This window comes from Buteo buteo, chromosome Z (genome assembly GCF_964188355.1).
Source record: "Buteo buteo chromosome Z, bButBut1.hap1.1, whole genome shotgun sequence".
NCBI lineage: Eukaryota > Metazoa > Chordata > Aves > Accipitriformes > Accipitridae > Buteo > Buteo buteo.
The window spans coordinates 77,579,240-77,695,320 of NC_134204.1; the positions used below are offsets into that span (position 1 = coordinate 77,579,240).

Sequence of the window (116,081 nt, forward strand, 5' to 3'; positions counted from 1 at the left end):
AGTCTAAACCTCCCCTGGTACAACTTGAGGCCGTTTCCTCTCATCCTATCACTAATTACTTGATAGAAGAGACTGACACCCACCTCACTACGACCTCCTTTCATGTAGTTGTAGAGAGCGATAAGGTCTCCCCTCAGCCTCCTTTTCTCCAGACTAAACAACCCCAGTTCCCTCAGCCGCTCCTCATAAGACTTGTGCTCTAGACCCTTCACCAGCTTGGTTGCCCTTCTCTGGACACGCTCCAGCACCTCAATGTCTTTCTTGTGGTGAGGGGCCCAAAATCGAACACAGGATTCAAGGTGCGGCCTCACCAGTGCTGAGTACAGGGGAACAATCACTTTCCCAGTTCTGTTGGCCACACTATTGCTGATGCAAGCCAGGGAGCCATTGGCTTTCTTGGCCACCTGGGCACACTGCCATCTCATTTTTGTCCTACTCCCATCATGTTTGTTCTATTTCTCCTGACTGGTCTTACTAGTTTCAGCTTTGTTCTTTGAAATAAGGATTACCTCACTGTACATGTCTCAGCTGATGTCGTGACTAATATATCATGCTAAGAAAAAGGAGCTTCCCTTTTGGTACAAGAAACCATCTTCCCGAACTTTTATAGAATTTTTGCACTGTGACAATACTCCAGGCGTCAACTTTTCTTCCAGTATGAGGAATGGAGAACTGCCCAAGGATTACTCCTCTTGGAATTATTCCTCTTGGAATACTCCAAGGATTACTGTCACGTTAGCCATATCTGCAGATAGCGGAGTTTATCTACGGGTTTCCTATGTATAAAAGACTGCATTCAGTGGCTTTGTACAGATGAATTTGGGCAAGCTTGTAATTACCGGTTTCCTCAGCAGTGAGACGTGAGGAAATCCTAACAGCACGGGAGTGAAGGAAGAAATTACTGCGGACCAAAACTCCTTTCCCGGCTATTCCCTCTCAGCGTCAGATCAGTCATGCGACACGCAGTTAAACTCTCACCTAAGACACAGCGCTACAGGGACAAAAAAACCCAACCCAACCCAAACCCCAACAACCTTACTAACTGCCAGTGATTCAACTTTGCCATACATTAAGGACACAGATGTTCTGCCTCACATACTTGATTTTGCCACCCCTTTTCATGGGCTCTACGTGGTACGGTGGAAGAATGTTCTGTCCTTAATAAACGGATCTCTTTTCTGTTTTCGCAGTGGTTTCCCAAGGATGAGGGAAGGGCATGTTCATCGCGCCGTGGGCCTCGTGCTTCCCTCTGCTGTGCAACCGACAGAAAGGCACGGGCGTGCAGAAACTGTTTCCCGAGATCCTGATCTTCTGAAATGTTAGTGTGGGCCTAGCTGGAGCGTACTGCCCTAGCATCAACACTGTCTATAAGACAAATCTTATGAAAAGATCCATTTTAGATGGATGAGTGTATTGGGTTGGTGTGGCAAGGTTTTGGTAGCAGGGGGGTTACAGGGGTGGCTTCTGTGAGAGGCTGCAGAAGCTTCCCCTATGTCCGATAGAGCCAAGGCCAGCCGGCTCTAAGACGGACCCACCGCTGGCCAAGGCCGAGCCCATCAGCGATAGTGGTAGCACCTCTGGGATAACACATTAAGAAGGGGAAAAACATTGCAGGGGGCACAGAAACGGCAGCCGGAGAGAGGAGTGAGATCAATTAAGAGAAACCACCCTGCAGACCCCCAGCTCAGTGCAGAAGGAGGGGGAGGAGATGCTCCAGGCACTGGAGCAGAGATTCCCCTGCAGCCCGTGGTGAAGACCCTGGTGAGGCAGGCTGTCCCCCTGCAGCCCAGGGATGTCCACAGGGGAGCAGATCTCCACCTGCAGCCCGGGGAGGACCCCACACCGGAGCAGGGGGAAGCCTGAAGGAGGCTGTGACCCCGTGGGAAGCCCACGCTGGAGCAGGCTCCTGGCAGGACCTGCGGCCCCGTGGCAAGCGGAGCCCACGCTGGAGCAGGTCTTCTGGCAGGACTCGTGACCCTGTGGGGGACCCACGCTGGAGCAATCTGTGTCTGAGGGACTGCAGCCCGTGGAAGGGACGCACGCCTCAGCAGTTTGTGAAGAACTGCAGCCCGTGGGAAGGACCCATGCCAGAGAAATTCGTGAACTGTCTCCCATGCGAAGGACCCCGTGCTGGAGCAGGGGAAGAGTGTGAGGAGTCCTGCCCCTGAAGAAGATGAAGCGGCAGAGACAACGTGTGATGAACTGACCGTAACCCCCATTTCCCGTCCCCCTGCACCGCTGGGCGGGTGTAGATAGAGAATCTGGGAGTGAAGCTGTGCCCGGGAAGGAGGGAGGGGTGCGGGAAGGTGTTTTAAGATTTGGTTTTATTCCTCTTTACCCTAGTCTGGTTGATGACTGGCTATAAATGATGTTAATTTTCCCCAGGTTGAGTCTCTTCTGCCCATGACGGTAATTGGTTGAGTGATCTCTCCCCGTCCTTATCTCGACCCACGAGCCCTTTGTTACATTTTCTCTCCCCTGTCCAGCCGAGGCGGGGGGAGTGATAGAACGGCTTTGGTGGGCACCTGGCCAGGGTTAACCCACCACAGTCTTTTTGGTGAACGTGTTCTCACTCCTCACTTCATACTGACAAAAAAAATTAATTTTGACTTTGTAGAATTAAATAGTCTTCACAGCTAATATTCTTTGGAGTATTTTGCTGTTGCCGGAACTTTTCTGCTTCTCCCACTGCCCTCTTACCCGAAACACAGTGCTTATGAAATGCATAATTTTGCATTTTGTCCTGGAAGAGTCTTCGCTCACTGTTTTTCCAGCAAGCTTTGATGTTTTTCTGGGAAACCAGAGCTGCGGGATGCAGCACGGTGGTTCCCGTTCTTGTTTTTTCCGCTGTGCAGCTGATGGCCACTGAGGCAGCGATGCTTTGGCAAAGGCACCCGCCAGGAGCTGGAGGAGTCTTGGCAAGGACGCCGAGTACGGACACAGTGCCGCTGCCCTGCAGCCTGGAAATGGGGGGGGATTGATGCCGCTGCCTGGTGGTGCCAGTGCTTTCTGAGTTTGTGCCCCTGCTGTGAGTGCTGCTCTAGAGAGGAAATGCTGGTTGTGGCCAAGATGGGAGAAACTGAAGGAGTGTCCTCAGCAGCAGGGTGTTTCGAGATCGCCTGTTTGGTCTGTAATTTTGGGGTGCAAAACAGAGACGTTGAAGCCGGAGCGTCCATCCGGTCCTCAGCTGGCAACGCAGAATCAAGAGAGCTATGGAAGAGGCTCTGACTCTCGGGTCTCGCCTATGCTGAGACCAGTCGCTCCTGCATTCCCGAAAACGCAGCAAGAAGTTGTTTCCCACGCAGTTCAGGGCCCCGCGGGAGGGCGAGGACGGGTTCGTGTGTAGCTAGAGGGTGACGTTAAGAAAGCCTTTCCTCTGTCAGAACCAATCCCTGCCTCTTGGTTTCGGGTCGCCCCTCTCCTAAACCAGAGTGTCTCAGAGACACAGGCAGAAAGCTGACAAAGCACGTCCCGGGGTAAACGCCCGCTCGCCCCGGGAACTGCTGCTCTGCACCGCCGCCCGTGCTGGGACGAGATCTACGGACAGGCACGTTCTGCCTACGGGTCTGTGTTCTCACGCCTCCTGTGCAAGTAGCTGGGCTCCTCTGAGTGCCAAGGCACAGCCCAAGGAGGAAGGAATCCGTGTGCCAAAGCAGCGTTCAGAAGGCTGTTTTCGGGGAGAGAAGCCATCAGGCAAAGGAGCACGCTGCCGTCCTTGCTCGTGCCCTGTAACGGGCAGCTGCTGAAGCCCGCGGTAGGAAGACCAGCTCTCTGCACCCTCTTGTGACAGCTCTCCACAAGTACTCCGGCACAAACCCACAGCCCTCTGCGGCCGGGAACGTGGCTCCGACGCTTGCTCCTCCGAGACACCAGCTCGCCGGACGGGAGCGCTGAAGAAGCGGTGCTGCCAGCGGCTGTTGGACACGAGAGGCCTTTGAAACGGGGGGGCTCGGGGGATTTTTCAGCCTGTTCCTTGGCCGGTCGCTCCCTTCCACACCTGGCTTCTTCACTGCTTCCAAAGACGACCGAAGCTGAGCTCTGCGCGCACGGACACGAACCCCCGGGCACGGGCACAGCCACCGCCAGCGGGACAAACCTCTACCCACCTTGGAGAGGGTCCTGCTTTGTCACACCCTGTGGGGTGCCGAGAGGAGCGCTGGAGGCGGCAAGGTCATAGCTCACCCAACTCCTTTTATTGACAGGAACAGAACGCAAGCTCAGGAGATTTCTTTGCTTTAAATACCAGCCTGCATTTACTTTTTCCTTGTTTGACCCGTTTACTCTTTTCTGTGCTACCTTCAACGTCTGTAGGTAGTCCTTTCCTTCCTTTGATGTTTCTACCTCTTCCTTTCTTGCACTTTGCCCTCCCTGATTGCCAGCTGAGCTATTGTCAGATCTTTTAGGGTCCTTGTTTCGCCCACCTGGTACCAGGCCTGCCAACGCAAAAATAATTTCCATTATTTTGCCCCTAACTGCCTTCTCGTCGGGCCACCTTCAAAGTTTCGGTCTTTCACCTGCAACTGTCTGACAGGAAGGCGGGTAAGGACCGCAGCAAGTGATCTCCTAAGGACTGCAGCGCAACTACGCGCCGCAGGCCAGACCTCTTCTCTCTCAAGCAGAGCTGCTTTGAAAGGGCGGACGAATTCCCATCACGGGAAAGAGAGGTTGACAAGGGGGCGGACTGAACGGACTCGAAAGGGGATAGGAAGCTCAGCCTGCAGAACGAGACACAAGGATCTGCTTCCCCACAAGAATTCTGGCTTCACGCTGGCAAGCTGCCCCCGGAGGAGAGCTCTGTCGGCCCCCCCGTCTGTGCACAGCCCTCCTGCCCGCGGTGGGAGTGCTCCAGCCGCAGGCTGGCCCAGCTGGGAGAGGAAGCCCCTGCCGGGCCCCTCAGGCACACCCGGGGTGGGGGACCCCTCCTGGCTGTCCCCACACCGACAGCCCGCAGCGCGGTCCAGGGCTCCGAGGATGCCCCTTCCAGCCGGGCAGAGCTCGGGATGCCCCTCACAGCACTGGGACCGGGCGGGGGCACCGGGGGCTGCCAACAGAGACCGGGGCTGACGCCCAGGTCGGTCCCCGTCAGGCCTGCGACGAAACCAGCTTCCCCTCCTGCCCACTCTGCCCTCGGCACTCTCACTGACTCAGGATATTTAGACAGAGAAAGCCCAGAAGAGCTTTTGCCATATTAAAATAGCGATAGTGGTAATGATAAACCCCTTCATCTGTGTGATACCTATGGTGCATACTGATGTAGCCCAAATTTCCAGTAAGCTTAGCCTAAAAGTAGTTCTGAAGTCATGACGAAAAACCCAGGAGACTGGGGCTAGCCTGGTACTTGGGCCATCTGGATGTGCCTCCTCCTCCTTGGGCCCTCATCCATCCCTCAGGGGGACCTAGGCTTTTCATGGCACACATACACACACACACACACACACACAGGGCCGTCCAGTTCCACTGAACTCCTAGGAACATGGCAAGCCAAAACCAGGGATTACCTGGATCACTAAAGCTCCTCTCCTGCAGATGCACCAACCGTGCATCGAGCAACTGTGAAGCGAGCATTTATTCCACAAGGACTCAAAGAACATCCTCCAGGCACTCCAGAGGGTCCCTTCAGAATTCAAGAGCAAATGAATGGCCTGTCACGAAAGACAAGCTCCTGAGTCTCCGTGAGCATTCCCCAGGTACCAGCCAACAGGAAAAGCCTTAGCAGATCTGAAACAACGGTCAGTGATGGAAGGTAAAGTGGAAACAAGGGAACTCTGAAAGACTCAGAGCCATCACGCCTCCCAAACTTGAGCAGTCGGGTAACTGTTCGGCACTGTGCTGGAAACAGCAGACCCTACACAGCTCTGCACACAGATTTGCTCCTCCGTGCTTGCTTTGAGAGGAGTTTTGGGGCTGTCCTCACAATTGGTTTGTGGTGAAAGCAAGGAAACTCTGTAGCAGGTGCTCTTCCTTCTCTCAAACTCCCCCAACAGTAGGGGCAATGCAGAGACAAGCCCTGGATCTCAAGGTGCACCAAAAAGGTCTTCCAGATGAAGGATCGTTTTCACAGGATGTAGCAAGCCTGCAGGCTGACACAATGATATTAAACAGACGGACTTGGGCACCCAGATGCTGGTATCAGATGCCAAAAGGGAACAGGCGCACTTGAACAGGTATTTAATTTCCACATGGCAAAGAGTAGCTCCTTTAACGTGGTTTTGAAGCAAGTAAGGCTATTTTTCCCATTTTGAGGACAAGGCATGGACCAGAGGAAGGCAAATCCTTCCGTCTCAAGTCCCTCTGTGAGCCTGGAGAAGGGACTCCAAGGCAATACCTGAGTCGGACTATGGAGCAAGGCTCTCTCAACTCCACCCACCTTCACTTCCAGATCCCAGGACAGCATGGCAGCCCTCCTACCCCACTTCCGAAACCTAACAACCCTCAGACTTGTTCTTACTATGCTTTCAGCCCGCATAGGCCCGCACAGCTGGTATTAAATCACTTGGAAGTGTGCTTTGATGCCTCCGACTTCCACTTGGTCTGTAACCACAGTTTGTATAGCTGAAGATATATTTAGACGGTGGGGACGTGGAGCATGGGGCAACTCAGAGGCGGTGGTGACTGACGATGGTTCAAAACTGTTTCAGAGCGTCTAGCGCAAGACTCGAGCTGTCTTCATAGAAGCTAAAACAATGTCTCCAGGACAGCAGATGGCAGTGGAAAACCTGTCTGAGTGCTGCATCCCGGGGGTGCCCTACGACAAAGCAGGCAGCTGCTGATTAATTCCAGCTCCTCAAAAGCCGTGGGGAGCAGGGGGAGAGGAACGTGTTGGGAAATAGATTTGGAAGGTTTCTTTTTGGTATCTTTTTTATCTCCTGATTTGGCTGGTAAAAGGCTGTCAGGATTTTCCCTCACCTATTCTTTTCAGGAAACTCCTTCTTAGGGATGAAGGAAACCCCAAATCTTAGCCCTCTAATGTTATGCACCCAGATTTTTGAGAGAACACAGTGTAAGAGCAAACTCCTGAGGCTGAGTAGCTGGGTACTCAGGGTACATCTTTATATTTTCTAGACCAAGAAACAATGCTTACTGTGCTCTGCCAGGCACTCTGACTTCCAGCTCCACTTGGGCTCCCTTGCCCTTCCCCCTTAGAACTGCTGTGTATTTTAATATTGACTTGGGTGTTTCCAAACTAGGGTGCCCTCACTTTTGCATGCCCTGTGGCTGGGCTGTAAGACTTCTGTTGAGAGATTCTTGTTTTGCACTTTTTGATGTATATACATAGAGAAGAAAAAGGAATCCAGCCTTAAAGAGCCTGCAGTCTAGCCGGGATACAATAAAGGATGTGAAGAAGGCACACTCGTACCCACTGTGCAGGCAGGAAGAAAAATGCAGCATTTAAGAACTGAACCCACACAGTTATTCAGGGGCTTCATTTTCCTTAACAGAAGGCAGCAGCATCCTCCTTTGAAGTCCTGCAGTTCTCATAAGGCCAAGGCCACGGAGGGAAACCATGGCTGAACAGAGACTGACCCTCGACTCCCTTCCCCCAGCTGTCTTGTAGGGCAGCATCTTCTTCTTCAGGATGCATGGCAGAGAGGGTGAGTGCTTAGCACAATGCATTCGGGCTTCATTAGAGAGAGATCCTATCCTTTTCTTGCTCAGCCTGTTACAACCTGCGTTTGCCAACCTGCGATGGCCTGGCTGTGTTGCTCCTCAGCGTTTCTTTTTACAAGGCTGAGAACTTGTAGCGTGCTGCTAGCTCACCTGATTTCCAGGAACAGAGAATGATTTTGATCTGAGCCCTTCTACAAGGGCAAGGCATTAACAAGGAGAGACAAATCCCTCAGTGCCCTGTAAGTGATATGCCTTTCTCTTGCGGCAGTCCTCTGCAGATTATGCCCTCTTCAGACTGCCCGAATTTCCTAGATGAGACCCATCCTACGGCTGGGATCACAGTGCACCTTGGAGGCAGCAGGGAGCGTAAAGGACAGCAAGAAACAGCTGGTGCTGGCAGCAAATTCTCTTATTAGACCTGGGTAACTGGGCTTGTGAAATTAAATTACAACCTGCTGCTGGGCACAAAGGCAGCAGGCGTCACGCAACATGTAGATGTGAGGCTCCAGGGTCAGAGCTTCTTATTTTGGTCCATCTTTGTACCATTGATGGAGGTAAACAGAACAGGCCAAGTTCTGGCTGTCAGGCAGGTGGCTGAGCATCAGGGCCTTGCACTCTGAGAAACACTCTCAATTCCACATATGAAGCCGGGGATACAGAGAAATCCAGAGTCTTAGTGCCCAACTGAGATGTAGAGAAGAAGGGCTGAGATTCATGAAGCACTAGGAAGCCTTCTGGGAAAAGAGGAGCCTGAACAAGAAGAGAAGGCTGCACTTTAATCACAAGGACCCGAGGTTTCTGGCACTGACAATTCAAAGGCTCCTGGAGGAATATTTAATGTAGAAGCTGGAGGGAAGCACACAGCCGCAGAGGAGCACTCAGTTCAGACTGATGTGATCTCAGAAGTGGATAGAGCTAGGTGCAATGCCCCTCAGGAAATACCAGAAGGGAAATGAAAAGAACAACTGCAATAAATAAGGAAAGCAAATAGACTGCTAGTGTCAGTTGACTGGCACATGCCAAATTAAGTGTTGGAGTAAGGGCAAAACTCAAAGGTGCTGGCATGCGCATGCACACAGCCCGAAAAAGAAGTGAGGGGGCTGAAACGGTTGCCTTCGAGGAGCACCCTGTTACAGTGGGCACCTCAGATTGCTGGGATATGGAGGATCAATGGGATTGAATGTTACCTGGCTGCCAGTTTCATAGGAATGCTGCAATAAGGTGTTCAGGGGTGCTGAACGGCAGGCACTCTGTGGGAAAGACTTGGAGAGCAGCAACAGCATCAAAGCATTAGGGAAAAGAAAAGCATCACGGGATGGATGTGGGTGGAAAGCACAGGCCAACAATAAAAATGTCTTTTTCAGGTTGTACCACTGACCTCCTTGATCTGGAACGAGAGAGCAGTCAAGAAACCGTCAGTAGGATTTGCAAAGCTGCGAATTTTGGACAGGTGGTAATAGGGGGATTCCGACTACGGGGTCAATGACTTCTCAAGAATGAAGTGCAGAGGGAACATCTCTGGGTGCAATAAATAACTGCTGCCTAAGACAACTAGTCCTAGAGCCTGCAGGAGAAGAGGCCGTACAGGATTTGGTCTGGAGTGGTGCATTACATGCATGTAAACTGAAGAGGTTTTATTACCAGGGCTGTTGTCTAACAAGAGCCAGCGTACAATCAGGTTCAATACCACAGAAGGGAGGATAGGCCAAATAAATGCCACATTCAGGTATTCTGGTATTGCTGTTGAAGGAAGTGGGGAGAAAAAGGGGGAGATCATACTGGGCACTATTGAAAGACATATAAGAACAATGCAAACATCAGGCACAGTCAACAGGGGTTCCCAAAGGGAAAGTCCTGTTTAACTAATTTGACATCCTTCTACGATAAGGTCACCCACCTAGTGGATGACGGGAAGGTGGTGGATGTAGTTTTTCTGGACTTTAGCAGGCTTTTGATACTGTGCCTCACAGCATCCTTCTGGACAAGTTGTCCAACTGTGGGATGAGCGGGTTCACAGTGCGCTGGGTGAAGAACTAGCTGGACAGCAGGGCTCAAAGGGCTGCAGTGAATCTGGCTGGTGACTGGTCACCAGCGGTGTTCCTCAGGGTTCAATTCTAGGGCTGGTTCTGTTCAATATTGTTATCACTGATCGGGATGCAGGGGTTGAATGCACCATTAGCAAGTTTGCCGATGATCCCAAACTGCGAGGTGCTGTTGAGTCTGCCGAGGGACAAGAGGCCTTGCAGAGGGATCTAGATAGATCGGAACACTGGGCAATCATCAGTGGCATGAAATGCGTCCAGAGGAGGGCAACAAAGCTGGTGAAAGGGCTGGAAGGAATGTCCCATGAGGAGCGGCTAAGGATTCTGGGTTTGTCTAGTTTGGAGAAAAGGAGGCTGAGGGGTGACCTCATTGCTCTCTGTAGCTTCCTGAGGAGAGGAAGTGGAGAGGGAGGTGCTGAGCTCTTCTCCCTGGGATCCTGTGACAGGACGCCTGGGAATGGGTCAAAGCTGTGCCGGGGGAGGTTCAGAATTGACATTAGGAAGCATTTCTTTACCAAGAGGGTGGTCAAACACTGGAACAGGCTTCCTGGAGAGGTGGTTGATGCCCCCTGCCTGTCAGCGTTCAAGAGGCATTTGGACAATGCCCTTAAAAACATGCTTTAACATTTCGTCAGCCCTGAAGGGGTCAGGCAGTTGGACAAGATGATAGTTTTAGGTCCCCTCCAAATGAAATATTCTATTCTATTTTATTCTATGCTATGCTATAAAGGAGACAGCGTGGGTTGATGTCATTGCAGTTTCTATGGCTGTGCACATGGGCTCAAATGATCAGCTCAACCCAACCCACCCCAAACCAACCCACCCCAAACCAACCCAATGCAACCCAACCCAACCATCATAGTACTTTCTCTTGGAGCTGCTGCTGGTAGGATTCAGCTTAGAAGATGACATTTCCCTACAAAAGCCCTCCTGCTACCATAACTGTGGGATTTTAGGAGAACGTGAGAGTGCAGGGTATATGCAAAGAGGTGACATGAGCATATGCCTCTTGTAAGTATCTGCACCTTCCAAGCTCATTCTCCTTATCCCTTCCCCTCTAGTGCTGTTTCTGCATTTCTTCTCTCACTTCCCTGCCCTTTGTCCATCCCTCCTTGACAGCCCTTGCCATAGCTAGGTTGCCCTGGCCAACATCAGACAGCAGAAAGAAAACAGAACAGAGCAGAAGTGTGGGTAGCTGGGCAGAGAGCAGGACTGGAGGCAGGCTGAGGGCATCGGACCTGCATTGAAACCAGCTTCCCCTCCTGCCTGCTCTGCCCTCGGCATCTGCGGTGGTATGGGTGCGCAGCTGCAGCAGGATTTGCTGCGGGAGGAGACACTGCTGACATGGTCCCAGGGCTCCAGGGGCCCACGGCCGTGCCCCCCAGCAGGCTGGTGCCACCCGCGGTGAGGCGTGGGAGGAAAGGGAAGAGGCAGCAGGAGAAGGGGCAGAAAGCAGCACCCAGAGACCCCCAGTGCCAGGGAAACAGGCATTTATTTCCTTTTCCGTGAAGACACCATTGCTGGGGCCCTGCTAGTGCCGCCGGCGAGGCGGCCTCTTGCAGGGCCGGGGAGAGTCCTGGGGGCTGGGGGCCCTCCTCTTTGCAGGGCGCCGGCGCCCCCCGGGCGAGCGGTCCCTGCCCCGGCCGGGAGCGGAGGGACCTGCCGCCGCCTCCTGCCCCGGCTCCTCCTGGGGCTGCTCCTGCTCTGCCCCTGAGGGGCTGCTGGAGGAGCTCGGGTGAGGGGTGGGAGTCCCCTCCCGGGAGCCGCTGCAGCTGGAGCTGGCGGAGCTGGAGCTGGCGGAGCTGGAGCTGGCCGCAGGGCTGTTGTCCTCCTCCCCAGCAGCATGGGGGCACAGCAGCCTCCAGGCCTCCTCGCTGCACTCACGCTCAATGATACCCACGATGCCATAGACCACTGATGTTGTATAGTACCCAAGGAGAGGCTCCAGCATCTGGAGCATGACCTCTTCATCCGGGCCGTGGACGCACAGGACGTGCAGGATGCTGCTCTCTGCAGTCCTTGCCTCCCACCACCACGGCCCAAATATTGCCTCCAGCTCCTGGCGCAGCCAGGGCAGCACGGGATCGAGGAGATGCCGTCGTCTTTGGAAAAGATACGCCCAGACCGCAGGCAGGAGGCCACCCACGTCCTCCAGCTCTGCAGCCTCCAGCTCAGCTGGGGACGGTATCCGCTGCGGAGATGATGGAGGGGACGCCGCAGGGTGACGGGGGCTGTTTTCGGCCAGGCGGATCGGAGCACTGCCTGCCTGGCTGCTGGCATCTGGCGACTCTTCGGGGTGTGCGGCGACAAACCGCAGATAGTCGTCTTCTCCCAGCGCAGAAAACCTGATGCTCTCTACTGGTCTTCTGCAGAGCGGGCAGTCTGGTTTCACGTCTGTCCAACGCACGATGCAGCCCAGGCAGAACTGGTGGCGACAGGGCATCGCGTAAGAGACGTCGTCTCGAGCATCGCGGCAGATGGGGCAGCTCCACTCCGTCTCCGTGGCCATGTTCGTGCTCCGCAGCAGGCTGGGGAGAGCTGAGGCTGAGGAGCTGCTCCCCCTCACTGGCGCCGGCACTGCCAAAGGGTGTCGCGCGCTGCAAAGGGGAGAGAGGCCATGGTCGCTCGCTGTCCCGGGGAGGGGAGGAGAGGGGAGAGGAGCAGAGGGGAGGTAGGAACGCCCAGGCCCCTCGAGAAGGACACCCTCCTGGCTCCCCGAGCCCCGTCGCCCGCCCCACGGCCACCCCGGGGGGACGCTTCCCCGCACAGCTCACCTCCGCTGCTGCAAGCTTGCCCTGCGGTGCCCGGCCGCCTGAACCTGGCAGGGCCGGGGAAACACAGGGGATGGCTCCGGGACGGGCAGCGAGAGCTGCCGACGGCAGCCCCCGAAGCACCACCCGGCACCAGGAGAAGCCTCGCTCGACCCTCCGGACCTCGCAGGCACGCTCGGCAGGAGTCCAGGCACGAGCCAGACTGGCCCAGGCTCTGCCGGCGCCCGAAGCTAAGCAGCGAGGGACGTGAGGTCACAGTCCATCGCTCGCTGACGTCACAGCCCACTGCTCGGTGACTGCAGCCTTCACCACTCGGTGATGTCACAGCAGGCCATCTGCCCCCGCAGGCACACGGCATTAGGAGAAAAAACAAAACGGCATGTCTTGTTTTCATCTTCTACATTTCCGTGTTGCTCTCGCTTGGTCACCTGCAACACGCGCCCCTGACTGTGTGTCTCGCCCCCACTCCTGACGCCTTGCAGAGGTGTCCTGCGAGGGGGAGCGTGTTGGGACCAGCTGGCGTGGACTGCCCGCGGCTGGGTGACGCCTGCCCCAGCTGGCTGCCTTTCCCTGTGCACTGCCGGGATTTTCAGGGAGGACCGGGGTGGTGAGTGGCCAGCGCTGGGCCAGAGATGCCTCCTGCCGATGGCAAGGGAGAAGCCTGAAGGGGCATTTTCCTCCAGCCCCATCCGCTCCCGCTGGCACTCGCCCACAGTGCCGGGTCCCTCTGCGCTTACCAAGTTTGCCATGCTTCTGTGCTCCTGGCCAGCTGTTGCACTGGTGAGCCTCTGGCTTTTATATAATCATTTACAGTCATTAATCCACACACTTCTTCCTTTTCTTCTTCCTCATCCTCGAACAGATTTGGCATTGTTGTTCCGGCCTCTTCTTGCGTTACACCCTGTTCTACCCTTTCATGTACCAATTGGCTACAACAGAAAGTCAACCCCTCAAAATCCTTCATTGCTTAAGGGTCGTACATAGAACAGCTCTTAGGGATTGGTATGTGGCCAACGATCATAGAAACACAAGTGCAAAATCCCAGAGCAAACTAAGCAACAATTTCTGAGAACAGTCAACACGTTCAGATGATAATTACAGGGTCATCAAAGTGACTTACCAGAGCAGCCCCTAAGTCAGGTGATAATAATGGGGTCATTGAAGTCTATTTGCTGGGCTGTAGCTTGTGCTTTTGTTGACATTTGATCAAAGGAAGTTCATCCAGATCACCTAGCTCTGCTGTGATAGGTGATAGGTTCTGTGCTGTGTCTGAAGGTGGCATGACCTTTTTCCACTGGGAAGCGTGGATCCAGCTGAGCAGCCCTTGTGCATGACTGCAGCGTTGGTAATTACCAGGACCTGATCAGGTGCCTTGCAGTGCAGCTGAAGGGCCTGTTTTCACTGGTATACCTTCATGCAGACCCAGTCTCGTGGATTCCAGAAGCGGCAGACTTTGTGGTGGGTTCTGGTCAACTTCTTTCCGCTGCCTGTGGAAAGTCCTTCAGGATTTTATTAACACCTGGCAATAGTTTAGAAGAGCATTATCTATTAGTTTTAAGTTTGACTGCATAAGAGTAAAGGGTGCTGTGTAAGGTGGTCACATGGGTCTGTCCATTAAAATCTCATGAGTTGACAGCCCATAATTTCTCTTCCCAATGCTTCTCAGCTATATCAATGGGAGAAGCATCTTCAATCATCTTTCAATTCTAGGGCTGGTTCTGTTCAATATTTTTATCAATCATCTGGACGCAGGAGTCGAATGCACCATTAGGGCTGTTCTCTAAGAGGAAGTAACGTACAATTAATTTTAACTATGGAGCAGGCAAGACAGGCCACATAAATGCCACATTTAGGTATTCTTGTTCTCCTTCTCAAGGAAGGGGGAAAAGGCCGTGGATCAGGTAACTGTCAAACTCCACCACTCAGTGCAATTTGAGAAGTAGGGGTGGAGCCCGATGAAACCACCAGGAGATCAGTTTGAAACAAATAAAGGGAAAATGCTACTTTGCACAGTGGGTATCAATCTTCTGGAAGCTGTTATCCCAGGAGGCTGTGAAGGCAGGGAGTAGCAGCTGATCCAAAAGGGATTAGGCAAATTCACAGGCAACAGGCCTATAAACAGACACAGAAAGGCTTGGCAAGCATGTATTTCTTCTTTCCCAACTGAACAGTGATGGGTCCTGGGCAATCAAAGGGTAATGGACTGCAGATAGTGGGCAGGGTCACATGCTCTGCCTAAATAGCTTCCCCTTCTGCTACTGTTAAGAGTACTAGGGCAGATGTAGCACTGACCTAACCTGGTAGACCTTACTAGTTTGTGGACTGAAATCCTTACAGTTTTGTTGACAGAAAAGTAGGTGTCTATGTTAGAAAGTTGTAATATACTTCATAAAACTTAAAGGAAGGGCTTTCTTTACTAATTCCCAGTTGCAGTTTTTAAATGTTTCCTCAATTCAAGAAGGATGAATGTTAACTACCCACATGATTTCTTCTGGACTGCTAGAGTACTTCAGGTTATGCACTTGCTGAAGTCAGTTGCTTGATCTAGGTTTAGGGAGTTAGTTCAGTCTCTTTTAAATTATCTATGATGGAGATACTACTTTTCAGCCGTGATGTTGACAAAGGAAATACTAGTAGTTCCACTTTACTGAGGCACAGAAATTACTTACTGTGGAGAACAGCTGCAAAACCAGTAATAGGATCTGGACTCCTGACAGAATCACAGAGTGGCTGTTGCTTGAAGGAACCTCTGGAGTCCATCTGGTCCAGTCCCCCTGCTCAAGCAGGGACACCTAGAGCCGGCTGCCCAGGATCATGTCCTGTGACATCTATCATCAATCTACCATGAGGTGAGTAGAGGGAAGGATCACCTCCCTCGACCTGCTGGCAACACTCATTCTAATGCAGTCAGGACACTGTTGGCCTTCTTTGTGGCAAGGGCAGATTGCTGGCTCATGTTCAACTTGGTGTCCACCACAACCCTAACGTCTTCTCTGCAGAGGTCCTTTCTAGGCGGGCTGCCCCAGCATCTCTTGGTGCCTGAGGCTGTTCTTGCTCAGGTGCAAGACTTTGCACTTTCCCATATTGAACTGCTTGGAGTTCTTGTTGGCCCATTTCTCCAGCCTGTCGATGTCCCTCCGGATGGCAGCACAACTTTCTAGCGTACCAGCCACTCCTCCCAGTTTTGTGTCATCTGTAAGTTTGCTGAGGGTACACTCTGCCCCATCTTCTAGATCATTAATGAAGATGTTAAACAGGACTGGACCCGGTATTGACCCCTGGGGTACACCACTAGATACTGGCCTCCAGCTAGGCTGGTCACACCCCTCTGAGCTCAGCCATCCAGACAGTTTTCAATCCACCTCACTGTCTGCTCATCCAGCCCATCAATCAACAGCTTGCCTATGTGGATGTTTTGGAAGACATTGTAGAAAGCTTTACTGAGGTCAAGGCAGACAATATCCACCGCTCGTCTACCCTCATCTACCAAACCAGCCATGTCATTGTAGAAAGTTAGCGGGTTGCTTAAGTATGACTTCTCCTTGGTGAACCCATGATGGCTTTCTTGTCCTTCACATGCCTGGAGGTGGTTTCCAGAATCAGCTGTTCCATCACCTTCTCAGGGGACAAGGTAGATAAGTACTGTGAGGCAGCACAGGGCCTGTGGTAGACTGACGGGGTGCTCAAGTAGAGTCTTTCCAAGGCCACACAACACTGCTGCCTTGAGTCAGCATTTCTGTTGCAAATAAAAACACCCAGTAATTAAAGGGAGCATATTTTTACTGTCTTTTTAGATATGTGTAGTATTTTATTTCTCGTTAATGACTATTATTTCTCTCTCTCCTGAGTTCTGGGAAATCACTGTTGCTAAAGTAGGCCTGTAGTCTTTTCTGACAGCTCTAGAATCTACCATGTGGTTTCATTTTATGGAATATGTTTACTGAGTTGAATGCAGTAAGGTATCAAACAAAAAACTCTCGTTGTGCTACCAGTGCATAAAAAGCATGAAAACCCCCCACTGAGTTGTACAGTCTGAAGGCATAAATAGCCGGATAGAGAGCATTTCACAGGGTAACCTTGACATAACAGATTAAGTTACAAGGTGGGTAGGTTTGGCCCATGTATATCCAAGAAGAGTGAAGACTTCATAGGGTTCATTGGTTTCAAAACCACTTCAAACGTTTCTTTAGAGGTAGCAACAGAACTAGAAAAGACATAGAACTCAAACTCAAATTGTTTGCAACACTTGTATTCTAGGGGTGATCAGAAACTGTGCTAGCAGGCACAGGCCAGACAGTCACCTGCCACTCGTCTTTGCCACAAAGGAGCTGGAAGAGTCTAGTTCCTTCTGGGCTTCCCAGAAAAACAGATGATGGCTGGGAGGTGAAATAAAGCTGAGGTCCCTTTACCTTGGGCAGGTGGAACTGGGGCTAAAACCTCATTGTCCTGTGCCTCACACTGCTGGCTGGAGCATATTGTCCTGTCACAACCTGACTGTAGGCGCTACCATGTATGTGAGGCTAAAAGTTCCCGGTCCAATGCTCAGTGCCTCTCTGACCCGAGCAGGTCTTTTCAACTTCCCTTACTTTAATCTCCTTATATGTAAAATTGATTTTCTATTATTTTACATAAGTCTGCAACCTGCTCCACCACTTCCAAAGTTGCTATGGAGTTATTTCTGGCAGCCTCTGTGAAAAAGATGAGCCAGGAATCCTCCATAGCGATACCTTGTAGTTAGATCACCACGAACACACTCAAGTCATTCACTGAATGTTAGCCACATTCAAAGCAAAACTGTTAGTGCCACTGCTGCAGTGATAAGCATAAACTAGCACACCTAAGAATTTTCACTCTGGCTGCACTAATGCACTTATATGGGTTTTGAATCAGAACTAGTTCATGACTAATTAGAAAAGCAAATTAGCATCCACTTGCAACCTGATCACGTTTCAACTGGCTGATTTTTCCTCTCCTTCATCTCCTTCTTTTCCTTAGCAGAAACAAGTTTGCCTAAAGTTGTTTGCTAATATAAACAACTTGGCACTGCTAAAGACTCCAAAGCCATTAAGTGCCAAAACAAATGAAGCAAAAGAACTATTGCATACATATTACAGCCCAGGTTATGTAGAGTGTCATATAATGAGTACAGAGGGTCCTTAATGGAAAATTCTGCAATGTTTCTTAAAGAAACAACTTAAAGAAAACAGAATGAATACTCTACTTTGTGGAGACCTCTCAGATATGCGGCTGATCACTGAATATGCACTATCACACATGGCTGGTAGGAGGTTGTGACGTCCTTCCTGTGGGAGCACACCAACAAAACGCATTCAGCTACAAAATGTGTACCTGAACAGCGCAGACTGTTGAAGGGATTGCATCCTGCTGTATTGCATCTCACTTGCTGCACTCCGATCTGTACAGGCTATGAAAATGTTTAGGAAGTCCTGTTCAATGCCCTGTACTCATAACCAAAACCACAGTTAACAGCAGTGAAATTCAGGAACGTGGTCTTCCTATGAAGATTAGTTTCTGCACTGTGGCAAAAGCACAGTGCAGATGACTCATCAGGAGAGGACTCTGCATCCCAAAACCAGGAGGATGGCAACAAGGCTACAGCACACCCCCTATGTCACTTCTTTTCCTGTTAGCCCACCAACAAAACAGCCTGTAATGCTAAGAAACTCAAACCACGGATGCACAAGGCAGTCAAATTGCTTAAAATTGCCGTGTTGCACACCAGTGATGCTGAACAGACTACTTGCACGTGTGTCCTTTTTCCTGTTAGTAGATGGGGAGAAGGCATGAGTGGGTCAAATCAATCTGCTTAGAAGTATTGCAAAGTCAAATCACCTTATGCTTACGTAAGATCTTGCCCTGAGGTTTGTAACATGGATTTTTTAATACAAATAATACAGCTTTTGAGAAATGCTACTGTCAGGTAACCAGAGTATTTCCTTCCTAAGCTGAGATGAGTCACCGTTTCACCTTATGTCTCACAACACTTACTGGGTCAAGCTCAGTAGCATACTCAGTATGCACGCACCTAACTTCGCTTTTCTGGAACTTGATTTGACAACCATGGAAGTCAAGGCAAGGTATGTGAGAGAAAGACTTTGCATCTGTCTCACTTAGGGCCTGTGTTAAACTCTTGGTTTCATCTCAGCCATGGAGGACCTCTCCTCCACTGAGCTGTACAGAAGAAGAAGTTTGATCTGTTTTTAACACTAAGAAATCAGGTGATGTTGGAAGATTTCACTCACTTCAAGGAATATGTCTATGGTCTTACTGAGAAGCAGAATTAGCACTCATCAGCTGTAAATACATAGAAACTAACTCAGTGGCTGAGGGAAATAACTCAGTAGTGGTAATGAGGATTGCTAAAACTTAGTTTTAAATAATCATTGCTGTTAGATGATGCTCCCCTTACTGGTCGGTTTCTCCATTAGTATGAGCATAGCTTCTGCCTGTGAAGAGCCAAATTAGGCAGAAAGCAAAGGCATGAAACGTTTGCACATCAAGAATAATGATTAGGAGACATGCTTTGATGGCACCCGAAGGTAAATCCACACAAAAGCCTCTGAAGTCAATAGCAATGAATCCAGAGTTGCGTTAAACGTCTCTTAGTACAGAAAGAAGTCAATCACAAAACAGGGTTAGAAGCAGGGAGAGACAATAGACAAGAGCAGAATTATGTCCCCAGGTTTGTCATAAAGAAAAATAACAAATAAAGTAGAACTAAAAAAGCCCATCCTCTTCTCCCAGTGCTATAAATGTGACCAAATGTAGAAAGGAACAAACTCTCCAAATATTTGATGGCTCAAAGAGACTGCTGGGTGCCTCTTTGAACAGTCCTGATGTGGAACTCAGTGAGGAAATGTTGTGAGAATCAGGTTCTTCTGCAAAAATTCCATGTTTGCTACCCAGCAATACTTCACGGGCACCTCCGTAGCAGCAATGGCTTTTAAAAGCACCTCTTTTCCTTGATATCTCACTGTATGAAAGCAAAAAGGTCTTCAAAGAACATTCTGCTCAGCTGTGGAGTAAGCACACTCAGACTCTCTCTGCTCAACAGGTACACATGCTGTGTGAGCACAAAGCTTTGAAGCTTGAACTCAGAGCAGACTATTTGTCCCTAGCAGTTAGCCACAGTATAAGCCAGTAATTTGTGTCCTTCAGCTATACTAGTGTGTAGACTTGGGTTTGGTCTGTTTGGTTTGGCCATTCTGCACCTGCCATCTATACTTTTTCCATTTGAAAGCCCCAAAGAGCTGTACCAGCGTTTATCTGACAGCATCTCTCACAAGGTTACAGTCTCTCAGATGTTGTAGAACAGGCCTGCTAATAATGGGAGCATTTTAGCTCCAACGGGATAATTGGAAATTGGATTTTTATTTCCAGCATGTCCTTTGGGATCTTCTACAATTGAGCTACTGGATGTTTTGACAGATAATTGTGATGGTAATGCTAGTGGTGTAATAATAAAAATAGTAATGAGGATGATTATAAGTATTTCTTTGCAGCTGAATAGCAGCCTGAGAAAGTTATTTTGGCAAATTTTTACAAAAAGCCCCTATGTATGCCCAGAACAAACCCATTAATCCATCTTCTATTGTACTGATAATGGGAAAAAGTATGTTTTACTCACATTCATCAGAATTACTCACCTTAGGCAAGTGGAGAAGATAATTTTTCTGATCTGATTTATTCAATCCTTATTTCCAAAGACTTCACAACACTTTACAAAATAATCAGCCACCATGTTCCCCTGAGCTCACTACACCATCAGCTTATTGGACATGCCAACAGAGATACTACGAGGAAAATCTCATGGTCAGAAAAAGAAGTCAGTTTTGTCGCTAATACAGGCATTCAGGTATCGCTTTGGTCACATGTATTATAATAATACCTTGAGGGCCTGGCCAAGCCCCTGCTGTATGAGGGCTATAAGGCATGCTGTAAAAGAGCATTCATGCTCCCACAGCCTGCAAGGTAAAAGGGGGAAGCAAAAACACAGGGAGATGACGTGAGAGCCAGAGAAGAGGGGGACCAGGCAAACTCACAGCCTTCTCCTCCGGAGCTTCTTGCCTCCCACTTCCAGCTGCGCCTTGCTCTACTGCCGACACGATGAAGCAAATTTATCATTGTCTGATTGATTTCTGCTTACCACCCCAGCAGACAAGCCATGCTTGTTTTGCAGACTTACCATGTCCATAGTCAATCTGTCTTTCTCCAAGAGGAACAAGGTGAGGTCAGATGAAACACAAATGCTCATCTTTCTTTTGATGGAATAGAATAGAATAGAATAGAATAGTTCAGTTGGAAGAGACCTACAATGATCATCTAGTCCGACTGCCTGACCCCTTCAGGGATGACCAAAAGTTAAAGCATGTTATTAGGGGCATGGTCCAAATGCCTCTTGACCACTGACAGGCAGAGTGCATCAACCACCTCTCCAGGAAGCGTGTTCCAGTGTTTGACCACCCTCTCAGTGAAGAAATGTTTCCTAGTGTCCAGTCTAAACCTCCCTGGTGCAGCTTTGCACCATTCCTACGCATCCTGTCACTGGATACCAGGGAGAAGAGGTCAGCACCTCCCTCTCTACTTCCCACACACAACAGGCAGGTTGTGAAGTACCACGTGAACAATTTGTCTACCAAAATGTTTTCTTTGTGTAAGGGTGGCAGGATACTTCCAATATTTTGTTCAACATCTCTACTCCAGGACAAGGGTGGAGTGTGAGAAGAAATGCAGAAATATTCCCAGAGGAGAAGAGAGGGGAAGGTGCAGATGTGGACAAGAGGCATGTGCTCAAATGTTACCTGTTTGCATATACTCTGTGCACTCACATTCTCCTCAAATCCCACAGTTATGGTAGCAGGAGGGCTTTGGTAGGGAAGTGTCATCTTCTAAGCTGCACCCTATCAGCACTAGCCCCAAGAGAAAGTGCAATGATGGGTGGGTTGGGTTGAGCTGGTTTTTGAGCCCAGGTTGCCTATCTGTAGAAGCTGCAATGCCATCAACCCGCGCTGTCATTTTGTCTCTCCAGAGCCTTTCCAAGTGTGTGTGGGAGGGGTACATCTTTGGGGAGAGGTCTGCTGTTCATGGTCTTCTAAAAAAACCAAGCATGGACAAAAAAAAGAGAAAGATAACACCAAAGACAGTTACCCCTGCAAAGGAGTCAGCCCCTCCTTGCAGGGCAAGGACTCCAGTCCTGCCATCTGGGTCGCCTCCCCTCAGCCCCTCTGGTTTGTCAGCCTCTCTCCTGTCCAGGGCCCCAGATGGGACGCAGTGCCCACAGGGTCTGCCTTGGGGAGACACCGGTCCTGTGCAGCAGGACGCCCCTGCAGAGAGTGCCACAGGGCCGGCCCTTAGGCCGGGCAGGCTCCCTGCAGGGACAGGACCTGCGGGTCTGGCCCCTGACTTCAGGGAAGGTGATCTGACCAGGGAACAGTTTTCCTCAGGAAGGCTGTTGACATCTCTATCTTGCATGAGAGCCCAAAGCTGACTGCACAGGGCCCAGTGTCTTGGGCCAGTTTTGGCCCTGCTCTCAGCAGGTGGTGGCAGAAGGTGACATCTCAAGACCCTTGCTGCATGCATTTTCCAACCATTCCTTGGGAAACTCAGAGCACTGAAAGTGGGGAAAGGAGCACAAGACGCAGATGAGCTGAGGAAAACAAACTGCAAATAACCCGTGCTCACCAAAGAACCAGGGACTTGTGGACCTCAGGGTACGTTATATCCTTGGGTCTGCTCAGCTTTTTACAGTGGTTTAGCAGACAGCACAGCAAAGCTGTACCTTTTCTCTGCAGCCCATCCTTCCCTTCCATGCAATGGTTGCAGGGCAGCCCAAGCAAGGCAGGCTTTGCTCAGGAAGACTCCTGAACATCACTAGCATCACACTTTTTATCCACTTTCAGTCTTTTCTGCCTTAGTCCATTTTAATCCCATCTGTAAAGAAGAGAGAGGAGCATAATGAACTGAGTAAACAAGTTCACTGAATCACTGAATTTTTGCTTGCAGAGTTTACAGACTGCAATGGGTACGTCTTGGTAAATTAGTATGTTCTTTCTAATCAATGTGATAATGTCCCAGATGCATACATATACTCTAAAAACAAAACCCTAAAAATCAAAAGGATCCTTCAGAAACTGATGAAAACCAGTCATCCAAGAATGAACTGATTGGAGCTAGGTCTGAGTGCTACCTCTTTTTGATGAAAATCACTAGACCTTGCATGTCAAGGGATTTGTCAATTGCTGCTTCAATACTGTCATAACTCAAAGACGATGCTGAAAATCTGACAGCTCCTGGTTTTCCAAGGGAGCTGAAGGATTTTCTGCCCCTGCCTCCACTAAAGGGAAGCAAACGAAGAGGAATCTGGACAACTTAACACTGAAAAACCTTAATCTTGACATTTCAAACTGAAAAGAGAGGTGCAGTATTATGAATGATCAAATACTAAAGTGGAGGTCATTTTAAGTGCTTGCATGCGCTAAAGGACTTTTTTCCATGTCCTTTGAATGCCTGGGAAGTCCATTGTTCATTCATACCATTAGAACGTAAAAGGTATGTAAGCAATCACCACTCAGAGTGCAGTCACCCACGTCTTTCCAAAACAAATGTTATAATTGGACTCATAAAACTACTGTTGAACATATTCCTAGTTTCACTCTCAAACAGGCATATAGGCAAATACAAAAGAGCATTTTGCATCTCAGGAAAGTGAGGTTAAAATGATAAGGTAGACAATTTCCTCTGTATCATAGTATGAATTCATCTCAGGAGTAACAAATAAACAAATAACAATTTATTCAGCTACAGTTTTCAGGCAGTCTGCTTTTGAATTCCTTAGGTTGAGAGGACATTACTGACACAGGTAAAATTTAAGAGTTACAAGTTCATTGTCATGGTTGGGAATAAGGAAGGATATTCATGTACTTCTTTTTCACATGTATGACCCGTTTTCTGTGATGTTAGCCCAAACAATCAAGAAGCCTCTATAATTTTGCTATCTTGGCACCTGAATTTCTGCAGTGTGGAGGACCCTGAACACTGTCAACATCTGAAAAAGCTGTGTGTTGAGCACTGCAGAAATCATATCACAGATGGTTTGAAATGAGAATTTTGATAATAACAGTAAAATAAGTCAATCAAACCCTGGGATATCTTTAGGGAGCTTGCATTTTGGGGTGGTTGCTGCTTTCCTTGGTTACTTCAAACACCTACCGCCTTTGGGGAGGATAGAGGAGAAAAGCAGGCTAAGGGTCCAGTCCCTAAGAGAATTTGGCATGACTAATAAATGCAGAGAAGTCCTCTCTGAGTAGTGTGAAACATGCTAAGAAACGTGCACATGCCTATGCACACACAAGCACACACCGCAGCTGATGCTTGGGAGCATAATACATGGGACATGTTCTGTAGGCTTCTGTCTCATTGCTTCCTCTAAAAGGAAAATGCTGTACACACTTAGGACTATGCTTTAGGTCAATTGTCCTTCCCTGCCACTCATGCTTATATTTTAGTAATGTACATTTTAACTGTTTTTACCTCAAATGATAAATGATTTTGTAAGCAGGGAAAGCTTGAATAAAAGAGTGAATGGCACTGGGAAACTGAGAGGCAATCACATCAGGAGTTAGAAAAACTTACCACTTGACACAAAAGGCCAGTAAGGAAAGAGGTGAACTGATTTCCAGCTGTGTTTCTTTAGAACATACTCCCATTGGGACACAGATATATAAATGAATCCATTTAGATAAAGAATATACTATCATTACACTAAGCAGGAAGGAGAGTCAATAAAGCAGGAAACCAAACGGGATGTAATGAGGAAAGTAGATAAAGGGAAACTGAGCTAGGGCCGCCCAGATGTGTTCTGATCAGACCTCCCCAAATAAAAAATGGTTCCATTTTTCAATTTTTCATTTTCATAAAATTATTCTATTTCCATGAAACTATAGCCTACCATTACTACATCATTACACTACGACTCTTTGACAAAGGTACCACTGTCCTAAATAAGTCATTTTTCACGCCCCCCAGCTGATGGTGGTGAAGTCCCTAGGGTGCTGATTGTCTGGATTTTTAAAGCTAGAGTCACAAGTATGATTGCCAGCATAAGCACTGTGCAGCTTGCAGCCCCGTTTTGGTTCATGGTAGAATTTGATGCTAGCCTGCACGACTTCAATCAGTTTCAGGGCCAACCAGGTGGCAGTTCCTGTGTGTTCAACTTTTACAAAATAAAGTAACAGTAAATGAATAAAGCAAAATTATGGTATGCATGAGCCTTCTATGAAAAGAAATACCCCAACCTACTCATCTTCACAGCTGGAATGAGAAGCACGTGCTACATGATATGCAAATGTGTGATTGGTTTTTGCTGATCTGAATCAAAAAACCAGACATGTCTGATATTGGAAAGAGACCATTCTAATTCCCCTGTTTCACTAAATGCAGTGACAGAACTTAGGTACTGACTAATTCAAAGCAAAGGGCTCATTTAAAGCATTTCACAAGCTTAGTTTTACTGATTCCTGTGTAATCGGGTTCATAAACAGAGTTGTTTAAACAAGGCAAAGAGTTATCAAGCATTTCTACAGGTATTTAAAATAGCACTGGCATAGCATTCTTTCCTCCATGATCTAAAATCAAGCATACCAAAAAGACCCATCATCACAGCAATTTTGTTTCCACTATATTTTCTTTCTTGGGGCAGAAAGATGAAGATTCTAAAAACCCCAAGCCTCTCAAGATTCACTGAAATACATATTTCTTTCCAAATCTAAGTTCTGATTACAGCTGTTCACCAAATATCCATTATCCAATAATAAAAAGTCCTTCTTTCCACTCAGCTTCCACTCTTCTTCCTGTCATACTTAGTGGGGATCTGTGGTGTCAGATTTTAGCAGCCTAGAATTCAAATCTGATACTAAGGAAGAAATTCATCTGTCAGGTGACTGTCAGGTCAGCTTTGCAGTTCAAATTGCTCATTTCTGCTTACTTTCATATTCATCTCCTTGATCCCAGTCAGCAAACGTAAGCTCTGTAAAGTCCTGCCCTTGTAATAACAAGAATGTATTGCGCTTTCACATCACCTTTCATCCATCAATCTGGATTATGAGGGACACTGTATTTACATTCACATCCATTTACATTTACATCCATGTTTTAGCAATGACGAAACTGAAGCAAGGAAAATTGAAATTACTGACTCTCAGAAAAGCAGCAATATCTAAATGAGAAAGAGGACTCCTAGCCCTCATTCAATGTACTGATCCTTGTTGTACTCACAATTCCTAGAGGAATGAGGAATTCTATTAAAGACTTTGGGGACAAAGTTTACAGAAGTTCAAAAGGCAAGTGAACAACTACGTGGAGAAAAAACTCCACCGACCTTGTATTCTTTCAATACAAATAAGTCTTTTTTTGCTTAAGAAACCTTTCAAGCACAAAGCATTGCAGACTTGGAAGGGTATCCCACTCTAAATATCAGTTTGTTCCTACATGCTTCCTGGGAAGTTTTACTGTTTGCTGTCTGAGATCAGGCCTTTTGTTTGAGAACAGTGTTGTCATTCCTATGCTACTTTAAGGTCTCTTTGGGGGTAGTGCATTAATCTATTCTCAACATTAAAGCAAGTTTGTACACCCTGTCTTTCCCCCCTGTCTCCTGCACAGACATGACCATGCATAGACACATACATCCAGTTGTAAAATCATTCAAGAAATGACTGCGTGTGCTTTCCTAACAAAAAATGTGGAACTTAACTGCTGATAAAAGTATAAATGGATTTTGGAGAGACAATGCTAGAACATCCTTTCAAATGCTGCCATTTGATGTGGATTAAGACTGTGAATCCATGAACACAGGACAAACATTTTTCTCAGCACACAAGTTAACTGGAGCAACTGTACACCTGCTCCAGAGCAGTGTTTCTTTGCAGTACTAAGATCCACCTGGATGCATTTGACTTGAACCACGGATGGTGAGGAAACTCCCCTGCGGTGCAACTATCCCACACGTCCTCTTTGAACAGCTGTCATCTCTCTGGTGTTCAGCGTGCCACCTTGGTTCTGTATTCTTTGCCCCTTGTTTACCCAGCCAGTTATGAACATGAACTGACAGGATGACAGAAGTGACAGCCATCCCATAGGACCACAGAATAGCTCAGGCTGGAAGGGACATTGGGAGGTCTCTCGTCCAACCTCCTGCCCAAAGCAGGGTCAGCTTTGGGGTCAGACCAGGTCCTCAGGGCTTCATCCAGCTGGGGCTTGAAACCCTTCAGGCATAGAATCATTTAGGTTGGAAAAGACCTTTAAGATCATCGAGTCCAACCATAAACCTAACACTGCCAAGCCCACCACTAAACCATGTCCCTAAGCACCACATCTACACGTCTTTTAAATACCTCCAGGGATGGTGACTCAACCACTTCCCTGGGCAGCCTGTTCCAATGCTTAACAACCCTTTTGGTGAAGAAATTTTTCCTAATATCCAATCTAAACCTCCCCTGGCACAACTTGAGGCCATTTCCTCTTGCCCTATCACTTGTTACTTGGGAGAAGAGACTGACACCCACCTCACTACAACCTCCTTTCAGGTAGTTGTAGAGAATGATGAGGTCTCTCCTCAGCCTCCTTTTCTCCAGGCTAAACAACCCCAGTCCCCTCAGCTGCTCCTCATGAGACTTGTTCTCTAGACCCTTCACCAGCTTGGTTGCCTTCTCTGGGCCCTTCTCTCAATGTCTTTCTTGTGGTGAGGGGCCCAAAATCGAACCCAGGATTCAAGGTGTGGCCCCACCAGTGCCGAGTACAGGGGGACGATCACTTCTCCAGTCCTGCTGGCCACACTATTGCTGATGCAAGCCAGGATGCCATTGGCCTTCTTGGCCACCTGGGCACACTGCCAGCTCATATTCAGCCAGCTGTCAACCAGCACTCCCAGGTTCTTTTCCACCAGGCAGCTTTCCAGCCACTCTTCCCCAAGCCTGCAGCATTGCATGGGGTTGTTGTGACCCAAGTGGAGGACCTGGCACTGAGCCTTGTTGAACCTCATACAACTGGCCTCAGCCCATTGATCCAGCCTGTCCAGATCCCTCTGTAGAGCCTTCCCACCCCTGAGCAGATCAACCCTCCCTCCCAACATGGTGTCATCTGCAAAACTTAGTGAGGGTGCACTCAATCCCCTTGTCCAGATCATTGATAAAGATATTAAACAGAACTGGCCCCAATACTGAGCCCTGGGGAACACCACTTGTTATCAGTCGCCAACTGGATTTAACTCCATTCACCACAACTCTTTGGGCCCAGGCATCCAGCCATTTTTACCCAGCAAAGAATATGACCATTTGAGCCACGAGCTGCCAGTTTCTCTGGGAGAATGCTGTGGGAAACGGTGTCAAAGGCTTTACTAAAGACAATATCCACAGCCTTTCCCTTGTCCACTAAGTGGGTCACCTTGGCACAGAAGGAGATCAGGTTAGTCAGGCAGAACCTGCCTTTCATCAACCCATGCTGACTGGGCCTGATCACCTGCTTGTCCTGTATGTGCCACATGATGGCATTCAAGATGATCACATGGTGATGATGCAAAATCTCTGGGCAGCCTGCCCCACTGCCAGACTCTCCTCATGGGGGAAAGGTTTCTCCTGACCTCCAGCCTGACCCTCTCTAATTTCAGCTGATGCCGTGTGCCTGAGACTCCCACCAAGCACTTCTGTGAAAAGTCTGGCCCTGGCCATTTGATCCCTTCCCCATAGACACAAGGATGCTGTTGGGTGCCCAAAAGCCATTTCTGCTTCAGGCTGAACCAGCCCCAGCCCCACAGCCCCTCCTGCAACATCCTAGTGCAAGAATATTGTTGGAGACAGAGCTGAAAGCCTTGACTCTGTGCTAGGACATTGTTCTATTGCTTAGCCTAGGGGACAATAAACTGCATGTGCAAATTTTAAGTCATTCATACAGTAGGTATGCTTTGTATTTGCCATGGTCTACAGGGGATTACTGACGTTTTGGAAAGGGGTTTTTTGTTGGTTGGTTGGTTTGGGTTTTTTTTGTGGGATGACTCAGCTAGTCTAATTTTCTGAGAGTAGCTATTGAAATGCAAATCGGTTTTTGGAACTTGAGGGATAAAGTTATTTCCAGAAATCCTGACAAGGAAAACTTGGGGAAAACAGGGGACAGAGTTGTGATGTGAGCTGGGTTTAGTTCCTCTGTCCCTCTCTCTCCCTCTCATTTTTTCTTTTTTTGCCTCTTTCTTTCTCTCCTTCTTCCCTCCCATTTTCTCCCCTGCCCCCCTCTCCCCTCTCTCTCTTTCTCCCCTTTCTTTCTTCTGTTTTTAATTTCCAAGCTTAGTCCTCAGCGCTAGCAGGAGTTTTCTTCAAAAGGCCATTATAAATCATTGTATTTTGCATTCACCCAGCATTCTCTGACACTGAGTTGGGCAAGTAGGATGCTGAGTTGGCCCATTGGAGTGACCACAGCAGTGATGGCACTGCAAGTGCAGCCACTTGCAGTTAACTGGGAAGGTGTTTGGCCCAGCTGTGTTCCCTCTTAAATGCGAATTCATGGCAAAGTTTGTGGTGTTTGGTCAGGTTTTACCTGTCAATACTGAGAACAGATGTTTGTATTTCTTCTATTCTATTCTATTCTATTCTATTCTATTCTTCTAACACAAAGCAGTCACTAAAAAGAGGGAGATTTTTCTGAAGGACACAATGTATTAAATGTTTTTACTTTGGTGGTTTTTACTTTGTCTTTGTTTCTCACCATCCAAATCTATTTTTATTTGCAATAAAATAATTTTCCCTAAGTCAAGTCCATTTTGCCTGTGACGGTAATTAGTAAGCGATTTCCCTGTCTTTATCTCAGCCTATGAGCTATTTCATCTTATTTTCTCTACCTGTCTTGTTGAGGAGGAGCAATGAGAGCGACTAGATGGGCAGCTGGCAGCTGGCCAAAGTTAACCCACCACAAAGCACTTCTAGGAGCCCTGCTTTTACATAAGAATATTGGCCAGCTGAACATCACACCATGTTAAGTGTGGACATATGAGCTGTCATCCTCATGTAAACAGATTGTTTGCTACCAGTGAGAATCGACTATATCACTCTGTGCTCTGGGGTTTGTTTTGTTTTATGGCTTCAAAGCTTTAGCAGAAGCGTCATTATCTTTCTAAAACTGATGTGTAGCTGAAAAACATCCTCCTTTGGGAGAAATACTTATTGTATGGAGTTAGACATCTATCTTATTATTTGTACTCCGACTGCAAGCTGAGTTCAGGACTGTGCCCTGCTTTGCCACTCATATCAAGAGACAGCCCACAGCTCGAGGAGTACGCAAGGCTGCTAAGGGCACAGCTAATGAGTTATATTAGTACAGGACCAGAGCCTGAAGTCATGCTCTGCACTGCCTCCTGCCCTCTAGTTTCTGAATTTGGAAAGCATAATTTTGGCGAGGGCAGACAGTGGGCAGTAGACTTTAATTCCTGTGAGAGTTTGCTGCCTGTATCTATTTGAGCACCAGGGCTTGACCTGCAGTGTGGGTTAAATCTCTTCCTGGAGTAATCATCTTCCAACATCAAAGTTACGTCTTGTACTCTGAAAGCAGCTCTGCTGTGGTTCTGGAAACAGTTTTCTTCTTGGGAAACTTTTCGAATTCAATGTCACCTACCAGTGAAACCTACAGGTTGCACAGCTTGGCTTTTAAAGCCTGAATAAAAATAAACTAATAAATGGTGCTCTGAATGCATTTAAAGCTGGCACTTTCCTAGTCCTCACTAGAGCGTCCATATAGTAAAATGTGTGCTTGTGTTATTTACGTCAGCTGAATTTCTTCAGACTCTAGCTTTGTGATTGCTTGTTACAGATAATTTTAGTATGTTGCATAACAAAAGTTAAGGAAAATCTAAACAAAATACTCACTCTTTTTAAAACGTTCTTAGCCTGTTCTGCTCAACTTTGGAGATATACTTTCAGGTTCTCTTTTATTCAGTATTTAGGCCTTGGAGTGAATACTTTTAATGTAATGTTGGCACTAATTTGATACATACCCTAGTTCTGAACAAAAAAGCCCTCATGTAAGACAGCATGTGAGCACAAAATTGAACAGTATATCATCTTAGTAAATGGAAGGTTGTACATTTACTCAGGTAGTTTTGGATTCCAAGCTCTTAATGTGCCCATAGGAGAATTAAATATTACCCAGTATGCATAATGCCCAAAGAATATAAATAAATACTTTCTCTCTTGCTAGATATGTAAGCTGTAAAAGTCAGCTGTGAGTTCTGTTCTGCCTGTCTATTTACAGCTCTTTTGATTTACATATAGTTTCCCCCACCATTCAGGTCATGCTACAGATAGGTGCAGAAAATGTTATATATATTCTGAGGGTAAGACAACAAAAAGAAACTACTCTTCCTTTATGCAAAAATTATATTCTTTCTTTTCAAGTGACCAGAAGGTGTCTGTCTGCAACTATTGGCAGAAAACAAGTAAATATGCTCAGCAGAGATACTATAAAGATTAATAATGCCTGAATTTGCTCAAACTCTTCTCTAGGGCATGGTAATTTCTCTTCTGTCAATAGATGGAAAAGATAGATATAGATTTTGCATTCAAAAAATGGAGTAAAAAGGTGAGAAATGTCCTGCAAAACTTCCAGTGAATTCAAGCTTTTGCTAAAAGTGGTAAATACTCTAACCAAGGCGGCCTGTCTGTGATTTCTTTCATAGGGGAAGGATCCATTTCCACTTGGGTGATCCAGAAAGCCTAAAGTACCACCAATTTCTACTGTGCATTATCAGACCAAATTCACAGCGTACGTGACTGTAGAAGTATAACGAATTCTTAATTGTTGCTCTTCTTTACATAACTATTCTCCAGTCATCTTAGCTGCCGCTGCAGCCAGAGTCAGTGTCACTAAACATAGATTTGCAATACACTCTAGTGGCAATCTCTGAGGAAATTTCTGCCGGACAAAATTGGAAGATGATTACAGGAATAGAAGCAATTAGCAGATACAAAGTCTGACCCATTGTTTAATATCATCATCCCCAGGAACCATCACTCTTGAATCCCTTTTGGAGAGAAAATGATGCCTTTTGGCAGTATTCTTGGGGGCTTAATGGCACAGAATGGTTTTAACTGGGTTGGGTGTCTTTAGCAAACCAAGATGCCACCATATTAAATGACAAAAAAAGAGCTTCTTCTGAACAACCTTTTCCCTTTTGCTACATGAATGCCCAAAGTACAGAAGACAGCCCAATGTAAGTTATTTTATAAACACTATTAATTTCTAATTTTTTTATTAGTTTGTAGGAAAAACAATTACAATCTAGGTAAAATTCTGTAAGCAAGTTCAGAGATGTAACTGACGCAGTTGACAAGATAATACCATAGCCATATTAATTACCAAAAAAATTCAGAAAGCCTGGATCCTAGAAAAATGAAACAGAAATCAAAGATGTGTTTTGTCACCAGTAGAAACTTTCAGGCTTTGAAAGATTCAGCATCTGAAAGTCTACATGCACTCAGGTATTGATGCATGAGACACATGGACACAGGCTAGTGGCTTTTCTGTCCTCAGAGAACAGAATTCAATACACCTTTTTGTGTGAATATAAACCGGCTAAGAGAAAAATCTAGAAATCCAGACAACAGACAAGAGAAAGATGGACAGTAAAAGCACAAAGGGATGAAAAGCTTACCACATCTGACAAAAGACCAGTATCTAATTCCAGGGCAAATCAATCAGTCATTGAAGGACTACCTTTGGAGTCCACAGGTGACAGTAAATGTTGAAGAGATATAAGGATGCTGTGACAGTGTCACAGAGGTCACTGAGGCTTTGGAGGTATAAAGACAAGGCATTGACAGGCTTGACTGACATGAGAGCAGAGGATAGACTCCATGTGGTGGTTCTGCCAAAAATCCCAAATGGCATGCTCCATTACTGCAGAGACGATGCCCTCGTCCGAGGATGACAAGGTTACCGGGGGAGGTCAGGGAGGGAAAGTGTCTGAGGCCCAATCCTTCCTGCTGTACCAGTGTCTGGGTCAAGGTACTCCCAGAGATTGTCTGTGAGCCGCGGTTATCAGAGCTAACTTGCTGTTGCTAATGGCCAACCCTAAACCTGTCATTCCCTCGCTTTCGAGGGCCTCATCATTCAGGTTCCGTAGCGACCTCAGTTCAGCGTTGCTGCATGCAAAACACTTGCACATTGATATCAAAATTACGTGCTAACGCACTTATGAAGCCACCGACGTCAAACATACGGATATGTGAGTACCCAGTCTGTATGGATCGGAAGACTGAAGAGCTGGAAACTCTTTACCAAGTGTGACCCCAGTGTGGCTCCCTACCCTAACAGGGAAAGGAAGAAGGGCAGACTTGGCTTTTTAGGTCTCTCTGCTTTCTTGAGAGCACGGTACATGGCTGTTGCAGTGTGCCTGAGCTTTTGTAATTACGCCAACAGTCTGACAATTGAGAATAGAAAAGCACTGCAGTCCCCTAACTGTGCACTAATACCTGTTATTAGCAAAGAACATAATCTTCTGAGTCCCTCAGACACAGATTTTAAAAAATCTTACAGCTTGCGAGAGAGCTTATCAGAGGTAATTAAAGCCTGGCTGAGCATACTTGCTTTTAAGATACCCAGAAGGACTTGCTCCATTTTTATGAAACAGAGATGCTGCCTCAGCACAAATCCCCGCCTGATCAATGGCTTCTGCAAAAAATCTGTTAAACAGCCCTTCTCAAAATGGTGCAGGCGGTCTCCCTCGAAATGTCCAACTACTGCAATTTCCTAGTAAGTTTAAAAAAGGTGCTTTGTGAATGAGCAGAGAAGACAGAAGACACAGGACATATAGTTGTTCTTAACTAAAAGGAAAATTGACCCACAGGAGCTGCCAGGCAGGAACTGATCAGCATCGTTGGCTTTTAAAGATATTTTGCAATGTTTTGGTCACAGAGATAATTTCGCAGTGTGAAAAAGGAAGGATATTAATGAGTCTTATAACCCATTCATGACTGCAGTATTGCTTTCCTTTCTAACGTCTGTGTGTGTCACCTTTCTCTGAAAACAAAGCAAACTGCAGCTTGTGTCTGAGGTTTTGATGCCTTCTGCTGTCTATCGTGCCTTTACAATGTCTCCTCTAACTCATTACAGATAACACTACCAAAAGCACCTGAAAAACTTGGCAGCTTCAGCCCTGGATTTATTCATACCAGCATCTCCTTGCACAGCGGTGTTGTGATCCACCACCATCAAGCCTCTTTTCGTTTGCTGGTGCCACACTCGTGTAGCTCCTGAATATTTCTTGTGATGTCAATGAGTAACACAGTGTCACAGTTTAAGCCCTGCCAGAGAGTTAGTGCCAGAACTCATTGCAGCGCTGGAGTCCTCTCAGATTGCTTTACAACACTGATGCTACAGAAGTAGTTATAGCACTGAGTAAAAGGAAGACAGACGGAATTCTACCCCACTGTTAGCCTGAAGTGTGTAATCCAGGCAGACAGAGGAGAGCTTAGATAGCGATGGTTAGTGGTGAATACCGCAACAGTCTCATGCATCCAGGATTGTCAGATGCTTCATTCGTGTGCTAGTAGGATTTTTTTAATGTGACTGCACTAAGGTAGCAAAGTCATAAACCGCCTGTATTTAATTAATGTCGCAATAAATAAACATACAGAACTCAGAGGATCTAAGTGGTACAATTGCTCAGCTCCTGTGAAGGGCAAGTAATTAATTTTGCTATAATTATTATCAAACCACAGTGAGCAGAGAGATTGTTCTTCCTCCTTGGGATTGCCTCCCCCCCTCCAAGTCGGTGTTTCAAGGAAGGGCTTTTATTGTTTAATGTATCTGTCATCACCTGCTGTCAAGATAACATCAGGCAGACGCAAGCATTCTCATTTTATTATTGTATTATTTTCCTTTTGTTTGCCTCGGGAAAGATGTTTTAATTGCTAAGGATAAGGACAAATCCGCCGATCGAGGAGCTGAAGGGGAAAGAAAACAATGCCAATATTTGCATGACTGAGAAGACAATCTGTCTGTTCACATGGTTCTGTAATTCCTTACATTATCATTTATGGTTGGAAAAAGCTGACAACAATAAGACAAGAAGGTACCAGGGGACAGGGTGGGGGCTGTGAATGACTACACGACCGCGGGTATTATGGGGATTCACAAGAACCAACGGCAGGGAAGGTGGAAACCAAGAGCCAGACATTAATCTTAATGCTTCTAGCTCCATTTCTGATTTCTGAGGGCAGGATAGGTCTGGGTCATGCTACCAAACGCCCTGAACAGTCTGATGAGGTCTGATTCCTCCTCCACCTGCTCTGGAGAGCAAGGGCCAGACTCAAAATTGGAATAGAAAGAAAACAGTTTTCAACAACAGATGAATGCATCAGCATTCACGCCAACCATAAGTCTTGCTTGGATGACAAAACTACATCCACTCTGGCATCGCTGAGGCTTGCTAGGCACTTGGTGAGCACTACACCAAGCAGGACTGGGAAAGAGATGGTAGAACCATACCCTGGACAGGCAGGGAGTTCCCTGCTCCCTGTCAGAAGATCGGGATCAAGACAGGGCTCCCAGAGGGTGGTTTGAATTGAACACAGAATCACACAGAATTGCTGGGGTTGGAAGGCACCTCTGGACATCACCTAGTCCCAAGCCCTGCGCAGAGACTGGCCAGCTAGAGCAGGTTGCCCAGGACCACATCCAGTCAGAGTTTGAATATCTCCAAGGATGGAGACTCCACAACCTCTCTAGGCAATCAGTTCTAGTGTTTAACCACCCTCACAGGAAAACAGTTTTTTCTTCTGTTTAAACGGATTTTCTTGTACTTTAAGTTGTGCTTGTTGCTGTGTTGTCGTCTTGTCACTGGACGCCACAGAGAAGAGTCTGGCTCTAACTTCTTCACTCCCTCCCGTCAGGTATTTATACGCAGGGATAATATCCCCCGTTAGTCTTCTCTTCTCCAGGCTGAAGGGGCCAGCTCTCTCAGGCTCTTCTCACGTCAAAGATGCTCCACCTCCTTAATCATCTTCTCGGCAATCGCTGGGCATGCTCCTGTTAGTCCATCTCTGTTTTGTACTGGGGAGCCCAGAACAGGACACAGCACACCAGATGTGGCCTCACCAGAGATGACTGAAGAGGAAAGATCACCTCCCCAGACTTGCTGGCCATGCTCTGCCTAATGCAGCTCAGGAGGCCGTTGGCCGTCCTGGCTGCGAGGATGCATTGCTGACTCACGGTCACCTTGGTGTCCACCAGGATGCCCAGGTCCTTTTCTGCAAAGCTGCTTTCCAGCTGGGTGGCCCCCAGCATATCCTGGTGCCTGGGATTGTTCCTCCCCAGGTGCAGGAATTGGCATTTGCCTTTGTTGAACTTCAGGAGGTTCCTGCCAGCCCATTTCTCCAGCCCACTGAGGTCCTCTGAAGAGCAGTACCAAGGTGGCAACTCCTTCCCCCAGTTCTGTATCCTCTGCAAACTTGCTGAAGGTGCACTCTGTCCCATCAGCAGGTCATTAATGAAGACGATTGTTACCTGCTCCCCTGGGTGCTCTCCTGCCAGACTCACTCCTCCTACAGGCCCCTGTAGTGGTAAAATATGTTTACCTGGAATCAACCAAGGCTTGGCTGGCAATGCTCAGAAACTCCTCGGAGCAGTTCAGAAAGTTGCACTGGCCCCTCCGCTTTACCAGAGAGTAGAAACTGTATCAACATGTTTAGATTTCTGTGTTCTTTATAGGAAAAATGTGTTCTGTCTACATTGCGGAAAAGTACTGTGCATAATTTCAGTGTCATAAAAAGGACGCATATAAATACTTTCATAGTTTCTTCCCACCTTATCTGCCTTTCTTCACTGTGCTATGACAAAGTGAGAGACAAAGCACACGCTGAGCCCAGGTCGTGAGTTCTGGTGGATTTCAGCTTTGTTTAAAGATATAACCGTTAAAATGCAGCACAACATAATTAATCTACGTAGGTTCATCTGCAGTATTTCTTTAGAAAACATGCAAATTTGATTCATTATCATCATTTGGCTTCTGAATACAAAATAGCAAAGGAAATGTGTTTGGACAAATACAGAAAAAAATAGTTAATATGGAAATCAGCCTGTCCCAAGTGGAAAAAGGTCTCATTTGCATTCAGGTTCTGTTTCTGCTGCCTCTTCTTTTGTTTCCAAAGTGACAAATGGTCTTTCCCTCCTCCCCAGCCCTTTCAGAATCTCATTAAAACGTGCAGAAATGAGGCTTGAACAGCCCCATGACCTTCCTTCCTTTGGGGGTCACATGCAGAACACAATTCAATCTGGCATGCTGGCATATTTTATCAAGGCTTTTTTCATCAGAAGGGGGTAGAACAGTACAGAGTGACCCAAAACACTGATGCGATACACATGCCGTTACTCCCAGCAATATATTCCGATGGCACACAGATTGCCATATAATGCGATTTTCCCTCAGTGAAAGGGATTTCGAACAATAAATGGCTCTATCACGGGCATGAGTGCCACATACCGCATTTTGAGAAATGAGGTTTCTCACTGATTTACCATCTAATTTGCCGCACACTCTTTTACCCTCTAATAACAAGAGACCGGCTTGTGTATTTCTAGTTTACTTTACTCCTGGCTTAATGTAAAAAGCATGGGGAAGAACAGCACGGCATTTAAGTGATTATATGCTAAGTAAGTCTGAGAAATACTCATAGCTTATAGCAGTCGTGGAAATTACAGCTGAGATGCAGAGAATTTCACGCTAGAAAGAAAAGGACAAGAGCCAGTATTCCTATTAAACATAAGGATGCCTACAATATCCGTCAGTGGAGCAGAACTCTAAACAGAAATGGAGCTCTTTCCAAAATTGCTTTCCCAAGCCTGACAAATCTCCATCCCACTTTCCATTTGGGAAACATCTTGGAATTTTCGGTGACAGACACACATCAATATAAAGGCCTGAAATAGCATTTTGTGCAATTACGCCTTAAATATTTCAGCAATTCCATTATGGGCTCCTTCAGAGAAATAAACCAACAGCTGGTCCCTTTTGCGTCAATGAAACGCTAACGTGACAAACTGTCATAGTAAGTTATTGCTGCACAGAGTGAAGAAAACCCCACCAGATTACATGATATTGACTTGGCTGTCAGCACCCTCCTTCCAGAACCTTGTGCCTTTTCTTCTCCCACAAGCTGTGTCCTTTCTTTGTGTGGCTGCTGAGGAGGGGCAAGGGGCGTTAACTAGTACCTGCAGAGCTACGACAGTATATACCGGCTAAGAAAATCACTTTAATGTTTCTGGGCAAGCCATTGCTAAGAAGAAGAGTATTTTACAAGGCTTAGAATCGGTTTTCATCCATTCAGAAACCTGCAGTAAATGTTGAAAAGCAATTACTAATGCTATGTCAACAATACACACTGTCCAAGTTTAACTTGGCATGAAATACCCATTTGTCTGTCTGAGTTACCCCCGAGCCTTCACCACACTGGTCCAAATGTGACTTTGCCTCACTCAGATGTCTTCTGGAAATGAGATCCTTGGGTGGGGGAAAACAGCTATTTCATCAGTTCCATCTAGGAAGCTATTTGCGTGCTCCATACAGGACACGTTTCTTCCCGTCGCTGGGGTTTTTTTGCACTTACTACGTCCTGGAGTCAGAGATGACTCTGTGCTTGGCACAGGGGATCCTAGGAGCTCTTCCAGACTGAGGGACAGCCACAGAGACAGAATGAGTTGAAAGTGCCTGAAGAGTGAGAGAGAGAGAGAGAGAGAGATTGTGTGTGTGTGTGTGTATGTGCATGTGAGTGTGGGTGTTCAGAGGTTTGCCCTGTCTGTATCACTGATTGAACATAACCGTAAAGTTCAGATTACTTCAGGCCACCTACAAGCATGTCAGCTTCTGGTAGTTACCTTTGAATGCAACAGTCAGACGGTAGCAACCAGTAAGGGGCATGCACAAAGTCATTCCTGCACTTGCTCTTTACAGAGCACTTGAAAACAAATTCAGCTAAATCTTTTTACAGAACTTCTATTTCCACAGACAGCAGAAGAAAAGTTGCTGCAGTTGCTGCAAGTCACCCAGCTTTAAAAAGGCCAGACTCAAAAGTTAGGTTTGCTAACAATAATGAAGGAAACAAGGCACCTCTGGTTTTAAGCCAAATTAACAGGCTAAATTCAGCTGGAGGCCTCCCTTTTAACTCCAGTGCAAGCTGCTTGCCCAGATCGTCTTCAAAGCTTTTTCTCACAAGGCACTAGCAGAAGTAAAGGATATATTTCCTTTTTTTTTGTTAGAAAGCCATATCTTGCATTTCCGCCCTGCAAAAGATGTTAATGTGGGAAATGCTTAAATGGTGAATTTTTGGTGTGGACACAAACCCATGCATTCACCTTGATTGATGAATGATTTTGTAAGGATATCTGCCTTCAAGGAGGTGTATAAATTGCAGACAGTACCTAACAAGAGAAAGCGTAACAGCATGGGCTCTCGTCTTAGAACAGTTTCCTGACAATATGGTACAGAGATTTCCCCTCTTATATTCTGCTTTCATAAAACTCATGTTTCCAAGTAAGGAGGTTCTGCACGCTTTGCAAGTCAAGAGACGTAGAGTTGTTTCGGTTTAACTAGTTACCATCTGTTGTCTCACAGCCGAGGTGGGCTGCTGTGTCCCTTATCAAAGAATGTGGTCAGCTACTACAGTTTAGAAAACATCGGTGTGAACGGCTGCTTTCAGACTGTTGTAATCAAAGCAAGCGCAGTCTATACAGGCACTCAAACACTACGGTAAAGGAGGTCTAGAGAGACAGTCACACATTAACATAGCTTGGGATTTTCCTTCCTCCTAGTTCCACAGTGTCTGCATAACCAATAACCTTGGTTATGGTATGGACGAAAACCTGATTGTAAGCTCATGATACAGAATGAAAATGATCTTAATGTCCATTCCGTTTATGGCTTGGACATACAGAAAGCTTACAGGGTAAGTGGTGGCACACAGACGCCTTTGGGTTAAGAGCCTGCAGAATCTACTGGTTTTGTTTCACCAAAAAAACCCCCATGTTCCGGGACTTCTTTCAAAGTTATTCTCTCCCTTCACACAACAATGAGATGAAAAATCCACATGGTCTCATAACTTCCTAATTTGTTTAAACCTTCTCTGCTGAATGACAAATACATAATTTTCAACCTTGTGGCACACAGTATCCTGAAACAAGGTCCCAAACCTCATCAAGCCACAGAGACGTCTTCACATATGGAATAGGTTTGGCACAAGTAAGGGTGTGTCTGGAAGAGCTGTTATTAATGAAGTCAGTGCAGACACCCAGCTACACATTCTTCCAAAATAACTGACATCGCACTCATCCTTTGAGACAAAATGGCCCGAGATATCGACCATTCGTAAACACATTGCAATGCACTGACTGCAGGTTGAAGCATGTTCCCTTCGCCCAATACGTTGCATATTGCAGCAAGATCCCTTTCCTGGCATCCATATACCAACTTCTGCTAATATAAGCAAAAAAAAACCAACCCCCAAACCCACCACAAAACAGAAAACCCCCAAACCTGCTAAAAATAAGTACAACAGTATTCCTGAACCTGTGAGATACTGCAGCTCTCATTTCAGTTAATGGATTTCACACAACAAATCAAAACAATCTCACTGACTGAATTCTTAATAAAATGCCATCACATTTCATCAGCTGCTGCCACTGCAAAAGCAAATGTTTGTTGTCACCCACAATTACTTTAGTTTCAAACATCAATAAAGTAAACACAAGGGAATGTGACTGCTCTGAATTACTGTGAATCACGGGGACCACAAATACTCATACACACCTGGTGCCTTGTCTACTGCATCACTTCCCAGCTTTAGCCCATAAGCTGCTTGTGTTTCCTTTGCAAGGTCTTTTGTCTAAGGCCAACCAGAGCCAACGGAAAGCCTGCTATCAGCTTCAATGGCGAAGAAGCTTCAACTTTGAATGAAGCCTGAATTCAGCCAAGTGCAGGTAATTTGGCAGCAGATACCACGCTGCAGAAGAATAAAATACCCATGCATTGGCTTCAGCTTAACCATGCAGCTTCTGAGAGCATGGCTTTGTCTGGTAGTGAACAATACAAGATTGATTTTCATTTGCTAGCCTCCGAATACCAAATACAAACTCCTTTTGCAGGACATACAGGACCCTGTCCCACGAAAGGGACACGACTTCTTGGCAATTACGCATTTCCCTGACTGGTGGAACAGCATGGCTAGCATCTGCTGAGCAATGCTAGGACCAGAAGGGAGGGGAACATTATTTTGGGCAGGCAGATGGTTTTCAAATTTATCCACAACCTCTGTGGTTCTTTGGGACAGCGCTAACGCTCGGTAGACTGATTCGCTGTTCCTCTGGGGTTTTTCGTGGGCATGCATCCAGGGGATATTTCAGGCACAACCTGCACCTCGTACCACACTGGGGCAAGAATCGGCATCCCATGCAACGGAGCTGCACAGGCAGAGCTGAATGAAGGAGGAGCTGTGGCTGACTGCTGCCGCGTTGCCGATCACTTACAGTGCACCCCCATCCACAAGTACACAGCCTTCAAACTGTGTGGGAGAGAAGCCATCTTTTAAAAGCTTCAAACACAGGAAAAGCTTCCAGTGGAACTTGAACTTTCCTGGTCTCCTAGCCACAACTAACGTTGACTAACCACAAGATACAAACCCATGATAAATCAGGTTTCGTCCACTCTAGCGCTCCCAAATACACAAGCTTAAAGGACTTCTCCTAGGGGAGAAAAAGGGTTCTGTTTGCTACTTGTGGGAGAACTTACTTTTGTGGGTGAAAGTTCCAGATTTAGCAAAAAGTAAGCAGGTAACTGGTTTTCCACCACACAACACAGCTAAGGTTAACTAAAATCAAACTGTGGTTTTGCTGAACAGATTTTTCCTAAACACTTAGAGATGCAAACTTCAGAAGAGAAAGAGCAAAGCTATTTTGGCTGTCTCTGTGAGGACGAGGAATAAATTCTTCTGTTTCTAGCAAGTCATTCCGCATCTGTGTGAGCATGGCCATTTACTCAGGAGGGGCAGACCAGCCACATTTTAAAAGCTGGGCAGCTGAAAAGTTACTTGATCACTCCTGGTTTTTGGAAGATATTCTATTTCTCTTCTCCATTCCTCCCTCTTTCCCTTCGTCCGTAAAAAAACTTTAAAAATCATCCTATCCAAGATCAAGGCATTTGCTGAAGCCAGTTTGGAGCAGCTGCCAGCCCAGAGAGCAAAATACAGGGGAGGCGATGCCTGCATTTGTGCTTAGCAGTGGTCACCAGTTTAGCAGGCTCCTGTCTGCAGCTGCCGGACCCGCAAGCTTCACTGAGCCCAGGGGCGGTCTGCAGGAGCGAGCAAGCCTGTGCCCGTCCAGCTGCTGCCAGACACGTTTCCTGGAGGATTGTCCCCTTCGCTCAGGGGCTGGCATGGTGTTTGCACAGTCTCTGCAGGCTGTGCCGAGCACTCTGCTGCCAGGGCTCTACTGATAGCACTCGTACCGAGCCCCATGATTGCTGTTTTGACACGACGTGTCCTCAGGCTGCTCTGCAGGCTCTGGTACAGACAAGTTCTCTCTAGCAGGCTGCCCCAGCCACTTGATATCTTGCTGGGAGGCAGAGGCATACGGGAGGTGATCTGGAGTCTTCTTTCACTGAGTTCATTCTCACAGGCAAGGTTTGCCACCTGCCCTGACGTAAGACAGAGCTGCTCGTTCACTTCTTTTATGTGGCTTTGGAGATTAACTGGGAAGACACCCCCAGCTGCTGGGGTCTCTGTATCCTCCAAGACGAAGCAATTTCCCGCAGGAGACGTATGACTGACAGACCTATGCACATATAAACTGTAAATAATGGGCAGAACCCCCAGAACTGCTTTTTGCTGCTGAAATGGAAATAAACAACAAAGAGTGTTCTTCTTTGGCTGGTACACACAAAACCACGAAAAAGGAAATCAATACATCCGTATGATACCTGTCAGCAGCAGCTTTTGTCGTTATTCAAGTTAGTTGAACACTGCATTTATCGCCCAAAAGGAGCTCAGAGGCTGCTGCCGCCGAGCCTTAATCCGAGTTCAGAAATTGCACCACCGTGGCCACTGAGCACCCAAAGTTATACCCTTACCATTGCACTTGATTTCTCACTCTTTTCTCTTCTATCATAAATTAGAACAGTTCTTCACACCTGCTTTTCAGCTGGCTAAACAGCTGCTCCAGGTGTAATGCAGAACAGAGTTTAGCCTCCTTGCAGCATTCCACCGAGTGAAGGGCACTGTTCGCTTCATGCTTTTGCTATTGCGTAGTTATGCAATCTTTACAGCTCTGTCTGCTTTACTGCAGGCCTTAATCTTTCCACGTGGGCATTACCACACCCTGAAGGAACATCTGCCCTCTCCCAGATGCTTTAAGAACAGGCTTTGCCACTTAAGAAGTAGTTGGAAAGGAATCACCCGAAGCAGGCTTTGCTTTCAAAGATGCACAGTGATTCGAAGGTGCTAAGGATTTCGACCTGTTGTCATTGCTTACTTCACCACCATTGTCTGTGAACGTTCTGCTCTGCTGTCAGAAATACCTGCTGACATGTCAGGCTTTCCCAGCAGTGCACAACAGCCTTGCTGATGCCTTCTACTTCAGGACGAGAAAGAAAAAGACTTGCGCCAGCTGAAAGGAAATGCAGTGCTGTGGTGGGCTGACCTTGGCTGGCTGCCAGGTGCTCACCGAGCTGCTCTATCACTCCCCTCCTCAGCAGGACAGGAGGGAGAAAATAAGATTGAAACCTCCTGGGTCTCTGAGATAAAGGCAGTTTAATAAAGAAGAGCAAAGGTCGCACGTGCAAACAAAGGAAAACGAAAAGATTTTCTCTCTACTTCCCATCAGCAAGTGACGTCCAGCCACTTTCTGGGAAGCAGGGCCTCAGCACGTGTAGTGGTTGCTTCAGAAGACAAATGCTTTAGTAAGGAATGCCTTCCCCCGATCCCCATCTCCTCCTTTCTCTTGGCTTTTATAGCTCAGCATGAAGTCATATGGTATGTAATACCTCTTTGGTCAGCTGTCCTGGCTATGTCCCCTCCCAACCTCTTGCCCGCCTCCACCCTACTGGCCTTGGGGGGGGTTGGTGGTGGTGGGGCTGGTTGGAGAGGCAGACTTGATGCTGTGGGAGCACTGCTCAGCAGCAGCCAAAACACTGGTGTATCAACACTGTTCCACTAGAAATACACAGCACAGCACCATGAGTGCTGCTGTGCCGAAAGTTAACTTCATCCCAGCCAGACCCAATACAAGTGCATGTACCTACAGGAACTTTTGAGATGGAAGTATTCTCACTACACCAGGCTCACTCGTTTGTTTTTCTAGGATACCTTATTTTTTAAGACTTGACCTACACAGAGATGGACCGACACAACTATCTTAGAGTGGGGTAAGATCTTCTTCTGAAGAAAAGCGACTAGCAAGACACTGACCAGGGTGGGCTCCTGATGATCTGGTTTGGTTGTGTCCATTTCCCAGTCAGTACATTACATTGATGTAAGTATCTATATACCATTAGAGCTATCGCAGGGTGGCACACTCAGTACTGATATTACTAAAGCTGTAAAACTAACGCAGGACAACATGCACACAAGTAAGTTACCTTACTGGTTATCCACAATCACCTAGCAGTGTCACGTGTACCTGGGGAGGGAGGCTGTGATATGCGGGAACAAAAGGTGCTGAAGAGGGTGGTGAATCACGTGGCTAAAAATTCTGTGAAAGAACTTAGCGTTGTGGATGGAGCACAGCAACACATGTGGGGTCACTCTGCACCCTACAGAAGGAGTTTTAGAAGTTTTTATCTGCCCCAAAGTCTCCGAAGGGTTTTCACACACAGCCGCTTCTTTGCAGGTGAGAAACAGGAGCTGCTGAAAGGGTATAAATACACCTAGTGGGAGGAGGAAATCGAACTCTGGTCAACTACAGCTGGAAGAATTAGGCAAGATTTCACCAACAGAGGGTTTGTTAGAGAAGGAAAGAGTTGACAGATTGGTTTCTGACCTCCTTTAGAACAGGAGCAGATAAAGCACTAGGCACCGCAGCAGGAGAGCGGTACCCGCAGGACAGACAGACTGGGCGACGCCGGGCCGGGAAGGGCTGCCAGACCAGCATGACGCTGCGGCCGCATCTTCTTCTCCCTGCACAGATCCACAAAACGCGCTGTGGGAAAATGCACAGCTTTCACAAGTTCCTGCTTCAGCACAGACAACACAGAAGTAGCAGGAGACCCATGTTTTAATGGCGGGGAAATAAAGGCAGGGGGGTTTCTCTGGAGTTTTGTGTTGGCTTTTGTATGGTCAGTTTGTGAGAATATGGCATATGTGCTCTGTGGGAGAAAGAAATGGGAAGGGGAAAAAAATCTACTGTTTCAGTCCATGGTTTGAGACTGTCCTCCACGCTTTGCTGCTTCCGTACCCTGCACCCCCCCAGAGACACTCTGCTGTGAGCGGCTGCAATACGAAAGGGCAGGCAGGGGAGGCAGATGCGAGCGGAGCTACAAGATTTTCAGTGCTGGCAACTGTGGCTGTACAGAGATACAGTGGAGCAGTATCTGTGATGCAATGCCAATGGTCTCTTTGGACCATCCTCCACTTCCACTTCCTTACCCCCCCTGTTTTGCCTCTCTCTTATGTTTTCATGAGCTACACTGAAGGCTGCCCCTCACCCAGCACAGCCCTCTCTGAAGACCACCTGCCTACATGGCTCAGCTCCTCCACCCCACCTTCCTTCCTGCCCTGAAATCTGAGTACCCCAGCCTGCCCCCTCAAGATTTTCTTCCTAGAAAGGCAACATACAGTGACAGTACTGAGACTGGCAGCTGGGACATGGCGACTATTGGCATAACTTCACTGTTAACCCCCCCCTGCTAAGGCAGAGCTTTAAGACTGTGCTGCATCTGAGAGTTAATTTACGGAAGTGGCACGGAGAGCATGAGTGTGAACCTTTTCAGATTTAAAACTTTCAGCCAGACCCCCCTCAATGAAAGTTCACCTCATGTGGACAGAAGGTTTTGCTTTTACAAAAGATCCTTCCAGAACTGTCTCCCTCTCCCCAGATTACCAAGGAAGTTAACTTTTGCTTGAGTATTTATTGTGCTAGGTTTGAAAACTAAATTGAATAGCCCAACGTAAGAAAGACAGCTTGTGCCTTGCCTGAACGAAGAACTTGAGCTCAGCGTTGCCTGTGGAGCAAACAACAAAACCTCCACAGCACGCTGTACACGTACAAAAGGAGCCTGGGGTTTGTTTTCATGCACACTGTCCTTCAGCCTGCTGAAAAGCAGATGTGGCAAACCACCATTCCCATACGCCGGGTTTTTGCACCCTGTGTGAGTGACTGCCAAAGTGATTGTGCGAATAGCTCTGTCTTCCTTTAATGGATGACTGACTAAAAGGGCGTCCGAAATTGCTCTTGGTAGCCTCTCATAAATCCTTACCGACAAACCTAAAATTCTGCTGACAGCATGAATCAGTACACTCCACTTCCAAGCAATATTCAAACCAAAAGTAAATGACACAGTAGTACCCCCGGGGAAGGACTTAATACTAGTGGTGTGCTTATCTCAGTGGTTTTGTTTCTATTTTCACTTTTTCCCATCTAGCTACGGGGAAAACTGTAGTAGCATAGAATCATCCACATGTTTTCTGTCCACCCAGAAAGCAAATTTCCAAAACAACCATTTCTGGTTAATTCAAATAATTATTATGTTTCATTCCAAAATTGACTTTGTATATAATAATAAAAATGTGAGGATCTTTACAAATAAAAATGTCAAAATATTCCATTTCGTCAAGGCACGTATTTCTAGTACGTGTCAACCGAAATCCACGTAAACCTGCAGAAAGTTTCAGTTTCAAGCAGAAGAGGAAAGTATTTTCTGCAGGAAAAGTGTTGAAAAATGTAAAAAATTTTAGGCCTCCTTTTCAGCTCCTGGAAGCATTTCAGGATTTCTTTTTATTAACCTCAGGGAGGTCAACAGAATTTGGGCTAACACCGCCTCTGCAGCCCTGGTCTTCCTCAGGTAGGGATTTTGAGGACAACAGGAATATTTCACCTTGAATTGATAGCCTTTCCCCACTTTCTACTCATACTTTCTTTCCTTTCATTCCTGAACTTTCTATTTACCATGGTCTGAGAAACACTGCACAGTAAATATCCTTCTGTCCAGTTCTTCCACAGTAGATGACTGTGCCTGAACCCCTGGAGACTTTCTTGTGAAGCTTTCCATTGTTGTTTCTCGGGGACCTGGAGGCTGTCAGTGGCATAAATCATCTGCATTTACAGATTCCCAGGCATCAGGGATGCAATTTCCAGGAGGCAGGAGGGGGGAGGCCTTTCTTCATTTTTCAAAACCTTGCAGTAGAATATAGTTATTAATGGGTCTCCGTTCCCTTTCATATTGGAAAAAGCCTTTAAAGGAGCATGTTTTGCATTCAGATTAGTGCAAGATCTGTCATTAACTGGTACAGGGAAAGACTGTTTTTTCAATACAGCTGCTATGGCTATTATTTTTAATTACACTCCTGCTGCTGTAAATTGGTTGTGGTTTGTAACCACAGTAATTCAAAATAGGTGAGACACAGAGTACAGAGGGCTGCAAGAAAACACAAAGGCATCGGTATCAACAGGAGAGAAAATGTTCTACCTTAAACAAGAGATCTAGTATTATAACAGTGAAACAAACAGCACATGAAAGCACCACTAAATCCAGACTAAATTACAACCTAAATCAAGCACGGTGTGTGAGCAGGCAAGATGCGGTACCTGCTGGTTTTCTCTTGCCTGAGAATCTAAGCTTAGTACCTGGTGACGATGCTAACATATCACTATCCAAGCCTTTTTTTCTGCGTACCTTTGGGGCACATCGGAAATTGGATCCGTTTGGTATCTTTACCACTGGACATATTTTGGGAAATGCTTCTATAAAAAACATTGTGTGATTTTGAGGATGAGCTTTCTGGGTGATCTTTCTAGATTTTTTGAGATCTGAATACCTGATTCATGCAAGAGAGCATTCGGGACCACAAAACAACTACAGAAAGTTCAGCCTTAACAGAGAAGGATTTTAAAACTGTATGTTCAGTCACACCTGCAAGCAATGATTTCTGATATACCATACCTGCCTGCACTATTGTTTTCAGAACAACTGTTTAGAACTGGGAAAGGATCAACATTTCAGGAATTTTATTCTTTTTTTTTTCCACTAAACTTCACGTTATCCTTTCTTCTTGGAAATATTTTACAATTGTATCATGGCCAGACATGACAGACAGTTTGTTTGGGTTTGGGTTGGCTTGTTCGGAGGGTTTTTTTTTTACAAAAAAGCATTTTTAAAGCAGACCTCATGGCCATTTTGCATGGGAACCTCCCCATCAACCTACTGGTCCTCAAAAGGCGGTGATGCTTCATCCCTCTTCCTGAAGAATGGGCCAGATGGACTTTTCAGGCCCAGACTGGGTGAAATGAAAGACAGATCTGAACTTTGCAACACACTTCTATAACTCTAACTTACAGAAGGTTAGGGCTTTTTTATTTCTTTGTTTCACCATTTGCTCCTCACATAGCTTAGTATGTACATTGAAAAAAAATCTTCAGTGAAAACGACAAGTTTATATGCTGACTTAAATGTTTTGTGTCACAAGCCCTTCCACTGCGTGTTAGCCAGCCACCAAGAGAAACACTGATCCCGTCAGAAATCAGAAATTAGCATAAAGACATTCCAAAGTAGCTAGACAACAGGTACCCACTACTGTAGGCCCATTGACTCCAGCCGCAGGTTTGTCCTGCTGGTTCCACAAGGAAGCTACAGCATCAGCTGCCTTCACAAAAATCATCTTTGCAGTGCTCTCACGCCGGGTAGGTACTGCACTCCTGTAACGGAAAGCAGACTGCGAGAGCATGAAAAGCAAAGCAGCCAGGTGTCGTGCTGTTAAATCAACCCCATGCTAACCGGGAATGCATTGCACTTCTCTTGACCACGCTGTGCAAGCTCTAGTGGTGATAAACATCCCTAGCCAATTTTTTCCATTTCTCTTTGCTTCAGTCAATGGTAATTGAATCTGATCAGTGACTCTCAGTCGTTTCACCACCAGGCATTTATTATAATGTACTCTGTAAATACAGAAGAGCAGCGAACTGCAACACTGGACCCCATCACGCTGTAATGCAGGAGAAGTCTAAATTTGATTCAGACTCTGCCACATGAGTCCACATGTACCACAACAGATAAATGTGATCTTTCATGTCTGGCAAGGGCATTAAACGGTGTGGCTATACACAAAGTTTAAGTCTCTAAGCTGAGGCCTACAGAGTTTTCACTGGAATCTATCTTTTCTTAAGAATAAACCGTACCAAATAAATCTTCCTAATACTTCCTGATTCTTGATAAACCACCAGTTTTGCTGGGATGAAGAGCAAAAGGTGTACAACTAAAGTAGCACTTTAGAAAATCAGGGAAGTCACGTGGAGAGAAAACATTTTCCAGGAGTTATGAGCAAACGCTGAGAAAGGTGGCAGCAGTTCATTCCTTGCACTGCAAGGAGCGCAAGGCCCTGTATCACTTGCTCTGACACATGATGCTAGACAGCATGCACACCAGGGTTGTGACGTTTTTACTTCAGGGACTAGCTTTGGTTGTCATGCCAGCCACATCCGTCCTATACTTCGGTGTCCTTTGGGGCTGTGTCTGCACTGCTGCACTGACAGTGGTGGGGGGTGACACCATGCTGATCAATGCCTAGGACCTTTCCTGGCACAGGTCTGCCCTGCTCCAAGGAGCAGCCCTGCTGAAATGCTGCCTGCCCAGGCCAGGAGTGTTCCAGAGACTCCGGCCCCTAGAGAAGCTGCATGCGACTTAGTTTGGAGGAGAAGACTAATTTCTGGCCCAGGAGGCTGCGACCGCAAGCAGCCAGCCCCTGGACCCAACCGCTCTCGGTCTGCCAGTGAGGTGCAGCCTCAAGGACGGTGCACTGCAACGGCGATTCCTTGGGAAGCAGCCAAGGGGCCCCCGGGAAGCATACGGAAACCGCGTTAAAACAAGGACTAGTGGGAGTCAGGCTGGGGCTGCACGGAGTCCTGAGCTGGCTATTTCTACCTGCCTTTCCTCTGCTGCATCTAGACTGGCTCTTTTGTCCAGCCCTGTTTGTCTAAATTTACCTTGCCCTGTAGAGCAGATACATTTTTTCACGGGGCAGTTTCATTTGCTGTTAATACAATTCTCCATCCTGTTTGGTTTTGAGACGCTGCCTCTTGGTTTTTTGAGTAACTGTTTGGCTGGGCACTGCAGCATTCAGCAGTCAGAGCTCTTGCAGGCTAAAGACTGCATTTGCTTTTATCTGGGAACGGAGGAAAAGGAAAGGCAGGGAGCAGAGGTAGTGCAGCAGCATTTGTGGCCTGTGGGGACCGCACAGCATCTTCCACCGACTTCTCCTAGGCTCTAAGCGACATTATCAATTTGCAGTCCTCATTACTAAAAAGCATAAAGTAGCACCACCTTCAGCGAATACTGTTACAGGGTGGGTAAAAATAAAAAGGGGAGTTTTATTAGGATGATTCTCCATCCTTTTCAGAATTTAAAGCATCAGATACTGGTGAGCTCAATGGCACAAGAGAAGGCTTTGGGAAGAAACAGTATTACATGCAGGTTTCTCAACCAGAGCTGGGGCACATGTGCATTCCTCCTGAAGGTAACCTTCTCAAGATTTAGCATCGATCCTCCACAGCTGTATTAAGAGGACAAAAGAAAAAGAAAAAAACAAAAAAACCCCACCCAAACAGAAAAAAATGCCTTTTTCTTTTTAATTTGAAGAAGTGATAAAAACAATTTTCATCTGTGATCCAATTGCTTATCTGTTTAGCATAGGAGTGAAAAAGAGGATGTGATAATTTTTGCACAAAAACTTGCACTTTAATTTAGGTCTCAAGTAGTGTCCCACTGTATACTTTCCAGTCCAGCAGACATTCTAAAATAAATAATCCAAGCCAAACTTGAAATTTATAATCGATGCAATAAATCTGTAGGGGGGGTGGGGGGGAGGCGAGAAGAAACCTTTCCAGGCTACTTTGGAGTCTGCTTTAAAACAATGCTCCACCTTCCTGTGAAATTGCAGCTGAACACCAAGAGACTATCACACTGAAGATCAAATGGCAGAGACTAATTTAGAATTTGTGATTTTCTTCGTAACCATCTCACGGAACCTTGTGAAAGCTTTATTCTTCATACATTTAATCTGACCAATAGTCTTTGGTAAAATAAAATTACAGAATTTAGGATTTCAAAATGTTGTACTTCTCTTTTCAGTCGGCCTCTTCTTAAAAACTTCATTTTACAGGGCAGTGTGGTGGGGAAGTGCTCCCAGCACTTCCAGCGGCCAGCGTGGGATGTTATGCAGAGATTCTTGTACTCAAGCATTTAAAAACCGCACTTCCCTCCACGATCATAGCCTTGGAGGGTATTTTACAACGTGGGGCTGTGAACAAGCTACACCACGCATTGTCTGTGGTGGGAAACCTGGGGACTGGGAGGCTAAACTTCTGCGTTTGGGCTTACTCACTCAAACCGGTGCCAGTGGGGCTGCGCTCCTGCCGGGGGCCTCCGCAACGCCTCTCCTTGCTCACCTCCAGTGAAAGCTGCGGGAAGCGTGGGAGCGGAGCTGGCAGACAAACGCTGCAAAGGCTGCGGCCGTAGCCAGCATCCACAGGCACTTCAGTCCGGAGCGGGACGGGCGGCAGAGACCGAGCTTCCCCAGTGACCTCCCCGGAGGAGGAGGCCACGGAAGGCAGCGAGGCAGCCAGCGCTAGCCAGGGCCACCACGAAGACATTTGTCTCAGAGACGAACAATACCGAGGGCACGAGGCATCTCGATACAGCGGCACCACAGCTGTTAATTGCTGTGTGAGCGAGGCTGGGCCCCAGAGGTGCTGATGGCAATGGAAACAGTTGCCATGGAGACCACGAAGAAAGGCCAACCAAAGGAATTACCAATACGCACGCGAGTCTAAGGGTGCCTAAGGTTGAATAATGCAGGGCGCTGCCGCCACAGCCCCAGCGCTAGTTCTGAGCCCGGGGAGCACAGCAGTACTGAACACGTACTGTTTGGTTTGCTTTGCTGCAGCTGGCCGGCAACCACTCGGTTAGAGGCACTTACATGTAACGCCACAAAAAAAAAAAAGCAGCGGCAGCAGCAATAGAGGGAGTAAAAGCCTCCACAAACCGAATGGGTCCCCTTGCCTGTGCTGGAAGAAGGAATTCTGCTGATGCTATGGCTTAGCAGTTAGATCGCCGCGAGTCACCGAAAAGAGTCTCGACACGAGGGGAAGAGAGAAGGAAAATCAATGTTGCTTGATCACTGGAAAGCTAAAACCATTAGGAGCACAAGGAAGATTGCCGTTCTCATTAAGGCACGTATTGCTCCTCCCCGCACATCTGCTTCTCTGAGCCACTGTTTCGCAGTTTCAAGGTCACACGCGGCGTAAAGCAGCACAGCGCAACTGAGCCAGTCCTGGGTTTTAACTTGGACCAAGATCAGTCATTAATTTGAAACACAAAGAAAATTCCTGTGTGACAAAAAATAGGAAAAAGCACCACAGAAGCCTCTTGTACGCAGCAAGGGAAACAGTGTTTTGCAACCCATAAAAATAAGAAGTTTATATTAATTCCAAAGTAAATTGTTGTCATTCTCACTAAGAAAAAAAAAAAAGGTGTTTTTAAATTTCACACTATAACTTTTCTGTACATCATTATTACCAGTTTAGCATCCCTGGTTTTAATAGAGATGTTCTCACCGATGGCAGCACTTTGAGGGCATCTGTTGGCTTTACTTGGAGTAAAGAAGGTGAAGAAAGAGAAGCACAACCATTGTTGCTGCTGCTTTCACAGGGAAAATGGAAATGTTGAGATTCTTCTGGTAAGCGGCAAATATTAATTCCGTTTAACTGGCGTCGCATCAATCACAGCAGAGCTGGAAAATGGGTGCCTATACGGCTTTTCATGGTAGCATGCAAGTGCCTATGAAATACCCTGTCAGCTAAACACATCACACAATATGTATTTTCTACTTAAGAAATACACACACACACACACACACACACACACACACACACACGAGTAATTTACACATAACTTAAGCTAGAAACTTCTTGACTTCCCTATATTCCTTTGAGAACCAGACACCCCGGTGCTGCTGAGTGGCAGAGGGGTGGGTGACTGACAGCTGAGGAGCAGCAGGAGGGAGAGGGCATCAGCCTGTGACCCCACCACCAACCAGGCTGGTCTGTCCGCTACACATCTTTCCTAGAGCACACTCTTGCACACCCTGAGAAGACACTGGTGCGCTCCCTGAGAAGACACAAGTGGAAGAGGGAACCCTGCTGCAGGGCAACTGAAGGTGGGTTAAGTGCGCTAATGTGCCTTGCCTGCTTCCACAGAATCCTAGGGAACATTTTACTGGCCTACTGCATGCATGAAAATGCACGCAGCACTCCACTGATGTGCAAAGCAGTCGACAGAGTACTCCTACTTTTATTTCCATGTAACTGCTCCAGAGTAATGCACTTTAAATTATTTCTTGAACTAGGTAACTCTTTTCCCGTTCTACAGTCCATGGTAGCTCAACCAGAATCATTTTTAGGGTCTCTACTACCGTGGTAAAACTCCTGTGCTTGAAACTTTTGAAGTAGGAACTTTCAGGGAGTCCTTTTTTGTATCAAGTCCCCGGTTGATTGTGAAAGATACCAAACTGAAGTCTTTGGTTGAACTTACATGGCATACTCTCTGGCTTGAAGAATGAATGATGGGCAACTGGAAACGGTTCACAGCTCTCTGCTTTGCTGAGATCATCCCTGCCCTGGCAAGATGCAGAACAATAAATTAATACTTTTGAAGAGTTTGGGGGACCTTGTAAAGATAAGTTAGAAGATAGTAAGTGTACAATGTAATTAACGTAAATACAATAGGATTTTTGTCACCTAAGGGCTAAAATTATGCAGCAGTAAGGAAAGAAATGAGGTAGTTGTTCCGAGAAAATAAGTTGGTAGCCATTCATAATTCATGTGCTCCCTAAAGTGTCCCTTAATAGGGTCTAGCTGGTTCTAGGAAATACGCAGTAGAATTTTTTTGATGGGTTATTTTTCTGGAATTGAAGTTTTAATTATCCTCTTGTGGCTTTCAAGTTTAGGAGGAAACAAACAAAAAAAACCCCAAACCAAAACAGGCCACTCATCTACGAGCTGTGTGGTTGCTGTGGGTTGACCCAGGCCAGCAGCTAAGCACCCATGTAGCCGCTTGCTCATGGGGCGTGAAAACTCACGGGCTGAAATGAAGACCATTTAATATGAAAGAGGCTTTTCAAAAAAGTGATGCAAACGTGGTCATTCCCTGCCTCCTACCAGCAGACTGATGCCCAGCCAGTCTCCGAGCAACAGCTACTTCAGCAAGAGCAGCCCTCCAGTCTTTACCGCGGACCATGATGTTATATGATATGGAATACCCCTTGGCCAGTTCAGGTCACCCATCCCAGCTGTGCCTTCTGCCAGCCTCTTCCCACCACTAGACTGCTTGCTGGGGGAGGCAGCGTGAGAAGCAGAGAAAGCCTTGATGCTGTGCAAGCACAGCCCAGCATTAGCCAAAACACTGGTGTGTGTTACCAGCACCTTCTTAGTCACGAATGCAGAGCGGAGCACCCTGTGGGCTGCTGGGAAGAACATTACGCCCATCCCAGCCAGACCCAGTACAGCGGTTTGATCGCTTTTCCCACTACTTCCTCTCAGCTCAATAGAAATGCCCACTGCAGATGGTGTCTAAAGGGTGCTTTTCACCATTAATGACCAAATCACTGCACACTCCGCGCTCCACCTCCCTTTCCTTCAGAAGGTGTGCTTGCGAGCTAAACCAAGTGGAAACGGAAGGAAGGTTTCTGGCAGAGATCTAGTCCAAACCCAACGTTGTCTTTTTCTAGCTTAGATGCTTTTCTAGCAAGATGCTTAAGCCTGGTTGCTTAAAAATCTGTAAGTGTTTTCCCAACCACCATTTTAAATAATATTTGAGCCTATAACGGTGTCTTTTTTCTATTCTAAAGACTGATAACAAGGGCTCAGTTTGGAAATCAAAAGGTATCTACATAGATCGAAGATCCTGAAGGTTAGAAAGACTTCTGGATTAGTACTTAATTCCCACGATTAAAATCTGAATTTTGAATATGAAACAGTGTAGTGAAGGTTAAAAAGACAAATTGATACATAGCTACTCAAGGCAGTTTACGCCTGAAATTATTCTGAAAACAGGCATCAAAGACAAGCATGTGTGTGATGGGGATGATACTGTTGCATAGCATCAGAAGGCTGCCTAAACAGCTACTTCTAACGGGATTAATCAAACTCACTGCAGACAAATGAAGTTAGAATCTGCAGATACTGTCATCCAACACATTTCACCCTTTTCAAAGTTTTCACTAAGGTGACTCCTAAATTCTGTTTCAAGCCTTTTCCTGATATTTTCTGGTTCTCAGCTGGAAACGAGTGCTTATTACAATTTTCAGAATGCTCCCACTCTCAAAATTGCCTCCTTAATCTTGCAATCTTGTGATATTCGCCTGGCTTCACTCAATTCAGTGGAAGGTTTGCAGTCAGCTTGAGGTGTTTTCCCGAACTTCAGTCAGTGATTCCAGAATCAATTCACAGTACAGATGGGGCCTTATCTTTTGTACCCATCTAAACCTCATGTACAGGTCATCCATCATCTCTGTTTTTAATCTCCCACAAACTTGTTTCAATGTCAGTAAGTACCTGTCTACAGTGAGACAGAGCAGCTCAATGTCCCTTGCTAAAATGTGTGTGTGTGGGGGGGGTTATCCGCATAAGAAATTCTTAAAAACAAGTGGTTTAGTAGGTTAGAAAGACTTTTGGACAAAAGCTCCTCAAGTGCTTCTGAAAATTTTAATCCACTATTTCAAATACTGCAATTTTTTCTTTCCCTTTTTTTTTTTTTTTAACTATTTAGGCCATAATTTCAAAATACTTGTAACACAAGCCATGCATTTTACAATTAAGCTTAATTTAGATTGATGGATCGCCACTGTGTATAAATTTATGCTTAGCAAATTTTCCAACTTCCATTCCGCTCTCAGGACAACGCATCCTGATAGGTGAAAAAAACGTGGTTACTGTTCTTGTTACGTTAGTCTTTGCCCTGGCTCCATATGATATCGCTGTGGAGAAACTGTTGAAACAGATTTTCCACCCAAATCCAAATAATCCATCAGTTTCTTACTAGCGTTCTCATCTCTTTCCCAAAGAAACCTGGTATTGTCTGGCAGAAAAAGCTTGAGAGACATGGCTCATGCTCTTCCGACAGACACGCAGGATGATGATAGGGCTTAACTAAAACCAAACTGAAGTTCTGTATTTTCATCCCCCCCGAGCAAAAATATCAAGTACTCAATACACTGTTCTTTCCACTATTTAAAAAAACCAAAGAATTCAAGGCAAAGGGGAGACAAGAACTGAGAAATTCAGAACAGCTATGACAACATTGTCAGTTTGACGTGGTTGACTCTAATGAATCGCACGGCAATAGTGACATATCTGGGTTATATTTCCACACAGTGACTCTTTGTCGTGCATAGTGCCAGCAAGTGGTGTCATTGCACTCGCCACATTAGACAATAAGTACCAGCTCACAAATACCAACTATTATAACTTCTGAGAGACTGATATTGAAATGCTATGAAGGTCTAGGCAGCCTTATAAATTTAAGTGAGGGAGATTTGGACACCCAATCTGGAACAGAGTTTGGAGGAGTCAGGCTGCCACATATCCTCATTTTTAAAATCTCCACCTTCATGCCCCTGTTGCCCAGGAATGGTCCTTTCAGATGTACTGGGGTTTTCTCATCCTTGTACTGTGCCAAGCGTAAAAGTGTCTAGGATCTCCACTACTCCACACTAGCAAAGGCCTGGGGAAACCGATATTGCTATTTGTCTTATGGAAGGGAAGATATAACATTAACTTCCAAGGTTACCAAATCTGACATGAAATATTAGTTACAATTATAATTTCAGAAAAAAGGAAGGAACGACATTTCACTATTCAATTAGATCTGCCTGTGACAGTTCTGCCCACAAAGTGTGGGAGTATCTGTCAGAAAATCAGCTTCCAAGGTTCAAGTGACATGTCATCATCAACAGCTTTGCCAAGGAAGTGGTAACCCTTTCTTTATTTCTCCACTGCACCCATTAGTCTGTGTCACTTTCTGTGGTACTGGCAGCTAGGGAAGTTTAAGGCACCCCAGTGAGTTCATTTGGCAACACAGATCTTGTACTGGCACTGGACATCTTCAAGCGCTCAGACTGCCTGAAGCAATGTCAAAGAACAGGATAAAAAAAAAGTCTGCTGAAAGCAATACTGGCAAAGGCAACATGCAACTTCACTAGCTCAGTCTTAAAATAGACCCTTAGAGCAGAAAGCAATTGCCAACGGGAGCTGATAAACTTTTTAAAGTAAAACCGTGTACGAAAAATTTAACGCAGTTTTATTTCATGACATATATCAATCAGCCACAAAGCATGTCCAAACATTTGTTATGACGAAATACTTATTTTGACATCTCTTACTTGGTGATGTCGTGCACTAGGCTCCGGGCATGCTCATAGCAAGACAGTTTCAGGCTGCTAGGAGCTATTTTGCTGTTGAAGCTATTGAGCTTCTTCCTCAATTTGGGAAGAAGAGTTTGAGTGAGAAGACATGAAAAATGTTCTTTGAACGGAGTCAAAACCAAGACAGGTCTGTGGAAATATAGCTCAGGTTTGGGTACATAGAAATTGTCACGCAGTCCAGAAGTGGAAGCGCTGCCTTGCCGCGGCCAGAGGCAGCAATAGGAGAGGAGCCTGAGCTGTGCCTGAGCTCTGAAGTGGGTAACTGCAAAAACAGTTTGTCGGAAATTTTTTTCCTAATCCTGTCTACCAGAGATTTGCTTAACTTGCAACACAAAGTGTTTGCCTTTTTGTTTTCCCTCCAAATGTTTGGGGGCTTGTTGTTAGAATGGTTCTTTGCTTCTTTTCTTTTGTTCACCTTCATACTCCGTATGCAAGGATGTTCTCTCCTGCCATGAATTTCAGCTCATTACACTGATTGCCATACATGTCAAGCTGCTCTTTTGTTTTTCATTGAGTCACCCTCACAAATTAGTTACGTGGCATAGCACATTCACCTAAGATCTGCTTTTGCCACAATGAACAAGATACGACTTTTCAGTCAAGAGAGAAGGGTTTTTACAGTAATTTTACGATTTTCAAATGACCAGATATGAGACCCAATGAGTTTTTCTTCCAGCTAAGTGTACTCAGAAAACTGTCCGTTTACAATATATAATCTGGAAGACAATTCATGTGTCACAAGCAAGTCTTCAAAATAACCACCAGGATTATACACTTAAACTAGCCCTGTCTCAGACACTCTATAAAGAAACTAAACAACAACAACAACAGAGTCAAGTAGCAATTACTCATTTAGAGGCAATAATAAACTATTCTTATGTCAGGGCAGCAAGGAGATTCCTTGGATTAAGTGGGTAAACGAGTAAAGAGATTAAAAGAAATTAAAGATCAAAAAGGTAGCATGGTTCTCTTTTTGGAAAGGGCAGTAGCAGAGTTTATTCACTGAGAGGGAGAAAAAGGAAGTGATCATATTCTTCCGCTTAGAGAGCCATGTTGTCCTCTGGCATCAGTCTGCAGCCCACTTGGAGCAGGAAGCTAGCACTAAGCACCTGCTTCCTTACACCTGCTGTCGATAACTGTCACCCAGGTATCTAGCCACAAAAGGAAAAAAAAAAGTTAATCTTCTTCACTGAAGTGCTTCCTGCAGGCATGACAGGAGAGAAACTGCCCCCTCGGATTCAGGAAGAAGGTCACTAGGTATGCACTCCGAGGTGGGTTTTGTGCATTCCAGGCATGCCCTCCAGCAAAAATGGACTGAAGTGTTGGACTTGAAGTCCCTCCCAACTGAGCCTCTTCTGACTGGGAAGGGAAAAAAGGAGACATCCTTCTTCTGGGAGAAATCAGGTAGTCAAATGGTTTCCTTCAATGTCTCTTGAGAGAGCTGTAGGCTTTTTGCATCTCATGCCTGGGTTACACAGCAAGGATGGATGTAAAAGCTCACACCCATATGCCTACGTGGAGTCCAGGCTGGAGAAGCTCTCTGCAGGTCAGGATTCAGGTACAAAACCAAATCATAGCATCTCTTAAAAAAGACAGGCAGGATTTGTCCTTGGATGTCTGAATGCCTGGAGTGCAACTGAGTCGTGCTCACAAGGTCCAATGCTTTGATCCCGCTGCCCAAGGGTGGGCATCACCAATCTGTCAGTTTCCCTGCATTACCCCAGATCCCCACCTCCGGCTGGCAGACACAAAATCCACTTCATTTTGGAGCAGCAGCTGGAGGCCTGCAGTCCCTGGTTGAGGTGCCTCAGTGGCACGACACAGGACACCTAAATCAAGCCTCCAGCAATGCCATTTTTCCCCTGCTACCGAACGTTGAGATTCCTTTCAAACCCCAGTGCCTCATGATCTTGAACAAAACAACTTTGTCTCGCTGAGAGACAGACAAGAGCGTGTCAGAGCTGACTGCAGTGAGGAAGAGATGAACATGTCACTGCGCGGCAGACAGTCCAAAGTCAGGCAAGATCTGGGAAAGGAGGAATGATGGCTGAAGAGGGGAGGACTCTGCAGAGAGTGACTGATTTTGAGGAAGCAGACAATATTCAGTGGTATACTTGTGAACTCAGTGGCTTTGGTGGAAGGGCAGGGGGAAGCAGTGGTGGGAATCCTGTGCTTTATGTCGGGGCCGTCACAAACTACTGCAGCACAAAGAAAAGGCGCTCTTAGGGCACTGCCACATCACAGGGGAAGGAATAATTCAGGAGAGCAAGGCGCAACAACTAGTAACTTGGAGTGAGTTAATTGCCTGGTAATTTGGTGGACCACGTATTTGGGCAGGTTTGTTCTGTGCTGTCATGCAGACACTCACTGAAATATCAGAAACATGGAAATATTTCATGCGTCTGGAAGTGCCGTATCACGTCAAGCTATGCACAGCAGAGCAATCCAGCTGGCAAAGGCACGACAAATGTGTCCTCATAGTAATTCACATAAAAGAAGGGGAACAGCATACTAATTTAAAGAGCTGGTCAGGGAGTCAGTAGACTATATCTACCACTGGGGGTGGAAATGAAATATTTGAGGCAAGAGATTCCCTTCCAATTTACATTGATGTAACAGACCTGAGACAAAGACAAGAACTTTTAGACCTGTCATTTTTATGCCTCCAGATTTTATTCTTCATTCTTTATTTACACAGCTGTAAAAGCTGACCAACCAATATTTTTCCAAACCCAAAGTGTCTCCTTTTGAAAGGAGAGCAAGCTGGAAGAGCAGAGAGGCTGCTTTGTCTGAAAGCCATGTAGGACTTCAGTCACGCAGAGGTCCTGAGCACAAAGTCTGCTTGCTGCTCCCGATGGAAATGGATAAAATATAAGGTTTTTCAGATTTCAAAGCAGAGGGAAGGGAGCTTTGCAGTTTGGCTGATAGGGCAGGATCAAGTAAGTGAGGAGAGAAGCATGGATGGTTACCTTTGGGCAATGTACATTTTCCTACTGACACCTTTTGGAAGACTGAAAAATTCCCAACCTTCCCCCTGTCCTTTGGGTACTAGCAAAAAATGCAGTCGCTTCACACTGGAAGGGCAGCTTTAACGCAAAGGCTGCTCCCCTGGAAAGAACAATTTCGGCACCACCAGCTGAGAATGAAACTATTGCAACATCAGGAGAGAATCTGAGTTTTGATTAAACAATTTTAACGTTAAATCCCCCCAGAGAAATGGCACACAGAAAAAGCAAGAAGAAGCTGAGAACAATTTAAACCATCTATCGGATGGGATGGTTGTCACCAATGACAGTGTTATTACAGAGCAGCAGAGTGCAAGCAAGGTTAGAGAATAACTGGAGGTTATGTTTATTGGAAGGGTTTTCCTCCTCTCCCTCTTCCACTTTGCCCCATACTTCTGTGTGTGGAATGAAAATATGGCATTTTCAATCTCTTTTCGGGCAGTAGCTGTTCCAGCTATTACAGAATGTTGCTCCCACCATAAACAAGCGAACGGACAACAAATGCTGCCACTTCTGCTGAGCAAACAGCTAAGTGGTATGTATCATTTATCTCATACAACATCCCTCCAAATGTGTAACATTTTTTTTGTTCTGACATGATACAAAGTTATTAAGAATTTGGGAGGAGGAAGAAACAGAAATCAATGAGAATAATAATCTGGATACAAACCCAACTTTTAAATGAAGATTGAAAGCATCTAAAAGTAAACTCCTTCCAAAGGAAGAAAAGTCATTTATCAGGGCATAGAAAAGTTAAGAAAATCAGTAAGACAGTAAAGTCACAAGAAAAATAAAGGCTGAAAATACAAGGTATCAACATGCATGGAAATTTTAGCAGGAACTCCTTTTTGACTGTCTGTGGAGCTACAACATGCCACAAATTTTGAAATATATGTCCAGAAGGGAGGATTTTTCCTCTGAATGATCTATTATTCACATGCTAAAAATGCTAGGCTCTTTGTTTCAAACACAGAAAAAGATTATCTGGACAAAATCCTTTCCTTGCTGTTGATCAGAATAAGTTCAGTAGCTATCACTGGAAAAGTGACAAAGGGCAATTCAGCAGAGATGGAGCAGAGAGCTCGTCAAAGTGGGAGCGCACACAGTAATTTGGTGGGCACTGAACCAGGCTGTAGTGGCTTAGGCCAAAAAACATTTGTCTGCACAGAAGTTACAGTCAGACACTACCACCAGAGGCATTTGTGTAGTGCACATGGGAATAAATCTATTTCTGCAGTATAAAGCATGAGAACTGCATGTGTTTTAGCAGCGTAACTATTGCCTGGGGAGGGAGGCGAAGGGGAGAGAGAATGGGAAGAACTCACCCAGACCAACACCTCTTCAAGTGTCTGCCCTCAAGTATCTCATGCAAATGTCTAAAATCACTGCGCGACGGGGGTTGTAGGGAGAAAAAGGTCTGCATGTCTGTGGAGTACTCCCATGTCAGTAAAGATGCAACTCTCTGGTCCCCAGCATGTTCCTGAAAGGAAGCAGAGGAGAAGCACATCCCAACCTAGCCCACAGGACAGCTTCAGATTCAGACTGACTATCCTACCACCCAACATCTGACCATTTTGCAGTGAGCTCACCAAGCTGGCAGCAAATTTGTTTTGGGAACCACACCATAACCCACGTGCTTCGCGCAGCCAACACATCACGAGGTGGAGATCAAGTGGCTTGTGCTTCGGGCTGAGGCCGACTCACCTGCAGGAGCCATAGCAGGCTACGAGCTTGGGTTTGCAGCAAAATACCCTGCTTTTCTCTGCGCAGAAGCTGCGTGGTCTCACCTCTGCCATGGCCTGCTGGACACAGGCTCAGACGTTCAGGACAACCTGACACAAAGGGAGCACAGCAAGAGTCAGAGAAGGTCCTTCTTTGCTGGGAAGGAGGACTGGGATGCTGACTTGCCTCCAAAAGCAGCGCCTCTTTTTCAGACAGCAGCAGGCAGAGAAATGCTCTGCCCTATATGCCATGACCACTCTGGAGAGGGGTCACACACACCTCACTGCACTGTAACCCATGTTCCCGGCCACTCAATGACATGCCTCCCTCATCAGACACCTTCATTAGAAAAATGCTACCATGTTCAGTAGCAGAAACTGATAGGAAACTTGTGAGAATAGGCACACCCAGAGCTAGCATTCAGAAGCAAGAGGTCTTGATAGGAAAAAGGAAAAACAAGTCCGTGGTTACCCAGAGTTGACTACTCTCCTTGGCCCAAGAGTTTCACAGCCTCCAGAGTGAGGGCGTACACAGGCTCAAACAAAAGATATTTTTAAGGGGTTCTGCACTGTATTTGGGAGCACTTCTAAGAGGGCACAAATCGAGAAGGCAATGCCAGCAGTGGGAAGGGGAGGGCGCATGCCACACTCTCTCTGCTCTAGGTTTCTCTCAGAGCTAGCACACTGACTGGCAGATACATGAATCAGGACAGGTGAAAACAGTGAGAAAGGAAGGAGTCACCCAGCGTGTTTGCTTTCTCCCTCAACGCCTTTGTTTGGTCTTCTGTAAGGCACAGTCTGAGCATTTATCATTGTAGCTGTGGAAGTCTTTGATCTGACTAACCACTCACATTTCTGTGTTTGACGTTTTTGTTATTCAAAGAGCAGCAAATTAATCTTGTGAAGCCTTTGGTGTCCCCTCACTGTACTTTAAATAGCTATCATTTAATCTGTTATCCATATGCATTGCAAGATGGATGCTTTGTTATGCATACTGAACTGTGCACTCTGCATCTCAGAGGGAAGCTGGTTCTGAGCAGTGGCCATGAAAAAACAAATCCAATCTGAAAAGTATAGGATTTTCCCCTGCAAAACACACCAGTAGAGTTTTAGCCTTTCCTCAGTCATCATGTTACTTGCCTAATTCCAGAAAAATCTTGACTGAAGTCCTTTAAAATATAAATGCTTGAGAGTATTTGCTTAGAATAGGAAAAGAGATAATTTTCAGGTAAATTTGTCAGCTTAGCACACTACCTATTTTATTTTCCATGGCATGTTAGTGAACTTGTTCACTGGTAAAAGTTTCCACATAAACAGGATCTTTTTAAAAAAATCACAAAAACAAATTCTAAATGTGCAAGTGCAGGAATTTATACAATCAAAGGACAGAAGCATACAGCAGGACATAGGCCGTAGGCATTCAATTAAAATGATCCAATCTCAGTTATGAATATTAAAGATCTAGAATAAGCTGTCCATAAACCCTGTACAGAAATAATTCATTGTATAGTTTTGAATAATTAATCGGATAACCAGGACTTTCTTGAAGCAATTTGCAAATAACAGCACACAGAACTTCCAAATGCATTATTTTTAAAAACCTGTCATGGAACTTAAGTGAGCACAGATGCAAGCATTTTTAAAATAACTCAATATTTCAGCTTTTTTTTCTGGCAAAGAACATGCTTACCTAGAGATTAGGAATTTTTCCCAAGTCGAAATTTAGCTGAATCTATTTCTGTTTACCTAGGTATTTACCACTGTGAACTTGTGGTAGCCTGTAATCCTTTTCCAGGAGCTTGCCCATGCCCTCCAGACAGCATCCTGGCCCACGCCTGGAGGTGGCCAGCCCCTGAGGTGCCTGGCACAGGCAGGCTGTGGGAGGGAGGCACATGCTCTGCACAAGCCCCTGTGGCTCTTCCGTCCCACTCCAGGCCTGTGGGTCTCACAGTGTCTGCAGCCACACCGTGAACCACATAGCAGCTGAAGACCCTGAACATTTTGTGCCATGGGGTTCTGAATGTCACCTAATTTAACTCTTTAAGCAATGACTTTAAGATCTGGTGTGGTTACTGGTTGCACTCAGCCTTCCTGTCTTACGGCACCCAAGCAACCCCAGAAGTTTTCTCACTACTTCTGCTTTTATCCCAGTATAGGTGGCTGTCGATATGCTGCACTGAAACACTTGAGCTGCTAGTCACTGTCCACAAAGTGATGAGTGGCTATCATTTATTCAGAATTGCCAGGTGTGACCAGCTTTATCAGACCAACAAGTGAGCCAGGAAGGAAATACCCAGCACACACCCACAGAACCGAGAGTTTACTGGGAGTGGGAAAGACACTGGGTTTAGTGGAGGATGACTGTGTATTAGGCAGAAGTACTCAACTCTTAGCTTCCCATGCAGAATAAGGCTGAGGGGAAGGTAAATGTGTCCTGTCTTTTTATTAAGTCCAGATTTCCCCCTCTCCATCTAGTGGAGGAAAAAAGTCACAACTAACTAATCAAGGATGGGCTGACATGACAGAAAAGTGCATTGGACAGGCTCAGAAATGGAAACAGGCTTTGTAGATATGTAACATTGAAGATAAGACTTTGCAAAAGACATTACAGTTAAACTTAGCAGTGCTGTTATGCAATTGCCCCCCAGTTTTATTGATCAGGACATAAAACAACTGAGAAGCTGGGGACAGATTTTCTGCTGCTGTTTTACTACATTATTTCAGGGAAGTCAATGAAAAATACCAGTTTACACCAACCAGAAACCCAGCCTGTAGACACCAAAATAGAGAATGATGGCTTCTCCAGGGCAATCACTGCTCACTGACACTTCCCATGATAGCAAGAGCATGCCTGCAAAAGACAACCACGTGATAGTTTCAACCTCACACCTTCAGCCATCTTCAGCAGAATGGACCCTTTCCTGAAAATCTGTGGGCCTGTTCCACTCCAAGAAAGACCACTCCTGAATGCAGAAAACACAAAGAAAAACAGGGCTCTATCCATTGCTTCCCTTGCCTTCAGATTCACAGGTTCCCCTGACTTAGTGGGAGAGGAAATGAGGACATGAAAATGAGGACACAATTGTACCCTGGGGTTTTTTAGAACACATTTATTTTCTGCTTGGGACAAACCTTTATAACTCCTGTAAGAGGAAGTTTAGTCCACATGGGAACTGACTTCCATACGCTACAGCTGTTCATTACGTTTTCTCCAGAATTTCAGTCCACTCCCTGCGTTCTGCCAACATTGTGGTTTAGTGCAATGAAGATGAACAGAGAATGGACAATAAATAACGAAAAGCAAGTGAGGCTCACTCACAATTTACCTTTTCTGCTCAGAAGTCAGATTCCATGCTTCAGCTAAACAGAACTGGAAAACACCTGGTAGCTTAGAAACTCATTCTCTGTCTGACTGAAAAAAACTTGCTTGTTTCAAGACACAGCGAGCCTGCAACCTTCTTTTATTCAGCTGGCAAAAGCAAGAAATGTCTCTGGTACTATCAAATTGTCAATAGAACACTCACAATCATGACATTTGATGATGTGAATAGGTCTTCATTGAGCTGTTTGATTTATAAATCTGATTTATGCCATAGAATCATAGAATCATAGAATGGTTTGGGTTGGAAGGCACCTTAAAGACCATCTAGTTCCAACCCCCCTGCCATGGGCAGGGACAACTTCTGCTAGACCAGATTGCTCAAAGCCCCACCCAACCTGGCCATGATCCTGTTGCCTAAGTCACCAGGTATACATTCATTAATATTCCAATTAACAAAAACACACAGAGAGCTGCAAAGGGTCAGTGTCTTCAGTAACACTTCTTGGATTTCCTACATTTACCAAACATTACCAAAAAAATAAAATCAGGAAAAAACTGATACACAGTACACAACAGACTTTATGAAAAAATGATTAACACTTTGTATATTTTATTAAAAGTCTGCCTGATGCATTTCCCACTAATATTTATACAAAAATGAAATTAAAAAGATTCTGTCAAATGAGAAAGGCAGCTCTCACAACATGTCTTTTTGCAAAATAGCCTGTAATATCTAAAAGGCCTATTTCAGCACAGCTTTAGTTCATCAAGCATCAGATGGGTTTGTTGACTGGAACTACCTGTGAACCTCAAGCTTCAATACATTAGTGTGCATAATACATGTATTTGACAGGTATTTACAGCTGGGGGAGGAAATCAAGACAGCAGCTATCACCAGGCTCAAATGTGCTTCCATTCCTTCTGTATAACTTAGGAAAGACTCCAGGAAAGGCTTCTGTGCTTTTATCTTATAAAATTGACCTGAGTGGAGATCTGAAGGCTGAGGCACGATACTGCCTGCCAAAAAACATAAACGTATTGTCATGCCAAACACGCTAGGTATGAGGAGGGAATTCCCTTGCCCTAAGGAATGTTGGCCCTTTCCGTCTATTGACAAAGTGATGTAAATTTCAAACAGATGTCAAAATGCATTGGCTGAAGGTGGCCCAACAATAACTACTTTTAAGGAGTTTGGCAGCATATTCTGCAAAGAAAAGGCATTTTAAAAAAATGCTAGAAACTTGTGTTAAAAATCTCTTCACACCCTTCCTAAAAAGCAGGTATTTTATTCACACCTTATGTCCTTACTTTTCCCTTGCTGTTCTTGGGTGAAAAGTATGAATGATATCTAGGATTTAGATTCTCGCAGAGTACTACTGTTATCTTCCTCAGTCTTCCTTTTCCTTTTTCTTTTCCTATTCCTTTGTGTGGAGGCAGAGGGGACTTTGTTATTTCTAGGGCAGAAGCAAAAATTTTGAAACAACATATTTTCTGAAGAGTGTTTCACTGGGAAAGAAGAGGAGGAAGGAAAGTAATATCTTTTAAAAAAAGTTTATTTTTTTTAATTTTTGAAAACACAACTCAAAAATATTTCAGGTAGCAATTAAACTAGATGTAAAGGTTGGGTTGAGAAGAAGTGGTGCAAAGTTTTCACATACAAAACTCACTCAAATAAACAAGCCTGTGGAGAGTTATTGTACAGCCCTTACAAGATGTACTTGAGGGTTTTCATGAATCTTTCTTTCTGCAGGTGATGGGAGAGAAGATATTTAGCTCCACACTGAAAACCAGGAATGTTTTGTCATAAGATTACTGGCTTAATCTTCACTTCTTTAATGGGGACCTACAAACAAATCTTCAGAATTTTGTCAGATGAGGAGCTGAACAATTGAGACAAAGATGGAGCATGTTCTTTGTGCAAGTTAGAGGTAAATCTGACACTGACCACAAAATCTCCAAGTCCCACCTAAACTGAGATTACAGGGATTTTTCCTTTTGTCTTCTGTCTGATCCAGGACTCTTGTTTCTTCCTGGGTGATTTCAGTTAAAAATTGTAGCCAGGCAGAGAGCCCAGGGTCGTTTGATGCTAGAAATGCACCTTGATCTACAGTAGAGACAGAACAGAGACCTCGGCTCTGATCTAAAACATACAAATACCAAGTAAGTCTGGAGAGAAAGTATCTGCCATTTGGCTCCTAGACAATGTACTTTTTCAGAAGGCATGCTAAGCCACCTTCTCCTGGAATCCTGAGCCACAGCCTGCATGAGAGCAACCATACATGTATTCATCATTGTATTTATTTCATCCTGTACATTTATCTGAAATTAAATGCAGTTGGGTCAAACATCTGAGCATGCTGGTGAGGCAGGGGTTCCACAATTCATTTACTCATGTCTTCAGCAACAATGTCAGACTAAGAAGTTCTTGCATGCACCAGCGTCTGCTCGCTGGCAGCTGGTATTTCACACTTGGTGTTGCCCTGTACCACCAGTTGTGTCAAGAGAACTGACTGTCAGGCCATACTCTAGCCAAGGTCACTCAAATGGTTTGGCCTGAAAAGAGCACCAATTCCTTTTTCACAGACTCACAGAGCGGTCCTCTGGAGGTCACCTAGTCCAACCCCCCTCCTCAAGCAGGGACACCTAGAGCCGGTTGCCCAGGACTATGTCCGGATAGCTTTTCAATATCTCCAAGGACGGAGGCTCCACAACCTCTCCAGGCAACTTGTTCCAGCGCTAATTTTTTAAACAGTTGGTAGCCAGTGTGATAGCATTAGAATAACTCTACCAGTATATCTTCGGGGGAAGAAAATGGCAGTATGGAGGCAAAATGAGTCACTACAAACACTTGAGGTTGGCTTTGCCACCAAGCTGTCATGGTGTGGAGCCATCCTAAGTTTAACCAGCACTCTATTTTTCACTGAGTTCTTATGTGTGGATGGAGAAGGAGGAAAAACAGATAGCAAGCAACATCCACTTAAACAGAATATCTGACCAGATACATTTCATGGCCCTTCAAATTAATGTGCTTATCTACCTTAGTTCAGACAGATTCTGCAAGGAATTAATCACAAAGGTCTCATATTTTCAGTAGGTATACTTTACCTATTCATTTTCAAAAGAGAGATAATTCACAGTCTGGCTTCTACTGTCTGTGATTTGAGTTTTCTTTGCAGTGAGGGCAAAAAAATGAAGACAATGCTATTAACTATTCAGTAATATGGAAAACCATGCTGCAAAACTGTGATGAGGTCATTTATATGCAGAGAAACCGCCAATATACAAAACGGTACTTCTGTCTCTGCATGAGTGAAGGGCATTTCTCACAGCAGAGCTTGATTTCTATGTAGGCGCTGAAATAAGAGACCAGCTTTTGAAAAAAGCTCAAGATAGTTGACGTCCTGTGTGTGAGAGCTTGTCTGACAGAAGGGTACCTATTCAGGTCCTGAAGCAGATGAGAAATACTTTGATATCTCTGAGGACCTAGGCTAGTCTGGCCATAAATTCTTCCGCCTAAAATATGTGAACTTCAAAAAATCCAGCCCTGAAACAGGAACTAATAATTTGGGAAAACCTGGCTTGCATCTGAGTCAATTAGGAAATGGTTTCAGACTCCAAATAGAACCTAAAAACTGTAGGATGAACTTCCAGCACATTCCATTTAATGCAAGAATACTTTCTTTGCAGGCTATGCCATTCCCATGGCTGCTCAAACACAAAGGAGTTTATCTACAAAACCCCATTATCCCCTTTTCCTTTTTCCTCCCGCAAAGGGAGAAGAGGTCACAGAAGATGCACGTACATAAAGTCTCTTACAGTCTAATAAGCATACACATATACCTATACATTGTATACACCTACTTACATACACATGCAGGGTTCTTACCTAAGAACTGCAGCCACCGGAACATACGGCAAAGCCGCAGGCAACTTTGCATTCAAAAGAAATGGAGGTCAGTAGAAAACAGAGCAAGGCTCAGGGGAACATTACAGCCTAGACAGCTTGTCAGTGCCAAAGACAGCCTGCACCCACAGGAGAATCAAAGGTGTCTACTACCAGTCATGACAATGAAGTTACAGATAGCTGGCTAAGCTGGGAGTCAGTAGCTTGTGCAAGGGCACAGTGCAGCCCCACACTTAAGCAGGTGTCAGTTGTAGGAAATCTTGAGGGCAGTAAGGCCACTCATTAACGTCAAGTCAGATGTGTGCAGGCACCTGGCTCACCCAAAGCCTGGAGAGTATCAGCTGGTATGAAATGCTGCTGTGCTCTTTCAAACCAGATGGGCAGAGCACCAACACAGGTATTTGATCAAAGGTACAGAGAAAGCCCAGTGCCTTACAGCTTACCCTCCACCCTCCCGTCGGGTAAGGAAGCATCAACCACTCCACCAGTGATGGGGGCAGATGGCAGAGTACAGCCCACTGAAGCAACGAGTTATCACAGAAAAGTTTTCAGTGTTAAAATACTTGGAGAATTAAGAAATGCCTGGCAAACAACAATCCCACTGCTCACGTTTTTCCTGCAGAGCTAAAATTTTTATTTTTGCATCTTAAAATAGAAATGTTAATTCTCTTCAGGAGTTCATGTCAGCCGCTCCAGCAGCAGGAGTAGAAAGCTGCTTTAGAGCCTGGATACATACTAAGGAATCCGTATAAACCCGTCAGCAACTAAGCTTTGCTTAGAAATGACAGTTCAGTGGAGCGGATGCGATAGGAGTCACAGAAGTACGAGCTTGGTCCTCCCCTCAGGGTGCCGTGCCTGAGATTATGGACCCAGGGAACAAAAGCCTTTCACATTTTCTTGGAAGGTGCGTGTCCAATAAATAGAAAACAGATGCTGCTGAATATTTGATTACTTTTCTCACCCCTCAGTGTCCACAAATGTTTTATAATTAATGGGCCCAGAGAAAAAAATCATTCTATCCCTGGGCTTTTGAAACAGCAAGAGATGGGTCTGTTTAATGCCCTGTGACAGAGGACTTTCATATGTACCGTTCCTTTTCTTGGAAGGGAAAAAAAAAAAAATCTGACTGAAAGCTCACTGAAGAAAACAGTAGATAGGGAAGAATCTGAGCTTGAGGTGAATCCTAACACGATTTTACAGGCTTGGAACTTAAAAAATGGAAGTAAAATGACTACATGAATAGAATGAAAAATACTGCTACAAAAACCTCTATAAGAAAATACTGCTAATAAGGTTTCTTGTCTCTCCCTTTATTTTCATTTTGTTTGCTTTTTTCAGCCTCTTTCTTTACAGGGTCCTTCTCCTGAGCCTCTCTCTAACACTGTCACGGATCAAATACACTACCTTCCACAAGCAGCACCCAAAGCTACACTCGCAAGCCCAGAAAAAAATTAAAGCTTCCTGGTTTTGTTGAGAACATGCAGAGCCAGACTGTCACAAGGCTGTAGGGTGCAGCAAAAATGTTCCCGAGAGTCCAGCCCTCGCTGCCTGCGGAGAGGTTGATCTCTCTCAGAAAGTAAATTTTTAAGGAAATACTTTCTTTCCAAAAGCTTCTTCTGAACAGCATTCTCTCTATACTACTGAGTGGAGCACAACATAAACACAGACAAATACAATTAAGCATTCTGCAATAAAAATACAAAGCTTCTTTGAACTGTTCTTACCAACACAGTTAAATGGGCAGAATTCACTGCTCAGACTATTAGAAAGCCTTGGGTCTAAACAATTAGTCTTCTGCAAACATCCCTCGCAACTGTAGTTTATCCACTGATCCAGAGGGATGTACTTTTGACAATCTGAGTTTTAGCTTATCCATTCTGCTGCACTGCCAGGAGTGTGGCACTGTGCTGTGGAAAACTTTACATTTTGCAAAGTAAGCAGACGCCAAACGGATGAGAGCCACGGAGGTATAGAACATGAAAACAAAAAATGGTATTTCCTTTTTTCTCCTGTAAAGTTGTTGATATGGACTCTGCTGATGACCACCTGAAACTTGGTTCTTCTCACAGGACTAGGGTAAGATCACCGGAAGGCTGTGGGTGGAGTGGACCTTGGGAGGTCTGTAGTCCAACCTCCTGCCCAAAGCACGGTCAGCCCTGGGGTCGGACCAGGTGCTCTGGGAATTGTCCAGCTGGGGCTTGAAACCCCCAAGCATAGAGATGGCAAAAATCTCTCTGGGAAACTGGCCCCACCACCAGACTGCCCTCATGGGCGAAGGTAGACCCTGGTCTCCAGGCTGAACTCCCTAGTTTTAGCTGATGCTGTGCTCCTTGTCTTCGGCGCTGGCAGAGCCTGGGCCAGTCTGGCTCGTGCCTGGACTCCTGCCGAGCGTGCCTGCGAGGTCCGGAGGGTCGAGCAAGGCTTCTCCTGGTGCCGGGTGGTGCTTCGGGGGCTGCCGTCGGCAGCTCTCGCTGCCCGTCCCGGAGCCATCCCCTGTGTTTCCCCGGCCCTGCCAGGTTCAGGCGGCCGGGCACCGTGGGGCAAGCTTGCAGCAGCGGAGGTGAGCTGTGCGGGGAAGCGTCCCCCCGGGGTGGCCGTGGGGCGGGCGATGGGGCTCGGGGAGCTGGGAGGGTGTCCTTCTCGAGGGGCCTGGGCGTTCCTTCCTCCCCTCCCCTCCCCGGGACAGCGAGTGACCACGGCCTCTCTCCCTTTCGCAGCGTGTGACGCCAGTGAGGAGGAGCAGCTCCTTGTCCTCGGCTCACCCCCCTGCCACAACAAGCAAACATGGCCACGCAGGTAGAGTGGAGCTGCCCCATCTGCCGCGACTCTGAAGACGACGTCTCTTATGTGACCCCCTGTCTCCACCAGTTCTGCCTGGGCTGCATTGTGCGGTGGGCAAAGAGGAAACCGTCGTGCCCCCTTTGCAGGCAGCCCATCAACTCCATCCTTTACTCCGTGCGGTCAGAGGTGGATTTTTTGGAGATAATTGTTCAACAGCCCTCAGATCCCTCGGTCGCTGGCCACCCGGAGCAGCAGCGGGCTGTGAGGCCAGCGCCCAGGGCTCAGGCAGCTGGCTTCCAGCCTGAGGTCTGGGCAGGCCTTTTCCGCGGCTCCTTGGAGATCCTCGAGCCCCTGCTGTCCTGGCTGAACCAGGTGCTGCACAGGGCCTGCTGGTGGGAGCTGGCTTTGGCACAGGGCACCGTCATCACCAATCTGTGCCGCTACGGGCTAGACGAGGAGGCCTTGGTCCGCGAGCTGGAGCCCTTCCTGCAACACCAGACGGCGACATTCGTGCGCCAGCTCATCAGCGTCGCCACAGGCCGGTGCAGGGAGCAGATCCTGCAGCAGCGGGGCCTCCTGCACTCCCGTGCTGCTGAGGAGCGGGAGGACGGCCCCGCGGACAGCCCTGGCCCCGCCGACTCGCTGGAGGGGACTCCTGCCCCCAGCCCCAGAGCGCAGGAGGAGCCCCGCGAGGAGCTGGGGCCGGCAGTGGCAGACCCCTCCGCTGCTGGCCGGGGCAGGGACTGGTCACCTGCGGGGCCCAGTGCCCCCCGAAGAGGAGGCCCTGCGGCTCCCAGGCCTCTTCAGCCCACGGGAGGCCACGCTGCCGGCAGCACTAGGGTGCCCCAGAAGCTGGCGAAACCAGGGCCGGGCTAGCAGCAGGGCATGCGCCGGCCCTCAAGGGGACTCGGGGGGCACTTGTTAGTCACCTCATTATGAAAGAAGACAGTAAAACTAAGAAAGCCGCCGGAAAAGTCTTAATCTTTCACCACGAGCAGTGCAGCTGGCGTTGCCGGCGTTGCCACCCGTGATGCTCTCTCCTCCTCCTTCTGGTGCTGTGTGCATGTCCCCCATCTCGAGCCTGCTGCAACCTGCGGTCGACAGGGCCCGTCTGGTGGGAGAGGGTACAGCCCTGTGCAGCCCTTTGCCGGGGCGGGGAGGTCTCCAGGTCCAGCCTGTGCCCCATCGCTCATTAGCCCAGGCCTGGCCTCCATGCCTCCCCCTCTGCCCTGGCGTCTTGGGGCTCTGCTCTCCTGCCAGCCTCTGCTGCTCGCTACGACCTCACTCTAGTTGCGCCAAATACCTCCTGCACAGAAACACGTCTTGGTGCTGGGCTCTGTGTAAAACCACGGCCGTACCCTACCGAGGTGAGCAAGAGTGCAATGAAGGGAGGCACCGTGGCCGCCTGGTCAGCAGAGAAAGCGCTGTGGCAGCTCAGCCCGGTGAAAGCCCGGCTCCAGGCCGGCCAGGTCACACCCCGGCAGAGGAGGCCTGAGCAGCGTCGGCTGGGAGGCCTTGCACACTCCATGCAGAGCCTGTGCCCTGCTGCTGGCAATGGCCGTGTGCTGTTCCTGGGCTACAGGGCTCAAGGGCCGGGGTGCAGGAGCCCCCTCGGGAATGTGGACGGAAGGCAGGCTGGGGCTCAGGTCCCAGGAGGAGCGGAGGCACGGTCCCCTCTGCTTTGATCCCCTGGCAGAAGGTGGGAATGCCTCGCACCAAACCCTTCCTTGGGCACGTGCTGCCTTTAGCGAAGGTGTTCTTCACTGGAAACGTCTGCCTGGTGTCACCTGGGAGTGGCGGCACTTTGCAGTGCATCCAGAGTTTTCTTGTAGGTCCTGGTTTCGGCTGGGATACAGTTAATTTTCCTTCTAGTAGCTGGTATAGCGCTATGCTTTGGATTTAGTGTGAGACTAACAGTGATAACACACTGATGTTTTCAGCTGTTGCTAAGTCGTGTTTATACTAAGCCAAGGACTTTTCAGCTTCTTGTGCCCTGCCAGCAAGAAGGCTGGAGGGGCACAAGGAGCTGGGAGGGGACACAGCCAGGACACCTGACCCAAACTGGCCAAAGGGGTATTCCAGACCGTGTGACGTTACGCCTAGTACGTGAAGTAGGGGGAGTTGGCCGGGGGAGGCAGAACGCTGCTTGGGAACTGACGGGGCATCCGTAGGCAATTGGTGAGCAACTGCATTGTGCAGCACTTGTTCTGTATATTCCAATTCCTTTAGTACTACTGTCATTTTATTATTATTATCACTATAATTACCATTTTCTTCCTTTCTGTCCTATTAAACTGTCTTTATCTCAGTCCGCAAGTTTACTTTCTTTCCGATTCTCTCCCCCATCCCACGGGGTGGTGGGGGAGTAAGCACGCACCTGCGTGCTGCTTAGTTGCTGGCTGGGATTAAACTACGACGTAGGTATATTATGAGAATAAGTCCAAATTGCTGGCAGAAAAATATTGTCCTTGTTAATAGCAATTCTGTTTAAAAATACTGTAGTGTTCTTCAGAAACCTTAAGCATCACAGGAAACCATGGATAGTCCTGCTCCCAATGAAAGGAAGGGCAGTCCTTTCAAAACAAGTCTTCACTGAATAGTGTTTTAGAGAACTCTTTGAGGGAAGATCATACTGGATTAAAATCAAAATGGAGCAGGCCTGTGGCTTACCTGAAACTTTTAAATTATTGGTGTTTTGAAGAGTGCACTTGCCATTTGTTCCAGTTATCTGCAAGCTTTTCTGTGTGCTTGAATATGTGGTCTAATCAAGAAAGACTGATCTTCTCAATCTCTTACCATGTTATATAGAAACCTCTTACCATATTACATTTATATTCCTCTCCCTTTTGCAGCATACGACACCCTTTGGCAGTGCCAGCACCAGCAACAGGGAGCAGCTCCTCCTCCTCCGCTCTCCCCGAGCCACCAGGGAGTGCAAACATGGCCACAGGGACAGACTGGAGCTGCCCCATCTGCTGCAAAGCTCGGAAGAGCACCGCCTTCGTGCAGCCATGTCAACACCAGTTCTGCCTGGACTGCATCCTGCGGTGGGCAGAAATTACATCAAACTGCCCACTCTGCAGAACACAGATGGAAAAGGTCAAGTTTTCTGTGCGGGGAGAAGAAGACTACCTGGAGCATGTCATCACACATCCCACAGAGCCATCAGTCGCCATCAGCCAGGCAAGGAGAGCTCTCAGCTGCCTGGCCAACAGCAGCCCCCATCACCCTGCACCATCCTTGCTGTCATCTCTGCAGGGGATGCCATTACTGGAAGAGCAGGGGCGTGCAGGGACTGGGGTAAGGGCTACCGTTGGTGGTCTCCTGCCTGAGGCCTGGGCAGCACTGTTCCAGCAAAACCAGTACCTCCTCTACCCTGTGCTACCCTGGCTGCGCCGGGAGCTGACGGCAATATATGAGGAACAGCAGTGGCTGGCAGTGGCAGCAGAGAAGCTGATCCTGCACGCTCTGTGCTCCTTCGGGCTGGACAGCGAGGCTGTGGTCCAGCGGATGCAGCCTGGCCTCCAGGAACGTACAGCACCACTGATCCACGGCCTCATCAACAGGATTGTGCATCAGTGCAGCGAGGAGGCCCAGAGGCTGCTGCACTCCTCTGCTCCTGCCAGGGAGGAGAACAACAGTCCTGCAGCTAGCTCCAGCTCCAGCCCCACCAGCTCCCAGGGGGGGACCCCTGCTGCCCACCCGGCCTCCTCCAGCAGCCTGGCAGGCTCCACCAGGGAGGACCAACCCAGCACGTCGGAGGCTGCCCTCCGCGGGGGTCCTGGCCACCCCCCAACTGTGCCCGTCCCTGCAGAGCAGGAGCAGCCCCAGGAGGAGCCGGGGCAGGAGGCGGCGGCAGGTCCCTCTGCCCAGGGCTGCAGCCGCAGACCCTCCGCTCCCGGCCGGGGCAGGGACCGCTCACCTGGGCGGCCCCGGCGCCCCACAAAGAGGAGGGCCCCCGGCCCCCAGGACTCTTCCTAGTCGGGCAAGAGGCTGCCCCGCCGGTGGCACTAGCAGGGCTCCAGCAAATGTTCGTTCAAGGAAAAGGAAATAAATGCTTATTTCCCTGACACAGACTCCGGGTGCTGCTTTCTGCCCCTTCTCCTGCTGCCCCTTCCCTTTCCCCCCGCGCCCCACCGTGGGTGGCACCAGCCTGCTGGGGGGCACGGCCATGGGCCCCTGGAGCCCCGGGACCATGTCAGCGGTGCCTCCTCCCGCAGCAAATCCTGCTGCAGCTGCGCACCCACAGCACAGCAGATGCCAAGGGCAGAGCGGGCAGGAGGGGAAGCTGGTTTCAACGCAGGTCCGATGCCCTCAGCCTGCCTCCAGTCCTGCTCTCTGCCCAGCTACCCACACTTCTGCTCTGCTCTGTTTTCTTTCTGCTGTCTGATGTTGGCCAGGGCAACCTAGCTATGGCAAGGGCTGTCAAGGAGGGATGGACAAAGGGCACGGGCATCCAAGCCAGAGGCAAGCCTTGGGGTAACAGTACTTGGCAGGTACAGAGTGATTTCTACCAGCCCTAGCCTTTACCAAGAAAAACAAGTCCTTGCCATAGTTTAAGCCCAGATGGCAACAAAGCACCACGAAGCTGATTGCTCACTCCTCCCCCCTCCCTGACCCTGGTGGGATGAGGAGAAAATAGACAGAAATGCTTGTGGGTTGAGACAAGGACAGGCAGGGATCACTCACTACTTATGGTCAGGGGCAAAAGACAGGCTCAACTTGGGGAAAACCATAATCAATTTAATTTACTACCAATCAAATCAGAACAAGGAAAATGAGAAGTAGACCCAAATCTTAAAAACACCTTCCCCCACCCCTCCCTCCTTCCCAGGCACAGCTTCACTCCTGGTTTTCTCCACCTCTTCCCCTACGGCGGCGCAGGGGGATGGGGAATGGGGGTTACGGTCAGTTCCTCACAGGTTGTCTCTGCTGCTTCTTCCTCCTTAGGGGGAGGACTCCTCACTCCTCTGCTCCAGTGTGGGGTCCCTCCCACGGGCTGCGGGCAGGCATCTGCTGCCCGCTCCCCTCCGTGGGCTTGGGGGGGGACAGCCTGCCGCCTCACCACGGGCTGCGGGGGCATCCACCTCCTCCGGCGCACCTCCTCCCCTCCCCTCCTTCCTCGCTGACCGTGCTGCCTGCACAGGGCTTTCTCTCACATCCCGCTCTCCTCCCCCGCTGCAGGTTCCCCTTCTTCAACCTCTTCTCCCAGAGGGCTCCCGCCATCGCTGACGGGCTCGGCCTTGGCCAGCGGCGGGCCCGACTCGGAGCCGGGGAAGCGTCTGGCAGCTTCTCACAGGAGCCAGCCCTGCGGCCCCTCCCCCCCTATCAAAACCTCAACACACAAACCCAAAACTGTCCTTCAGCTTTCACCTCATGCAGGCTGGCATTTCACTTCTCATTTGGCCAGCAGAGACATTTTGTACATCTCTACTCCAGGACAAAGGCGGGGTGAGAGAAGAAATGTAGAAATACCACCAGAGGAGAAGGGATAAGGAGAATGAGCTTGGCAAGGTGCCGAGGTTAACAGGAGGCATGCGCTCAAATGTCACCTCTCTGCACATACCTTGTACCCTCACGTTCTCCTAAAATCCCACAGTTACGGTACCAGGAGGGCTTTGATAGGGAAGTGTCATCCTCTCAGCTGAATCCTATCAGCATTAGCTCTGAGAGAAGGTACAGCGATGGTTCGGTCTGGTTGACTTCACTTGGGTTGTGATTAGCTGGGTTTTGACCCCAGCCAAGCTCTTTTGTAGGAGAGATCTGCTGTTCTTTTGTCTCTCTGGCTTGCTTCTCAAAACCAAACCCTGCAGCCAGAAAGTACTTTCTCTTTGCAACACCGTGGGATTCGTCATCTTCCAGGGACTAAATCGTTTTCACTCCTGTTGCTTTCCCACCAGCCTTTCTGTGTTTATGTAGTCATTCCATTGAGAGGTCTGCAGCAGCAGGGAACAACCTCTACCCCGCTCCCCACTCCCATCTAACAGCTGGCTGCCACTGCACAGCAGCACCGAGCCATGTCTCTCACACAGCATTTTCCAGGAACTTGCCAGGAACACGAGGACCACCAGGCTTTTTCCACCCTTCCTACTTTTGGAAGGAGCAGGAAGATCTGTTGCAAGTGCTGGATCCAAGAGCAGCCTGGTTCCAAGCTGGATCAGACGCAAATACAACCTGCACTGTGACTAACCCTGCCAAGCACGTTCACATCATAATTGCTGCTAGCGCAAAGAGACTGGTTATCATCACTTCTGGCCTTGAACAAGACTGCGCTATTTCCATTCCTTTTTCCTTGTGGGTTTCACACTATACAGTCATACAAAGTACAAATGGTGCACACAACAATATTTGCCCAACTCAAAATGAGTGCTTACCACAACATAGTTTAATCATTCATCTATAGTTCAGTTAAGTAGCGGGACCACTGACTAGTCTGCTTACCTCTGGACAGAAGGCGGCTCTACTCAGCTGTGTTCAGGGGAAAGCAGTGTCTCTAAACTGGACAGAGTAATTCAATAATCCCTTAAAAGAAAATTTAACCTGCCCACTTCATTAAGTGATGAGTCACAGGAATAACTGAGAGCAAGGAAGCTTTTTAATCTTGGGTAAGAGCCAGGCATTTAAGGGTGCAACTGCCTTTAAGTCAAGATCTTCTTCACAAAATGCTGAACTCAGGGTAAGACATTTTCTAATGGGAGGCTGGACCCCAGCCACAGACTGCTGTAAGGACAGGCTGTTCGGTGGGTGACAGAGTGAGAGACCTCTCCGATGTCTCAGCAGCTGCTGGGAAGCATGCACAGACAGAAGCAGGGGTTTTATTTTCATGTGGCTATTTCTGATCTAGCTCCTTTGGTGTATGGGTTAATTCCTACAAGTAAGATTTGTGTATCTACCTTTAGCTATGCCTGGTGTGGTGGGAAGTGTCACGGTAACTAGCAAACAGCATGAACACCTCTCAGGTGAGAGGTGGAGGAGTGCCCCTCTCCCACTTACAGAGGTGGGGTTTGCACAGGGTCGGTGTGTACAGCACTTGGGGACTTTGCAGTGGGCTGGTGTGCAGGGCAAATTTGCCTGTGAACAGCTCCAGGTAGCCACTCCTCAGCACACAGCAGGACGTAGGGCATGAGGGACAACGTCACGCTCACAGGCCCCTTTCCAAACACGCAACACCTGCAGCTCCGTCTCTGCAAGGGGCAGTGCTGGATGCTTCAGAGGAAGGTGCTGGACCTCACCCCACCCTCTGTGGTGGGTACATGTAGCATCAGTCTGATTTCTGCGTAAGAGCAGATTGACTCCAATGGCCAGACAAGAGCTTAGCACCTGAAGGTCAGGGTTTAACCAACCATGCAAAATTACTTAAGGAAGGAAAATTAGTCTGAAAGCAGTCCAAAAGTATTATAGGAGAAATAGGAGAATATGGGACTAGGAATATGAGAAACGGGGCTTCTGGCTGAACTTATGCATACCATCAGATACTAGATGACAGCAAACCTTAATGAACATACCTAGTGAAGATGCCTTAACTCTTGCCTACTCTTTTCTCTAAAGCATTAAAAATCAGTGCTGCCAATACAGAGCTGGGGAGATGAAAGGTAGTTTTCAAAGGCATTGGCGTCATCTAGGAATCACGCTTTTATGGGTTTCCATAAATTCTGAGTACCTACTCCACTCTTGGCTTTCAAAAAATCTTCCCTATTAGTGAGTAATGATCGTCCCTGAAAACAGACACCAACAGAAATAAAGGCCTATGCAGAATACTTGGCCCAGCTTTCTCCCAAGATACTTTTGAGCCTCAAGCAACAGCTCCATTTCATCAAATGCTCTGTTCCTCTCCTCTAATTTAATTTCCGATGCAGCTGTCCATCTAGTTCACATGCTGTTCATTACAGCTTTTAAATTTTAACAATGCTCTTGGGCTGGATGCAGGAAAAAAAGAACGGGTAGGCATTTGTCGTTCAAGAGGTAATGAAAAGGCTGTCCTGGCTATATCTTTTTAATCCATTTTTAAACATGAATGCTTTTCAAAAGAACAATTTGGCCTTGGTTTATCTTCCCAGGTGCCAGGCTAGACAATCACATCATGTCTTGAAAAAGACTTACTTTGCTTCTACAGCATGTACACAACTTCAAGACTTCCAAGCATATGCTAGCAGAAAAGCCCTGGGAAAATGCATTTGCCTATCAGTACAGAGTCATCCACTGTTTCGCTTCTCAGAGTTAAACGCTTTGAGGGAATTAATTACTAACCAGGGCCTATATCCTCTGAAGATAATTAGGAACCCAGTGCTCACTGACTTCAGTGGGAGTTAGTTACTCAAGAATCTTTTAAGAATAAGCAATGATACGGCATTGCAAGATAACGCCAGAAAAGACTTGCATTTAATGCAGTTTGGCTTTGATCTGTGTCTTTGGCTGAAAACCATAGGCGTGCCACAGTCCACCTGCAGGAATAATCATCTAGTGCTGTTGCGCTTCAGCTGGTTGAATCTGCAGGCTGAGAGGCAAGAGACAACCCCTGAGATAATAAGATGCAGGTGAGTAATTCAGGAAATTGCTGAAGGTGATGCAGGAAATGGGCCAGCTGGGTGAAAAATGAAAGAAAGCAAGATCAGCTCAGGTGAAAAATCACAGTAGTTTCAACAGAAGTCAAGAAAATAGCTAACACTGACTCATACTCATCAACTTTCATGAGCTTTCCAAAAGCAGGTATGTTATTGGAGAAGCAACAAAGTAGCCATTCGATTTCCAAATAGCAACCAAAAGTCCACTTGCAGCTCAGTACTGAGACATTCAGGATAAGAATTAAAATTTAGGAAGTTCTGCATTCTGCACTCTGTTTATCTCCTTCCTGAAAGACAAGAAGTCGCTCTCATGGACAGAAGGGATTTTAACTTGTTGTGAAGGGGCATCAATGTCTCTTTGCAAACCAATGCAAAACTTTCTTCCTTCATTGTTGAATAACAGAGACATCGCATTTGCTTCCTTAAGTTTGATAGGAATTAAATAGGATCTGTTCACATTTTAAAGACACTCTATCTGTACAACAGAATCAGGCAATACCAAATGATTTCATTATACTTTACCATATTGAAATAAAAAAATAACAATGACCATAGGATGGAGTAAATGGAGTCAGAGAACTGTCCTATTAGCTGGGATAACAGGGTAAGAGTCAGAATATTTTATGAGCTTCATAACGGATTATTTGGTAAGTGTTTGACATTGGTGACAAATTTAAAACAGGTACCTATAATGGTAGTAGCATACATAACTGTTATTTTACCAGCTAACCTCAAAGGCAGCAATGGCACAGACAGAGACCTTATAAAGTGCTGCAGGGCCTGGACTGCTACAGAGTACTCTAACTGCAGAGCTCCTACAAAGCAAGGTTTATCTATTTTTAAACGGGGCGGTTAAGTGTTTTCCACCACTGTACGACACTGAAAAAGGAGGAGAATATGTTACTGGCATACGTTAAGAATTCCAAAGGTTAGTTTATTTGGGAAATTCAGCAAAATGCCTTTCATGAGAACCTGTCAGGAAAACAAACTAGACTTACGGGAAATAACCCTCTTAATGACAAATATGTTTCATATCAAAAGCAGAAATCCCTGGGAAAACCAAAAGCTTCAATCCAGAGACCAACACCTGAAAGGGCAAAAACCACATGCAGATTTTTGGCCTACAATTCTAGTCTGCCAAAAGGAGACTGAACTAGCTGTCTATTTTGACAGCAGCTGAGCACCTTGCAAGGAAAGGGTTTGATTTCTCTTTTAAAATCCCTCAAGCTTTCTATCGCAAGAAGAAAAAAGCCATTCCTCATTGACTCCTAGAAGTATTGGTGACACAAAGTGTCACTTTGAGTTTTTGCAAGCAGGAAGAGGAAGAAAAGTCCCAAAGGACCCCACTGAAGCACCACAATCTTAGCAAAACCTTCACCAGTGGCAGTCAAGCAAAACAAGCCTGCTTTTGCCTACTCTGTGGGGAATGCACTGCACTGCAGCAATGCAGAACAGTCAGCTAAGTGACACAGCTCCAAAGCAGAAATTCTCAGGATGAGGGAAAATAGACTCATCAGTGCAGCATCAACATGGATGCCACTCTGAGCAATAGGGGCTGTGCAGCAAGAGGCAACACTCGTGTACGGTGGCAGGGAGCAGAGGAGCAGGAGTGCAGCTTAGGAGGCTGCTCCTGCCCCTCTCAGGGCTCTTCTTCACAGCCTCTCAAATAAGGCACGTTCGCAAGGAACAGCCTCGCAGCAACTGTCAAGCCAACTCGCATAGGGCCAAACACACCACCTGGGCACAGCATCACCCAGTAGTAGATGGAAAAGACCAGCACTGAGAAGCACACCTGCCATCACACCTCCTCCAGCCAAGTAGGCTGTGTGAAACATCCCCTTACTCATCTTTAAGTTGCACATACGCTGCTCGTGGCTTCAAAGTATCGCAAAGAGGGAAAGTATGGCAGACCGCTGTCTTGCAATTGGGCTTCATCTCCCCACTAACAAGGTGGGTAGACACCTCTCTAGCGCAGATGCTGACAGACAGAACTTCTTACTTCAGCCTCCGCTACCCTTCCAAGTAACACGCAACGTGGGGAGAGAGTTCAGAAGCTAAACAGTCACGCAACCACCAGCTAACAGGTTTCCTTTATGGCCTTGTCAGAAAAAGGATGCAGTGGTAGGGTGGGAATTTGAAAAGTTTAGAAACCACAGCCAGCATCTGGACATGTCACTTTACCCTTGCTTCCCACCTTACCTCTCTTCTCTCCTGCGTAGTGAGATCATCGTGGCTCCGTGGCAGGACTGGCTCCAGACCCCGGCTCTGCCCACCGTCGAGCTCCGCGGAGCTGAGCAATACCGACAGTCACCAGGCCCTGCAGCAATATTGATAATTTTGTAGAAACGACACATGCTAAGAGATCAGTAACAGATGCTTGCATTTCCTGCAAGTATCTCAGTCATTTAGATAGCTTCGATACTCTGAGGCCATATGATTTATCGTGTGACAGGGAAAGCTGTCGAGCTGATGACTCCCATTTTTTCTGCATCAAGAAGCTAAACACACTTTTAGGGCTAAGGTTGTGCCAGCAAAGCATGGTCTTAAATACTTCAAAGGTTGACAATTAATTTGCCTTAAAGAACAAATAATTCCGCTTATCTCTGGTTTCCCAAAGAACCTTCTATCCGGCATTGCCCATATATTTCTTCCACCCTAGTGTCTCTCTACATCTTCAAACTTTTGTAGTCATGCATACTTCATTCCTATCACAGAGGAACAAACACAGTGAAAGCTGTCACTGTCAGAAGAGCTGAGGGCTAAACGAAACAGCTACACAGAGCCTTACTCAAAAACGTAAAAAAAAAATCCAGACTATCATCTTAAGTGAAAAATAATGCAACCCTTCTTTGCTGTGCTCCTCACTTCTTCATCTGAGCTGGCACATGGAGTGACAAACACCTTTCTTTTGCAAGGCATTCCAAACCTATCTGAAACAACTAAGTCTCTAAGCCTCTCACGTTTCCACCTAAACTTGTTTAAGGTAGAAGGGTTCAGACACAGGTCCTCCTTTGCCCCTCCATTTTGTCTGTCATGCGAACACAGTTTACTCAGTTTCAGGACCCATGAACTTTCCAGGTGGCAACAGAGCTTAGGGCTTAGGTCGTCTTTGCTCTCCGTCTAGCTGGAGCAGAAAGACTGAATGTAGAGGCAATGCAGGAGCACACTGGGTGATCTGCAGCAATTCAAGTGACTGCTCCATCAGACTCCTCCTCTACCCATGCACGAGACCTGTACAGCCCACCACAAGCCAAAAACTACTGTCATGGTTTCACCCCAGCCGGCAAGTAAGCACCACGCAGCCACTTGCTCACTCCCCCCACCCAGCGGGATGGGGGAGAGAATCGAAAACAAGTAAAACTCCTGGGTTGAGATAAAGGCAGTTTAATAGGACAGAAAAACTTCCCTTCTGTCAAAGCTCAAAATCTTAGAAGTGGCTGTAGCTTTCAACTGATGAGGTTTTGTACAAATCTTCCACTGAAACTTGTTTTATCTTTCCATTTTTCAGAGGAGAAATGCACCCCACCCAAGCTATTTGTACTTCTGCCCTTTCAGATTCAAATGTAGCTTGAAAAACCCCTGTTAAGATGCCACCTTAACACCTCCAGGACCTGTATTTGGTCCCCAACTTTTCCCTGGGACAAGGCTCTGTGTCTCAGTTTCAGCGCTTCAAAAAGGGGAATGTCATCACTGTCTTACATTGGGCAGTGGTCCGAAGGATGAGTAGGCTGGAGACTGCCAAGGGGCTCAGGGCACAAAGGTACCATGCACTGCTGCACTAGAAACACCAGTGCCCAGCAGCACTATAACCGCAGAAGCCCGGTGCCACTTTTAATGGCAGATCAAGCCAGGCACAGAGCTATGCTTTTTTCCATTTTTAAACCCAACTCGTAATTCTGAACAGCTCTTGTCCTCTTCAGCATGGGATATCTAGTATTGTGAACACCAAAGATGCACGTGTTGGCTTCTCATCTTTAAAAAATGCTCCTTGGCATTATACTATATAATGCTCTGAAAAAAAAAAAACAAATGTCTTTTCATGAGGAACTTTTGAAGGCTCTTGGCAGTATGTGTGGCTGAAATGCAGGCAGTCCAGATACGGGCTGTAGCTGACCACAGGGAGTTTCCAGCACAAGAAAGTTGTGAATAGCTCCTTACCACTTCCAGATCTCTTTCTGCAATACTGTTTGACTTTCTGTTTGAAAGAAACGACTATTTTCTCAAAATGCTTTTGTTGTAGAGGATGCACTTTGTGATAAATGAAAGTCAAATGGCTCTTGAGTTTGTGTTTGTAATGTTTAGTGACAAAATTCAATTAGGAGCTGTATATGTAAATGCTAAGGCACTCAGTTACGCTTAAGCTTGTGTGCATATATAATCCTCTTACAGTCTAGATGATTTAATAGTCACTCTACTGAATAACTGTGCTTCTTTCCCCACAGATAACACGCAGCCCACAGACGCAGGATTTAACTGGTTTGGAGCCCTTACACTGAAACAGAGTTGGAATGATGCCACTTGGAAAAAGTTATCTTTTATGCACAAAATATTTATCATTTCAACCTCAGCAGACACTTATGCAGAGACAGCTCTCCGAGAAAAGAGTTCTGTGCACAGAACTAACACAAATCAAATTAGTGCACTGAAGCTAAAGAGGACACGTTTAATCTCATCTCTCAAAAGTTCTTCGAAAAGTCATTAGGAAGAAGTTTTACTTTTTCTTTTTTTTAAATCTCCCTAGGAATGACTAGGAAAACACAGCAATGGATTCCCAAGGGTAGAAGTCACAGAGCTCCATTCAGAGATAGGAAAACGTATCACCGCCCATCAGAACTACCTTTTTGAAATTCACCAGCTCTTTAGAAAGAAAAAGGAAAAGCTGGAGAGTACATAAATGCTTTTTTGATTCAAAATCCTGTTGTTGCCCTGCATGATTCCAGTCACGCACTATCCAATGTCAGTCACTTGTAAACGGGCACCAGTGAAGCTGGTGGCTACTTCAAGAAGCAGTGCACAGGTTATTGCAGAGCAGTGCAAAATCAAAGTAGTTCTATTATTAAGATAAACTGGGATTTTTAAAATGTTTTCCAGAGAAACTATCTGTCTACAGATCTTTCGTACAGACCAAGTCTCCTTCTTCCCTCCAAAACTGATGGACAATTTTAATCCTATCTTACTCTACCACAGTGCTCATTCATGCGAATGCAATACTACTTTAGGAGAGCAATGAGGACCTCAGGAATTTTTCCCTCAACCACAAAAGCACTTTTATAGCTCAAAAGATGGATTCATGAATTCAAACTAACTGCAGTCTGAATCTCCAAAACTTAGCCTTTGCCAGTGTTTTCCTGGACGAAAACACCAGCAGAGCTAAGAGGCCAACATGGTCAGCCTATGCAGCATTTGGGGAGTAACATGCAGCAAAGAGGTATGAAAGCAATGTAGGGAAAAGGGAGGGTGACCACTCGTAAGGAATCAAGACTATATCAGTGCCTTGCAGGACTTTTCATGATGGAATTCCCTAATTTCCTTCTCCAATTATTTTCCACTTAAACCTAAATAAAACCTTCTGAAGGGGAAAAAAAAAAAAAAAAAAGAGCAAGAACTTTTGCCTTGGAAGGTTTCCTAAAAAGTGCCTTCCCTCCCCTCTCCCTGCCCCACCCCCCAGGTACCTGTTCAGATGCAAAGGTGTTCTGGAATAGTGACAATGGAAAAAAATATGGTTTATGCAGAAAATATTTCTCATTTGAAGCTGGCAAGGCTCTTACACGGGGACAGCTCTCTGAGAAAAAGAGTTCCGTGCACAGAACTGGACTCCATGTACTCCAATGCCAGTATTTTCTTTTCCCTTTCAAGTAGAAACATTGTTTTCCACTTTTCCCTTTCAATTAGAAACTTTGTTTTCTATTTTTCCATTTCAAACAGTAGTCCACTATTAAAGTCATGTGTTTCCAATTCTTATATCTAATTAATATTAAATATTTTTTTCTCAACATTGCAGCAGCTGGCACTGTTTTACACTCTCAGCTTTCCCCCAGGGAAGTGATAAGGGTCTAGCCTTCACAACTCTAGGTAAAACTCAGTATTCTCAACAACGCCAGCTTGAAACCCTGGAGGCATGCAGGAACAGAAAGATTTATTTTTTTTTAAAGTCATGATTTTGAGTACCTAGTTCACGGTGGTTAATAACTTGGGATTGGCAATCTTGAAACAACTGAACTAGAAGTGATCAGCTGAAGCAAGATTTTTAAACACGTAAGGTTATGCAGTGAATTATTAAAAAAGCAGGCTCCATTATCGCTTTAGATAACAGCTCAGGTCTCTGAGCAGGCATCTAAATAGCTACTTCATTGGTTATGTGAGAGAGGCATGGATAAATGAACAGCAATTTAACTTAAAAAGGACCACGGAATTTCTAACCAGTTAGGGTTGGGAGATGCTCCATCAGTGGAAGCTTTTACTGAAAGCACTTTCCCATGTTTCCCATGGCATTTTGATTTAAAAGAATGACGGGGTTTAGAGTTTTCCCGCTGTACATATTCACCTCAGTTAACAGTACTACTGCCTGACATAACAAGCGTTTGTCCAAACAGGAGCGAGTAATAAAACGCAGAAGAAATACACCCCACAAACACAACGAACTTCATTAAGTTCATCTTTTTCTCCCAGCTCTACACTTCGGCATGGCTAGGAGGCCTTACCGTATTTTGGGTAGTCACAGGTCCCATTTGGTTTAGCACGCAGGCCTTCTCAGTGGCCTGTGAGGGCCTGGAAATGCTTTCGTCCCCATTGCACAGGCACAGAATAAAAGGCTTGGGGAAGCCAGGTGACTTGCATAAAGTCAGACAGTGTCTGCATGGCTGGGCCCCCCACTTGCACCCACGCCAGAGAGCTTCTCCCTGCAAGGGGGCCAGGAGGGCTGCTCAAGACATCACCCCCCAGACAGCGGGAGGTGTCCTCCCGCTCCTGCAAATGGAAGATGGGATCACTGAAGCACAGGCACTTCCCCTTTCCCAGCTGTAGCACCCTCCAAGCACAGAACCTTCAACCTCCCAGCCACCTTGCCAGCTGGCACCCCTCAGCAGCCTCTTTACATGTGCCCTTGAGGGCAGAGGCCCGCAATTCCAGCTGAGACATCTGGTGATCTCTTATGAGACCAGTCCTGGAGACTATACTTGTGTAAAGGAGGAGGCTGAACTGGTTTGGTTTATGTTTTGTAACATAGCTTCCCATTTTATTAATTGCCTTTGTTACCTCCGCAGTAGAATTAAAAATGTCTATCTCCCTTTGCTTGCTGCCTTATTCGTGCCTGCGGCGCTACGTGTGTGTTTGCCGCCGCATCAGCATGCTTCTTGTTCCTGCAGGGAACTCAACAGGAGCAACTTCTGCTCTCGTTAAACCATCTGAGCAAGATGATGCCCAGACATGTTCTCTTGCTGCCCGTGGCAATTTTCTGGTCTTGTAGCACAAAATTCTCTTTAAAAAGCCCTGGCGGTCTGACTTGGACATCAGAGATAAAGGAAGAACAGTAACAACAACCATAATAATAAGGAAAACAATTTCCTTCTGATTTTGTTGCACACACTTGTAGGGCTGCTTCTTCCAAATGAAGCTATCACTGTCACGCATGCAGAGGAAGATGAGCCGCTTGGCAGCACAGTCACACTGCAAACAAGTGAAAGGAAGGTGTAAGAGAAGTTGCAAAAAAAGAGCGTACTTGCGCAGGGGTGCATTAGAGTTTTTTGCTGAACTTTTGATTAAATATCCAGAGCAACCATACAATACGTTGTCCTCTATATAAATGGAAGGTGTAGAAGAGAAATGGATTGAGTTAATTTGTTTAATAAGAAAAGAGTTTGTCTGCAATGATTTAAACCTTTGTTTCCGTGTTCATAATCCCTTGCCGCTGTATGCTTAGTAAAACTTCCTCATTTCTGGTCTGTAGTTTGCCCTTTATGCTTGCAATGTGGCTGATAAATACAGCTTGGTAGCCTTTTACTATGGCTTTAAAATTAGCAATGCTTTTTTGGTAAACTCTGAGCAAATTGACTCTTCCCATTTTCATTGTTCCTCGTAAATAAAGATGAATGATGAAAATCTACTAAAAATGGGTGGTACAAACTGGTAGAAGAGGAAGTGATTTTTAGCACTATGGGCAGGGGGATTTGTTGACAGTGCGAGCATGCTCCCAGTAAGTCCAGACTGGTTTCGAAAAGGGGCCAGATCTGAGCTGAGTGGAGGAGGGGAAGAGGCTGCCTTTGCGACTTTGTCAGAGAGGGATTGAGGAGAGGCATGGTGGAAACCAAGAAGGAATCGCCAATCAGTACATATTACTGCACAAACAACATATTAGACCAGCTATCTCTGTAGCAAATTCACAAGGAAAATATTATTTTTTAAAGGTTACTTGCCCTGAGGGAGACTTATTAGGAATATTTGCCAAATGGAAACGCACAGTTGAACCATACCCAAGCGCAGTGATGGAGATTGCTATTGCATTTGTCGGCAGTTTCATTCCTGCAATGGCCAGATGCCCAAGCAAAACTTCACACAGGGACATAATTCTTACAGCAACGTTGTCAATATTGCAGAGTGACCAGTGGTCTCATAAAGACAGGCAAAAAGTGCTGACTTTTAGAAAGGCTGTTGATTCTTCCAGCAGCCATTTCTTCATGGCTCTGCATAAAATGTTAATGCCATGACATTTGTCAAAGGTTTAAATCATCCTAATGAAAAAGAAAGAGCTACTGCACTAATTCATCCCAGCATGTTCCACTGCAGATCTTTTATCAGTGGTTTTAAGATAATGTAATTATAACAAGAAAAATCTCTTCCAGTGAGATTTAACCAGATGCAGTTTTATCTGTTTATTTAAGAACTTGTGTCGTCCCATCACATATTATCTGAACTCAGACCCAGCATTTAGAAACAGAAATTAGTTGTATTTCTTTCACAGATCTTTTTTACCTTAGCATGTAGGTGAAATATTTCAGAATGACTTCAGTGGGGGGAGAGTCAATGATAACACGATTATCCCTAACTATTCAGAGAGCTCCTCAAACCACTAAAAAACTATAGTGGGCTGGAAAAGGACATTCTGGCATGATTTGCGATAGCTTATTTTCATGCAGGGTATGATGAAGCAGAACCCAGTGCATCTGGGTAGATAAAGGAACAAAGCCTGAAAGAGGAAGAGCTAATAAGGCGCAGTTTTTCTCAGTCTCTCTGAACTTGCACAAAATTTCTGGGTAATGAATGCCTTCGCACTGGCAAGTTAAACCGGATGCATTTCTGCTACTGTTTCAATGATGTGTAAGGTAATAGAAACTCTTGCATTACGTAAAAAAAAAATGCACCTGAACTTTTTCTCCTTTTGAGTGAGAAAGAGGTGAACAGACCCCTCTGCCAAGGTATTTCATGCAAAATTACTTTGCTATTAGTAAGGTTTGTATGTTTCTTTCTTCCCCCTTTTCTATGCAAAAATACGCTTGGCACTGCTGACAAAAAAACATGGGAAATCCTATTAAGAAGGTCACTATTTATCAAATAACAGCAACTGTTACAAAAGGTATTTACCAAAGCCTTTGGTATAACAAGTTCTTAACTGAAAACCATAAAAATCTGCAGAGGGAGAACAGACGAAGGCCCCTCCAAAATAAGACCATCACATTTTTACTCCCAGTCATCTAGGATCCTCCTGGTGAGTCTGCACACTTCCTATCTGTGAAGCTCCATGTCAAATAAAATGCACCAAGAAAAGCCAGCAGCCCATAAATGTGTGGGTTTATGTGTTCATAAATGGGAGTCCCCAGGCTAGTTTTACACACACCTGGGTATGTGTGTGTGTGTGTGTGGGTATACACACACGAAGGTACATATACATGTACGTACAAATAGTGTACATATATGCATATAAGAGAGTGTGTATGCAGCTAAAATTACAGTTATACATATTGCTGTATGTCATTATGAGTGCCAAATCTTCTTACAGAAATTTGCTGTAAGGGCTGCGAGGAGTGAGGAAATGACCACAAAATTGTTATATAGACTCGTAAAGGTGAATGTTTAATGAAACTGTCCCAGCAACCTACCAGAACACTTATAGGAAGAAAAGTACACTGGGCTACAGTAAGAGACAAGGGAGAACCTGACATACTAAATCAGTGTCCACGTCATGCCATTACACATTCAATGGGCACTAGTTTCTGTTGGTGCCACTACTGCTGTAGGCATCGCCTTAGTAGGAAGGGATTCTTTCTACAGGGAACGTGGAGTCAGTTAAATGGAGCACTGTGGAAACACATGCTCTGCTTTTCACTTGCAGAGTGCAGAAATTCAGCTTTCCAGAACAAGTGGACATAAGGCAAGTACACCAAGCTGCACGTTGAGTGCGTGACAGAGTCAGCAGAGGAAATGGAGAAGGAAAGCAGATCACAGTGCTGCATTTAAGTCAGTTTGATCTGCCAATCCACACCTGAAAATCTGTGTCACTCTTTCTCATTCTGCCAGGCACGTTTCTGAAAAAACACATGGGTATGTCTCCACTCATCCTCCCACAGCTCCCATTGTTGATCTCCCTCTCACTTACCACTGGCAAACCCTAAATCTTACTTAGAAGATGAGATCTTTAATCTTGGACCAAGTGAAGCATCTTTTTTGATCTAAGACTTACAGTGGAAGAATTAAATTAAATCCCTGCCTGCCCTGACCTAGCTCCTAAATCTTACAAATTGCAAATGTTCCCTCTTGATTTACTTCCACGGCGTTTCTCAGAAAATAGATGATTTTATTTCCACAAACTTAATGGCCACCAACTTCACCCTTGGCATCTCTCAAGAGATTGTTTAGACTGACTTACACTGAAGGGGCAGGTTGACTGAGTAACACTGGTATAACATCAATGAAAGACAGTAGTCGAGTGATGAACTATGAAGCAAACCCTTACCCTTGCCTGCTGTCTAAGTGAGAATAGTTTCTTGCTACTCTGCAAGACTTGTGTATTTAAGAAGTGCTGCTCTGCTGAGTTTTAACATCTTCTTGTTTTAATTTGCATAAGGATCACTGCTATCCCACAGACTCATAGGAATTTCAAAGGTTTTGGCAGAGACTGAAATGAGTGCAAATGCCCTCATTTGCCCAAAGGCATTAAAGTCCTCACTCAGGGAATCCATACACCAGCCAAGCCAGGCCTGAAGCAAAGAACGTACCACTTGATACATGCCTACACTCATGCTGCAGCTACTAATGCCACACGACTCTGGCCATGAGAGAGCCCTATGGAGAGAAACGGCAGCTATGTGGACGTTATTCATGGTTTTCCGTCTCTGACAGCACACTGCCAAGTGAGTTTTGTAAAGCCTGAGGCTGGGAACAGCTTCTTCCTGAGAGTCTGTAAGGCAACGCTCAGGTGCTGTGAACTCAAGTAGTTAGATGTTTATAGGCACGGAAACTAACTTTTTGTCAGACTGAATTTAGATTTAACACACTTCAGAGGGCTGCATCTGGTCAGCCAAATTGAGCCTTCTACCAACAAGAGAGCATACAGGCTGCAACTCCTCTTCTGAAGCAGCAGGGCTAAATGCAGATAGGTACTGCTAAGGCAGACAGATTCACAACAGAACAAAGTGTCTAAACAGGTGGATAAATCATGACAGCTTTTCAACAGGAGCCAAGTTTCCACTGTTGTTTTTTTTTAAATCATTTCTATGCACCATAAGCCACAGCCAGTTTAACCTGAGTGCAACCATTTGTATCAAGACGAGAGTGCCAAAGCCTGCAAAGAAGACTGAGCGAGCAAACCAGGCACAGGAAGGCACTGGGGAAACCCTCTGACCACAGCTGCATGGGAAGCCTCACTTCCAGCCTTGCAGCACCTTCTCTGAGCCCTGGTTTGGCACTCTCCTGACTTGGCAAAGCAGTTCGGTACCAGCTAAGAACCAACTTAATCCCACGTGATTCAACATGAGTTAGGCAGTGCAAAACTGAATTCTTCTAGCAGAGCTCACAGCTGCCTATGGCGCTCTGCGCCCTGCACACAGAGGACGTTAGCTTGCTCAAGCCAGAGAGTTTAACAAGACAACCTTTATTTCTGACCCTCCCCCATTGTCTTCTCCTAGAAGACAGCTCCCTTGGGATACACAGTGAGGAAATACCCTTCTAAAGACTGGTGATACCTCTCCTCCCATGTGCTTTTTTTTTAACAAATAGTTATAAAGCATCACTCTTTAAAAAGTAATAAGTAGCATAATAATAACAAACATAATAAAAATTATAAGGACAACTGGATGGGGAAGGAACAGAGATGCTATATCCTAGTTGCTAGATGATGCAGAGAGGTTAAGAAAGTTATCTAGATGAAGAATGAAGAAAAAAATCATTTAATTAGACCTTTTCTATGCTTTTGATATTGGAGATAAATCTCTATTACCAACAATCTTTGCCTGCAGAACAAATAGAAGATGCAGAAGAATATCTAGCAAAAGAAAATTGTTCACGTCCACATACAAAACTTGGGTTGAACTGTGAACAATCAAGTGCCAGAGCAACTTCCACGTGTGGGTGCTGGAACAGATTGCCGTTTCAGTGGAATTCAGTCACTGCTAGTCACATTTCAGTGTTGCCTAACATGCAAGACACAAAAATGCCTCAAGGAAACCTATCCTTATCTTATCTTGGTGGCAGAAAGTGAAGTGTATACAATCAAGATTAATCCAGTTGAAAAGGAAATGAATCAGTCAAAGGCTGGGTCTCCTCATCACCCAGGTACACTCTGTACCTGCAGGACATACAGAAGGCATGGACACACTACAGGTGCACAGTAACTCCAACACATCACACAGTGCAACAGGTACGAAGAGCTGCCTTAACTTTGAACATTTCTTGTGTTAGAGGCAACCCCTTACTGAAATCCAGATTTGCGCCCACAGCTGTCAGAAACCAGAGGGTACTCCTGCCCACAGCCTTCATTCTTTCTACTACACAACTCTGGTAAAAAAAAAAAAAAAAATAAAAGTCTTACGTATCAAGCTTGGGGATGCTTTAGACCTGAACTTGTGGTTTGTCCTATTTTAGTAGTTTCCTCACACTGGCTTTTCCGTCCAAAGCCTCCAGTGACAACTGGATAACTCCAACAATAAGTATTTTAAAGCTCCTGAAGCCTTCCCCTTTCTATTTTAATTATGTAGGCTGGGACATAACTGCCCTAAAATAATGACATGTGAATATCAAAGAATAGCTGTCAGCTCCTGCACGGGCCCTCTACTGAACAAAAATGATGAATAACGCAAAGCAATAAAAATAAAACAACTGCAGGGGCAGGCTATATCCAAACTGGTGAATCCAGAAGTGCAGCCCAGTTCCTGGGCGGGGGTGTAAGTCTCACCATTTCAAACCTTTTTGGGTTACAAAGCCTCCTGCCTGTGCATCAGGACCAATGCTGATTCAGGTGGGAAGGAAACCCATCTCTCCTTTCACCAGAGTGAAGCCTGTGTGACTGTGGAATGGGACCTCAGTTGCTCCACAGAAATAAACTGCGGTGCAGGTGCAACATAACCTCTTTTGGTTAGGAAACACTTGTAAAACACTTGTATAAACATTTGTAAATAAACATGGCAACACATTTGCAAATCAGTGTGTGTTGAAAGTAAAGGCAAAAGGGGTGGGTAAACCTCAGGGTTCTGCAGCTGAACAGCTCTAGTGTGGTCATAACTAATAGGCCAGAAATAGGCCAAATGTGTGCAATCTGTTACCTTCATCAGACTCATCTAAGCCTGAGTGACTGTTCCGCATTCATGGCTAGGAAATGAAAGGCCCGTGGCTGACAAGAAAAGCAGCCATTAGGGGAAGGGCCAATGTGTTCCAGTATGCAAGTGTTTATGCTAGAAGAGAACCTTTACAAGAGAAACATCTTCTGAAATCCCATTTGGGCCCCTTGCACAGATATGGAGTAGAACATTTGTTCATGGTAATACAAAATATGAGACCAATTAGCTCCCTACCACCGAACACTACAAAGTCTGCATTTCAGCAAAAGCACAGTTGCTTGTATGGGCCTGTTGGAATAGTACAGGTTTCTCTAACACTGTTTGTCTCAGCTGTCATTTTCTGTCTCAGTCATTTCATGGGAGAAGTCACCACCAATAGGAATAGCTGCTGAACTGCCATATCTTCTGCTGGATCTGCATGCATGGTGGATACACCAGCTAGAAACGAAACCAACAATTGCATCCAGAAGCCCAGGTCTCAACCAACTTGAAGTCCAGACGGGAGTCTTGCTGCACAGAATTCTTTTACATTTTAAACAAAGGGTCAGTCTGACTTCTGGCTCAGTCAGAAACTTAAGAGAACAAAGTCACCTTAGCTAGAAACGAGTACGCTGCTTCAGAGCTGGCATTCCCAACACCCTGGGAGATGTGTAGCATTGACTCTCTTCAGAAAAGCTGAATGGTTAAGAAGATCCAATATCCTTCCTGCTGGCTGAATACCGATATAAATTGATAGAGATATAACCTGGTCAACTTCAGCCCTCCTCTAGCGGGGAAGAAGGGGCGTCAGTAGCAATGAGCTTAAGTGAAAGCTGAAGAAAAGCCCGAACTTTAGATATGGATCTCCAGCTAGAAAAGTCAAAAGGAAGCACAAGACCAAAAAAAGATCTGACCTCCTTGGATTTGCATAAAAGACGCTACTACCAGTTTTGCAAATTCATACGGTAATTCTTGTAATCCAAGGCTTTTTAAGAGACCTGAGCTTTACCAAAAAACTGTGGGTTAAGCTCTTCTCTGGTTTGGTGTTTCTATAACAGTAAGTTCATAAACCGATACTGTTCTGTTTATAAAACACTAAGTCTGCTAACATTTAACTAATTAACTCCTCTGTAATTCTTGTGTAAATGACAGCAGAAATATCCATTCTTTGAAATGAAGACAAACAGGCAAAATATTTCATTTTATCATGCACTGTGAAATCAGTGTCATCAAAAGCTTCTGTAACCTCAGGAACCGCTGAATCGCCTCACCTCTGTGGAACACAGCAAGCAGGCTATTTTTTAGGTTTGAGTAAGTTGTAGGCTAAGTTTGCATGGTGCTTATGTCCCAAAGAAAGTACAGAGGCAATTCAGAACATCTACTAACTGCAAGGCAAGAAACAGTGTCAGATGAAGCACTTGGCAGCCATGCTTGAGTTACAAGTACACAGCAGGCTTAAGCAGTGACAACAACAGGAACTAACAGTCCAGGAGCACATTCTTTTCTGGCAACATTAATGTTGCCCAGTTAAAATAAATAACTTTTTTTTTTGGAGTCACTAGCTCAGCTAGTAACTCTACATGCCTTTACTGTCATCTGTCTCAACTTCTGTAAGGCCTTTGACATGGTTGCCCACAACATCCTTCCCTCTAAATTGCAGAGATACGGATTTGATGGATGGACTGTTGTGCGGATGAGGAATTGGTTGGATGGTCGCATCCAGAGGGTAGTGGTCAACAGCTCAATGTGCAGATGGAGATGGGTGAGGAGTGGTGTCCCTCAGGGGTCCGTATTGGGACCAGTACTGTTTAACATCTTCATCAATGACTTAGTGGGATCTAGCGCACCCTCAGCAAGTTGGCAGATGACACCAAGCTGAGCGATGCGGTTGACGCGCCTGAGGGACGGGAGGCCATCCAGAGGAACCTGGACAAGATCGAGAAGTGGGCCCACGTGAACCTCATGAGGTTCAACAAGGCCAAGGGCAAGGTCCTGCACATGGGTCAGGGCAACCCCCAGCATTGACACAGGCTGGGGGATGAAGGGATTGAGAGCAGCCCTGCGGAGAAGGCCTTGGGGGTACTGGTGGATGAAAAGCTGGACATGTGATGACAATATGTGCTTGCAGCCCAGAAAGCAAACCATATCCTGGGCTGCATCAAAAGAAGCATGGCCAGTGGGTTGAGGGAGGTGATTCTGCCCCCTTACTCCGCTCTGGTGAGTTCCCGCCTGGAGTCCTGCATCCAGCTCTGGAGTCCTCAGCACAAGAAAGACATGGACCTGCTAGAGTAGGTCCAGAAGAGCGCCACAAAAATGATCAGAGGGATGGAACACCTCTCCTAGGAAAAAAGGCTGAGAGAGTTGGGGTTGTTCAGCCTGGAGAAAAGAAGGCTCTGGAGAGACCTTCTTGCGACCTTTCAGTACTTAAAGGGGGCTTATAAGAAAGATGGGAACAAACTTTTTAGTAGCACCTGTAGCAACAGGACAAGGGGGTAAGGTAGATTTAGATTGAACACAAGGAAGAAATTCTTTACAATGAGGGTGGTGAAACACTGGAACAGGTTGCCCAGGGAGGCGGTAGGTGCCCCATCCCTGGCAACATTCAAAGTCAGGTTGGACAGGGTTCTGAGCAACCTGGTCTAGTGGAAGGTGTCCCTGCTCATTGCAGGGGGGTTAGACAAGATGACCTTTAAAGGTCCCTTCCAACCCAAACTATTCCATGATTCTGTGACAGTCTGCCTTGACTTGGGAGACTTATCTCCAGCAGTATCTTCAAAATTTCTGCTCTCAAACTTGAGGAAAACTTCTAGGTATTTTCTAACGGGGTAACTTACATAACAGCGTTGTTATGTTTTATATTGGCTTGGGCAATAGGATCCGAGACAGCTTACCCACTGTTTTTGCCAGTAAACCTCCATTAAGCCAGTAACCAACCAAATTCTTTACACGCCTTTTCTTGTTGCTAAACAAAGGGAAAGGATACTGCAGTCTGGTGAAAAAGCTGGAATCCGGGGTAGGTCATTCATTGGCCCTGCTCCCATTTACTACAGTGGCAAAAGAGGAGATAAATTAAGTATAGCTTCTTATGGTCTTGACTTTCCCCAGCTTACTATCACTATCACTTATTTAATGCTGGCTGTAATTTAGTACCAGAAATCTCATGCATGGGAATCACAGAAGGATAAATGCTTCCTTCTGTCTGCAAGCTGCATTTTCAGATTCTAGAAAGTATTTGTTCCTACTTCACTTTATATTCCAAAGCTTCTTGAGGAAAAGCATGGTTAGCTGTAATCTCACCTTGGATGTAGCAAGGGCTCATGGAACTTTTGTTGACATTTTGATCAAAAAACCTCTGGCTCAACATTTTCCAGCAGGTTGGGGTGTAAGCTACATGAAAAGTCTGATTTTAAAAGGGTATTCAAGTCATCCTTCCAAGATGACATAGCTGCCAAGGACAGCATGGCAAAACAGCTACCCCAAAATGAATGCATGATTTTTGCCAGGGTTGGTACGATTTACAGCATGAGATTCCCAGCCAAGCTTGCCAGTCCTTGGAGCTGTGGAGGCTCAGCAAGCCTCTCATCCCCCAGAGACCACGCAGGTGCCGGTTCATAGCTCATCTCTTTCTTATTCCTACACTGTTTTCATCTATACAGTACAAAACACTGCGTAATATTTAATTAGAATGATATTACTACAGTAGCATTTGGATGCTAAGGCTCTTTCTTAATTGACTTGGTGTCTAGTGACCTTTAACTGTTTTTTTTAAGTCCTGAAGTGCATCTCATTACCGAAAGACAGAAGGAAATGGAGGGGAAACCATTAGAGAAACTGAAGAAGGGCTTGAGGAAGACATTAACAACATGCACATGAATTTGACAGTTCTTAAAACACCCACTGGAAAAACAGGTGAGACATTTTGTTTATTGCTGACTATTTATACTGTTGCTATTGCAGCTGGACTCAAGAACTCCTGAAAACTATTGAGGGTTTTCAGAAGCCACGGTAAGCATTTTCTTCTTTAAAGACAATCCCACTTGATTTCTTCTGAAGAATGAATTAAGTGGAGTGGGCTCGCTTAGTGTTATGCAATTTTGTCTTCTGATTACGTGCCTGAAAAAAGGTAGGCTTTTAAAAATAGGTGGTCTAAGGCCGAGGTTGGCCTTTCTTCCCTACGTGGAACATGTCTGAGTCTCAAAAAGCACACTAAAAGAAAGCTAATAATATGGTTTGACCCAGAGCATGTGCATCTCTCATGCCTTTTGTTTGCCATACAGAGAGATACTACCACAGTTCCCTCTCCATCTGTACATTTGCCATGGCAGGGAGAGGCTTTCATTTAGCAATTAGAGCAGGGATGTTTGTCTTGCACTCTCAGCTCTGTTACTGACTCATTAATAAGTTGTTTCCACATCATACACGTATCTGTGTTGCAAAAGGTATCTTCATCTTCTATAAAATGTTAAAAAAAACATAACTGGACTGAGCTACATTAGAATTCTGCACATCTCACATTAAAATTCATCTTATCATTGTCTTCAGAGAAATGTTGAAGTATACAGAAGTAGGTTTTATCATGGTCTTTAGAAGATTAGGAAACAGAAATGCCTAGCTTTTACCACCAGGACTTGAAAAAAAATGCAACAGACAGCATCAATCAGCTACTGCAAGTTGGATGGTGAATTTAACCACGGCATAAAGTAAGTAAGGTTTAAATTTTTGTCTGGCAAGTTTCAGAAACTGCAGGATGGCTTACTCAAGAGTAGTAATTTTATCTGTTGTAGGTAGAGGAGTTTCAATTTTCTTGCCAGAGGAACCTACATACTTCTAGTGTACGTTACTACAGTTCAAGAATCCTGTTGCCTGAAGTGCATTTATTTTGCAAATCAAAACCTCAGGGAAGAATAAAAATAGCCAGCCTTCATGAGTGGAGCTAGAACAACACAGTCATTAAAGTAATGCACTATTATACATAGTGACACTTCTGATGACATTTGTTCCAAAATCCCCAAAGAATTTACCCGCTTCCACCAAAAGATAAGAATAAGATTACTATATATCCTCCTCTGAGTTTCTTTTATCTTCCACAAGAGAATTCCACATTGGCTATTAATTGTTGCCTGCAACATAAACATTTCACAGTTTTTAATGAATTACTGCTTTAATTTATGCATCGTTTTTAGAATACTCCTCTATACTTCTCTCTCATTTCTTTTACAGTCAAAACAAGGCGGGGGGGGCATTTATACTCTGTAGGCACGAGCGCTTCTATACTAATATTTACTCATAAACGTAATATGATTTATATAAGAGGGATAGTCTTACGTATTCCAGGTCAATTATAGAAGAATGTCAGAAAATGACATACCAGTCTTTTCTGTGTATAAGATTACACACAAGAGTCACACCAATGCCATGTGAAAAGCTTGTCTAAAGAGCCTTCCTGTCAACCAAAAATAGCTTCGCACTTATCATCCTTGTACACAGCCAATTCTCGGAGCCGAGAAAAAAAATCCCCAATACACGATTAGAGAACCGTCTTTCATTTTGCATGAGGTTTAGAAATGTATTTGGGGAACAAAACTTGAATGAAAATCTTGCACAGCTCTTGACATAAGTAGGGCAGCTTTAATAAAATGATACAGTGAACATGAGGCCCTGTGCCAAAATCTTGACGTGAAAAGGCTAAAAATGTCACCTTCTTCCTCTTCATCAGAGAGTTATAATTTCACAGCTACACTTCCAGTTTTTAAACCAGGGAGTCACTCTCTCCCAACCTTTTCTGAATTTGATTAATAGACTAACAAAAGTTTAAAAGGTAGGACTGGAGATACTCAGCTCATGGGCAGCACAGTATTTAAAAATAGCTGTAGGTCGGGGAATTTTGCGGAGGTAAGGGAGGGGAAGAATAAGGTCTGATCCTGCATCCAGAAAACAAGTGGGAATATTGTCATTTGCTTAGTTAAAATACACAATCAAATCATTACATGACACTTCTAAAGAGTGCCAGTGTATTCACAACAAAACATGTTGACCTTAACAACAACAGCAGAAGCATAAAGGTAATTATAACTGTGGTTTGCTTCAAGATTAGCTTGTGTGACAACTTCACTAGAGCCACATTCTTCACAAATTCACATGCACCCAGTATGCAGACGAGGTTCATCAGACAGCAGAAAATGATCTGTCCCTGTGTTCAGTGAATCTCAGTTCAAAGAACTCGTGGTATGAAGCTTGCAGGCTCAAGCCCCACTCAGAAGCAGTTTTGGAAAAGGCATGCTCACTTTTATAAAGCTAGGCAGTTGCACGTGAGTTTTGAGACTCAGGCTCAAGGAAAAGTTGCTTCATAGAAAAATCAGGAAGTTCTTTCCATTTGCAAGAGCAACCACAAAAGCTACGTGTTGGCATCTCGGTTTGTTGTATGGGTCACGTTCAGGTTTGTCTCCACATTCAGAAAGCACTGAAGACTTGTCTTCCCCACCTCCAGAGCCTGAAACACTTAGCAAATACTCTGAGCTCATCACACCTTGAACAGAAATCCTCTTGGAATAAAAATGCATCCTCTCTCCTCATAAATCAATAGAACAGAGATCACAAGAGCTAACACTGCATCAGCGTTTTAGGAAGAGACCAGAACTGGTCTAGTAGCAATGATCATGCATTTTGTTTATCAGTGTTGACAGCCTGTTCCAAGAAGGAGGCTAGGGGAGCCGGTTGACTTGTTTCTTTCTATTGTCTTCCCAGTCACTCCATATTCCCAAAGCTATTTATACCAACATCCAAGAGAGCTGAAATACTGGAACTAAGTTACTATGTTCCTTCAGTCCCAATCTCTTCATTGAACTTAGAAAAGAAAAGCAATTATTTTCTTCAAATGCTGATAAACATCTGTGTCATAAAACCTAATGCCGTCGTGGGTACAACTGCAATTCATGACAACAGTTCTCCAGCCTCTTCATCCTCATTAAGACAACTGGAAGGCAAGAACAGCTGGACTCTACGTGGCTCTCATTCACAGCTAGGTAGCTTGGGTGGCACTATCCCGTTTTGAAAGCTACTGAAAATAGGAACATTTCAGAACAGATCAAAGGATCGGCACAAACTCCTGAATGTGTTCCTCTGAAGATGGATTCACAGACTGCTTCAAACCATATGACCCCACATAGGATTATACGAAACCACCTTGTTTCCAGTCTGTATGGTGTTACGCTTAATAAGATGATGAGAAGCAGACTGTAAAACCATTATCTACTTCTGGTATAATCTAATTAAGGGTGAAGGTTTGTGTGCAGTATCTGCAAACCTAGCTGTATACTCATAATGTACTTTAGTCAGTGACTGAATTAGTCAAATCATCTCTGCCTTTGGGAAATTCATTCTTACATACTCAGAAACTCTGTAGATAAAAGAAGGTAAAACTCTTCTTGTTTATTAACTGAAATTAGCAGAAGGACTAGTTAACAGCACTTAGCTGTGTACCTTGACGCTCCTTACCGTTCTAACAACTCCAGATTACACTTAAAGATTCTTTTAACTCATTAAGAATAAAACTGAAAACAAAAATCCTAGAGTAAATTCATTTCTTGTTTGGTGCCTTTGAATATTTCTTTTATTGTGCACAAGCCACATTGATTTTTTTGCTATGGTTCTTAAGCTGAGAATAGGAATTCTTGAACAATCGGTTCATATAGCTACCACTGATACTATTGTAATTTAACAACCTTAGGGCACTGTAACATTATAATGTTTTCAGTATCCACTTATTTAGCTTAACTTCATACAGAATATATATGTGACATTTTGGATCATTTATTTCTGTAGGGGTGCATATACTAAGTTGCCCTTTATTCATGAAAATGCAAGACCAGTCCAAGACCATTCCTGTGTCCAGAAACACAATCCTTTCCCCATTGTGGAAGTATTGTATCCTGTGAAGACAAAAGACTTCAACCACTAAGTAGCAGTTTGTGGCACCTGTCACAATTTCAATCGTGGCTTGACCAGTCCTTTTCCTACCTACTCCAAACAACTAGAGGAGAAGCCAGATCTAGCCCAGTGTGATGGATGTTACGTTTGGACTATTGTATCTCACAATCTGAGTTGTATGTTATAGAAGCCACCTTAGTAGGAAGCACCCAATCCAACAGAGGACAAGCCTCACAAGAAACTGGGCAAGTGCAGTGGTAACCCAAGCTGAGCTCGCTTTGGAGCCCAACACCTCAACTCAACACACTGCCTCTCCTGTCCTGAGTGACCACCGTAACAGATGGAGACCCAGCCATGGAATAAATGAAGTCAATGGATATTTATGGACATTTGATGAGGACGGTCCTTAAAGTAAGGGGAGGATATAGGCGTGTATAACAAAGGATGGAAAAAGACTGCTGGCTGATGAGGATCTGTTGGGTAGTGGAGGACCTGAGCATGACACAAATGATACAGAATAGGAGGTAGACATTGTACTGCATCTGGCTGGGACGGAGCTGGTTTCCTTCACAGTGGTCCGTAAGGTGCTGTGTTTTGGATTTGTTACTAAACCAGCCTCGACAGCACGCTAGTGTTTTGACTATTGCCGAGCAGTGCTTGCACAGTGTCAAGGCTTTCTCTGCTCCTCACGCTGCCACCTTGTCCTCTTGTGGACAAGAAGCTGGCAGTGGACACAGCTGGGACAGCTGACATGAATTTACCACAGAGGTATTCCGTACCATATAATGTCAAGATCTGCAATAAAAGCTCAAGGAAAGGAGGAGGAAGCAGCAACACTCATGGTTATGGCCTTTGTCCTCCACTGGCCAATCAGCTGTCGCATGTGCTGAGACCCTGCTTTCCAGCAAGTGGCTAAACATCTGCCTGCTGATGGGAAGTAGCAAAAAAAGCCCCTCTTTGCCTTCCTGGTGCACACAGCTTTTGCTTCGCCTATTAAACTGCCTTTACCACAATGCATGAGTCTTTTTACCTTCCTTCCATTTTCTCCCTGTCCCATGGGAGAGGGCTGAGTGAGCAAGTGGCTGTGTGGGTGCTTATCTGCTGGACAGGCTCAACCAAGAGCATCCAGAAAATGCAGAATCCCAACCATGCATTGCCATGGCACCAGCCAGATCCTAAGGGAATGAAATCCAGGTGAACCACCTCAGAAAGTCTTATTCTGTGCTCTAATGAATTTTGCTGGGCCGCCCAGTAAGGCTTTCAGATGTAAGGCACCTCCAGGGGTCAGTGGGAATTCCTACCTCTGGATTTTTCAGGTCATGATTTCTCTCCTACCTCTCTGGCTGCCGAGATACTATCCTCAGAATCTGGCCTTTTCTAAAGACCCCTGGACCTGTTGTTTTCTGTGCTTGTACCCATCTCTGTCAACAGGACAGATGAGCACTGAAAGAGCAGTGTTTTGGAGGAAAAACAAGTAAGTCTGGGGAAGAAATGTAGCCTGTGATTGGTTTATACAACTATTCCAGTGCCTTAATTAGCTTTCTTACTAAAAAAAAAAAACAAAAAAAACCAAAAAAAACAAACAACAAAAAACCCAGAAGTAAGCAGATACAACTAACTCCTGTTCAAAGCCACCTGCAATGTCAAAAGTGCTCTTGGAAGACCTGCAGGAGGGATGGGGTGTGCACGGAACCAGAACTGGACAGTTTTGCCCTCACTTGGAGAAAAGAACGTCATGTGACTACAGGAAATTCTCTCTTGGGGCTCCTTTGCTATCGTTAGTCTTGGGGCTTAGCTTTCAGGGTTTACAACTGCACAGCACAGAACAAAATAAAAGCCTTATAATGCACAGTGTGGCATACCTTGCTTAAGCCATGAATTTTTCTGAGATTATTAGCACACCGTGGATGGTGTGATAACATGAAAGACCAAAGGTCAAAAGCAGAGTCACTTTAATCACCCAGAAGGTATCCTGATTCCCCGGAGGTGCATCTCCTGGTCTGTCTCATACTGCTCTGAAGCAGAATGGGCTCAGGCAAATACAGTTCAAGCTGAGCATTTACTAGGCATTAAGAGTGCTGCACCCTGCCTCCCCAGCTGCCAGGGAGCCAGCATTACTTATGACCACACTCCTAAGCTAAATCACAGCTTAATTACTTATATGAGCACTATAATAGACATCTTTGAAGAATTAATTCAGTATTTAGCTGGAGCATCTGATACAATACGCCCACAAAAATCCATAACGCCTTCCAACGTCAGTATTACACCTCACTATATGCTATGACCATTTGGACCCCCACTACAGCGTCAGCTCCAGGACACCATTTTGTCCTTAATTACAGAACAGGAATCTCCACTTTCTTACAAGAATTGAGAGCGGCACACAGTCAGATTCACTCCTGTAGACAGCAGTGGAGCTTGGTCACTAGCTTGGCAGAACGCATCAGAACTTTAAATGTGCGAGTCCAAACTTTGTGATTGTCTTAAGATTTCATACTTTGTTGTCTCTGTGTATTTACCCAAACCAAATACCTAATTCTTCTGATAGCTATTTATGGTACCGTTATAAACAGAAACCTACATTTTAGACACGTTTGGACCACATCTGTAAAACAAGGCAGTGCAAGAACTTTCAATTTCTTGCATTTGAGAAGGCTGTTTTACATGTGGTCTGAATACACATTTTGAAGGTTTGTAAAAATGTGTTTAGTCCTATTCAAGAAGGCCAAGGTGACAGAACATTTTCCTCCATAGAGAGAACGTAACATTCCCCGATGGAGTCTATTACCCAAAGGCAAGAGACTTGAACCTTCAAACCTTGTGCTTTGCCCAAAGGATGCATCTAATCAAAGCAGGTTTTGCACAGGCACACTTAACTGGTAGATGTAGTCCAAAACACATCTCACGACAGCAGGATGCACGTGTAGCTCCTCAAGAATACACAGACTCCTCTGGCCCAAAACTATCCAGAGCACCTCTCACTTCTTCTGAGATGAGCAACGTGCAACAACAGTGTAACATAATTGCTAATTAATTTACTGCAGAAATCTTAGATAAAAACCACCTCATTGCCAATTTGTCAAATTTGGCAGTCCAATGTGTCAAAACAGAAGCCAGCTGTGCCTCCTCCTTGCAAGCCGAAAATTACCGATATACTCTCCGCAGCCCCTGTGGCTGCAAACAAATAATATGTTCACATGGTACGCTTCTCTGGGTGAAAGTTGCCAGGTACTGCTTACAGCTTAACATGCTGGTTTTTCTTGTCACTGTTCAGTGACTGCACTTCACTCACAACTTGACTCTCATGCTACTCATTTAAATACCACACAGGGTAGATTCCTAATGCAGTTTTGAGCAGGAAAGAAAAAAATGAGGTTGATAGGCAAAGAAACTAAAGCTTTCCTAGGAAAACTCCCCCAGCACATCCTGCATGTACTGGGAATTGGTAAATTGGCAAACTGACTGGAGAATCAAACCCTGGCAGTTACTCGTGATGTTGCCAAATTTAAGCCAGGGTGAGTAACTGCACTACACTACAATACTCTCCATTATTCAAGGTCAGCTTTGGCTGCCTTTGAACCCCCTTACTTGGCTAACCCACTTAGATGCCATGTCAAAGCCTGTGGCCATCCTGGACCTGCGCAGTGTGAGTTGCAGCCCTGCTACACCAGCCAGTCCGTCAATATCCCAGAGGACACTGGTCTCCACTGAGATAGCTGCCCTTGGAGAGAGGTTTGCACAAATGACATAAAGCAGCTAAAGCATCGCCTCAATTCTCTAAACCTCATGAGTGATTCAGCACTGGATGAAAAGTGACTGGTGTCCCTGTTTTCTGAAGAACACTCCTTCTGTACACAGCACAGTGAATCTATACCACTGACAACTCATTTTTAAGAGAAAGGATTATTCTCTGTCTGGTGGCATGTTGAGGCAGGAGCTTTGTTTTGCCAAGCCAGCAGGAACTGGAAGAATCCTTCCATTTTGAGTGAAGCAACAGAACAGGTCCCAGGAAATGTTATTTAACTGCCTGCGGAGGTCAGGTAAAGTTTTGCCCAAGCAGAGCTTATGCTGGCTACCACTGTGCTGAGCAGTTTGTATGTAACTGATGGGCTAGTGTCAAATGTTGTGTTGCTCAGACACACAACCTCTCCAAAAAATTCATTTATGCTGGCAGGACGGTAAATAACTTTTTCTCACTTACTTAATTGGATTCTAGTTACTCTCAGATACAAAAATATTTTCAGAACCTGTCCGTTAAGATTTGCCAGCAGAGGATGGACCTGTCATTTAAACCTCCAGTGCAATACATCTGTGTGCAGAAACCAAAACAGACCTCATGGCTCTATGCAGAAACAGCAGGAAGCAAGAGAGATGACATTCAGCAAATACGCCGTCCACCCGCTTTAGATACCGCAAATCCAGAAAAGTGCCAAATTTTAAAGGAACTGGCCTCTTGAATGCAGGTTGGTTTGCATGCTGTGGTATGGGCAGTTCAAGAACACAAGAATGACATATACTGCTTTGAACTTCACTATTTTACACTAGTTACAAATTTTCTCCCCCTCCCAGACTAAAGTGGGATAACTTTCTCCAGTTTTGGAGATGATTAGTTGGAGATGCCATTAACTGCACTTCACCTGCAATAGCTCGTGAAAGGGTGATGGCTCCTCGTGGGTAAATCTGCATCCCAGAAGCTAGCACTTGAGTGGACAGCGGTGGGATAAAACATGGCGGGATATCTGCACAGCACCGAACATCCACCAATTTTTCATTCCGTTCACTTTCGTACGCTGCTACGATTTCCAAGATGGAGGTTTTCCTCTTCTCTCTGTCTGTGCCATTGTCAGTGCCTTCCACTGCAGTGGCTCCTTCTGGTGGCTCCTAAGAAGAAGATCAGAACAAAAAATGAAACTGCCTTCTGCACCTCAACGTGGATGGGGAACACACACCTGCTTGTGGGCCACGTCGGCAGCGTTGCGCTACAGCCATTTCAAATCTCAACACGGCAACCATCTCCTTTCCTCCCTAGCAGCCTGGGTGCCTGCACAAACCGTCCTGGTAAAGCGGCATTCTGCTAGTAACCTCTTTTCCCTGGCACACGCTCCTGACATAATGAAATACCTGTCCTGAGGCAGGATCAGTGAGGAAGACACCAGGAGATACTTTGCATCCAATCACAGAAGAAAAGGTTTGCAAACTTGCCGTTTTCAAGCTGTCTGCTGAAAATCAGCAGGGGTCACCCAGACCAGGGTATTTCAGAGATTTTCACTGAAGCCCAGGAAACAACGCTAGCCTTCTGAAATGCCAGAACTGTGCATGAATACTTCCTCCGCTAAAAGAATTACTTATTCTGGGAACCACATGGTAAGGCTTGAAAGAGTTTTGACAGTTTATTCAGCAGTTCTACTAACCAAACAAAATAATGTTTCTCAAAAAGACAACACTCGTTTCTCTTAGAATCTGTTTTTCTTCACTGACTCTCTCAGGTCAAACAAACCCGCTTTATTCCCACTCACTAGCTACCAGATACCTGAAATTCCGTCAGAACAGTTACACATCCAAATATTATGGCACAATGTTCACTATTTAGAAAAGTAAAAATAATTTAAAAAAAAAAGGTTAAATTTCTGACAGGGTCTTAGAAATCTAATAACCAGTAAAACCACATTACAGAGAGGTGTGAGCTAGAGGCAACACACAGCATGTTGCTCAGGGAATGAATAAAAACCCAAACACACAAGTGCGTTTCGAGCTGTGAAATGTAAAAATGATACAGTATGTGTATTTCACACTCAAGCTGTGGCATTCATGTGCTAATGGCAATTACCAGACCTTGATGACAACAGCAGTCCTTCCTAAGAAAAAGAAAGCAAGTTTCTAATTGTTTGAAGAGGATTTGTTTGACTCTTGACAAATGATTTCCAACAGAAAATGCCATTTTGGGAGAAGAAAGCCCTGACTTCAGAAGACAATACAAATGCTTTCATTTCAATTAGAACTTGTTTTTCACAGCTTCCGAAAACTCGGTTTCAAAAATGTATGAAGGACAAAGAAGGCAAGGACTGGATTGCTCAAAGACAGACAGAACTGGTTTTGTTAAATCAGTTAGTTCAGGGACCAAACGGAAAGAAGGTGGGGCCTCTGGGTGTGGATTTCAAGAAACTTGGTACTTCTTGGCTGTGGTCACGCACTAACGTCTTTGGTGTCACTGCTGATCTGGGCAGTCTCTCTCTCACAGACATTTTTTCCTTTGATGCTGCTGGACTTAGGTGGATTCATGCCAGTACAGCCAGCTCTGTAGTACCGTCGGGAATGAGAAGATGAACTGTCGTTTCTCAAAAATGGTAAACCCTGTCCTGCTCAGCCAGAAGAAGTGAAACGCTACATTTTGTCTAAGAGCCCCAAGGCGTGAGCTCTACCAAGGACCTTGTGTAGGTCCTGAAAAGCAACCAGCCAAGCCTTCGAAGACAGGAGCCCGTTTCCTCCTGGATCAAACACGATTCATTTTACAGTGATGAAACTACACGACCCAGACAAAGCTAATGAAAGAACTAAATTGACCTCTCTCTTTCGCAGTACTGCTAAAAGCACAAAAGACCAAACAGCTTCCCACTAACCAGTGCCGTTTCCATCCTAAGGCAATCACTGTGATGATGTTGTGGAGATAGCTTGTGAGGCACCCACAGCCAGCAAAATCGTGAACTGCAGCGTTGTCTTCCCCAGCTATTGTAGCAATAACTTTTTACACTATTTTTTAAAAAGGCATCCCCATTGGCCAGTGGAAACTGAAGAAAAGCAATTCCCCCTTGTCCATGCAGTGGCTCCTTGCTGCAGAGAAAACCACAGGCTGCTCTGTGTCACAGCAGAGATGAACAGTCACTCCAATTTTAAAGTAGTTCAGTTATCAGTTGCCACGATGATACCAAAGCTAAGGGCAACATCAAGGGACAGCAATCACAGAGAAGAGTTGCTAGTGAGACTGGGGTATCTCCAATGAGTAAACCAGGATTACAAACCATTTTTAACTGAAGTGAGAGATTGTTCACAGCCTCTCTCTCTCCTAGCCCATCAAATGTTCCTTTTTTTCTCTAGGCAGTTGATATTCCATTTTTTCTCCAAGCTGTACAAAGGTCAGTGTCCTACACAGCAGCTGGCAAAGGTTACTCCACTGTCTTTCCTCATGTGTAGTGTGACATTTTGGCCATGCTTTAGCTAAAAGAATTTGGCAGACTGTAGAAAAAAAAATGCACCCAAAAATGACAGCTTTGAATTTTTTACCAGTGGTTTCACAAGATCAGAATCTTCAGACCAAATTCTCAGAAAATTGGGGTTTTCCCCCCTTTAGATACAAGCAAAGATACAAATCCACAGTCACTGAAGCAAAGGTATTCAGTGCAAACTTAGATGAATCAAAAATGCAGAAGACCTATTAATCAGGACAGTCATTTGGGTGACTCTGAACTTTCCCCAACTACCTCTACGGGAGGTATGGAGAAGGCAGAGCCAGACTCATGCCAGCTGGAGTAAAGCAGATCTCTGGTTACCACAAAGGTGGTCAAACACCTGAACTGGGGGGGGCGGGGCAGAGAGGCTGTGCAGTTTTCAGCCTTGCAGGTATTTGAACTCAGCTGCCCACGGCCCCAGGCAACCTGAATCAGATGGCCCTGCTCTGAGAGGGGGATTAGTCCAGAGGCCTCCAGAGGTCCTCTCCAACGTGAATTGCTCAATCAGTTCTACCTCTTACAGTCAATTAATTCATGCATCCATCAGGCTGCAATGGAGTATAATTCTATCATTGCTTTTTTATCATAACATTCAGCTTTAAGCACAGGAATTTTGACTTGGCAACATTCGGTGAAATGCCAGGATCCTTCAATAAAGGATATAAATAAATAGCTCCCGTCGGAAGGGTGTGTTCCTCTTCCCCTGCTGTCCTGTTACACGGAAAGAACTGGTCCACCAGGAACCACCTTCAACAGGTCCACAAAATAACAATCTTTTCAAAGATCTCTGCTCAGGTAAATGCTATGCTGGCAGATTTTGTGAGGGAATGGTAACTTTTTCAAACACCTTCAGCTAACAAGCTTCTAGAACAGAATCAACATTGCTGAATAATTAAGTGCTGCTAAACTATTCTATCGCCCGCATCTATTATTCTCCCACTTCAACAACACTGTTCCTCCACCTGAGTAAGCCAAAACCAAACTCCCTGCTTATTCTTGTGCAAACAACAGGAGCTTTGGGCTACTCGTTTTACATAGGCCACTGAAATCATTCATACATTTCTTTTCCTGAACTGTGATGTTAGTATCACCAAGCATGCATTTCTGCAAATAAAATGCTAGGACTACACAAGAGACAAAACCATGTCCTCAATTCTTGAGAATGAGAATACATAATCTGCTGTCGTGTTATTCTGACTCTCCAAAACAGTCCAACGTAGGCCAAGGCATCCATTTGTCTTAAAAAACACCTTCTATCCATCTTCCATGAGAACATTTTTGGACTGATAGCTAGAACCCGTATAAATCCTGAATCACCAGAATCTGCTGTACGCAAAGTCTTTGATGGTACTTGTACACCAACTCTCCCTTCTCAGAAGCGTGCTGCTCCCTTAGCCTGGCCTTCAGGTCACAGCTCCACCACCCAGTTGCTGTGTGACCTACGAGAAGAGTTTGCTTCCACTACTGTCTCTGTCCATCCTCGCTCTCCCAAGACCGAGAGACATGTTCCCTGACCTGACGGCTTGGGGGCAGGCTGCTAGCAACCAGCAACTCATCTCTGTTCATCAGCTTTGGAGGTCTTCTGTACACACAGTCTCTTTTGTCCTGCAGGATGCAATTTGCGTGGTTTAACGGTGTGGTTTGGGAGTGGTTGTGGCAGGACACAGGCATTCCCACTCCTCTGGTATGGCCTCCCAAAGGAACCTCTCTGCTTCTAATCTTGACTTGGATTCTTTTGTCTCCTTTGACTCATTAACAGCCCTCGACAAAAGTAATGCGAGCCTTTCACTGTATAGTGATAGATAGATAGGCAGCCCACAAAGGAAAAGCAGCTGTCAAACAGGGTTTGGAATGACACTGTAATTGCTTTAGATTGTGCAATTAAAAATCAAGAATGCTCACATCCTTTGACAGAATTACGGTTTTAGTTGCTGCAAACCAACCATCAATATCTCCACAAACTTCTGCGTGGAGAAAATGGCATCTAGTAGCTATTTAGGAACATTTCCTATGGACAGCAAGGTTACTACACAGCATCAAGATCAGCTGTAGGCACAGCAAATTTTTGGACAACAGCGTAAAATCCAAACTTTTGCTCAGTCCCACAGTTTCAAACCTTCAGACTCTGATACAGTCTGAGCTGACATCCTGAGGAAAATCACCTTGGGCATTCCCTAGATGTATCGTGTTTCAGCTAGCGCATCCCTGGGCTGATGAAAGAGCTTTGAGGTGGAGGGAATCCAATCTCCTTTCTGTAAATGAGGAAAGCCTCTGAGAGACATGCAGCTAATTTCCCCAGGAGGTAGGGCATGAAAGAGACACCTGTCCTTGGTTTTCTCTTGGCTTCTTCATCAGTCCACTACAGGTCCAAAGAGGATTTAAGTGTTCAGGGCCTGCCAGTTCCAAAAGCACATCCCATGGGTCACCCTGGTTTACTGCTTCATTTCCACTGTTAGCAGAAGCTTGGCATTTTGCTGAGATCAGCAAAGGGATTTCAACAAAAAGTTTTTTCATATGCTTCCCAGATGGGAGGACAGTGGTCATGCCTTAAAGCACAGGATTTTACAGAAAAACACGGGTTTTGCATGAAAGACGCCTCATATATACACACACAGATGAGGACAGCAGCTGTATTAATTCCACCAATGGTAGTAACTTCTGCAGGCTCTGCCAGAAACACTGGCTGAGAAGGTTAAAAAAAAACAATTGAAATCCACTTTTACTTCTAGGTGCCTTACTGTGCATTTGCTTAAATGTGGTTGCTTCAAAAGAGTTCCTTCAATTAATAACTACAGGTGGAAAGGCAATTTTCCCTCCATCATGGTTCACTGCCCTTTTTTCATCTGCCTATAGCACACAGCTTCTAGCTATTATATCCCAGTAGACTGTCTTGCACTAGAGATCAGGTACATTGCCTTGGAAGAAAAGTTGTTTTCTATTAATCAGTTTTTCAGTTCTTGCTAATGTTCTATGCTGCTGACATCAACAGAAACATTATTGCCCCGTAACGACGTATTGCCACATTTCACTGCACTGTGGTATTACTACCACTGTTGATTCACCTAGAGCCCTAACCATCACTCTCTCTCTCTGCAGACAGCAATTTCACACAAAAAGATTTCACTCTTCTTTGACATTAAAATATACTCCCACTTTTCCTAGTCCACACTGAAACAGTCTAATTTAGTCAGCCCATTTTTCTTTAGGAGGCCTCTCTGCAACAAAGTCGGGCTTTGTGAATGGAGAGCTGCGCTGCCACTGCCTTGCAGCTTGCACGGCTGCTCACACCCACCACAGAATAAGCAGAGTGAAGCTCTCCTGCCTCGTCTGCAGTGGTACAAATACCACAAAAGCAGACAGCAATGGCAAATTGCGAACTCAGTCTTGCAGCAGCAGCAGCTTGTAGTCCTCACCTAACATCGCTTGGTTTAGACAAAGTTCTTATAACACAATCTCAGTTCTGGCCTGAGGGGAGCAACCGAGTCCTCCCAGACTTGAGAGAAATACCACAGGCTTCATGGGGATGAAGATGCAGTGCAGGGCAGCGGGCTGGTTCACCTCACTCTCCCTGCAGAGCAAGGAGAGGGAGAGAAATGGCTGGGGCAGGCAGACTTGCCCAACAGAGGAAACACCACTGGAGGGAATGCTTGAATTGATCCTCTTTGTCTCAGCCACGGTGCTCCCACGACAGGAGACAGATGTTGCCACTGCTTCCCTGCTGTGGTGCGAGCCCACCACAGACTATGCTCTCCAAAGCCCTGGGACATGGTGCCTTAAGAGAAAATGTGATAAACTGTGCCACTGGACTGAAGCTGTTAAAAGGTCACTTGGTCAGAAGAGAGGGCTGGGCATGCCAATACCATTAAACACACCTGCAAGGTTTAGTCAGTCTGCCAAGAAATTGGAGAAGTTGGGCTGCCTCCTGCAGCTGGGCTCTACAACCAGCTCTACACCAGCAGCAGGCTGCCTGCCACCAGTCCCCATAGCACTCGTGCCACATATACCACAGCCTGGAAACCCGAGCTGCACTTCTGCAAGTTTCTGACAAAGACCAAGCGTGTTGTCTCCACGACATGCCTGAGCTACCTCAAAGTTCGCTAATTCAGATACCCATAGCAACACAGATGCAACAGGAAGACAGCAGCAGAGGTGAATATTCCACATACAAACCAAGCTGCTTGCCTGGATTTGACATTTCCCAGTTACGCTGTTACAAGAAGATGGCTTAGCCAGCTTTAGGCCGTTCCGGCCATGCCTGCGTAAGCTATGCCCACATCCCAGCTGTAACATAACCCTGTGCTGTCTCCACGTAGTTTCTGTACTTTGGTGTACTGACACTTATAGAGCTGATTGCAAAGAGCACCAACTAAAAATTCTTGCAGCTGCGTAAGTTACTCAGAGGAAAAATGCTTACTGTAAAGTTGCACACGCAGTGGATCTTTGACTGGACACAGCTCAATACTGTGTGAAAGGCACAAAGCAGCTCGTGAAACAGAAATTAGTATTTCCTCATAATATGGGGGGTGCCTCACGAGCGTGAAAAATGGAACAGAGATAAATATGAAAGGTCAAGAAAAAATCCCACACTCTTCACTTTCCAAGCAAAAACCTGACAGGTTCTGAAAATATAAAAGCCATCTGCCCAGGTCCGGCAAACTCACATTTTACTCACAGACAAGGAAATGAGCAATTTCTTTTAAAATCTGTATTTTTCCCATGTTTAGGCTTCTCCTGGGACCTCACACAGTGTTAATAAAATCTTTTGCTATTCTGGACATAATGTCAGAAACGCATATATGCTCCAAAAGACAAGAAGTTTATATTGACTAGACCAAGAGCCACCACCTTTGATAAAATCTGCATGCACAAAAGAAACGCATTAAGCCACCCGCAAAAAGCCCAACATTATAACTCAGTGCAGGCCTGCTGAATTTTCAATGGATCAAAATTAATTATATACTTCAGGGCTATTTTGCATGAGCCAGGGACTTTTCGCCTTCGCAGGTATAGTTAAACATTCAGATGCACTGGAGAATTACATCATTAAACGTGCTGCAGAGTACCTTAAAAATGGACTTCTGCCAAAAGTTTGTTTGTTTTGCACTGCAACTTCCTGTCTGACTCCTGCTAATGATCGTTGCTATTACTTCTGTCTGAATCACTTAATCATCTGACTGGGGGGGAAGGAGGGAAGGAAAAAGAAAGAGGGGAGAAAAAAAATCTAACCAGGCCGAGCAATGCCTTTGGTCAATAGAGAATGGAGTCTTTCACAGAAGTCGGCTGCCTCCTCGGGTCACTGCTCTGAGATGGTACCTCTACCCTCATGAGGCTGCAAAAGGCCACAACCCTACCGTTTCCTCTGCCTGTGCCAGCGTGCCAGAAACCCAGCTGTCACATTGCTACCGAGAGACAGTCAGAGCATCCACAAACGCTGGTGTCTGAAGGTTCCCCCACCCTACAGCAGCAGCTCTTCCCTGCCCTCACCTCTCCACCTGCGGCAGAGCAGCAAAGCCCCCGTCCCACAGACCTCCCTCCCTCAAGTCTCACCTCTTTCGCTCCCATGCTCGCAGACATCTTCCACATTTGCTTTGCAAGTGTGCCAAGCTGTGCCTCATTAACACTCATGCAGTACAGAGATGCTCAGTCCATATTTAAAGACTAAAGGAGAGAAACACAGAGATTAAATTACTTGTTAAAAAACCCCACATGAAACTCGTATCAACAGAGACGCAGCGGATTTCAAAGGCAGTGCTGCATCACTACGCTCTTGGCCACTGACGCGCAGCTGCACGTCTTCGCGTGGTGACATGCTGTCAGGTGCTTACATTTTAGCTTGCCTGTTACTCAGGCTTTGCCTTCGCCCAGGCCTCCCGCTGAAGCACACGCCGCAATGAAGAACAGGCTGCCCGATGGCTACCCACGGCCAGGCACGCATCACTCCCAGCGAGAAGGATGCAGGGGCTACAACACACACCTTCACAGGAACGGCACGCCATGTTATCCCTCGACGCGCGGCAGTCTCGCAGTCGCTGTGTCAAGACGTGGGATGCGGCGGACCCTGGCCGAGGATCTGCCGCCCCTCGAGGCCGCGCACTACGTGAAAGCAGACTTGAACGACCGCCACCCAGCGCTGTGGGGAGACGCGGCCCTTCGGGCACCCTCAGCACAGCGGTGGCCCAACAAAGCTGTTCCTACAGCCGCCAAAGCCGCGTTCTACCCTGCCCCCGCTGCAGAGCGGCGGCGTTCACTCACTACCTGAGCTCACGGTGCACACACAAAACTCCCGCGGCCCTCGGCGGAGGCCGGCGGCAGCCCGGCACTGAGAGGGGCCGGCGGCCGCCCGGGACTCTGAGGGAACCGGCGGCCGCCCGGGACTCTGAGGGAACCGGAGGCCGCCCGGGACTCTGAAGGAACCGCCGGCCGCGCCGACCCGGGCGGGGCCCGCGTGCTCCGCAGCGTCGGCCGCCCTGATTGGCCCGCGCGCTCGGGACCCCTCTCCAGGAGAAGGGGGACGTGACCAGCTCGCCCGCGGCTAATGGCCGCCTGCCCACAAGATGGCGCCCCTGGGGTGAGGCGCAGGGGCCCGCGGTCGCACCTGTGGGGTGGTAGTTGTCTCTGTACCGTAACCTGTGAAAGAAGGACAAGCAGGTGTTTAATACCGCGGTTGTGAAATCGATGAGAGGGACTGTGACAGTGTTACCTCGCCATCGAGGCTGGCCTGTGCGGGAAGCCGCTGGGAAGCCATGTGGCAC

At 46.0% G+C, this 116,081-nt stretch overlaps 1 protein-coding gene across 8 annotated transcripts; it reads right to left on the minus strand.

Moving 5' to 3' along the window:
* Positions 1-12,494: 12,494 nt before the first annotated feature.
* LOC142026649 (uncharacterized) lies at positions 12,495-115,676 on the minus strand. Of its 8 annotated transcripts, none has more exons than XR_012648873.1 (7): positions 115,155-115,676; positions 114,877-114,987; positions 106,744-106,987; positions 82,635-82,752; positions 61,851-61,978; positions 61,472-61,626; positions 12,495-13,908 (listed from the first exon to the last, which is right to left on the minus strand). XR_012648873.1 is itself a non-coding variant. In XM_075019861.1 (6 exons), exons 2-6 carry the CDS (start codon positions 114,952-114,954, stop codon positions 14,519-14,521), a joined length of 540 nt encoding a protein of 179 aa, XP_074875962.1. In that variant the 5' UTR covers positions 114,955-114,987; positions 115,155-115,676; the 3' UTR covers positions 12,495-14,518. The 8 variants fall into 8 exon arrangements, 5 of the variants coding, with proteins under 5 accessions (XP_074875962.1, XP_074875964.1, XP_074875960.1 ...); XR_012648872.1 differs by lacking the exon at positions 12,495-13,908 and adding an exon at positions 53,023-53,337; XM_075019861.1 differs by lacking the exons at positions 61,472-61,626; positions 61,851-61,978 and adding an exon at positions 53,253-53,337 and having other exon boundaries at positions 12,495-14,533.
* Between the last annotated feature and the right edge of the window lie 405 nt (positions 115,677-116,081).

Bases quoted from the DNA above. Each gene is read 5' to 3' on its own strand.
- LOC142026649 (XM_075019859.1), bottom strand. From the start codon at position 114,954: ATGAGTGTTAATGAGGCACAGCTTGGCACACTTGCAAAGCAAATGTGG. The intron at 106,988-114,876 runs GTGAGACTTGAG...TCTTCTTCTTAG, and splicing joins CGAGCATGGGAGCGAAAGAG to GAGCCACCAGAAGGAGCCAC. The intron at 82,753-106,743 runs GTGAAGTGCAGT...ATATTGCTGCAG, and splicing joins CCTTTCACGAGCTATTGCAG to GGCCTGGTGACTGTCGGTAT.